This window comes from Chlorocebus sabaeus, chromosome 6 (assembly GCF_047675955.1).
Source record: "Chlorocebus sabaeus isolate Y175 chromosome 6, mChlSab1.0.hap1, whole genome shotgun sequence".
Lineage (NCBI taxonomy): Eukaryota > Metazoa > Chordata > Mammalia > Primates > Cercopithecidae > Chlorocebus > Chlorocebus sabaeus.
Window position 1 is genome coordinate 39,940,996 of NC_132909.1, and position 144,179 is coordinate 40,085,174.

The 144,179-nt window shown below is 43.9% G+C and overlaps 4 protein-coding genes across 12 annotated transcripts; 3 read left to right on the forward strand and 1 right to left on the reverse strand.

The window, feature by feature from the left end:
* Positions 1-3,760: 3,760 nt before the first annotated feature.
* Positions 3,761-68,682, forward strand: LOC103234301 (uncharacterized). Its single transcript, XM_007996015.3, is given in 6 exon segments — positions 3,761-4,122; positions 7,257-7,383; positions 7,890-7,982; positions 17,528-19,163; positions 66,893-68,115; positions 68,118-68,682. Coding segments are annotated over 6 exon segments (3,144 nt in total). The 5' UTR covers positions 3,761-4,119; the 3' UTR covers positions 68,180-68,682.
* On the reverse strand, positions 21,626-79,768 carry LOC119622652 (uncharacterized). 9 transcript variants are annotated; one of them, XR_012093215.1, is made up of 4 exons: positions 77,164-77,688; positions 56,553-56,647; positions 54,220-54,293; positions 42,231-42,656 (listed from the first exon to the last, which is right to left on the reverse strand). XR_012093215.1 is itself a non-coding variant. In XM_073016703.1 (3 exons), exons 1-2 carry the CDS (start codon positions 77,686-77,688, stop codon positions 56,573-56,575), a joined length of 600 nt encoding a protein of 199 aa, XP_072872804.1. In that variant the 3' UTR covers positions 21,626-23,931; positions 56,553-56,572. The 9 variants fall into 9 exon arrangements, 7 of the variants coding, with proteins under 7 accessions (XP_072872804.1, XP_072872801.1, XP_072872802.1 ...); XM_073016703.1 differs by lacking the exons at positions 42,231-42,656; positions 54,220-54,293 and adding an exon at positions 21,626-23,931; XR_012093214.1 differs by lacking the exons at positions 42,231-42,656; positions 54,220-54,293 and adding an exon at positions 41,537-41,950 and having other exon boundaries at positions 77,164-79,768.
* LOC103234298 (zinc finger protein 675) lies at positions 41,892-66,569 on the forward strand. The gene is made up of 3 exons (XM_073016705.1): positions 41,892-42,000; positions 57,840-57,966; positions 59,155-66,569. The coding sequence occupies exons 1-3, from the start codon at positions 41,998-42,000 to the stop codon at positions 59,256-59,258; spliced, it is 234 nt and encodes a 77-aa protein (XP_072872806.1). The 5' UTR covers positions 41,892-41,997; the 3' UTR covers positions 59,259-66,569.
* Positions 79,769-80,399: 631 nt separating the features above from the next.
* Positions 80,400-93,839, forward strand: LOC140711775 (uncharacterized). The gene is made up of 8 exons (XM_073015748.1): positions 80,400-80,507; positions 82,685-82,834; positions 85,024-85,146; positions 87,351-87,473; positions 89,677-89,799; positions 90,619-91,260; positions 92,950-93,019; positions 93,075-93,839. Exons 1-8 carry the CDS (start codon positions 80,400-80,402, stop codon positions 93,374-93,376), a joined length of 1,641 nt encoding a protein of 546 aa, XP_072871849.1. The 3' UTR covers positions 93,377-93,839.
* The last annotated feature ends 50,340 nt before the right edge of the window (positions 93,840-144,179 follow it).

Genomic DNA, 144,179 nt, shown 5'->3' on the forward strand with positions numbered 1-144,179 from the left:
TCAAGTGCAGTGGTGCGATCTTGGCTCACTGCAACCTCCTCCTCCCAGGTTCAAATGATTTTCTTGCCTCAGCCTCACGAGTAGCTGGGGTTACAGGCGCATGCCACCACCCCCGGGTACTTTTTGTATTTTTAGTAGAGATGTGGTTTCACCATGTTGGCCAGGCTGCTCTCGAACTCTAGATCCCAGGTGTTCCGCCCGCCTCCGCCTCCCAAAGTGCTGGGATTACAGGCGTGAGCCACCGTGCCCTGCCCATTTGGAAATTTTTAAACCACTTTTTAATGATTTTCATAATGCAGGAAAGAACCTCATCCCATCCCTGAGCCCCTCTCTCACCATACTGTACTGTGCTGCTGACCACATTGTGGGATGGCCATTAGAAATGAGGCGGGGGTGGGGGGCAGCCCAGGCTGAGAATGGTGTAGAAAGAATTATGTTACCCGGCGGGGCACGGTGGCTCACGCCTGTAATCTCAACACTTTGGGAGGCTGAGGCGGGAGGATCACGAGGTCAGGAGTTCCAGACCAGACTGACCAATATGGTGAAACCCCGTCTCTACTAAAAATACAAAAATTAACCGGGCGTGGTGGCGTGCGCCGGAAACCCAGCTAGCTACTCTGGAGGCTGAGGCAGGAGAACTGCTTGTATCCGGGAGGCGGAGGTTGCAGTGAGCCGAAATTACGTCACTGCACTCCAGCCTGGGTGATAGAGCGAGACACCGTCTCAAAAAAAAAAAAAAGCTGGGCGCGGTGGCTCAAGCCTGTAATCCCAGCACTTTGGGAGGCCGAGATGGGCGGATCATGAGGTCAGGAGATCGAGACCATCCTGGCTAACACGGTTGAAACCCCATCTCTACTAAAAATACAAAAAATTAGCCGGGCGTGGTGGTGGGCGCCTGTTGTCCCAGCTACTTGGGAGACTGAGGCAGGAGAATGGCATGAACCCAGGAGGCAGAGCTTGCAGTGAGCCGAGACCCCGCCACTGCACTCCAGCCTGGGCAACAGAGCAAGACTCCCTCTCAAAAAAAAAAGAAAGGCTCCTCAGTCATTCCGTGTGAAGTGGCTATTCCAGGGTAATTGTGCCCTGACTACACTGCATTTCAGTTTGGCTTCTCTTTTTTAAAATCACTGGATGACTCTCACGAACAGGGGTATTTAATTTTCTAATTGAAAATAACCAGCTATTCTTTGTGGGTGTCCTGATTTGATTTGCTAGTTTAGACCCTGGAGGTAGGGGTGAGGAAATATTGGGTCACATCAGAATACCTGATCTCACTTAGAGGATATATAGGAATTTCTTAATAATATCTAACAGTTTTCTCAATACCCATTATATTTAACAGTGATAGCTTACAGGGCAGGAAGGGGACACAGAGGACACAACCTTAGAATTTTAATTTGGTCATAAGTTTTTTTGTTTTGTTTTGTTTTGTTTTTGGAGACAAGGTCTCACTCTGGTGCTCAGGCTGGAATGCAGTGGCACAACCATAGCTCATAATTTGGTTGTAACAGTTCTTTAAAAAATATTGTTGGCAGGGTTTGATGGCTAACACCTGTAATCGAAACACTTTGGAAGACCATGGTGGAATGATTGCTTAAGCCCAGGGGTTCAAGACCAGTCTGGGCAATGTAGTGAGACTCAGTCTCTACAAAAGTTTTAAAAATTGGCCTTGTTTGGTGTTGCATGCCTATAGTCCCAGCTACTCAACAGGCTGAGGTAGAAGGATCACTGGAGGTTGAGGCTGCAGTGACCTTTCATTCAGCCACTACACTCCAGTCTGGGTGACAGAGTGAGACCTCTATATGTACACACACAAAAAAAATCGCACACACATATATATACACACACAAACATAAACATATATATTCCCTATATATGTATATATACACCCTATATAGATAATCAAAATAATATATATGTTTGCCAGGCATGGTGGCTCACACCTGTAATCCCAGCATTTTGGGAGGCCAAAGTGGGCAGATCACATGAGGTCAGGAGTTCGAGACCAGCCTGCCCAACATGGTGAAACCCCTACTCTACTAAACATACAACAATTAGCTCAGCGTGGTGGCACGCATCTGTAATCCCAACTCTTCGGAGACTGAGGCAGGAGGATTGCTTGGACCTGGGAGGCGGAGGTTGCAATGAGCCAAGATTGCACCATGGCACTCCAGCCTAGGTAACACAGCACAACTCTGTCTTTAAAAAAAAAAAAAAAAGTATGTTGAAAGAAATTTAAGCACAGAAGAAGAGTGAAAGACTACGGTGGGGAATGTGATAAAAGGTGAGTGTAGCTCTACAGCTCAGTGAGACTTGGTTTCCATCTTAAGGAACTGCCCTCCCATACTGAAACCACAACCCAGCACATGCCATTTCTCACACTATTTATACTTTGCACAAAGGCAGCAGAAGGAGGTCAGCATCATCGTTCATGACATGGAAGTCTATTATCCACTGAGACATTTTAAAAATGTTATTGTCTTAAGCCCTTTTCCTTCTAATAAAGCCTATACAAATACACACAAGTCTGAAGCTACTCAAAATAAAAAATCAGGTTTTTGAAATCCCATAAATAAGCAAACACAGAAACAGCCACTTTGGCCAAGGAGAGGGTGGGATGGAGGGGTTTAGGAGGCTGCTCGCTTCACCTCCTGGCCCCATGTGGAGGAGGGGATGGAGTCTAGGGAGACCCAGGGAAGTCACTTGTTCTGACTGGGCTTTCCTCCACTTCCACACTTTGTTAACCATTTCCTGGGAAGAGCTTAGGAACCTCCTGTGCTCTAGTGAGTCAGGGCCTCCCCTCACAGGGTATTGGCAAGGAGAAATTCTGAGACTCTGTGACTCAGAAGCTAGCATAGTGTTTGATAAGTACCTGTGGGTACTGTCATCCTCTGTAACTATCATGTGGCCTTGGAGTGTTCAGATGGCCTGGCCTGGCCTGGGGCTTGGTGGAGTTGTTTGAGGGTCAGCTGCTTTAGGCTCCCACTTTCTCCTCAATCAAAGTGGCTGCTTTTGTGTCTGTTTATGGTTTTAAAAACCTGATATATAGCCGGGCGCGGTGGCTCACACCTGTAACCCCAGCACTTTGGGAAGCGCAGGGGTGTGGATCACGAGGTCAGGAGTTCAAGACCAGCCTGGCCAACATAGTGAAACCCCGTCTCTACTAAAAATACAAAAATTAGCCAGGCATGGAGGCACAGCTCCTTGGGAGGCTGAGGCAAGAGAATCGCTTGAACCCATAAGGCAGAGGTCGTGGTGATCTGAGATTGCGCCACTGCACTCCAGCCTGGGCAACAGAGCAAGACTCCGTCTAGAAATAAATAAATAATTTTTTAAAAACCCAAAAACCTGATATATAAATAGAACGTGCAGCTGGAGGTGCCAAGGCTCAGTGTCTAGAGCTGTGCTTCATGGGCTTGCTGGCTGGCCTGAGACCAGGTGAACTCTGGGTGTGAGGTGGTTCCCACCCTCCACCTACAATCCCCACCTCCTCTCCCAGGGCCTGAGTAACCAACACAAGACAGTGCTAAAGAGCGGGTGAGTGACGGGCTTCAAGCCCATCCAGGAAGATTTGAATGCCATCTGGGCTGGGGCTGTCAGGGTAGGGACTATGGCTGCCTGAAACCAGGACGGTCATAAAAGCTGAAATTTTAAAATAATCGTTATTATATATGTATTTATTTTTGAATAGCTATCTAGTTTATTATTTGAAATGCATGTGACCTTACACAGAAGGTTAAAGGCAAATACCCTTTTAGGTGGGCCCGGCTCAGCTCTGGGAGGGAGCCCTGTCTGAAAAGGCTGCAATTTAGGCTGTTAGTCTTCATTCAGCCGAGCATCTGATCACATCTTCTGTCATTCCGGACCCGAGGGGGTGGGGTTTTACTTATTATCTAATCAGGGACGCTGGGCTGGGAACTGTCCAATCAGGAATGCAGCTAGAGCGGACAGGGCGGCTTCCGGGTTTGGCGGGGCCTTTGTCTCTCCGCAGCCGGAGCTCCAGGTTTTGACTTCACTGCTCTGTGTCCTCTGTTTGTAGAGGCCCAGTCTCTGTGGCTCCGTGACGTGCAAGTATTGGAGATCCATATCTAAGACGCCAGGGTCCCCGGAAACCTAGAAATGGTGAGAATGCCGGGTCCGACATCCCGAGAGAGGGGAAGGGACTATGGCGATACTCAGACCTCACCGCAGTCAGTTCCACAGTCTGCGCCCTGAGTTCTCGCCCGGATCAGCCTTAGTCCCCTTCGACCATAAGATGGCGGCTGCGCAGCCAGCCAGCCCCTCGGGCATCCTGTCTCTTCCCTGGTCAGTGACTGCGTCCTGGCCTGCAGCTCTCTCTGGGCGGCTCCGCACCCGCAACGCCGGGTCTTTCCCGGATTGTGCAGGGACCACGGGAGGGTCGTCAGGGAAGAATCCAGACGGATGCCAGGTTCATGAATGGGAAGAGCTTTGGCCCGTGGCGTTCCCAGTTTCTCTTTCCTTCTATTAAAAAATGTATGGGAGTCAAAAGGGTTGGCGCGGTGGCTCATGCCTGTAATCCCAGCACTTTGGGAGGCTGAGGCGGGCAGACCACGAGGCCAGGCTTTTCGAGGCAGTAGTTGTAATTACAGACGTGTGCCACCACGCCCGGCTAAATTGTTTTCTTTTCATATGGCCATTAGAAAAATAGATGAAGCAGTCATGGTCCCTACAATCCAGGAGCCAGTCTAGACAAAACAGCTGGATAAATGGTTAAATTAAACATCATATAATTGGTACAGTAAACAGATGTGTGCAGAAAACTTGGGCTCTATTTGTGCCACTTTCTTTATATAATTGTGACTTGTGATGTCATCACCTGAAGGGATATTTATTTCTTTTACCTTGTTAATACATATTTGTCTTTTAATAAAATTACCCTAGAAAACCTTTATAAATTTGTTTAAATTGCATATTAGTACATGTTACATATAATTGATAGGGCAGTGTCTAAGAAAGGTTAAAATTATACAAACTCTGAGATTTAAGGTTTTTTTAAGGTAAGTTTAGGAAAAACAGAACTGGAAATATCCCAGTGGCATAGAGAACAGAATTCTACGTAGAATCCACTGCCTGCCCCAGTTCTGCTCAGGTTCACCTTTTTGGAGGCGTTATATAGGTCTGGCCCTACCCTGAGGTGTTGCCTCATAGAACTGATAGTGGAGATCAGAGTTTTGACTGGTGAATTCTGCTGCCTTTCTAGAGCTGGTGCTTACAATTCCGGAAACACAAAAGCAAATAAATTTTAAAAATAAAGTATATATTTTAGGGTTATAATTTTTTATTGAAGCTAGTACTTGCATTCTATCTAGCAACTTGTTTTCTATTCCTACAGATGTAGGAGTTGCTCCACAAGTCACAAAAAAGTAAACATAAAGAATATAAATTTTTCTAAAATACATTAAATTCTTTCTGCATTTCTCTCTGTCTATATTTAGCTTTTATTGTTTATATTTTTTAAAAAAAATCAATGACAGAGAAACAGAAGAAATAAAAATGCTGGACTTTAAATCCTGGGAATTATTAAACAGTACCAGCTCCCAGGGTGTTATAAAAATTAAATCACAGGCCGGGCGCAGTGGCTCACGCCTGTAATTCCTGCACTTTGGGAGGCCGAGGTGGGCGGATCACGAGGTCAGGAGATCAAGACCATCCTGGCTAACACGGTGAAACCCCGTCTCTACTAAAATACAAAAAATTAGCCGGGCGCGGTGGCAGGCGCCTGTAGTCCCAGCTACTCGGGAGGCTGAGGCAGGAGAATGGCGCGAACCCGGGAGGCGGAGCTTGCAGTGAGCCGAGATGGTGCCACTGCACTCCAGCCTGGGCAACAGAGTGAAGACTCCGCCTCAAAAAAAAAAAAAAAAAAAAAAAAAAAAAAAATTAAATCACATAATGTGTTATCTCAGGCACAGTCCCCTGTGACATAATCTTTTTTCTTTTTACTTTTGTTGTATCTCAGCACTTTTAACTATAACTTTTATAAGCCGGTTGAGGTGACTCCTGCCTGTAATCCCAGCATTTTGGGAGGCCATGGCAAGTAGATCATGAGGTGAGGAGCCTGGCCAACTTGGTGAAAGCCTGTCTCCGCTAAAAATACAAACATTAGCCAGGTGTGGTGACGGATATCTGTAATCCCAGCTACTCTGGAGGCTGAGGTTGGAGAATTGCTTGAACCCATGAGACAGAGGTTGCAGTGAGCCAAGATCATGTCATGGCATGCCAGCTTGGGTGACAGAGCAAGACTGCAACTCAAAAAAAAAAAAAAAAAAAAAATTGAAAAATTTTTGTTATTTATTTCTAAGTATAGTCTTTTATAATATATATTTTTTTCTATTTTACTTTAAGTTTCAGGATACAAGTGCAGAACGTGTAGGTTTGTTACATAGGTATACATGTGTCATGGTGGATTGCTGTACTTACCAACCCATCATCTAGGTTTTAAGCCCGGCATGCATTAGCTATTTATCCTAATGCTCTTTCTCTCCTCGTCCCCCCACACCCCGACTGGCCCGGGTGTATGTGGTTTCTCTCCTTGTGTTTATGAGTGCTCGTTGTTCAATTCTTACTAATGAGTGACAACATGCAGTGTTTGGTTTTCTGTTCCTGTGTTAGTTTTCTGAGGATAATAGCTTTCAGCTGCATCCTTTTTATGGCTGCATAGTATTCCATGGTTGTGTATGTACCACATTTTCTTTATTCTATCATTGATGGGCATTTAGGTTGGTTCCATATCTTTGCTATTGTAAACAGTGATGCAATAAACATATTAGTCTTTCTAGTAGAATGATTTATATTCTTGTGAGTATATACTCAGGAATGGTATCACTGGGTCAAATGGTATTTCTGGTCCTAGATCCTTGAGGAATCACCACACTGTCTTCCACAATGGTTGAACTAATTTACATTCCCACCAACATTGTAAAAGCATTCATATTTCTCCACAGCTTCACCAGCATTTATTGTTTCTTGACTTTTTAATAATTACCGTTCTGACTGGCGATTTATTTAGGTCTGGTGTTATAGATCTAATGCCAGTTTCTTTTCTCATAGTTAGAGAATAGATCAGAGAATGTTCCTGTGTAAAAAAAAATTATTTTATTGGATAATTTCAGTCATTTATGTAAGTCAGAACCAGTTGTCTTCACTTTCTTATTTTACCTTGAGTCAAATTATAAATTCTTTCCATGGCCACTTTGTAAATATGTATGTGTGTGTGTGTGTGTGTGTGTTTTTTTCAGGAACCATTGAAATTTAGGGATGTGGCCGTAGAATTCTCTCTGGAGGAGTGGCAATGCCTGGACACTGTACAGCAGAATTTATATAGGAATGTGATGTTAGAGAACTACAGAAACCTGGTCTTCTTGGGTGAGGATAACTTCAATACAGAATTCCTATTATATCCTAAAGATTTCATTTTTCTTTTTTGTCTAATGTTTTTAGGTAATTTATGCTTTGCATAAGTGAGTTTCAGATCCCTGTTTTTATAAAAATCTTAGGGTTTCATCTCTGTAGAAAAGAATTTCTTTAAGCTGTTTCATCTTGACCTGAACTTTCTGCATTCCTGAGCTAATCTGTATTCTTCACTCTAGATTAGAGTGGTAATTCCAGAAGTTTAGTGGCATAAAATATTATTGCCCACACTTTAAAATCTAATTATCAACACTAATTTTTGATTTGTTGTACTGGATAGTGAAATTAAGAACTAACAAATTTAAAATATTTTCTAAATATTTAGAAATTTCTTTTATAAATCAGTATTTTGGAATTGATTTACAAGACTCTTCTATTTCACCCTCTTTACTGAGCACATTGCCATGTTGGTAATTAGAGAATATGAGCAAGATTTATGTTATTTATTTTCAATAAAACAGGTATTGCTGTCTCTAAGCCAGATCTGATCACCTGTCTGGAGCAAGAAAAAGAGCCTTGGACTAGAAAGAGACATAGGATGGTGGCCAAACCAGGTAGGTGAGAGTGAAAGTGAATACAACAGATAACATAGATGAACGGTTTAAAGGTCAAAGAAAAAGCTAGTGCTTAATAATGTGATTTGGGAAGCTATGTTCCAAAGGAAATAGTTTCTGGAAAGCCTGAGTTTTTCTTTTCTTTTCTTTTTTTTTTTCCTTTGAGAGATGGAGTCTCACTCTGTCACCCAGGCTGGAGTGCAGTGGCACAGTCTCAATCTCAGCTCACTTCTGGAAAGCCCAAGTTTTTCTTTTCTTTTTTTTTTCTTTTGAGAGATGGAGTCTCGTTCTGTCACCCAGGCCGGAGTGCAGTGGCACAGTCTCGGCTCACTGCAACCTCCACCTCCAGGGTTCAAGCGATTCTCCTGCCTCAGCTTCCCAAGTAGCTGGGACTACAGGTGTGCGCCACCATGCCCAGCTAATTTTTGTATTTTTTTTAAGTAAAGACGGGGTTTCACTGTGTGTTGGCCAGGCTGGTCTTGAACTCCTAACCTTAGGTGATCCACCCACCTTGGCCTCTGAAAGTGCTGGGATTACAGGCATGAGCCACAGCACCTGGCCGAGTTTTTCTATTTTGCTCTCACATAAGAGCGTCTTCTGTCTTATGCTTTTAAGTTCTCTTAGGACTCTGCTTTCCCTTCAGTGATCTGCCTTCTAATTTAGAGTGAGAGCCAAAGTCTTCTGAATGGCATATAAGAGACTGCACAATCTGAGTGCTTTTCCATTGTTTTGGGGGACACACAGATATCTGCATAATTTTGAGAAACTCTATGTTAAACTATTTTTTAAGTTCTCTTTTTGCATCATCTCTGAAATGTGTGAGAGTAGTAGGTTTTTGTTCATTTTTCTGCACATTCTATCCTGTTTGTATTACTATAGTCTTCAAATATAGTTTGAAATTATAAAGTATGATGTCGTACAGCTTTGTTTTTATTTTCTCAAGAGTGCTTTCACTATTTAAAGTTTATTGTAGTTTCATATATAAATTTTAGACTTGTATTTTTCATTACTGTAAAACGCCACTGGAATTTTGATAGGGAGTTTATTGAATCTATAGATCAAGTGCCATTTTTTGAATCTATAGATCTAAGTGCCATTAACATGGCATTTTTTATTTTGAGACGAAGTCTCGCTCTTTTGCCAGGCTGGAGTGCAGTGGCACAATCTTGGCTCACTGCAACCTCTCCCTTCCAGGTTCAAGCTATTATCCTGCCTCAGCCCCCCAAGTAGCTGGAACTACAGGAGCTCACCACCACGCCCAGCTATTTTTTGTTTTAGTATACTAAGAGACAGAGTTTCACTATGTTGGCCAGGATGGTCTCCATCTCTTGACCTCGTGATCTGCCTGCCTCAGCCTCCCAAAGTGCTGGGATTACAGGCGTGAGCCACCACGCCTGGCCAACATGGCACTTTAACAGTATTTATTCTTTCAATCTATAGACATGAAATATTTCTAAATTTATTTGTGTCTTTTCTAATTTCTTTCATTGATATATCTTTCATTGTAAAGATTTTCTGCCTCTTTGATTACATTTCTTCTCAGAAATTTATTTTAATGCTGTCGTAAATAAGATTTTTTTTTTTTTTTTGAGACAGAGTCTCACTCTGTTGCCCAGGCTGGAGTACAGTGGCGCAATCTCAGCTCACAGCAACCTCTGCCTCCCAGGTTCAAGCGATTATCCTGCCTCAGCCTCCCAAATAGCTGGGACTACAGACACGCGCCACCATGCCTGGCTAATTTTTGTATTTTTAGTATAGATGGGTTTCAGTATGTTGACCAGGCTGGTCTCAAACTCCTGACCTTGTGATCTACCCGCCTCGGCCTCCCAAAGTGCTGGGATTACAGGCGTGAGCCACCATGCCCGGCCCTTGTCTTCAGTTTCAATGGTTCTTTTTCATTTTTTTGACTAATTCTTTTGCCACATACTTAATGTTCTTTGTTAAAATAGAAGCATTGACAATAGGCAAAATGCAGTTTTGTATTAGTGTCTTTAAACTTGAAAAAGCAAACACCTCTTCAAGTTTTTATAACTTGTTTTCAGAAGGTAAAGATCTTTTATTGGGCCCCCAGGGTCATGAGATGCCCTCTGGGTTTGTAGTGGAAAGGGGATGTAGCTTGATCACAAGGCTGCTGGGTCTGCACTGGGGTTCACCTTCAGTTGGCTTCTTGCAAGGGGTTTGGGTAGTTGTAATTCACATTTTATTTTTTGGACAGACTGAATTTCCCTCAAGACTTTGACCTGTAGGGCAGACACTAGGGCAGGTTTCTGCAGTCAGGTCTGTATATGGTAAGTCTCATTTAAGAATGTGGATGAGTATGGCATTCACTGTGTATCAGAGAGGATTTTTCCAGGTCACTGAGTGGGCTTTAACATAGGCAGAACTGGCTGTGAACTGTGGCTCAGGTATCTGAAACTGAGTCATTGAACTGCTTCAGGGACCAAGGTCTGCAGGCCTGCTGCATGGCTGTAAGTGGGTACCTTTCTCAAGGCCTCTGAAAGGGTGTGACCTCTTACAGACTGTGGCTGGGAAAAGTATGAGATGATTACAGGGTAACTTCAGAATTATCAGAAGACCAAGTTGGGTAGGCCATTTCCTGGTCTACACTGGAAAACAGGAGTTCTGTAGTTTGCCACCTGCCTTCTGAAAAGGAGCATTCCTCAGAATTGGGCATTAGCAGTTTCACAACTCCCTCCGTGGATCTCAAAGCTCTCCTAAAGGCACTTAATTTGGAGATTGGGTCTTGCTACATAACCCAGGCTGGTTTTGAAATCCTGGCCTGAAGCAATTTTCCAACCTCAGACCGGGTGCAGTGGCTCACGCCTGTAATCCCAGCACTTTGGGAGGCCGAAGTGGGCAGATCACAAGGTCAGGAGATAGAGATCATCCAGGCTCACATGGTGAAACCCCATCTCTACGAAAAATACAAAAAAAAAAATTAGCCAGGCATGGTGGCAGGCGCCTGTAGTCCCAGCTACTCAGGAGGCTGAGGCAAGAGAATGGCATGAACCCGGGAGGCAGAGGTTGCAGTAAGCGGAGATCGTGCCACTGCACTCCAACCTGGGTGACAGAGCGAGACTCCATCTCAAAAAAAAAAAAAAAAAAAAAAAAAATTGTCTCTAGTTTCTTTTAAATGCTTATTAAAAGTTTCTCATTAGTTTCTTTTAAATGCTTATTTATTAAAAATTTCTCATTAGAATCTTCTGTTTATGATTGCACTTCATTTTCTTTGAAATTTTACTGCCGTGGAGCACATGCCAGTTATTCAAAATACCTGCCTTCTGTGAGTACACAGTCACATATTACAGTGATGTAGAGAATAGAGTTTTTTTGTTGTTGTTGTTTCTTTTTTTTTTTTTGAGACAGAGTCTTACTCTGTCTTCAGACTAGAGTACAATGGTACAGTCTAAGGTCACTGCAACTTCTGCCTCCCAGGTTCAAGTGATTCTCCTGCCTCAGACTCCCGAGTAGCTAGGATTACAGCCGTGTGCCAAACCGGCCAGCTAATTTTGTATTTTTAGTAGAGACAGGGTTTCACCATGTTGGTCAGGCTGGTCTTGAACTCCCAACCTCAGGTAATCCACCCGCCTCAGCCACCCAAAGTGCTGGGATTGCATGTGTGAGCCACCACACCCAGCCTATTTAGAGAAATTTTTAATGGTGCATCAGTATTGCAAACCACATTTTTTTTTTTGTTTGTTTGTTTGTTTTTTTTTTTGAGGTGGAGTTTTGCTCTTATTGCACAGGCTGGAGTGCAATGGCGCAGTCTCGGCTCACTGCAACCTCCACCTGCCAGGTTCAAGCAATTCTGCCTCAGCCTCCCTAGTAGCTGGGATTACAGGCATATGCCACCATGCCTGGCTGATTTTGTACTTTTTTTTCAGTAGAGATGGGGTTTCTCTATTTTGGTCAGGCTGGTCTTGAACCCCCAACCTCAGATGATCCACCTACCTCAGCCTCCCAAAGTGCTGGGATTACAGATGTGAGCCACTGCGCCCGGTCTTTTTTTTTTTTTGGAGATGCAGTCTCATTCTGTTGCCTAGGTTGAAGTGCAGTGGAGTGATTTCAGCTCACTGCAACCTCTGCCTCCCATGTTCAAGGGATCCTACCACTTCAGCCTCCGGAGTACCTGGGACTACAGGCACATGCCACGAGGCCTGGCTAATTTTCATATTTTTAGTAGAGATGGGGTTTCCCCGTGTTGGCCAGGCTGGTCTCCTACTTCTGACCTCAGGTGATTTGTCCACCTCAGCCTCCCTAAGTGCTGGGATTACATGCGTGAGCCACCACACCTGGCTGCAAACCATATTTTGAGTAAACATTTCTCTTATTATTGTTTTCCAGTTCATACTAGTGTGTTTTTTTAGTGTAGGTTTCTTAATATTAGTTTTTTGTGCTTTTTAATTTTACATATGTATTATAATTTCAGACAATTTGCAATTCTGTTTGTACATTTTAAGTCAATGTGGGATTTACTTAAGCGATACATCAGCCAAATGTCTATCACAATGACAGAATATATATTTGTGTGTTTATCTATAAATATAACCACAATTTTGGTTATGACTTATCTTGTATATATTCTTTCTTAGTTGATTTTTTTTTTCTTTTTCTTTGTTTTTTTTGAGATGGAGTCTTACTCTGTCTCCCAGGCTGGAGTGCAATGGCATGATCTCGGCTAACTGCAACCTCTGCCTCCCAGGTTCAAGCAATTCTCCAGTCTCAGCCACCCAAGTAGCTGGGATTACAGGCACATGTCACCACACCCAGATAATTTTTGTATTTTTAGTAGAGATGGGGTTTCACATGTTGGCCAGGCTGGTCTCAAACTTCCGACCTCAGGTGATCCGCTCACCTCGGTCTCCCAAAGTGCTGAGATTACTGGCATGAGCCACTGTGCCTAGCCCACCCCCTCGCCACTTTTTTTTTTCTTAATTTTCAGTGGTTGTTTTATCTTGTCTAATTGAGTAGTCATGGAAATAGTTTTATTTTCACCATGTGTTTAATGATAAATATATATTTCCTCTGTGTGAGAGAAATACTTTTGTGATTTGAAGATAATTTATGAAAAGATTTATGATTCTGTATTTTTTCAGATTTGTTTTGAGAAAAATTAATTGTAAAAACACATAACATAAAATTTACCATCTTAAGTCTATTGAAGTGTACATTTCAGGGCCAGGCATGGTTGTGGCTTACATGTGTAATCCCAGAATTTGGGGATGTTAAGGCAGGAGGATTGCCTGATCCCAAAAGTTTGAGACCAGCCTGGGCAACATATGGAGATTCCCTCTCCACAATTTTTTTTTTTGTTTTTTAACCCAAGCATGGTTGTGTGCAACTGTGGTCCCAGCTCTTTGAAAGATTGAGGGAGGAAGATTACTTGAGTCTGGGAATTTGAGGCTACACTTAGCCATAATTGTGCCACTGCACTCTGCCTTGCATGACAGAATGAGACCCTGTCTCAAAAAAAAGCTGTACATATCAGGCATGTTAAGTATATTCACATTGTTATACAAAAGACTTCTGAAAATTTTACGTCTTGTAAAACTAAAACTCAATATCCATTAAGTAACAGCTGAACATTTTACCCTTTCTCCAGCCCTTGACAAATATCCTCCTACTTTCTGTTTTTATGAGTGTGACTACTTAAGATATCTCCTATAAATGAGATCATATAGTATCCATCATTTTGTTACTGGCTTATTTCAGGTGACATAATATTATCAAAGTTTGTCTTAAAGTGTGTCAAGATTTTTTTTAAGGCTGAATAATATTCCATTGTACTTATATGTTACATTTGTTGATGTATTTATAAGTCAAGAAAGGGTTGCTTCAGTCTTTTGGGTTTTGTGAATACTGGTACAGTAAACATCAGTGTTCAGATATGCCTTGTAGGTCCTACATTGCAGAGTTTGCATATCGATTTACAAATTGAATTGTTGTATTTAATAATTCCATTTTTAATTATTTGAGTAACATTTATAACATTTAAAAACAGTGGCTGCGGGCCAGGCGCGGTGGCTCAAGCCTGTAATCCCAGCACTTTGGGAGGCCGAGACGGGCGGATCACGAGGTCAGGAGATCGAGACTATCCTGGCTAACACGGTGAAACCCCGTCTCTACTAAAAAATACAAAAAGCTAGCCGGGCGAGGTGGCGGGTGCCTGTAGTCCCAGCTACTCGGGAGGCTGAGGCAGGAGAATGGCGTGAACCCGGGAGGCGGAGCTTGCATTGAGCCTAGATCAGGCCACTGCACTCCAGCCTGGGCGACAGAGCGAGACTCCGTCTCAAAAAAAAAAGAAAAAAAAAAAAAACAGTGGCTGCATCCTTGTTTTACACCAACAGATAACAGGTTTTCAGTTCATCAACATATTTAATGTTTTTAAAAAATTGATAGTGGCCATTCTAATTGGTTTGAGTTGATTTTTTCATGTGATTTTTATGCATTTCTGTACAAATGTAATTTCCTGTGTCCTTTCAAACGCTTTTTCCCATTTTTGTATTTTTTTGATGAAAACGAATTTCAATTATTAGTCCATTTAAGACTTGTTTATATATTCTCAGTATTAACTGCCATGGACCTTGCTTGACTGAACAAAGGAGGATGAATGCGGGAATAAAGGCAAAAACAAAAGAGTATATTTGGAAGAAGGGGTCAGGGGGTTCCTTGCTTCTAGTGAACAAGGGTCCTGAACTTCTATAGCCCTTGGTATTTATTAAGAGAGATAGGGAGAAGGGAGAAGGGGGTGGTTGTCAGTCACTTAGGGCAGGCTTGCACGACTGCATTCTTTGAACAGTAGTCTCCAGATATTCCAGTAGATAACCTCAAGGAGCATGGCACGGCACCAGGGAGTGACTGCCCTCAGCAAACCTTCTGGTGGCAGGCACAGATGTGAATTTGCTTACATCCTGCACTCATGATAAACAGTTTGCTGTTTGATCACATAGCCTTCAGTGGAATGCTGAGTTGGTCACGACCCTCGGACCTTTAGCTCCCTACAGTTAACTCTTATCACATATAATTTGCAAATATTTTTGCTTATTTTCTACAAGGTATTATCACTCTAATGTTTTTTTGATGTGTGGAAATTTTGAAGTGTAGTGTAGTTACTTTTTTCTTTGTTGTTCATGCATTTAATGTCATATCAAAAAAAAAATGGTGCCAAGACCAACATCATGTCATTTCTCTTTTTTTCCTAAGGATTTGTTAGTAATTTTTATATGTTTAAGTATTTTATTTAAAATATTTTTTATATGTGATACAAAGAAAGAATCCAGCTTTATCAGTGTTGGTGTCCAGTTTTCAACATGATTTTTTGAAGAGATTATCTTTTCTCTATTGTGTGCTCATGGCAACGTTGTAAAAGATTATTTAATCATATTCCGAAGAGTGTATTTCTGGGCTGTCTATTCTGTTTTTTCATCTGTTTATCTGTGTTTGTGTCAGTACCACCTTGTATTTGTAGCTATTAATACATTTTAAAATCCAGATATATAACACCTCCTTGTTCTTTTTCATGAGTGTTTGGCTCTAGTTTATAATCAAATTTAAAACTTTTAAAAAATATTCTTGTAAAAATTGTGCTTTGGGGATTTTTGTAGAAATTATATTGAATGTATTCATCACTGTAAGTTGTACAGACATCTTTGAAAAATTAAATTTTTTGAACCTTGAGTAAAATTATGTTGAACGGTATGTGTTATTTTCATATATATTTGGATGTGCCAGTTTTACTTGTGCTCTCAATTTCCAGTTTCATTCAGTTTTAGTCAGAAAACATTCGGTGTATAATTTTTATTTTCTTACATTTATTTGTTGTTGTTGTTGTTGATTTGAGACAGGATCTCTTTCTGTTACCTAGACTGGAGTGCAGTTACTGCAGCCTCAACCTTCGGGGCTCAAGTGCTCCTTTCACCTCAGCCTCTTGAGTAGCTGGGACTACAGAGATACACTACCATGCCTGGCTAAGTTATTGATTATTTGTAGGGACAGAGTACTACTATGTTGCCTAGGCTGGTCTCAAACTTCTGACCCCAAGAGATCCTCCCATCTTGGTCTCCCAAAGTGTTGAAATTACAGGCATGAGCTACAGCACCCACCTGGTATTCTTAATAAGACTTGTTGTGTATCCTAACAGAATACACCAGGTGCAAATAAGAATATTGTGTATTTTCTTGCTTTTAACTGGAAATTTTTTACGTGTCTGTCAAGCCTTGTTGGTCTATGATACAACCTAAAGGTTCACATTCCCCAAATATTATGCTGCAATGCAGTCCTCAATGTTGGATGTAAAACCTGGTGGGAGGTGTTATGGCTTGACATCAACCTCTTGGTAATCAAAAACTTTACCCTCTTAATTTAAATGAGAACTGGTTCATTATTTCACACTTGCTCTGTCCCTTGCCATGTGATATGTTCAGTTACTCTTGGCATTTCACCATGATTGTAAGCTTTGTGAAACCCTCACCAGAAGCCGATGCTGGCACACACTTCTTGTACAGTCTGCCAAAGTGTGTGCCAAATAACCTTTTTTCTTTTTTTCTTTCCTTTTTTTTTTTTTTTTTGAGACATAGTCTCACTCTGTCACCTAGGCTGGACTGCAGTGGCACAATCTTGGCTCACTGCAATTTCTGCCTCACTGGTTCAAGTGATTCTCCTGCCTCAGCCTCCTGAGTAGCTGGGATTACAGGCATGCACCACCATGCCTGGCTAATTTTGTATTTTTAGTAGAGACAGGGTTTCACCATGTTGGTTGGGCTGGTCTCAAACTCCTGACCTCAGTTGATTCGCCTGTCTTGGCCTCCCAAAGTGCTGTGCTTACAGGCATGAGCCACCATGTCCTACCAACCTTTTTTCTTTATAAATTATCCACTCTCAGGTATACATCTATATGCAAAATAATTGAAGTTGGCAATTTACTTTTAAAGGTATTATGTTATATTGGGGAGCAGAAAGATCTGTGTTGGGTGAATGTAACAGACTTTCTTTGTGGCTCTTTGCATTCTGCTCACACACTTAACTAATTTATAAATTTTCCACAAATGTATTTTGGTCAATGTGTTTTTGTTACATTTATATTTCTATTAAGAAATTAGGGCCTTTGGGCTGGGCACGGTGACTCATGCCTGTAATCCCAGCATTTTGGGAGGCTGAGGTGGGCAGATCACGAGGTCAGGAATTTGAGACCAGCCTGGCCAACATGGTGAAACCCCATTTCTACTAAAAATACAAAAATTAGCTGGGCATGGTGGTGCATGCCTGTAATCCTAGCTACTCAGGAGGCTGAGGCAAAAGAATTGCTTGAATCTGGGAGGCAGAGGTTGCAGTGAGCTGAGATCACGCTGCTGCAGACCAACCCAAGTGACAGATTGAGACTCCATCTCAGAAAAAAAAAAAAAAAAAAAAAAAAAGAAGGAATTAGGGCCTTTGGTATTTTGCTATGCCATCTTGCTTGTGTAATTTGTATAATGGTATAGGTTGGATTTGTAAAGTATATTTAGAGTCTATCAAGTGAAGTCGTTTGTTATTTTTATTTCTTTCAGTTACTTGTTCTCATTTTGCCCAAGACTTTTCACCAGAGCAGAACATAAAAGATTCTTTCCAAAAAGTGACACTGAGAAGATATGGAAAATGTGAACATGAGAATTTACAGTTAAGAAAATGTGGTAAAAGTGTGGATGAGTGCAAGGTGCAAAAAGGAGGTTACAATGGACTTAACCAATGTTTGCCAGCTACCCAGAGCAAACTATTTCATTGCGATGAATATATGAAAATCTTTCATAAATTTTCAAATTTAAATGGACATAAGATAAGACACACTGGAAAAAAACCTTTTAAATGTAAAGAATTTGGCAAATCATTTTGCATGTTTTCAAACCTAACTCAACGTAAAATAACTTGTACTAGAGTAAATTTCTACAAATGTGAAGACTGTGGAAAAGCCTTTAATGGATCCTTAAACTTTACTAAACATAAAAGAATTCATAGTGGAGAGAAACCATACAAATGTGAAGAATGTGGCAAAGCCTGTAACCAGTTCACAAACCTTACTACACATAAGATAATTTATGCTACAGAGAAACTCTACAAATGTGAAGAATGTAGCAAAGCCTTTAACCTGTCATCACACATTACAACACGTAAAATAATTCATACTGGAGAGAATCCCTACAAACGTGAAGAATGTGACAAAGCCTTTAATCAGTCCTCAACCCTTACTACACATAAGATAATTCATACTAGAGAGAAACTCAATGAATATAAGCAATATGGCAAAGCTTTCAACCAGCCCTCACACCTCACCAGACATAAGATAATTCATACTGGACAGAAAGCCTACAAATGTGAAGAATGTGGTAAAGCCTTTAACCAGTCCTCACACCTTACCAGACATAAGATAATTCATACTGGAGAGAAGCCCTACAAATGTGAAGAATGTGGCAAAGCTTTTAGACAGTCCTCACACCTTACTACACATAAGATGATTCATACTGGAGAGAAACCCTACAAATGTGAAGAATGTGGCAAAGCTTTTAACAAGTCTTCACACCTTACTAGACATAAGAGCATTCATGCTGGAGAGAAACCCTACCAATGTGAAGAATGTGGCAAAACTTCTAACCAATCCTCAAACCTTACTGAACATAAGAATATTCATACTGAAGAGAAACCATACAAATGTGAAGAATGTGGCAAAGCCTTTAAGCAGTTCTCAAACCTTACTACACATAAAAGAATTCATACTGGAGAGAAACCCTACAAATGTGAAGAATGTGGCAAAGCTTTTAACCAGTCCTCAATTCTTACTACACATAAGAGAATTCATACTGGAGAGAAATCCTACAAATGTGAAGAATGTGGCAAAGCTTTCTATCGATCCTCAAAACTTACTGAACATAAGAAAATTCATACTAGAGAGAAACGCTACACATGTGAAGAATGTGGCAAAGCCTTTAACCATTCCTCACACCTTACTACACATAAAGTAATTCATACTGGAGAGAAATTCTACCAATGTGAAGAATGTGGTAAAGCCTTTAACCAGTCTTCACACCTTACTAGACATAAGAGAATTCATACTGGAGAGAAACCCTACCAATGTGAAAAATGTGGCAAAGCTTTTAACCAGTCCTCAAATCTTACTGTACATAAGAAAATTCATACTGGTGAGAAACTCTACAAACCTAAAAGATGTAACAGTGATTTTGAAAACACCTCAAATTTTTCTAAACATAAAAGAAATTATACTGGTGAGAAATCTTAGAAATCTGAAGAATGTAACAAAGCCTTTAAAGGTTGTCACGCTTCATTGTACATAATTCATACTAAAAACCGTAGTGTGAAGAATGTGGCAAAATTTGTAACCAATGCTCACACCTTATTGCACAGGAAACAATTTGTACTAGGAAAAAAAATGTCAAATATACAGAATGTGAAAAAGCCATTAATACCTGTTCACATCTCAGCATCAGAAAGTTCATACTTAATAAAAGCATTATACATGCAATTACGTCAAAAATCTTTCAGAAAATATAAGCCTTTAAAGTGAAGAGTATTCATTTTGACAACATACATTATGAGCATAAAGCGGGTTGTAGTTGTTAGGCAGGAATCTAGACCCAACATGGCGATATCACCTGGCATGGTAGGCCCTTTGTTAGGACTCCCTGCCCTTCACTTCCTGCTAAGTCAGTGTGCGAAAAAAGCCCGTCCCCGCCAAAGAACCCCCACTCTGCGCAAGCTCCTGGATATATTATTCCCCAGAAATCGAAACCTACCTCAAGAAAGCCGATACCTACAAACCCCGCCTACCTCGCCCTACAAAAGGCCCCCCAATACCCGCCCCCAGGGCGACTTCCTCGGCCCTCCTGATAGAGGACCGGTTAACCTCTCCAGCGAGCCCAATAAAGGCTGCCTTTGTTCTCATCTGCCTGGTGTCTTCTTGCTCGGCTCCCTTGTTTACATTACATTGGTGCCAAAAGTCCGGGAGGAGGCTTCCCCCAGTCCTCCGCCGGTCCGGGTAGGCTCTGCTCTCCTCTGAGCCGGGACCTCCTCTCTGCGCAGGGAGCCGTTTTCACCAAAATCAGGACTTGATTCGATCACTGCTGGGTAAGTTTTCCCCTGTCCTGCAGGCCCCCTCCGGGAATCCCTGTCCCAAACGCGCAGCCACGTCAAGGGCTCCCTCCGGTCAACTGTGACCTCGGCACCGGGGACTAGGAGACATCCAACCTCCCCGGAAGTCACGTATCCCGCACTCCATGTGGCAGTGAGAGGACGCTCCCGCTGCCTCCGGACTGCCCGCCTCAGAACCAGGGGGGCTGCCCAGTCCAAATCAGACCCAAAATCCCCTCTGGGGTGCCTCTTGGCTAATTTCTAGACTTTAGGTCTCAGCCAAGACCTAAAAGGAAAGCGGCTTATTTTCTGCACAGTGGCATGGCCACAGTATAAATTGGATGACCAGTCTCAGTGGCCTGCAGAGGGCACTCTAGACTTTACCATTCTCACGAATCTGACCAACTTCTGCAAGAGACTAGGCAAATGGTCCGAGGTACCCTGTGTTCAGGCCTTTTGGATCTTGAGTTCACACCCGCACGTCTGGGCCCGATGTTCGTTGGCCCAGGTCTTGCTCGTGAAATCTTCTTCCTCAAGCAAGGAGAAGGACGATTCTTCCTCCTCTGAGCCTCTTGATACTCTTTCCCTGCACCCCCTTCGTCCCCCCCGCTCAACCTCCCCCTTCTTCCTCCCTCTCTGAGCCTCCTGATACTCTTTCCCTGCCCCCCACTTCGGTCCCCCACCCAACCTCCCCCTTACCCTGACCCGACGTCTCTGTCCTCGTGGGCACCACCGCTTCCCCCCACCGCTCCTGTGTCCCCACCAAACCTGACGGACCCTGTCTCTCCTACCTCCTCCTCCTCCTCGTCGCCAGTCTCAGTTCATACCCAGTCCAGGAGCGACCTCCTGTGCCCCTTGCAGGAAGTGGCAGGCGCGGAAGGAGTGGTCCGGGTCCAATTGCCAGTTCTCGCTGGCAGACCTGTCTATGATTGAAGAGCGTGCAGGCTCAACCCTACCCATTGATTTTATACAATTATTTGACTGGAAAATAAGTATTTTGTTAATTTACATTACATTATAGTAGAATGCTCCATAATTAGCAGAAGTACTTTTTTTGTGTTTTTTTTTTTTTTTTTTTTTTTTTGAGACGGAGTCTCGCTCTGTCGCCCAGGCTGGAGTGCAGTGGCCAGATCTCAACTCACTGCAAGCTCCGCCTCCCGGGTTTACGTCATTCTCCTGCCTCAGCCTCCCCAGTAGCTGAGACTACAGGTGCCCGCCACCTCGCCCGGCTAGCGTTTTGTATTTTTTAGTAGAGACGGGGTTTCACCGTGTTAGCCAGGATGGTCTCGATCTCCTGACCTCATGATCTGCCCATCTCAGCCTCCCAAAATGCTGGGATTACAGGCTTGAGCCACTGCGCCTGGCCAGAAGTACATTTTTAATAAATTTACGATATTTTCAAGGTTTTTTGTTTGTTTGTTTTGAAATAGAGTCACTCTGTCACCTAGGATGGAGTGCAGTGATGTGATCTTGGCCGACTGCAACCTCTGCCTCCCAGGTTCAAGCAATTCTCCTGCCTCAGCCTCCTGAGTAGCTGCGATTACAGGTGCCTGCCACTGCGCCTGGCTAATTTTTGTAGTTTTTTTAGAGACAGGGTTTCACCATCGTGGCCAGGCTGGTTTTGAACTCCTTACCTCTTGATCCACCTGCCTCAGCCTCCCAAAGTGCTGGGATTACAGGCGTGAGTCACTGCGCCCGGTCATTTTCAGGGTTTTTAAATTGTGAAAACAAATAATTAGGTATGCTTTTTCATAATAAGGTCAATTTTAGCAGGGTACCCACTCATCTCCATAGTATTTCTGTAATGAATAGTGTAAAACTGTTCCACTAGAATGCTGATTTAACCACAATGAGTTCAGACTTATTGGTAGACTGTGGTATTCCAGAGGCTGATCATTCACTAAGGCTTACTAAATGCTGCTTGAAAATGCCAGTAAGCACTTTTAACCAGGTTGCCTCTTTTCTCCCAATGATGTGATCATGTTGTGGTCTCTGTTTATCATAAGCTATTCCAGATTAGAAGTGATTATCTTTTGCACAAATAAGACCTCTTTTTTTCCCTTTTCCATGGGATCCTCCTGTTCTCCCTGCTTGAAACAACATGTAGGAGGCAGATATAATGACAATATACAAATATATTTCCTTCCATGTTGCCACTATGAGCAGATTACAACATGGCCCAGCTGGAAATCACTTACTTCCAGGCCAAGGAGTGTTTTTCTATGATGTGTCTTTTTCTATTAAAAGCACCTCTGATTTAGTTTACCCAATAGTAACCTAATTTCATGAGTGATTTCCCACCACAGTCACACATGGTTTTTTTGCAAGAAAAGAAAAGATTACACAGCAGGTGTACAACAAACTGAGAATCTTGAGGATAATCTCAGCATTTTTTGTTCCTAACTGAATAGACCTTTTTTTAAATTTTTTTTTATTTTTTATACTTTAAGTTCTAGGGTACATGTGCACAACGTGCAGGTTTGTTACATATGTATACATGTGCCATGTTGGTGTGCTGCACCCATTAACTCGTCATTTACATTAGGTATATCTCCTAATGCTATCCCTCCCCCCACCCCCTCCCCACAATAGGACCTGGTGTGTGATGTTCCCCTTCCTGTGTTCAAGTGATCTCAATGTTCAATTCCCACCTATGAGTGAGAACATGAGGTGTTTGGTTTTCTGCTCTTGTGATAGTTTGCTGAGAATGATGGTTTCCAGCTGCATCCATGTCCCTACAAAGGACACGAACTCATCCTTTTTTATGGCTGCATAGTATTCTATGGTGTATATGTGCCACATTTTCTTAATCCATTCGGTCACTGATGGACATTTGGGTTGATTCCAAGTCTTTACTATTGTGAATAATGCCGACCTTTTTTTTTTTTTTTTGAGATGGAGTCTCACTCTGTCACCCAGGCTGAAGTGCAGTGGGACCATGTTGGCTCACTGCAACCTCCATCTCCTGGGTTCAAGCAATTCTCTTGCCTCAGCCTCCTGAGTAGCTGAGATTACAGGTACCACTACCACACCTGGGTAATATATATATATATTTAGTAGAGACAGGGTTTCATCATGTTGGCCAGGCTGGTCTCAAATTCCTGACCTCAGGTGATCCACCCACCTTGGCCTCCCAAAGTGCTGAGATTACAGGCATGAGCCACCGTGCCCAGCCCTAAATACACTTTTAAAAGTCTTTCAGTTGCTTTTGTTATCTCATTAAACAGACATCATCTGCAAATGATAGTTAACTACTTTCCAGTTATATTTATTGCAAATATTAGCTATTGTTTTCTGGCTTATTTATGTACCATTTTTATCTTCATACTCACTTAGAACAATAAAAATGCATCCAATTATTTAACTTTTGTAAAATGTTTATTTAAAAATGAGCGTTAAAAATCATTTTGTCTTTTCTTCTTGAAGAGGGTTTTTATTGTTGTACTGAAGAGGGTTATCTCTGGATACCAAGCTGCCTTTGGTTTTTTGTTTTTGTTTTTCTGATGGAGTCTTGCTCTGTCACCAGGCCAGAGTGCAGTGGCATGATCTCGGCTCACTGCAACCTCCGCCTCCTGGGTTCAAGCGACTCTCCTGTCTCAGCCTCCTGAGTAACTGGGACTACAGGTGCACGCCATCTCACCCAACTAATTTTTGTATTTTTCGTAGTGATGGGAGTTCACCATGTTAGTCAGGCTGACGTCATGATCCACCTGCCTTGGCCTCCCAAAGTGCTGGATTACAGGCGTGAGCCACAACTCCCAACCTCTGTTTGTGTTTTAATACTGGTTTCGCTAGTGTGACCAAGTCCTTTCTCACAGTGGCTTTGTTTCTTCCTCTGTAAAATGAGAATAATAATAAGACCTATGTTATTAAGTTACTGTGACAATTGAATTCAGTAACACATACATAGTGTTACAATTAGTGATCAGTATAAATTAGCTACTTTTAATGAGATATTTATATGCTGAAAATTACACTAACATATGCTTTAACATAGAAATATTCTTTCATAACATGAGTTTTTCCACCAACAGATAAATATATATTAAAATTAATTCTTCTAAAAATGTAGTATAAGCAATGGAACACTATTCAGCCTTAAAAGTGGGTAAATCTCATCATTTGAATCAACAGAGATAAATTTAGAAGACATCGTGCTACAAGAAATAAGCCAGACATAAATAGACAAGTACTGCAAGATTTATTTATATGTTAAACCTAAGAAAGTTTAACTCAAAAAAGCAGAAAGTGGAATAATAGTTATCAGAGGCTGAGGGTGGTAGGAAAGAAATAGAAAGTTGTGGCCAGGCACAGTGTCTCATGCTTGTAATCCCAGCAGTTCCGGAGGTCGAGGTGGGCAGATCACCTTAGGTCGGGAGTTTGAGACCAGCCTGACCAACATGGAGAAAGCCCATCTCTACTAAAAATACAAAATTAGCCATGCGTGGTGACATGCACCTGTAATCTCAGCTACTCAGGAGGCTGAGGCAGGAGAATCGCTTAAACCTGGGAGGCGGAGGTTGCAGTGAACTGAGACTGTACCACTGCACTCCAGCCTGAGCAACAGAGTGAGACTCTGTCTCAAAAAAAAAAAAAAAAAAAAAAAAAAAAAAAATTCTAACTGATGTAATTCTCTCACCTGTGGACAGTGTATGCCTCTTATTTTAATTAATCTGAAAGTTACATTACTAAATAAATTTTCTAGTTAAAACCAATTTTCTGTGCAGTAAAAAGTATCAACTTTTAAATTAGAACCTACAAAGTACCATGTAAAATGTCATGGCATAAAGACAGCAATAAGAAAACTGTCATCATAACACAGTAAATAAAGAAGGACTGTGATGCATACATTCTTGGAATCCACATAATAAGACAAAACAGAATAATTAGGAAAGGAAAAAGTCAGAATTTATATTTAAATTCAGCAAGAGTCAGTTTTGCAGCGTGGAAAAAATATCCTCTTCACATGAAGAATAAATGTTATTTCTTCACCATTGCTATTTTCCATCCCTGACTTGAAGTTACAAACTAACTCCACCAGGAATAATTATGGCTTATTATAAAGCATCTGTGACACAGCAAGCACGGTCATGTTTGTTTGCTGCATTTATGTATAGAAATGTACTCCTGAAGTCTCCCTAGTACTTACCTAAACAAATTGGCTCAATCAATCAATAAATTTACTTATGTCATTTATAAAAAGTGAAAGGAACAATAACTAAAGAAATGTAAGCTTATATAGGGTTCTCTAATAAATGAAAATGGAATGTTCCAACTAAATATAAATTAACGTATTAGTCCATTTTCATGCTGCTGCTAATAAAGACATACCCAAGACTGGGCAATTTACAAAAGAAGGAGGTTTATTGGACTTACAGTTCCACGTGACTTGGGAAGCCTCACAATCATGATGGAAGACAAGGAGGAGCAAGTCACTTCTTACATGGATGGCAGCAGGCAAAGAGAGAGCTTGTGAACAGAAACTTTGGTTTTTAAAACCATCACATTTCATGAAACCCATTCACTGTCATGAGAACAGCACAGAAAAGATGCTGTTCAATCATCTATGATTCAGTGATTCAATACTCTCCCACTGAGTCCCTCCCACAAGAGGGAGGAATTATGGGAGCTACAAGATGAGATATGCGTGTGGACACAGAGCCAAACTATATCATTCTGCCCTTGGCCTCTCCCAAATCTCATACATTCACGTTTCAAAACCAATCATGCCTTCGCAGTAGTCCCCCAAAGTTTTAACTCATTTCAGCGTAAACTCAGAAGTCCACGGTTTAAAGTCTCATTTGAGACCAGACAAGTCCCTTCCACCTGTGAGCCAGTAAAATCAAAACCAAGTTCGTTACTTCCTAGATACAATGGGAGTAAAGGCATTGCGTAAATATAGCCATTCCAAATGAGAGAAATTGGTCAAAATAAAGGAACTGAAGGCCCCATGCAAGTCCAAAATCCAGTGGGGTGGTCAAATCTTAAAGCTCCAAAATGATCTCCTTTGACTTCATGTCCCACATCCAGATTATGTTGATGCAAAATACGGATTCCGATTGTCTTGGGCAGCTACACCCTTGTGGCTTTGCAGAGTACAGCCTCTCTCTGCTGCTTTCATGGGCTGGCACCGAGCGTCTGTGGCTTTTCCAGGTGCACAGTGCAAGCTGTCGGTGGATCTACAATTCTGGGGTCTGGAAGATGGTGGCCCTCTTCTTACAGCTCCATTAGATGGTGCCTCAGGAGGGACTCTGTGTGTAGGCTATGACCCCACATTTTCCTTCCACAGTGCCCTAGCAGAGGTTCTCCATGAAGGGCCTGCCCCTACAGCAGTCTTTTGTCTGGGCATTCAGGGGTTTCCATACATCTTCTGAAATCTACGTAGAGGTTCCTAAACCTCAGTTCTTGACTTCTGTGCACCTGCAGGCTCAACACCACATGGAAGCTGCTGAGGCTTGGGGAGTCCACCCTCTAAAGGCACAGCCTGAGCTGTACATTGGCCCCTTTCAGCCATGGCTGGAGCAACTGGGACACAGGGCACCAAGTTTCTAGGCTGGAAACAGCACGGGAACCCTGGGCCCAGACTATAAAACCATTTTTTCCTCCCGGACGTCCAGGCACCTGATGGGAGAGGCTGCCATGAAAGTCTCTGACATGGCCTGGAGACATTTTCCCCATGGTCTGGGGATTTACATTAGGCTCCTTGCTACTTATGCAAATTTCTGCAGCCAGCTTGTATTTCTCCCCAGAAAATAAGTTTTTCTTTTCTATTGCATAGTCAGGCTGCAAATTTTCCGAACTTTTATGCTCTGCTTCCCTTATAAAACTGAATGCCTTTAACAGTATACAAGTCACCCCTTGAATGCTTTTCTGCTTAGAAATTTCTTCTGCCAGACACTCTAAATCATCTTTTTGAAGTTCAAAGTTTCACAAATCTCTAGGGCAGGGGCAAAATGCCACCAATCTCTTTGTTAAAACATAACAAGAGTCACCTTTACTCCACTTCCCAACAAGTTCCTCATCCCCATCTGAGGCCACCTCAGCCTGGACCTTATTGTCCATATCACTATCAGCATTTTGGACAAAGTCATTCAACAAGTCTCTAGAAAGTTCCAAACTTTATTACACCTAACTGTCTTCTTCTGAGCCATCCAAACTGTTTTAACCACTGCCTATTACCCAGTTCCAAAGCTGCTTCTACATTTTTGGGTATCCTTTTAGCAGTGCCCCACTCTACTGGTACCAATTTACTGTATTTGTTCATTTTCATGCTGCTGATAAAGGTATACCTGAAACTGGCAATAAAAAGTTTTAAGTGGACTTACAGTTCCACATGGCTGGGGAGACCTCAGAATCATGGTGGGAGGTAAAAGGCATTTCTTACATGGTGGCAGCAGGAGAAAAAGGAGGAAGAAGTGAAAGCAGAAACCCCGATAAACCCATCAGATATAGTGAGGCTTAATCACTATCACAAGAATAGCACAGGAAAGACTGGTCCCCATGATTTAATTACCTCTCACTGGGTCCCTCTCACATGTGGGAATTCTGGGAGATGTAATTCAAGTTGTGATTTGGATGGGGACACAGCCAAACCATATCACTGATGTTTATTCTGAATTAACACATCCCTTCCCAATAAGGGGTGGGGCATTCAGGAGAAAATCAAAGTCTCTGAAGAGCAGCTTAAAGGATAGGTAAAGCATGGTGGGTCAAAACAGAGTTAGCATTCTGGAAGGAATTTAATATTCTTACCTGCCACGTCAAGGGTTACCCAAGGCTCCTCCGTAGATACAGTTAGTTGTCCAACAGGAGCTGTGGCAGAAGGTCTCAGTCCCGTCGCTCTTGGGCTCGCCTGGCTATTTCTGCCATCATGGGTTTGGGTGCTGATGGATCCCTTCAGAATGCTGGGCAATCCCTTTCCCAATGGCCAGTTTTCTTACAATGTGCCCACTGATTTATGCCCAAGGCATGGTGACTCTGATGCCCAGCTTTGGGCTTCCCACCTTTCAGCTTCCCTTGTTCAGGCCAAGAGCCAGGAGGCAACCCCATGTTTGAGGTGAGCTTAAGGCTGCAGCCAAGAGCCATACTTGTGGGAGGTCCTGCTTGCACTTTCTGCTTTTCTGCTTTGTCCCTGTTATCAAAAACTAAAAATTCCATAACCAAAGCTGTTCCTTAGAAGTTTGGGGACCCATAGCTGCTTTTAATAGTTTTCTATGGATATCAAGGCCAGACTGGGTTATAAAATGTACTCCCAGAAGGGTTCATCTTTCCCTTGAGGCAGGATCAATGTTAGTATATTTCCCGATTGCCTCAACTAAACGCCTCAACTGAACAAAGTTGGATTCTCATCTTTGCCCTCAGAAACTTCCTTAACCTTTTTATAGTCAATAGGCTTTTTCATACATTTCTTCATCCCTTTCAAAAAACAAGTGACCATATTCTCTCTTCACCCCAAGTCCTCACTGCCTTTTTGATAGTTCCCCTCTGGATCTTGATCTTGAACTGCTAAACCTCTTGCCTGATATATATTATGGTTCAAGTTTCAAGCCAATACCTCATCTGCATGGGCCCTAGCTGTCCCCAAAATGCATTCTCTTTTACTCTTTTACTGTACAACACAGAGACAACAAAACGTGCAGATGCTGCCCAGTTAAACTGTAGGTCAGAGTTAATTTCTCAAACTCATGTAGAAATTTTCCTGTATCTTCAGAGAAATGACCAAACTTCTCTTTACATAGAGCCTTGCATAGAGCAAAATCAGACATAGAAAAGGGGACATGTCCTCTCACAGTGCCTTCTTCCCTATTTGCCACCTCTGTAAGTGGACAAAGATTTCCCTTTGGAAGTTGATAGGCAGCTCCACTATGAATAGCACTCACTGAGCTCAGTTACTCAGGGAGTGGTGGGTGTAGAGAGGGACTAGACGGGAAAGGAGGAGGAGATGAAGGATTCTCAACAGAACTTTCAGGTGGACTAGAGGAAGAAAGGACCGACACATCTGAACCTTTAGAGCTGACAGAAGAAGGGTCTGCTCCACTCAAAACTGCCTGCTGAACCGGGGGTCGGGGGTGCTTGCATTAAAGGATCATCTTGCATGTCTAGTCCTTTTTCTTCTTTTTCTCTCATCAAACATGTTTCACATTATCCAACTAACATAAGTGAGCCAAGCCATGAATCTTAAACCACAAATGAACTTTGGCAAAAATGTCAAATAAGGCAAAGGAAATGAAGAAGATTTAGATGGTAATGACCAGAGCAAGCAGGTTCTGGGCAATAGTGACTGTGTGGATTAAACAAGCAGAGTTGGTTTGCTTGAATCCAAGAAAGGAAAGAATTGCACTTTTCGTGTGCAAAATGAAACAAAACAGCAAGGAGAGAAGTCTCCTGATTTCCATCCCAGTGCTTCTCGATCACACCTGGTCGCTACAGCAGCAAGAAAATATAACCACATCTATGTAATTTTATTGCTCATAGCTGTTAAATACTAAATCTCAATCAGCAATTTTAGAGATGGAGCCTTCAATGCTTTTTGTTCTCAAAGTTTCACAAGCAAAAGGACGGAAATCAGGAGGTACATAAAAAAAGAGTAAGTTGACATCCCTAAGATCAGTTAAAGTCTCCTGAAAATGACAGTGAAAGCCGGGCACGGTGGATCACACCTGTAAACACAGCACTTTGGGAGGCCGAGGCGGGCGGATCACCTGAAGCCAGGACTTTGAGACCAGCCTGGCCAACGTGGTGAAACTCCACCTCTGCTAAAAATACAGAAATCCCCCGGGCATGGTGGCAAGAGCCTGTAGTCCCAGCTACTTGAGAGGCTGAGGCAGTAGAATTGCTTGAACCCAGAGGTGGAGGTTGCAGTGAGCTGAGATCACGCCACTGCACTCCAGCCTGGGTGGCAGAGTGAGACCGCATCTAAAAAATAAAATAAAATAATGACAGTGAAACAGAGACAGCACCCAAGAAATTGATTCATGCAGCAAGTAGAAGGCAGATTAATACAATGGGCTTAGCCTGCAGTGCCAAACCCGTTTTTATGTGCGAGGGACTTTACTGAGAGGTCCCTAAACCTTAGAAGGGACTCTAACCCTCCTAAGTCAGGCGTCTGACCTCAGGGTTACTCAAGCATTCTTTCCTTTTATTAAGAGGGGCCTCTAACCCAATCCCATTATTTAACCCCACCACTTACCCAAAGTCATCCAATCAGTGCTGCAGCCTATTTCCTTTGGGTTAGAGGGTTTCTTTAGTATCATCCCTTCCGTGGTTCACCAGAAAGATGTTACAGGACCCCAACACTTACCCAAAGGTAGCCAATGGGTCAGGGTTTCTGCACTATAGTCCCTTCTGTGGTCACCAGAAACGTGTACAGGAAAGGGGTCCCGATCCAGACCCCAGGAGAGGGTTCTTGGATCTCACGCAAGAAAGAATTTAGGGCAAGTCCGCAGTGCAAAGCAAAAGCAAGTTTATTAAGAAAGTAAAGTGGTGAAAGGACAGCTACTCCATAGACAAAATAGGACGTTCCTGACATCCACCCTAGGTACAATGCTTGTATATATGGGGAGATGTGTCCTGCTACAAGGGTTTGTAATACATAATTAATTTTCTTAATTACTACATTTTGCGAGAACCGATATTATTATCTGTAAAGCAAGATTAGGAATGCCTTTGTTCTCCGGATATCAGGATATCTGGACACTCCCAAGTCTGAGTCTGTTTAGTAAACATTATTAATTTGTTCCCTTAACCATAAACATTTAGAGGCTAGGAATGCCTAATTTTCTGGGAAAGCAGCCCAGCAAGTCTCAGCCTCCTTTTTTTTTTTTTTTTTTTTTTTTTTTTGAGACGGAGTCTTGGAGTCTGGCTCTATCGCCCAGGCTAGAGTGCAGTGGCGCGATCTCAACTCACTGCAAGCTCCGCCTTCCGGGTTCACACCATTCTCCTGCCTCAGCCTCCTGAGTAGCTGGGACTACAGGCGCCCGCCACCACGCCTGGCTATTTTTTGGCATTTTTAGTAGAGACAGGGTTTCACCGTGTTAGCCAGGATGGTCTTGATCTCCTGACCTCCTGATCCGCCCGCCTTGGCCTCCCAAGGTGCTGGGATTACAGGCGTGAGTCACCGCGCCCGGTCTCAGCCTCATTTTTGTAGCCCTCACTCAAAATGGAGTTCTCTGTGTCCAACGCCTCTGACATAACCCCTGCAGGAACATACCAGGAAAACCCAAAAGATTTCACAGACCCTTTGAAAGAAGCAGATTGTTGCTGCAAACCCCGTGACACAGCTGAAGAATTGTGAGCTCCCCAAAGTGTGAAAGAAAGAAAGTCTACCTTTGAACACACATCCCCACTGGGGGACCTGAAAAATCCAGATCAAGGGAAACGTATTTAACCTTACCAGAGCTGAAATGAATTTAGGGAGCTGAGTGAAATATAAAAGAAGCAGCAGGGGAAAGAGCCTGTAGGCATTCCCAGCCCCCAGCTCAAGACCAAAGGAGTCATTCCTGACTTTATCTCACAAGGGTCTTTGCGAAAGGCAGCTAGCAGAATTAGGGTGGGGCCAAAAGAATAAAAAAACTTTTAATGAACTGTGCAATAATTTTGACCGAGGATAAATGTTACTGCACAGAGTCTGTAGGAGTGAATAGGAAGTGGAGATACAAGCACAGAAGCTGCGCAGCAAAAAGTGTGGGCAGGTGGGGAGGGGTGAAGCCTGAAAGCCTTTTTGGCTTTCTCAGTGGGAGGCATGTAGCCTGGGGCAAGATCTCAACTCTGCACCGCTGGCTGCCTTGATATAAACTTCATGCTTTTGGCAGGACAGGGTGGGAATGGAATGAGACTGGCCTTGCTGGCTGCATGGGAGTTGGGTGAAGCCCGCCACTGCCAGCTTTGTCTCACTTTCTTGGTGCTCTGTATGAAGCAGCAAAGGCAGCCATAACTTCCCTTAAAACAACTCCATTGGCTTGAGAACCACTTCTCCTCCAACAGTGACTGCAGCAAGCCACACCCACTGAGAGTCTGAGTTCAGACTGGTCTAATCCTGCCTCCACCTGATGATTTTTCTCTACTCAACCTGGTAGCAGAAGGTGAAATAAATTAACTTTTGGAAGATCTATGGTCCCACCCATCACCTGAGAATCCTGAACGGGTATCCTGGTTAACATAGGGCCAGTCTATACCCCCTTTCTACTACCACAGCTGGTGCTCTCCTGAAAGCACCACCTTTTGGCTGGAGGCCAACTGACACAAGCCATGACAGCAACTCAGAACAGCCCTGCTCCAAGGAAAAACCAAAAAACAACAACAATTAATTCCACCACCTGTAACATCCTGGCTAACCAGAGTTCCTGAGTCTATCCACATGACAAATTCACTGCTTGCATAACAAGCACTTGAGAAAACCAATGCACTAAATAAAACTACAACCAAGGTCTCTCACACAGTCAAGTTCACTTCCCTGCCACCTCCACTGAAGCAGGTGCTGGTATTCATGGCTGAGAGACCTGAAGACAGATTACATCACAGGACACTTTGTAGACATTCCTCAATATCAGCCTGGAGCTATGGAGCTCCACTGGGTTACTAGTCCCAGGAGAACAATAACAATCACTGTAGTCTGACTTGCAGAAAGCTCATCCCTAGGAAAAGCGAGAAAGCACCACATCAAGAAATCACTCCATGGGACAGAAGAATCTGAACAGGAGCCCTTGAGTCCAAGATCTTTCCACTGAAATAGTCTAGCCAAATGAGAAGAAACCAGAGAAGTAATTCCAATATGACAAGACAAGGTTCTATAACACCCCCAGAATATTGCACTAGCTCTTCTGTAATCATTCCAAACCAAGAAGAAATGTCTGAGTTGCCAGAAAATAAATCGAGAAAGTTGATTATTAAGCTACTAGAACAGTAACCAGAGAAACAAGAAAACCAACTTAAAGAAATTTTAAAAATTAATACAAGATACGAATTTAAAAATTTCCAAAGAAATAAATGTTATAAATTAAAAAACAATCACCACTTCTGGAAATGAAAGATACACTTACAGAAATACAAAATAAACTGGAAAGTTTAAACAATAGACTACAACAAGTAGAAGAAAGAACTTCAGAGCTTGAAGAAAAGTCTTTCAGATTAAATCAGTCTGACAAAGAAGAAAGAATCAACAAAATGAACAAAGCTTCCAAGAAAATTGGGATTATGTTAAATGACCAACCCTAGGAATAATTGGTGGTCCTGAAAAAAAACAAAAAGATAAATTTACATGTTTGGAAATTTTATTTGAGTGAATAATTGAGAAAAACTTCTCAGACCTTGCTAGTGATCTAGATATCACAAAAAATTTATCACAAAAAGATCATCACCTATTCACATAGCCATTAGGTTATCTAAATTCATGATGAAGAAAAGGATCATAAGAGCTGTGAGGAAAAGCATCAGGTACCCTATAAACAAAACCTACCAGATTAACACAGATTACTCAGCAGAAACCCTACAAGAAAGAAGGGACTATGTTCCTGTCTTTAGCCTCCTTAAACAACACAGTTTTTAGCCAAGAATGTTGTATCCAGTTAGAGTAAGCTTCATAAATGAAAGAGAGATAAAGTCATTTTCAGAAAAACAAGTGTTGAGAGAATTTACAAGTACAAAGCCAGCAATAGAAGAAATGCTAAAAGAACTTCTAAATCTTGAAAGAAAACCTCAAAATACACCAAAATAGTACCTCCTTAATGTATAAATCTCACAAGGCCTATAAAACAATAACAAAAAAACTCGAAGATATTCAGGCAACAGCTAACCTGATGAATACAGCAGTACCTCACATCTGAAAACTAACATTAAATGTCAATAAACTAAATGCTCTGCTTAAAAGATGCAGAAGGGCAGAATAAATAAAAATTTACAGCAGGGCACGGTGGCTCACGCCTGTAATCCCAGCACTTTGGGAGGCCAAGGTGGGTGGTTCACCTGAGGTCAGGAGTTCAAGACCAGCCTGGCCACCATGGTGAAACCCCATCTCTACTAAAATAGAAAAATTAGCCAGGTGTGGTGGCGTGCGCCTATAATCCCAGCTACTCAGGGGGCTGAGGCAAGAGAATTGCTTGAACCTGAAAGGCAAAAGTTGCAGTGAGCTAAGATTGTGCCACTGCACTCCAGTCTGGGCAACAAGAGTGACACTCCATCTCAAAAGAAAGAAAAAAATAATTAACAACGAAGCATCTACTGTCTTTAAGAGACTTGCCTAACAAATAAAAACTTAAATAAACTTAAGGCAAAGAAGTGGAAAAAGATATTCTGTGCAAATGGAAACAAAAAGTAAGGAGTAGTTATTCTCATAGCAGACAAAACAGACAATGGTAAACAAAACAAAATGAAACAAAAAAAAACAAAGAATAACATTATATAATAATAAAAGAACTGGTCCAACAGGAAGCCATCACAATTCTAAATCCATATGCACCTAACACTGGAGCTCCCAAATTTATAAAATAATATCTGCTAGGCAAAAGAAAGGAGATAGAAAGCAACAAAATAATAATGGGGTACTTTAATATCCCAATGACAATACTAGAAAGATCGTCTAGACAGAAAGTCAACAAGGATACAATAAATTTAAACTGTACACTAGAATAAATTGACTTAACAGATATTTACAAAACATTCTACTCAATAACTGCAGAATATACATTCTATTTATTAGCACATAAAAATTACCCAAAATAGACCGTATAATAGGCTACAAAATAAGTCTCACCAATTTTAAGAAAATCAAAATTATATCAAGTATTCTCTCAGGCCACATTGGAATAAAATTGGGAATCAATTCCAAAATGAATCCTCAAAACCATGCAAATGCATTGAAATTACATAACCTGCTCTTGAATAATTGTTTCATCAACAATGAAATCGAGATGGAAGTTTAAAAATTTTTATAACCAAACAATAGTAGTGACACAACCTATCAAAACCTCTGGAATATAGCAGAAGTGGTGCTAAGAGGAAAGTTCATAGCATTAAATGCCTACATCAAAAGGTCTGAAAGGGCACAAATAGAAAATCTAACCTCACACCTCAGGGAACTAGAGAAACAAGAACAAACCAAACCCAAACGCAGCAAAAAACAAACAAACAAACAAAAAGCAATAATCAGAGAATTAACATAATTGAAAATTTAAATAACACAGAAGACAAATGAAACAAAAAGCTTGTTTTTTAAAAGATAACCAAAATTAATAGACCATTAGTGAGATTAACCAAGAAAAGAAGAAAGAGAGAAGATCTAAATAAGTTCAATTAGAAACAAAATGGGAGATATTACAACTAGTACCACAGAAATACAAAAGATAATTCATGCCTATTATGAATACTTTTACATGCACAAACTAGAAAACCTAGAGGAGTTGGATAAATTCCTGGAAATGTACAACCCTCTTGGATTAAACCAGAAAGAAATAGAAACTCTGCATAGACCAGTAATGAGTAGTGAGATTGAAACAGTAATAAAAAATTGCCAAAAAAAAAAAAAACCAAAAAAAAATCCAGGACCAGATGGATTCACAGCTGAATTCTATGAGGCATTCAAGGAAGAACTGGTACCAACCCAAATAAAACTATTTCAAAAATAGAGAAACAGGATATCTTTCCTAAATCATTTCATGAAGCCAGTATCACCCTAATACCAAAACCAGGAAAGAACATAGCACAAAATTGCACACTAATATTCCTGATGAACACAGATGCAAAAATTCTTAACAAAATTCTAGCTAACCAAATACAACAGCATATCAAATAACAATACACCATGATCAGGTGCATTTTATACCAGGGATGGAGGGATGGTTTAACATATGTAAGTCAATAAATGTGATACATCACATAAGCAGAATTAAAAACAAAAACTACATGATCATCTCAATAGATGCAGAATATTTGTTTTTCCTTCAGATGATATCTCTGTCACCTGGGCTGCAGTGGAGTGACATGATCTCAGCTCACTGAAACTTCTGCCTCCGGGGTTCAAGTGATTCTCACGCCTTGGCCTCCCAAGTAGCTAAAATTACAGGTGTTCACCATTACACTCAGCTAATTTTTTGTAATTTGTTAAAGAAGGAGTTTCACCACATTGCCCAGGCTGGTTGAACTCCTGAGCTCAGACAACCCACCAGCCTCGGCCTCCCAAACTGCTAGGATTACACGCATGAGCCACCACACTCAGACCAGAAAAAACATTTTAAAAATCCAGCATCTTTTTATGATTGAAACCCTCAGCAAAATCGGTACAGGGGGTACATACCTTAAGGTAATAAAAGCCATCTATGACAGATCCACAGCCAACATTATACTGAATGAAGAAAAATTAAAACGTTCTTCTTGACAAGTGGAACAAGACAAGAATGATCACTTACAACACTTCTATTCAACATAGTGCTGGAAGTCCTAGCTGGAGCAATTAGACAATAAATTTAAAAATAAATAAATAAATTGCATTCAAATCTGTAAAGAGGAAGTCAAGCTGTCACTGTTTTCTGAATTTATGATTTTATACCTAGAAAACCCTAGAGATTTATTAAAAAGCTTCTAGATCTAATGAATAAATTCAGTAAACTTTTAGAATACAAAATCAATGTACACAAATCAGTACCACTGCTATACACCAACAGCTACCAAGCTGAAAATTGAATCAAGAACTCAACCCTTTGCAAAAACCTCCAAAAAAATAAAATAATTAGAAATATACCTAACCAAGGAGGTGAACTACATCTACAAAGAAAATTACAAAACACTGCTTAAAGAAACCATAGATATCACAATCAAATGGAAACATATCCCATGCTCATGGACAGGTAGTGTCAATATTGTAAAAATGACCATACTGACAAAAGCATTCTACAAGTCAGTTTTCATCAAAATACCACCATCATTCTTCACAGAACTAGAAAAAAATCCTAAAATTCATATAGAGCCTCAGAAAAGCCCACATAGCCAAAGCAAGACTAAGCAAAAAGTAAAAAATTAGAGGCATCACATGACCTAACTTCAAACTACACTACCAGGCTATAGTTACCAAAACAACATGCTACTCGTATGAAAGTAGACACACAGACAAATAGAACAGAATAGTGAACTCAGAAATAAAGCCAAATACTTGCAGCCAACTGATCCTTGAGAAAGTAAATCAATACATAAGGTAGGAAAAGGACACCCTATTCAACAAATGCTCCTGGGATAACTGGCAAACCACATGTGGAAGAATAAAACTGAATCTTCATCTCTTACCTTATACAAAAATGAATTCCATATGGAGAAAAGATTTAAATCTAAAACTTGAAACTGTAAACACTGTAGAAGCTAACATCAGAAAAACTCTTGTAGACATTGGCTTGGGCAAATAGTGCATGACCAAGAACCCACAAGCAAATAAAACAAAAACAAAGAAAAATAAAACGGGACTTAATTAAACCAGAAACCTTCTTGACTACAATAGAAATAATCAGCAGATTAAACTTACAACCAGCCAAGTGGGAGAAAATCTTTACAGTCTATGCATCCAACAAAAGACAAATATTCTGAATCTACAAGGAACTCAAAAGAATCAGAAAAAAAAAAAAAAAATCCCATGAAACAGTAAGCTAAAAACATGAATAAACAATTCTCAAAAGGAGATATACAAATGGCCAACAAACATATAAAAACATGCTAAACATCACTAGTTATCAGGGAAATGCAAATCAAAACCACAATATGATACCACCTTACTCCTACAAGAATGGTCTTAATTTAAAAATTTAAAAATGCCAGATGTTGACAAGAATGTGGTGAAACAAAAGCACTTTTACACTGCTGGTGGGAATGTAAACTAGTACAACCGCTATAAAAGAAAAAACAGAATGAAGATTTTTTAAAGAACTAAAAGAGGCCGGGCGCGGTGGCTCAAGCCTGTAATCCCAGCACTTTGGGAGGCCGAGACAAGCGGATCACAAGGTCAGGAGATGGAGACCATCCTGGCTAACATGGTGAAACCCCGTCTCTACTATAAAAAAAAAAAAAAAAAAAAAAGCTAGCCGGGGAGGTAGCGGGCGCCTGTAGTCCCAGCTACTCGGGAGGCTGAGGCAGGAAAATGGCATAAACCCCGGAGGCGGAGCTTGCAGTGAGCTGAGATCCAGCCACTGCACTCCAGCCTGGGCGACAGAGCGAGAATGCATCTCAAAAAAAAAAAAAAAAAAAAAAAGAACTAAAGGTAGGGCTAGGCGTGGTGGCTCACGCCTGTCATCCCAGCCCTTTAGGAGACTGAGGCAGGTGGATCAGGAGGTCAGGAGTTCAAGACCAGCCTGGCCAAGATGGCTAAACCCCATCTCTACTAAAAATATAGAAAAAATTAGGTGGGCCTGGTGGCAGGCGCCTGTAATCCCAGCTACTTTGGAGGTTGAGGCAGGAGAATCCCTTGAACCCCTGCGGCAGAGGTTGCAGTGAGCCGAGATCACACCACTGCACTCCAGCCTGGGCAACAGAGTGAGAATCTATCTCAAAACAAAAACAAACAAACAAAAACTAAAACCTAAAGGTAGAACTATCATTTGATCCAGCAATCCCACTACTCAGTATCTACACACAGAAAAAGAAATCATTATATTAAAATGACACATGTACACACATGTTTATAGCAGCACAATTTGCAACTGTAAAAACACAGAGCCAGCCTAAATGCCTATCATCCAATGAGTTGATAAAGAAATGTGATATATGGCCGGGCGCGGTGGCTCAAGCCTGTAATCCCAGCACTTTGGGAGGCCGAGACGGGCGGATCACGAGGTCAGGAGATCGAGACCATCCTGGCTAACATGGTGAAACCCCGTCTCTACTAAAAATACAAAAAAAACTAGCCGGGCGAGGTGGCGGGCGCCTGTAGTCCCAGCTACTCCGGAGGCTGAGGCAGGAGAATGGCGTAAACCCGGGAGGCGGAGCTTGCAGTGAGCTGAGATCCGGCCACTGCACTCCAGTCCGGGCTACAGAGCAAGACTCCGTCTCAAAAAAAAAAAAAAAAAAAGAAATGTGATATATATGTGTGCATATATATCACTATATATATCCATATATATATACACACATACACAAACAATGGAATGCTACTCAGTCAAAAAAGGAACAAAATATTGGCATTTGAAGCAACCTGGATGAAGTTGGAGACAATTATTCTAAGTGAAGTAACTCAGGAATGAAAAACCAAATATTGTATGTTCTCACTCATAGTGGGAGCTAAGCTCTTATGCAAAGGCATAAGAATTACACACAGGACTCTGGGGACTCAGGTGGAAGGGCGGACATAAATTCAATGTTAAATGTGAACTCATGGAGAACCTAGACAGCCAACAGCCACTTGTTCATTCCTGAGTTTGGAGGGGCCCTTCTGAATTGTGAGATGATGTACCCAAGGTTAAAGGCCCTGAAGTGTTGCTGAAGGACATGTTGACTCTCATACTTGGGCCAGGAATATGTCACAGTATTTTCTGAGGGCAGGGACCAGACAGGAGTGTCACATCACCTGAATACTCAGTCGGGAATATGTTACAACCTTCTTCTGACAGCAGGACACAGGCAGCAGAGTCAAATCACCTGGATGCTGAGCCCAGCAATAGGTAACAATGCTCTCTGTGGTTCAAGGCCCAGGCAGGAGAGACACATCAGCTGGTACCTAGGCTTAGTGATAAGTCCCAATTTTTCCTGTGGGCACAGTGCAGGGAAAAATGGAGAGTCGCATCTCTTAGGTGATTGATGCAGAGATATGTCACAAGGCCCTCTGTAGAAAGGGCCCAGGCGAGGGCCTCCCATTTTATATATGTTGGGCCTAGTAATATGTCCTATTGTGCAAAATATTCTGGGCCTAGGTAAAAGAAAAGAGTCACATAACCTGAATGCAGAACTTAGCAGTATGTCATGATGCACCCCGTGGGCAGCGCCAAGGCAAGAAAAAAGACTCACATTACCTTTATTCCTGATTTAAAGTCCAATGTCTTGTAAGAGAATATTGAATAATGCAAAAATACATATAGACATGTCTGCGTGTGATTGATGCTTATATTCACACAGTCCCCCATACCACAGGAGAAAACAGATAACTGTCAGGCCTCTGAGCTCAAGCCAAGCCATCGTATCCCCTGTGACTTGCACGTATACGCCTGTGACTTGCACGTATACGCCTGTGACTTGCACGTCCGCATCCCCTGTGACTTGCACGTATAGGCCTGTGACTTGCATGTCCGCATCCCCTGTGACTTGCACGTATACACCCAGATGGCCTGAAGTGAAAATGCCCTGCCCCACCTTAACTGATGACATTCCACCACAAAAGAAGTGAAAATGGCCAGTCCTTGCCTTAAGCAATGACATTACCTTGTGAAATTCCTTTTCCTGGCTCATCTTGGCTCAAAAAACTCCCCTGCTGAGCACCTTGTAACTCCCACTCCTGCCCGCCAAAGAACAACCCCCCTTTGACTGTAATTTTCCTTTACCTACCCAAATCCTAGAAAACGGCCCCACCCTTATCTCCCTTTGCTGACTCTCTTTTCGGACTCAGCCCGCCTGCGCCCAGGTGATTAAAAAGCTTTATTGCTCACACAAAGCCTGTTTGGTAGTCTCTTCACATGGACGTGCATAACAATAACCACAGACTGACCATTAGGGCCAAGTCCAAATAGCAAAATAAGTTTGCCTTTAATCTATTTTCTCCATATCTAAACATTGGAGGTTAAGCCTGTGGACAGATCTGAAGATAGTTTTCTTGTTTTGTGGCTTCATCATTCTTTGTTCACTGTCTGATGTTTGGAATTAAGGTGAGCAACAGGGGGGCAGCAGTGGTTAATAAAATAACCAGAGGTAACCACAGGTCGACCTGTGGTTATTTTATTCTATCTGTCCTCTGTTCTTTCTATGGTCACTAACTGTTTCTTCCTTGGAATTGAAGAGAGATGTTGGTAGAGAGAGGCTGTCCATTCACCTCTGGCAAAAAAGGGATGTTCAGGCTCTTCACTCCCCTGACATCAGAGCTGCACTTTAATGTGGCAGCTATTGGCCACGTGTGGCTACTGGGTGCCTGGAATGTGGCTGGTCTGAATTGCAATGTGTTAGAAAGGTAAAATACAGTTATTTTCAAAGATTTAGTTCCATATATATGTGTGTGTGGTGTGGTGTGTGTGTGTGTGTGTGTATGTGTGTTTCATTAATAATTTCATATTGCTCCCATATTAAAATAATACTTTGGATATATTGGGTTAATTAGATTGTTACAATCAATTCCATTTGTTTTTTTCTTTTTAAAATTTGACTACTAGAAAATTTAAAATTCACCTGTGGCTCACATTTTATTTGAGGATTGCTTCTTTTAAAAATTCTCAAGCTGCCTACTCAAAGGACCAGAAGCCAGGAAGGTCATAAAATCTGAAATTCTAAAATAATAATTTTTATATTATTTTTATTTGTGAGTAGCCATATATCATTTACAAGTGTATATGACCTTATACGCAAGGTTAAATACAAATACCCTCTGGGATGGGCCTGGCTCAGCTAAAAGAGGAAGCCCTGGCTGAAAAGGCTGCAGCGTAGGTTGTCACTCTGCATTCAGCCCCAGTGTCTGATCACATCTTCTGTCACTCAGGGCCTGAAGGGTCAGGACCTTAAACGTTGTCCAATCAGGCACGCTGGGCTGGGAACCGTCCAATCAGGCACGCAGCTGGAGCAGACAAGATGGCTTCCGGGATTTGGCGGCGCCTTTGTCTCTGGCTGCAGCGGGAGCTCCAGGTTTCGGCTTCGCTGCTCTGTGTCCTCTGCTCCTAGAGGTCCAGCCTCAGTGGGCCTGTGACCTGCAGAAACTGGGAGATCCATAACTAAGACTCCAGGACCCCCTGGAAGCCTAGAAATGGTGAGCGTTCGGGGTGCGACACCCCTAGAGGGGAAAGGGGCTGGTTGGAACCGGTGGGAAGTGGCTATAGCGGGACTCAGGCCTCCCGGCAGACAGCTCCACAGTCTGCACCCCGAATTCTTCCTCAGCTCGGTCTCAGTCGCCTGCAGCTATAAGATGGCGGCGCGCTGACAGCCAGGCCCCGGGGCGTCAGTCTCTTCTCTGCGTAGTGACTGTGCCCTGGCCTGTAGCCCTCTCTGGCAGCTCTGTACCCGCAGTGCCGCATCTCTCTCAGATTGTGCAGGGATCACGGGACTGGCGTCACGGGAGAATCCTGACTCAGGGTGCGGGTTCATTAATGGGAACAGTTTTCGTCCGTGGGGTTCCCAGTTCCTATTTTCTCCTATTAAAATTTTATGGGAGGGCCGGGCGCAGTGGCTCACGTCAGTAATCCCAGCACTTTGAGAAACCGAGGCAGGTGGGTCACCTGAGGTCAGGAATTCAAGACCAGCTTGACCAACATGGTGAAACCCCGTTTCTACTAAAAATCCAAAATTAGCCGGGCGTGGCGGCACATGCCTGTAATCCCAGATACTCGGAAGGCTGAGGCAGTAGAATCGCTTGAACCCGGGAGGTGGCGGTTGCGGTGAGCCGAGATGGCGCTATGGCACTCCAGCCTGGGCAACAAGAGCGAAATTCCGTCTCAAAAAATAAGTAAATAAATAAAATAAATAAATAAATAATGGGGGTCACCACAAAAATATTGTAGAATTTAATCAAAGATTGAATCAAAAATTGTGGAGCACTCAGCTGTGGTTTGTAGCTTGTGACTTGTGAGAGCAACTTGAAGGAAAGACTTTTAAAGGTACATGATGAAGAAAACCAAATTAAATAATGGGTTAGGTACAGTTCATAGTTGCTTGATTTGTACGATTAAGGTGGACATTTCCTGGTTATGTAATCAGAGGTTAATTGGCAGTTTATGATTGATTAAGCCTAAATTTTGTTTCCGTCAGTCCAATAATTTACCAAAAAAAAAGCATTTGAGTTAGAGTTTTTAAAAAGTAGGAACCCAGGGACTAGAGTAACCTCAGTCTCATTACCTGCTACTTAGTTATTTTAACTCTCCACAGGGGACTGATTTTCCCCTGCGTTTTTCCGCAGTTCTCTCAAGCTGGGTCTCAAGCCTACCCCTCACATCCCATTCCTCCAGACTAACTATGACTTGTACTAAAATACTAAATTTCCAGTTTCTTCTCACATTCTCAAATGCCACCTTCCCCTTTCTAATTCACATTATCAACTATTTGTCTTTTATTTTACACTTTAGATACTGTATTCTAACTAACCATTTTTTGACATTGGCACTAAAAAAATCGTTTTCTGTTCGAAAATATTTTTTATGAGAAGAAAAAGAAGACCAATCCCCTGACACTGCATTGTAAAAAAATCTTTTCGCCTCATTTTTGAAAATCTTCTCTAGGCACAGAGAGAGTATCAGAATATTTTTGGGTCAAGATTTCCCTTTGGAAACTTTATGGGTGATGTGGCCTCAGCCACCCTTCAGTTTTTTCTAGTCCTGGGCTTCAGTAGTTTCTGTGAATAAACCAATGTACCTACCATGGCTATGTCTGCCTGAGTGTCTAGTGAATATAATCTGCTGGGTTGTTTTCTTTCATAAAACAACCTGAGGTATGGAGTGTAGCCTCTCAGTGGAACAGATGGATGCCCTTGGACTGATAGGACTCTCACCTGCGCTCTTCCTTTGAAAAACTAACACTTGCCTGCACGGTGATGCATGCCTGTAATTCCAGCACTTGGGGAGTCTGAGGCAGTGGATCACCTGAGGTCAGGAGTTCGCGACCAGCATGACTAACATGGTGAAACCCTGTCTCTACTAAATACAAAAAAATTAACTGGGGCTGGCGGTGCATGCCTGTAATCCGAGCTACTTGGGAGGCTGAGCCAGGAGAATCGCTTGTACCTGGGAGGTGCAGGTTGCAGTGAGCTGAGATCGCGCCATTGGACTCAAGCATGGGCACCAAGAGCGAAACTCCATCTCAAAAAAAGAAAAAATAACCCTTGAGACATTAAGATTGCCTTTACTCAACCCAGCTTCCATTTCTTGGAGACACATTGCTGATGGCAGCCAATCAGATACTGGTATTGAGGGAAAAACACAGAGATAATTTCTGTCCCCTGGATTGTCTAAGATTTGTGAAAGAAAAAATAACATTTCAAAAGACAAAAAAAAGTGACCTCAGTGAAACGATGCAAAAACTTGCAAAGTAAAATGCACTTGGGGTGGTCACTGAGGCATAGTGCAGTGAGAGGGTGGTCACTGAGCACTTAAGTGATCAGGATGGGGTGGGAGAATCTCTCAACTGATTGGTGACCTGACTTGACACATGAATTAGACATATCTGTTTTCTTTTTTCTTTTTTGAGATGGGGTTTTGCTCTTGCTGCCTAGGCTGGAGTTCAGTGGCACCATCTCGGCTCACTGCAACCTCTGCCTCCCAGGTAGCTGGGATTACAGGCATGCACCACCATGCCCAACTAATTTTGTGTTTTTAGTATAAACAGAGTTTTCCCATGTTGGCCAGGCTTGCCTCAAACTCCCCACCTCAGGTGATCTACCCCTCTTGGCCTCCCAAGATGCTGGGATCACAGGCATGAGCCACCGTGCGGGGCTGACACATCTGTTTTCTAATCAGCATTGCCACTCCCAAGGTTTGTCACCTTGAAAAGATTTGTGCACTTATTTTTACTTTTTTTTTTTTTTGAAACGGAGTCTCGCTTTGTCTCCCAGGCTGGAGTGCAGTGGCATGATCTCGGCTCACTGCAAGCTCTGCCTCCCGGCTTCACGCCATTCTCCTGCCTCAGACTTCCCAGTAGCTGGGACTACAGGTGCCCGCCAGCATGCCCGGCTAATTTTTTTTGTATTTTTAGTAGAGACGGGGTTTCAGTGTGTTAGCCAGGATGGTCTCGATCTCCTGACGTCATGATCCGCCTGCCTCTGCCTCCCAAAGTGCTGGGATTACAGGCGTGAGCCACCACGTGCAGCTGGTGACTTTAGTTTTTTTAAATGTAAATTGCATTTTATTAGTAGCATTTCAAAGGTACGAAAATATGTGCAAAGAGCATGTAAGAGTTGGGTTTCAGGAAAAAAAAAAATCTAATTTTATATTCTATTTGTTAAAAGTTTTTATTTACCTTTTTCTTTCCCATAGTGAGTTTAGAAAATTTGTCGGTTGTGTTTATGGCTGGGTGATTTCAAACAGAATTCCAAGGTTTAGCTGTTAGAATCCTACTCAGGAAAAGAATAAGGGCCAGGTGCAGTGGCTCACACCTGTTATCCCAGCATTTTGAAAGGCTGAGGTATGCGGATCATGAGGTCGTGAGTTCGGGACCAGCCTGGCAATATGGTGAAACCTCATCTCTACTAAAAATACAAAAATTAGCCAGGCATGGTGGCGCACGCCTGTAGTCCCAGCTACTTGGGAGGCTGAGGCAGGAGAATCGCTTGAACCCGGGAGGTGGAGGTTGCAGTGAGCTGAGATCACACCACTGCACTGCAGCCTGGGTGGCAGAGTGAGACAATCTCTCTTCCTTTTTGGCTGTAAAAATTAAATACATTTCCACAAGAAAATGTAGTAGATAATTGCTGAGTTACATAGATTCATGAAAACATAGTTCCTCTTTTTGCACCATAAATTTGTGACAGTGAATATCAGTTCTGTATCCTGTGATCTTGATTTCTGAATTTAATGCTAAGTGTTATGAGATGAAATTTGGTACCTCCTAGAAGTGTTCTCATATGACGAATTGTTTACTACATAACTTTCTTTTTTTCTGAGCCTCGGCATCCCAAAGTGCTGGGATTACACGTGTGAGCAAGTAGGTGGCCGTGCCTGGCCACCTACTTTTTAATGAGGTTGTTTGTTTTTTTCTTGTAAACTTATTTAAGTTCATTATGGATTCTGGATATTAGACCTTTGTCAAAAGCATAGTTTGCAAATATTTTCTCTTATTCTGTAGGTTGTCTTTACTCTGTTAGCAGTTTTCTATGAAGAAACTCTTTAGTTCAGTTAGATCCCGTTTGTCAATTTGTTGCAATTGCTTTTGGTATCTTCATTATAAAATTTTCTGGTTCCTATGTCTGGAATGATATTTGCTAGGTTATCTTCCAGAGTTTTTTATAATTCTAAGTTTTATGTTTAAATCTTTAATTCATCTTGTTAATTTTTGTATATGTTGTAAGGAAGGGGTCCAGGGCTAGCCTTGTATATAGTGCTAACTAGTTATTACTGCACCATTTATTAAATAGAAAATTATTACCATATTTCTCTTTGTCAGTTTTGTTGAAGATCATATGGTTGTAAGTGTGTGGCATTATTTTTAGTAGGATTATTTAAATATTTAAATTTAAATATAAAATTTTAAATAAGATTTAAAATTAAATAGGAAATTATTCCCGTGTTTCTCTTTGTCAGCTTTGTTGAAGATCAGATGGTTGTAAGTGCATGGCATTATTTTTTGGCTCTCTATTCTGTTGCATTTGTTTGAGTCTGTTTTTGTTCCAGTACCATGCTGCTTTGGTTACTGTAGCTTTGTAGTATGGTTTGAAGTTGGGTAATGTAATGCCTCCAGCTTTGTTCTTTTTGCTTAGAAAAGTGTCTTGGCTATTGGAGTTCTTTTTTGGTTTCATATGTATTTATTTATTTATTTATTTGTTTACTTTTTTAGTTCTGTTAAGAATATTTTTGATAGTTTCATGGAAATAACATCTGTTAATTTCTTTTGGCAGTAAGACCATATTAATACCAACCTTTTCTATCAATGAGCACAAAATGATTTTCCATTTATTTGCGTCATCTCTGACTCCCCCCGCCCCCGCCCAAGACAGTTTTGCTCTTGTTGCCCAGGCTGGAGTGCAATGGCACGATCTTGGCTCACCGCAACCTCTACCTCCGGGGTTCAAGGGATTCTTCTGCCTCAGACTCACGAGTAGCTGGGATTACAGGCATGCACCACCACCCTGGGCTGATTTTGTATTTTTAGGCAGAGATGGGCTTTCTCCATGTTGGTCAGGCTAGTCTTGAACTCCCGACCTCAGGTGATCCGACCGCCTCGGCCTCCTGAAATGCTGGGATTAACAGGCGTGAACCACTGCGTCCGGCCATCTCTGACTTCTTTAAGAAGTGTTTTGTAATTCTTGTCCTAGAGATCTTTCATCTCCCTTGTTAGCTGTATTTCTAGATATTTTATTCTTTTTTGTGGCAACTGTAAATGGGATTTTTTTTTTTGTTTTTGAGACGGAGTCTCACTCTGTTGCCCAGGCTGGAGTGCAGTAGTGTGATTCTGGCTCACTGCAACCTCTGCCTCCTGGGTTCAAGCAATTCTCCTGCCTCAGCCTCCTGAGTAGCTGGGATTACAGGCATGTACCACCACACCTGGCTAATTTTTGTATTTTTAGTAGAGACGAGGTTTCCCCATGTTGGCCAGGCTTGTCTTGTACTCCCGATCTCAGGTGATCCGCCCCTCTCCGCCTCCCAAAGTGCTGGGATTACAGGCGTGAGCCACCATTCCCAGCTGAGATTGTATTATTAATTTGGCCTTTGGTTTGGATGTTGTTGATGTACAGAGTTGCTACTAATTTTTATATGTTTATTTTGTATTCTGAAACTTTGCTGAAGTTGTCAGCTTACAAAACTTTTCTGCTGAGACTATAGGTTTTTTTTAGATGTAAAGTCATGTCATCTGCAAATGGGGATAGTTTGAGTTCCTCTCTTTCTTTTTGGGTGCTTTTATTGTTCGTCTTGCCTGCTTGCTCAGCCAGGACTTCAAAATTCCATGTTGAATAGGAGTGGTGAGAGAAGGCACCCTTGTCTTGTGCCAGTTTTCAAGAAAAAAATGTTTGCAACTTGTGTCTATTCAGTATATTGGCTGTGAATTTGTCATAGATAACTCTTTTGAAGTATGTGCCTTCAATGCCTAGTTTGTTGAGGGTTATAACATGAAGGATGTTAAATTTTACGGAAAGTTTTTTCTGCATCTATTGAGTTAATTTTGTGGTTTTTGTCTTTAGTTCTGTTTATATGATGAATGACATTTATTAATTTGTAGATGTTGAACCAACCTTGTGTCCCAGGGATAAATCCTACTTGATTATAGTGGATTAACTTTTTGATGTGCTGCTGGATTTGGTTTTTCAGTATTTTGTTGACGATTTTTTGTTAATATTTAAAAAATATTGGCCTGAAGTTTTTTGTTTGTTTTGTCTCTGCCAGGTTTTGGTATCAGAATGATGCAGTTCTTATATAATAACTTGGGGGAGAAGTCGTTTCTCAATTCTTTGGAATAGTTTTAGTAAAAATAATACCAGCTCTTATTTGTACATCTGGTAGAATTCAGCTATAAGTCCCTCTGGTCCTGGGCTTTTTTTGGTTGGTAGGCTACTTATTATTAATTTGATTTTGGAGCTTTTTATTGGTTTATTCAGGGGTTCAATTTCTTTTTTGTTCCGTCTAGGGAGGAGGTATTTGTCCAGGAATTTATTCATTTTGTCTAGATTTTTTAGTTACTGTACATAGAGGTGCTAATTGTAGACTTCCATCCTCGTTTGTATTTTTGTTGGGTCAGTGGTAATGCCCATTTGTCATTACTCATTGTGTGTTTTTTTTTTTTTTTTTTTGATCTTCTCTTTTTTTTTCATTGATCTAGCTAGTGGTTTATTTATCTTACTTAGAAAAGTGTCTTGGCTATTGGAGTTCTTTTTTGGTTTCATATGTATTTATTTATTTATTTATTTGTTTACTTTTTTAGTTCTGTTAAGAATATTTTTGATAGTTTCATGGAAATAACATCTGTTAATTTCTTTTGGCAGTAAGACCATATTAATACCAACCTTTTCTATCAATGAGCACAAAATGATTTTCCATTTATTTGCGTCATCTCTGACTCCCCCCGCCCCCGCCCAAGACAGTTTTGCTCTTGTTGCCCAGGCTGGAGTGCAATGGCACGATCTTGGCTCACCGCAACCTCTACCTCCGGGGTTCAAGGGATTCTTCTGCCTCAGACTCACGAGTAGCTGGGATTACAGGCATGCACCACCACCCTGGGCTGATTTTGTATTTTAAGCCCCGCATGCATTAGATATATGTCCTCATGCTCTCCCTCCCCTTGCCCCCCACTAGAAAATTTTTCTTTTAATGGTATTTCCCAAACACTGTCTAGAATTACCAGATATGATAGAAACATACAAGGTGCTAACCAGGATCTACTCTAGAGTGGGCTCACCCTCTCAGGCTTCCAGTTAACTCCCAAATTTGCTGCAAAGTGCATGCTGTCATCCAGATATGCAGGCAGAATTGTCTCTCCTATTTTGTATCTATAGTCCTCTACAGTGACTTCTAGAGGGGCTAGGCCAGATTTCTACAAACTTCACAGGGCAGCAATCAGCCATTTTACCTCTTTCAATTACTCTTGTATCTTCAGACCTGAAACTGATTTAGAGAGCATGGGGCCCACAAATCCAATTAGAGTAACAGGTGTGCATTGAGTATACACACAGACATGAGAATCTCCACTTTCCACTTCCTCCTGTTACTGAAATGCTCACAAATGTGCAGGTAACACCTGCTGATACTCTGTCCACCCAGAACCTAAATCTGCAGCTCCACATTCTGAATCTAGGTCTTGAAATTTTGGAAATTAAAAAACTTGTATCTGAGAAATGCAGATCCTTTTAGTTGTCAAACTTGAAGAGACATTAAAATGAGAGCACAATTATGTCTTTCTTCCCACTTTCAACTATATGTATTCATCCCTTGAAACTGTTTGCTATTGCCACCAGTAGTTGTGAATTAAATTAATAATGCCCCACTGGACACTCTAAACCTTAGCGATGTACATCCAATCAATAATTAGTGTTATTCCTGTAAATAAGGATTTGACAAACAAGTTTGTACCAGCCCAAAGAGGGACCATCCTCTGTCCTCTTTTTACCTTTACAAATACCCTTGTAAATGGTGGTAAACAAAGTGTAGATTCCAGGCAACTTGAATCTTTCCTTTCATGTTATAAATCTCAAGCTTGGCCCTCCCAAAACTGGGGGGGGACCAGTTTTCTATTTATGTTGCCTCAGCTTTTTCCTTTTAGGTAGAAATATCATTTAGAATGAGCTAGAGCAGCCTCTATGAGTGGACCTCTTCTTTGATTGTACTCCACTTTCTGTGACACACAAGAATGCAGAGCCAGGTTTATCTGACGTAGAATCTGCACATAAGGTCTAACTTCTGTCTGGGATTCACAAGTCAAGGTTAGGCTTTGGATTGAGAATGTACAGGAAACATACAGGAGACATTTTCTCTATTGTGAGATGTCAGCATAGAAATGTTAAAACCCCTTTTTGAGAGTGCAGTGTTTTGAACTTCTCAGATCTCGTCCAGTGACTTTCTGCAGTTATGTGAGGGGCTCCAGGTGTAAATAGAATCTGATTGCAGAATCTGTAAGTGTAAACAAGCATCTTCAGAGTAAGAGATTGAGACTACAAGGTATCCAGTGCCATGACCAAACTATACCTACCCATAAAATGTGATACCGGAGTAGAGTATTCTAGTCCTTTTTTTTTTTTTTAACCCAAGAGCAAACTAATCAGGACATGCAATTCAAGTTCTGGAGCTCCACCAGAACAGTTCCATTCTTCATTTAGCCTGAGTCTCTCCTCCCTAGCTTATCATTGGGCCACCAGCTCAGGGGCACTGAGAACCCTCTCACAATCACCTAGGCATCTTTGAGAAATTTGAAAATGTCCAGAACAGAATTGTGTAAGGCTGACATGAGTGGTTAATTCTGCTTCTGTCTCAATGTAAGAGAAATAAGTCATCCTGTGTTTGTTCCTCCCCCCGATACAAGAGAGATCTTTGGTTGGTACTCAGATGAGAGTTTCTCCAGTTTCCTGGTACTTAGGTGAAAAACAAAGAAGAGGTCTGGAGACTCAAACAGATAAACTAATTGCTTCCATTTCATATGACCATTAGAAAAATAGATAAAGCAGTCATGGTCCCTATCATCCAGGAACTTTTAGTCTGACTAGCAACTGGAAACATGGCTGAATTGGGCATGATATGGTTGCTACAGTGTTCCTAGACAGGGGCGGTGAGGAAGACCCCAGGACCCTTCAGTCTTCATCTAATTCCTCCTCCTGCACTGCTAGAGTTTTGTCTGACACAACCCCATGGTGGCACAGGGGCAGTCAGTTCTCCAGGGGTAATGACTGGTACCTTTGCATTGACAGCAGGGGCCTGGCAGGGGCTTAGTACATCCCTTTGCCCAATGCCCACTTTTCTTGCATTTGAAGCAAGAGTCTCTGCTGGCTTTATCTTTATGGCCCTTCAGATTTTCCTTAGATGCTCTTTGGGCATTCAGGACATCGCCAATGATGGCTGCCATAATTTTGGCCTGCCGTTTTTCTTCACTCTTTTTCCTTTTTCCTTCCTTCAGATCACAAGTGTTATACACCACAAACACAGTATCAAGAATCTGGTTTTGATTAGTCTGTGGCCCCATCTGTAGCTTGTGGAGCTTATGTCTAATGTCAGGGGTAGATTGGCTAATAAAATGCTTTGCCATTATAATATTTCCCCTTCAGGAGAGGAAGGGACTAGATTAGTGTATTTTTTTAAAGGCTTCCTCCAACCTGCCATAAAACATAGCTAGATTTTTCTTCTTGCTTTGTGTAACCTTCTGTACTCTATCATAATTTTCTGCCTTAGTTACTCCCTTTCTCATTCCTCCAAGGAGAGCCTCAAGAAATTTAACCTGGTTGTTTCCCACAGTGGTGTTATAGTTTCAATGAGGATCAGTAGTGGGAACTGTTTCTGGTCCTGAGTGATTGCCCTGAGGGTTTCAGGTGAATAATCCATCTGCTTCCTTGTGGGTGGCCTCAAAGATGTATGTGTTCTTTTTCTGAAGGGATGCAATAGGTTGCTAGAATAAATTGAACATCTCTTCATGAGAGATCAAAGTTTGAAACCCATCAGCAAATTTCCCAAGATTCTCAGAATAGCTTTCTAGCTTCTCCTTACATTGTTGTGTATCAGTTACAGAGAAGGGGACCTTCACTAGGACTGGCCCCTCAGCTCCTGCTACCCTAAGAGGTAGCAGGGCTGGAGAGAGGGTTCAATACAGTGTTCCCCCTTGAGTATGAGGGGAACGTGTAGGATCACCGGTGTTTGCTCCTGAGTTTTAGCCTCAGAAGCATTTGGCAAGGGACTATGTAAGGTGGTCGCTGCTCACCCTGGGAACCAGGTGGCCCTGTGAAAGAAGGTTATCTATAATATCAACTTCTGCCTTAGAACTTTCCTTTACGGGGTAGGTTCTGGGAGTTTCACAGATTGTTAGGTTTTGATATAGGGTCATGAAGGACTGTACATAGATTTCTGACCATTTGCCCTGCCTCTTGCAAAATAGGCCTGATTGCAGGATAGTGTCATAATTAATGCTACCATTGACTGCCCACTATTCTGAGCTGAGCAGCTCATAATCAGGCCAGACAGTATGGCAGAAAAATATTATACATTTTCTCTTTTTTTTTTTTTTTTTTTTTGAGACGGAGTCTCGCTCTGTTGCCCAGGCTGGAGTGCAGTGGCCGGATCTCAGCTCACTGCAAGCTCCGCCTCCCGGGTTTACGCCATTCTCCTGCCTCAGCCTCCCGAGTAGCTGGGACTACAGGCGCCCGCCACCTTGCCCGGCTAGTTTTTTGGTATTTTTTAGTAGAGACGGGGTTTCACCGTATTAGCCAGGATAGTCTCGATCTCCTGACCTCGTGATCCGCCCGTCTCAGCCTCCCAAAGTGCTGGGATTACAGGCTTGAGCCACCGTGCCCGGCCAATACATTTTCTCTTGAGATTGTCAGGGTCAAATTGATTCTAATGGTGGAGGATATAGCCAAGCAGGGAATTAGAATTGGAAATAGAGTTGCCCACAGTGGAATCAGGTGAAATAGATTGAGAGTTGCTCATAACGGTCTAGAAAAAAGAAAAAAGAAGAGGACCTTGCAAACTAGAGGGCTTATTAGTGACCCAGATTTTTCCTAGGGCATCTCCCTGGAAAAATTCTTGGCCCAGACTGAGGTCTCTGGGAGCATCGCCTCTTTAGGCCTCAGACTTAGTCTGTCAGATGGCTCTGACCTTAGAAAGGTGCCAGCATCACTATAGAATGGTTCCCTCCACCACTGATGACCTACTATGAGTTTGTTTTTTTTTTTAATTTTTTTTGAGACAGAGTCTCACTCTGTTGCCCAGGCTGGAGTGCAGTGGCGTGATCCTGGCTCACTGCAACCTCTGCCTCCTGAATTCAACTGATTCTCCTGCCTCAGCCTCCTGAGTAGCTGGTGTTATAGGTGCGTGCCACAATGCAAAGCTAATTTTTTTTGTATTTTTAGTTGGTCAGGCAGGTCTCGAACCCCTGACCTCATGATCTGCCTGCCTTGGCGTCCCAAAGTGCTGAGATTACAGGCATGAGCCACTGCACCCGGCCTACTATGAGCTTTTTTAAAGGCTTATCTAGCCCATTTAAAGCAACCCTTTATCTCTCTCAACTTAGGCAATAATACATTTTCTTTCATAAAATCCCCCCTACATCACGCACCTCACAGACCACCTGCAACATGCTTGGACCCTCTGACTTATATAACCTTTTTGCATAGCTAGGTGGTTTTCTGTCCATAGCTAGTTGAGTGGGGGAAGGGAAGAATTTAGCATAAGAAAAGAAGGTTTCAGTCACCTCAAATGTGTGAGTTCACCCTGGGCAAACTGCCACTGCCAACTGTGTCACATGTAGGGATCAGGGACTACAACCAGAAAGGATAGAAAATCTTTCCCCCTTCTGGGCAGGACAGCCAGCCTGTTTGCCCCTTGGCCTTCTGAGAACATCAGAGAGTGGCTCTGGCTAGTTCCACTCAATTACCAACAGCTACTAGAAAATGGCTGCTGAAAGACTGAAAAAGGAGAAAAGGAAAAGATCTCAGAAAACAGACAAAAACAATAAGACTCAGAAAAAGGAAAAAAAAAAAAAAAAGGTCTCAGGTCCCTCACCCAGACAGAGGTGACAGTCAGGCGCTTCCACATGGAAACCTTTCAGTTTCATCAGAAAGTGGCCCTGGCCAGAGAGAGAGAGAGAGAGAGAGAGAGAGAAAGGAGAAAGGAAAAAATTAAGTCCCATACTTTGGGCCTACCTCCTCTCCTGCCTGGCTCACCAAAATAAGTTACCAGTAGAAGGTCTTGACTGCAAGTTATCCAGGTTCTTGGCCTTTTGAACAAAGAATTGGATGAAACAGCAAAGCAAGAAAAGATCGAAGCAACAAAGGAACAAAACGGGTTTACTAAAATGAAATTTTACTCAGCAGTGTGAAAGTGGGCCCGAACAATGGCTTAAGGTCCCAGACACAGAATTTTCTTGGGTTCAAATATCCCCTAGAGGTTTCCCATTGGCCACTTGGTGCTCACCTCATGTAAATGAAGTGGTGGCCCACAATTGCTCTGATTAGTTGCAGAAAGCAACCAATCAGAGGCTGAAGCGAAGTTACAAAGGTCACAGTCCTCTGCAAATATCCGATTGGTTGCAAAAACAACCAATCAGAGGCTAAGGTGAAGTTATAAAGTGTCACTTTTATTCAAATAGAGACTCAGCCCACAATCAGTCTGATTGGTTGTGGACAGCCAATTTCCTATCTGCCTCACAGAAAAGGTGGGGATTTGCAAAGGCAATCCTCCGGTCTTTTTGTTACTTAGGCATGGAAAGTTAGTTTTCCTTTCCATTTAGGTCTAGGAATTCGGTGTGCAATGGTCTTAGGTTCCCTGCCTCCAGACCCTATTCTCCTGCCTCATTAGTACATGTGTACCTCATGGTTTCCAAATGCAGACTTATTTAGACGTTGCTGCTTTCTGTTTATTCTGTAAACTTTAAAGAGCCAGCAGAGAATATGAAAATTGGTAGTCTTTATTTGAGAAATATTTGTGTTGTGACAAAAGTGCTGAGTGTAAGGGACTCCATGCTGTGCCTGCTTTCTCTAATGCTAATCATGAGCCCCAGAGGAGCAGTGTCAGCATTGATAGGGAACATTAATGGGTTTAAAATACCCATTAATGGCTGACTGCTGTGGCTTATGCCTGTAATCCCAGCACTTTGGGAGGCCAAGTTGGGCGAATCAGTAGAGGTCTGGAGTTTGAGACCATCCTGACTGGTGAAACTCTGCCTCTACTAAAAATACACAAACAATTAGCTGCTTGTGGTGGCAGACACCTATGTAATCCCAGCTACTCAGAAGGCTGAGGCAGGAGAATCACTTGAACCCAGGGGACAGAGGATGCAGCGAGTCAAGAGCGTGCCACTGCACTCCATCCTGCTCTACAGAGCGACACTCCATCACACACACACACACACACACACACACACACACACACAACCCAAAAAACAAAAAAACAAAATTCATGAATGCTAAGTCTGCAGAATTACATCACAGAGAGTGGGGCCATAGTTTCCAAGTATTTTTTAAGCTCGTTAAAGCTTTAAAGGCAATTCCCAGCTAAGTGGTTTTCAACCCAGGTTTGATTTTTTTTTTTTTTTTTTTTTTTTTTTTTGAGGCAGAGTCTCACTCTGTGCCCAGGCTGGAGTGCAGTGGTGCGATTTCAGCTCACTGCAACCTCCACCTCCTGGGTTCAAGCGATTCTCCTGCCTCAGCCTCCTGAGTACCTGGGATTATAAGCAAGCACCACCATGCCCGGCTAATTTTTGTATTTTTGGTAGAGACGGGGTTTCACCATGTTGGCCAGGCTGGTCAAGAACTTCTGACCTCACGTGATTCCCCACCCCCCAGCCTTGGCCTCCCAAAGTGCTGGGATTACAGGTGTGAGCCACCATGCCCAGCCCAGGTTTCTAATTAAGATTACTTGGCCATGGCCAATTTGCAGAAATATCTACTTGTGCCCTATCCATGGGTCTGTTTATTCTTCTGGGTGGAGGTATCATGTTTTGTTTTTTGTTTTTGAGATGGAGTCTTACTCTGTTGCTCAGGCTGGAGTACAGTGGTCCAACCTCCGGTCACTGCAACATTCGCCTGCCATGTTTAAGCGATTCTCGTGCCTCTGCCTTCCAAGTAGCTGAGATTACTGGTGCATACCATTATGCCTGGCTAATTTGTGTATTTTTAGTAGAGATGGGGTTTTACCATGTTGGCCAGGTTGTTCTCAAACTCCTGGCCTCGAGTGATCTGCCCAGCTCAGCCTCCCAAAGTGCTGCGATTACAAGTGTGAGCCACTGTTCCCACCCATGTTGTTTTAATTAAGTGCCTCATGTGACTCTAACATGAGGCCAAAATCAAGTATGAGGGGTTCAAGATACATTCATGAGAGTTAAGTTCCACCTTTGCTCTAAAGAATGGTCAAAGGGCTGGTTCTGTTTGGTTTGGTAGTGACAGAAAAGTGTGGCTCGTATTTTCGTTGCTGTAGCAGAAATTGCTGGTGTCCATGGCAAGGGAGGGAACCTGAGGACAGAAGGAAAGAAACTTACTTTTATCTCCATGGAGCAGCTCATGGTTCCTGAATCTCTTCTGGTATGAAGGACAGAAATGGGTGGACTTTTTCTGTTAGTCTTGGTCCTTCTGCCTGTGGGTATGATGGGAGCAGGTAAACATGTGGTACTGATACCTTTAAAGGCATATTCTAAAGATGCAGGTGTAATTTGTCCAGAGAATCATATCTGAAAAGAATTTTCAGAGAAAGGAAAAAATGGCTTTTTTTCAGTTAAACATGTCTCAGATCAAGAGCTGTGTCTGCTCTGCCTCCTGGAATGCCATGCGTTTACTTTGACTTTTCTACTTGTGTTTTTTCTCCCTAATGAGTTTGTTTTAACTACTTCTAAAAACTCTTATGATAGTCAAGACTCTGAAAAATATTTCTTTTCTATATACCAGAGCCTTCTCTACATCATGGCTTCTTATATGCCATGCAGAATTCTCATCATTATTTTATAATCTGCAATATTAAAAATGTTGCCTGTGGCTGTTAAACATGGGAAGGTGTAGATACTCAAAATTCCTATTGGGAAAACCTGGGGTCCTTAGTAAAAATGGGGAACATCTAATGTTGAGGTTCCATCTGTGTTCTCAATTAGCTATTATTTAAACAAGATAGCGTTTATTACACAGAAGCTTCTGAAGCACTCAAAAAGGTACATGTTTGTGTTTATGTCCTTAATTATATATATATATCTCTTTTGTTGTTTTTTTGGTTTTTTGTTTGAGACGGAGTCTCACTCTTGTTGCCCATGCTGGAGTGCAATGGCACGATCTCAACTCACTGCAACTTCCACTCACCACAGCCTCCACCTCCCAGGTTCAAGCAATTCTCGTGATTCTCCTGCCTCTGCCTTCTGAGTAGCTGGGATTACACACATGTGCCACCACGCCTGGCTAATTTTGTATTTTTAGTAGAGATGGGGTTTCTGCATGTTGGTCAAGTGGGTCTTGGAACTCCCGACCTCAGGTGATCGGCCCTCCTCGGCCTCCCAAAGTGCTGGGTTTACAGGCATGAGCCATTGTGCCTGACCTATTGTATATATTATTATCCATAAAATTATTATAAATACACTGCTGTTGTGGCTCTTGTGCCACTGTTTTCTCAGGGTTAGAGAACACATAAAGAAATATTTCTGTGTAAAAAAATTGATTTTATTGGATAATTTCAGTCACTCCTGTAAATCAGAACCAGTTCTCATTACTCTCTCATTTTACCTTGAGTCAAATTATAATCTCTGTTGGCTATCTGGTGAATATGTTTGTGTGTATGTGTTTTTCAGGGACTGTTGACATTTAGGGATGTGGCCATAGAATTCTCTCTGGAAGAATGGCAATGCCTGGACACTGCACAGCGGAATTTATATAAAAATGTGATTTTAGAGAACTACAGAAACCTGGTCTTCCTGGGTAAGGATAACTTCAACACACAGTTTCTTTTTGTTTTTCTTTTGAGACGGAGTCTGGCTCTATCGCCATTCTAGAGTGCAGTGGTGCGATCTTGGCTCACTGCAACCTCTGCCTCCTGGGTTCAAGCGATTCTCATGCCTCAGCCTTCCAAGTAGCTGGGACTACAGGCGTGAGCCACCATGGCTGGCTAATTTTTTTTTGTATTTTTGGTAGATTTCGTATTTTGGTAGATTTTCGTATTTTGGTAGATTTCGTATTTTGGTAGATTTTGTATTTTGGTAGATTTTTTGTATTTTTGGTAGGTTTCACCATGTTGGTTAGGCTGGTATCAAACTCCTGACCTCAGGTGAACCACTCGCCTTGGCCTCCCAAAGTGCCAGGATTACCGGTGTGAGCCATCATGCCTGTCCCAACACACAGTTTCTAATATACTGTAAAGGTTTCATTTCTTTTTGTAGAATATATTTTGGTAATGTATGCTTTGAATAAATGAGTTTCAGATCCCTGTTTTTGAGAAAATCTTAAGGATTTGTCTGTATTGAGAAGAATTTCTTCAGTATGTTTCATCCTTGATCTGAACTTACCACATTCCTGAGCTGATATGTGTCCTTCACTCTAGATTAGTGGTAATTTCAGAAGTTTAGTGGCATAAAACATTGTTGCCCACACCTTAAAATCTAATTGCCAGCACAAAGTTTTGATTCATAAGTACTGGGTAATGAAATTAAGAACCTGCAAATTTAGAATATTTTCTTTTTTTTTTTGAGACGGAGTCTGGCTTCGTCTCCCAGGCTGGAGTGCAGTGGCGCAATCTCGGCTCACTGCAAGCTCCGCCTCCCGGGTTCACGCCATTCTCCTGCCTCAGCCTCCCGAGTAGCTGGGACTACAGGCGCCCACCACTGCGCCCGGCTAATTTTTTCTATTTTTAGTAGAGACGGGGTTTCACCATGGTCTCGATCTCCTGACCTTGTGATCCGCCCGCCTCGGCCTCCCAAAGTGCTGGGATTACAGGCGTGAGCCACCGCGCCCGGCCTAGAATATTTTCTAAGTATTTAAAAATTTCTGTTATAAGTCAGTATTTTGGGATTAGTTTGCTATTCTATTACATTCTCTTTACTGAGCACATTACTAGGTTGGTAATTGGAGAATATGAGCAAGATTCATGTTATTTATTTTTTAATAAAACAGGTATTGCTGTCTCTAAGCCAGACCTGATCACCTGTCTGGAGCAAGAAAAAGAGCCTTTAACTATGCAGAGACATGAGATGGTAGATGAACCCCCTGGTAAGTAAGAGTGAAAGTGAATACAACAGGTGACAAAGATGAGCGGTCCAAAAGTCAAAGAGAAAACCAGTCCTTAAAATGTGATTTGGGAAGCTGTGTTTTAAAGGAAAAGTTTCTGGAAAGCCTGAGTATTTTTTGCTCTCACATTTGAGCATTTTCTGTCTTATGCTTTTAAATTCTCTAACGTTTCTATTTACGTTTTTAGTAATTTTCCTTCAAGTTTTCAGTGAGAACCAATGTCCTCTTCATGGCATATAAGAGACTGCGCAATCTGAATCCTTACTCATTTGTTTTGGAGACACAGAAATATCTGCATAATTTTGAGAAACTCAAATGATTTTTTAAGGTTTTTTTCCATCATGTCTGAAACATGTGAGAAGTGTTTTCTATTGTTTTCTTTTCTTCTTCTTCTTCTTTTTTTTTTGAGACAGAGTCTTGCTGTCTTACTCTGTGGCCCAGGCTGGGGTACAGTGCTACAGTCTCGACTCACTGTAACTTTTGCCTCTTGGGTTTAAGCAGTTCTCCTGTCTCAGCCTCCCAAATAGCTGGGATTACAAGCACATGGCTACCATGCCTGGCTAATTTTTTGTTTCTAGTAGAAATGGGGTTTCACTGTGTTGGCCAGGCTGGTCTCAAACTCCTGCCCTCAGGTGATTTGCTTGCCTTGCCTTCCCAAAGTGCTGGGATTACAGGTGTGAGCGACTATGCCCCGCCAATTTTTTTTTTTTTTTCGTTTTTCTACATATTTTATTTGTTTGTATTTCTATAGTCTTCAAATGTAGTCTTGAAATTATAAAGGGCTGGGTGCAGTGGCTCAAGGGCCGGGCACGGTGACTCACATCTGTAATCCCAGCACTTTGGGAGGCCCAGGCGGACAGATCAGGAGGTCAGATAAAAACTAGAAAGAAGCTTTCTGAGAAACTGCTTAGTGATGTGTGCATTCATCTCACAGAGATAAATCTTTTGATTCAGCAGTTTGGAAACCTAGCTAATGTGGTGAAACCCCATCTCTACTAAAAATACAGAAAATTAGCTGGGTGTGGTGGCACACGCCTGTAATCCCAGCTACTCAGGAGGCTGAGGCAGGAGAATCACTTGAATCGGGGAGGTAGAAGTTACAGTGAGCCAGGATTGTGCCACTGCACTCCAGCCTGGCTATAGAGTGGTACTCCATCTCAAAAAGAAAAAAGAAAATAAAATTATAAAGTATGATATCCTTCTGCTTTGTTTTTTTTTCTCAAGCTTGCTTTGGCTATTTAAAGTATATCATAGTTTCATTTACATTTTAGAATTACATTTTTTATTACTGTGAAAAACAAATGCCACTGTAATTTTGATAGGGAGTCTATTGAATCTATAGATAATTTTGGATAACATGGCACTTTAACAGTATTTATTCTTTCAATTCATAGACATAAAATATTTTCAAATTTATTTATGTCTTTTCTAATATATTTCACTGATATATCTCTCACTGTAAAGATTTTGTACCTCCTTGATTAAATTTGTTCTCAGAAATTTATTTTAATGCTATTGTAAATAAGATTTTTTTTTTTCTCTATTTTATCAGACAGTTTAGATTTATGGAACCCTAACTTGTATGTTAGTTTTATATTTTTCTAATTTACTGAGTGTATTTACAAGTTTTAATGTACTGTTTATGTTTATATATATATAATCGTATGAGCTACAGCTAGCAACTTTTTACTTATGTGTCTTCAATTTCAATTGTTCTTTTTCATTTTTTGACTAATTCTTCTGCCAGTACTTTCAGTGTTATGTTAAACTAGCAGCATTGACAATGGGCACAATATAGTTTTGCATTGGCATCTGTGTATAGAAGGAGAAAACAGCTCAAGTTTTTATAAACTGGTTTCAGAAGGTAAAGATCTTCTTTTGAGGCCAGGCACGGTGGCTCAAGCCTGTAATCCCAGCACTTTGGGAGGCCGAGACGGGCGGATCACGAGGTCAGGAGATCGAGACTATCCTGGCTAATACGGTGAAACCCCATCTCTGCTAAAAAATACAAAAAAAAAACTAGCCGGGTGAGGTGGCGGGCGCCTGTAGTCCCAGCTACTTGGGAGGCTGAGGCAGGAGAATGGCGTAAACCCGGGAGGCGGAGCTTGCAGTGAGCTGAGATCCGGCCACTGCACTCCAGCCTAGACAACAGAGCGAGAGACTGTCTCAAAAAAAAAAAAAAAAAAAAAAAAAAGATCTTCTTTTGTTGGACCCTCAGGGTAATGGGATGCCCTCTGGTTTGTAGTGGAGAGGGCTTTGTCACAAGGCTGCTGGGTCTGCAGTAGGGTCTACCCTTAGTTGGCTTGTCCTAAAAAACTTAGGTAGTTTAAATTCCCATTTTGGACAGACTGAATTTTGACAGAGGATTTTGCTCTGTAGGGCAGACACTAGGGCAGGTTTTTGCAGTAGGGTCTGCATATGGTGGGCCTTATATCAGAATGTGGATGACTGTGGCTTTCAGCGAGTACCAGAAAGGATCTTTCCAGGTCACTGTGTGGGTTTCTATATAGGCAGAACTGACCATAAACTATGGCTTAGTGAGCTGGAACAGAGTCATTGAACTGCTTCAGGGACCACAGTAAAGGCTAAGGTCTGTAGGCCAGCTGACATGGCTATAAGTGGGTATCTTCCTCCCGGCCTCTGGAAAAGCAGAATCTCTCCCAGACTTTGGCTGGGAGGAGTTTGGGATGATTACATAGGAAATTCAGAATTCTAGTGGGACCAAGTTGAGTGGGCCATTTCTTAGTCTGTAGTTAAGAACAGGGATCCTGGGCCGGGCGCGGTGGCTCACGCCTGTAATCCTAGCACTTTGGGAAGCCGAGATGGGTGGATCATGAGGTCAGGAGATCGAGACCATCCTGGCTAACACGGTGAAACCCCATCTCCACTAAAAATACAAAAAATTAGCTGGGTGTGGTGGCGGGCGCCTGTAGTCCCAGCTACTCGGGAGGCTGAGGCAGGAAAATGGCATGAACCCGGGAGGCAGAGCTTGCAGTGAGCCGAGATTGCACCACTGCACTCCTGCCTGGGCGACAGAGCGAGACTCCGTCTCAAAAAAAAAAAAAAAAGAAGGAACAGGGATCCTGTAGTTTGCACCTGAATGAGGGCCTGCCTTCTGAAAAGAAGACTTTTGAATCTTGGGCTTTATCAGAATTCCACAACTCCCTCTCTCTTTGGATCTCAAAGCTCTCAAAGGCACTTATTTTGAGATGGAGTCTTGCTACGTACATAATTCAGGCTGATTTTGAAATCCTAACCTGAAGTAATTCTCTAAACTTAATATACCGTGTATCTTTCGTTACAGGTGTGAGCCATGTTGCCTGGCCATCTCCTAAAGGCATTTTTGTCAGGGATGGCTGACAAATTGTCTTGCTGTGCAGGAGATAACAAAATAGGGTACCTTTTATTCACCCATCTTACTGATTTCACTCCTGCTATACATTTTTATTCTCCATTTTCTATTTCAATTTTGTCTGTAATTTTACGTTTAGAAATTTAGAACAATATGCTAGAATTTACATGTAATGCCTGAAGTAAATTAGATAATTTGTAGGCACTCCATATTTACTAAAACTGTTACTTATAAATTTAGGCTTGATGTAGGAAAAAAGAATTCTATGATTTGCACCCATTTTGTCCAGCCTATATCTAAATAATGTAATTTATTTGCAGATATTTGTTTTATATATCAGACACTCTCTAACTATATTCTGCAATATATGTATTTTTATATATTTAACATTTATATATATTTAGCATTATATATATTTGTGTGTGTGTGTATATATATATAGAGAGAGAGAGAGAGCAATGTAAGGCTATTTTTTTGCTTCTAAAGTTGGATTCCAGCAGTTTCGTTTTGTGTAACAATAGCATATATTGAAAACATAAAATTTCTTTTTTTTTTTTTTTTTTTTTTGAGACAGAGTCTCACTGTGTCGCCCAGCCTGAAGTTCAGTGGTACAATCTCTGCTTACTGCAACCTCTACCTCCCAGGTTCAAGCGATTCTCCTGTCTCAGTCTCCTAAGTAGCTGGGACTATAGGCACACACCACCATGCCCGGCTAATTTTTGTACTTTTAGTAGAGACGAGGTTTCACCATGTTGGCCAGGCTGGTCTTGAACTCCTGACCTCGTGATCCATCCATCTGCCTCGGCCTCCCAAAGTTCTGATACAGATGTGAGCCACTGAGCCTGGCTCAAAATTGTCTTTTTTTTTTTTTTTTTTTTGAGATGGAGTTTTGCTCCTGTTGCCTAGGCTGGAGTGCAATGGTGTGATCTCCATCCACCACAACCTCTGCCTCCCGGGTTCAAGTGATTCTCCTGCTTCAGCCTCCCGAGCAGCTGGGATTACAGGCATGCACCACCACGCCCAGCTAATTTTTGTATTTTTAGTAGAGACGAGGTTTCTCCATGTGGTAGGCTGGTCTCCAACTCCCGACCTCAGGTGATCCACCTGCCTCCCAGAGTACTGGGATTACAAGGCGTGAGCTACCATGCCTGGTGAGATAGTCTTATTTTCACCATGTGTTTAATAATAAATATATATTTCTTTTGTGCGAGAGAAACACTTTCGTGATTTGAAGATAATTTATGTAGAGATTTATAATTCTGTATTTTTTCCAGTTTTTCTTTTAAAAAAATTAATTGTAAAACCACATAAAATAAATTTTACCATCTAAAATCTATTGAAGTGTACATTTCAGGGCCAGGCATGGTGGTGGCTCACACCTTTGATCCCAGGATTTTGGGAGGCCAAGACAGGAGAATTGCTTGAGCCCAAAAGTATGGGACTAGCCTGGGAAACGTATGGAGATTCTCTGTCTACAAAAAATTTTAAAAAATAGCCAGGCATGGTGGTATGCACCTGTGGTCCCAGCTTTTTGGTAGATTAATGGTGCAGGATTACTTTAGCCTGGGAGTTTGAGGCTACAGTGAGCCATAATTGTTCCACTTTACTCAAACTTGGATGACAGTGAGAACCTGTCTCAAAAAAACCTGTACATTTCAGGCATGGTTAGTATATTTGTATTCATCTTGTGAAACTAAAACTCAATACCTATTAAGTAACAACTGCCCATTTTATCCTCTCTCCAGTCTTTGACAAACACCGTTGCACTTTCAGTGTAACTAATTAAGATATCTCATATAAGTGGAGTCATATAGTATCCATCATTTTGTTACTGGCTTACTTCAGGTGACATAATATTCTCAAAGTTTTATCTTAAAATGTGACAAGATTTATTTAAGGCTGAATAATCCATTTGTGTGTGTATGTGTGTGTGAGTGTGTGTGTGTGTGTGTGTATGTACATATACTTTTTTTTTTTTTTTTCAGATGGAGTCTCACTTTGTCACCCAGGTTGGAGTGCAGTAGCACTATCTCGGCTCACTGCAACCTCTGCCTCCTGGGTTCAAGTGATTCTCCTACCTCAGCCTCCTATGTAGCTGGGACCAGAGGCACATGCCACCACACCCAGCTAATTTTTGTATTTTTAATAGAGAAGGGGTTTCACCATGTTGGCCAGGCTGACCTCAGGTAATCTGCCCAAACTCCTGATCTCAGGTAATCTGCCCACCTTAGCCTCCCAAAGTGCTAGGATTATAGGCGTGAACTGCTAATGGGATTTTTATAGAGATTATGTTGAATTTGTTCACCACTTTTGGTTGCATTGACATTTTTGAAAAATTAAGTGTTTTGGCCCTTGAGCCAAGAATATGTTGAAGACTGTGTTTTATTTTGACATATTTTTCAATTTGCCAATTTTATTTTTGCTTTTAATTTTTTGTTTTATTCACTTTTGGTCAGAAAATGTTTATAATTTTTATCTTCCTAAATTTATTTATTGTTGCTGTTTGAGAGAAGATTTTACTGTGTCACTCAGGCTGGAGTGCAATGGCATAATTTTGGCTCACTGCAGCCATAACCTCCCAGGCTCAAGTGATCATTTTACCTCAGTCTCCCAAGTAGCTGGCACTACAGACGTGTCATGGCTACTACCATGCCTGGCTAATTTTTTGATTATTTGTAGGAACAGTGTCTTGCTATGTTGCCCAGACTGCTGTCAAATTTCTGGCCCAGCTGGGTCTTCCAAAGTGTTGAGATTGTAGGCATGAGCCACTGCACCTAACCAGCATTCTTAAATTTAATAAGACTTGGTTTGTGTCCTAACAGAATACACCAGGTGCAAGTAAGAATATTGTGTATTCTCTTGATTTTGATTTAAAAGGTTTGTACAGGTCTCTTAAGCCTATTTGGTCTGTGATGTGGCTTGGATGTCTATGTTCTCCAAACCTCGTATTGCAATGTAATCATCATTGTTGATTTGGGTCCTGATGGAAGGTGAATATGGGACTGGGAGGTGCTTAGGTCATGAGGGAAAGTTCCTCATGAATAGCTTCGCACTATCCTCTTGATAATCAGTAAGTTTAAACTCTGTTAATTCAAGTAAGAGCTGGTTCATTTAAAAAAAAAAAAAAAGAAACCTGGCTTCTTTATCACACTTGCTTTGTATCTTACCATGTGATGTGTTCAGTTAATCTGTGCATTCCACTATGATTGTAGGCTTCCTGAGACCCTTGCCAGAAGCAGATGCTGGCACACACTTTTTGTACAATCTGCCAAACTGTGAGCCAAATAAACCTTTTTTCTTTATAAATTATTCACTCTCAGGTATTCCTCTATATGTAAGTAATTGAAGTTTGCAATTTACTTTTTTTTTTATGAGACAGAGTCTTGCTTTGTCACTCAGACTGGAGTGTAATGGTGCGATTTTGGCTCACTGCAACGTTAGCCTCCCGAGTTCAAGCAATTCTCCTGCCTCAGCCTCCCAATTAGCTGGGACTACAGGCTCCCACCACCATGCCCAGCTAATTTTTTTTTGTATTCTTAGTAGAGACTGTGTTTCACTATATTGGCCAGGCTGGTCTTGAACTCCTGACCTCGTGATCCGCCCGCCTCAGCCTCCCAAAGTGCTGGGAGTATGGGTGTGAGTCACCACCCCTGGCTGCAATTTACTTCTAAAAACATTACGTTATATTGGGGAGTAGAAAAAGCTGTGTTGGGTAAATGTGACAGAATTTTGTTTTTCTATGTGGCTCTTTGCCTTGTGCTTACCTGGGGCAATGCATACACTTACTTATGGCCTGTGGTGCCATCTTGCTTATGTAGTTTGTGTAATTTTATAAGTTAGGTTTGGAAAGTATATTTATCTGAGTCTGTAAAGTAATGTGTTATTTTTATTTCTTTCAGTAATGTGTTCTCATTTTGCCCAAGAGTTTTGGCCAGAGCAGAACATAAAGGATTCTTTTGAAAAAGTGGCACTGAGAGGATATGAAAAATGTGGAAATGATAATCTTCAGTTAAAAGGCTGTAAAAGTGTGGATGAATGTAAGGTGTACAAAGGAGGTTATAATGGACTTAACCAATGTTTACCAGCTACGCAGAGCAAAATGTTTCAATGTGATAAATATGTGAAAGTCTTTAATAAATTTTCACATTCAGATAGACATAAGATAAAACATGTGGAAAATAAACCTTTCAAATGTAAAGAATGTGGCAAATCATTTTGCATTCTTTCACACCTAACTCAACGTAAAAGAAATTATACCAAGGTGAATTTCTGCAAATGTGAAGAATGTGAAAAAGCTTTTAACCAATTTTCAAAGTTTACTAAACATAAAAGAATTTATACTTGTGAGAAACTCTACAGATGTCAAGAATGTGACAAAACTTTTAACCAATTCTCAAACCTGACTGAATATAAAAAAGATTATACTCGAGAGAAACCATATAAATGTGAAGAATGTGGCAAAGCCTTTAACCAGTCCTCACACCTTACTACACATAAGATAATTCATACAGGAGAGAAACCCTACAAATGTGAAGAATGTGGCAAAGCCTTTAACCAGTTCTCAAATCTTACTACACATAAAAAAATTCATACTGGAGAGCAACCCTACATATGTGAAGAATGTGGCAAGGCTTTTACCCAATCCTCAACCCTTACTACACATAAGAGGATTCATACTGGAGAGAAACCCTACAAATGTGAAGAATGTGGAAAAGCTTTTAACCGATCCTCAAAACTTACTGAACATAAAAACATTCATACTGGAGAGCAACCCTACAAATGTGAAGAATGTGGCAAAGCTTTTAACCGATCCTCAAATCTTACAGAACATAGGAAAATTCATACTGAAGAGAAACCCTACAAATGTAAAGAATGTGGCAAAGCTTTTAAACACTCCTCAGCCCTTACTACACATAAGAGAATTCACACTGGAGAGAAGCCCTACAAATGTGAAGAATGTGGCAAAGCTTTTAACCGATCCTCAAAACTTACTGAACATAAGAAACTTCATACTGGAAAGAAACCCTACAAATGTGAAGAATGTGGCAAAGCTTTTATCCAGTCCTCAAAACTTACTGAACATAAGAAAATTCATTCTGGAGAGATACCCTACAAGTGTGAAGAATGTGGCAAAGCTTTTAAACACTCCTCATCCCTTACTACACATAAGAGAATTCATACTGGGGAGAAACCCTACAAATGTGAAGAATGTGGCAAAGCTTTTAGCCGATCCTCAAAACTTACTGAACATAAGATAATTCATACTGGAGAGAAACCCTATAAATGTGAGAGATGTGACAAAGCTTTTAACCAATCTGCAAACCTTACTAAACATAAAAAAATTCATACTGGAGAGAAACTCTACAAAACTGGAAGGTGTGACAATGCTTTTGACAACGCCTCAAACTTTTCTAAATATAAAGGAAATCATACTGGTGAAAAATTCTAGAAATGTAAAGAATGTGTCAAAGATTTTAAATGGTTTTCACACTTCATTGTAAGATAATTCATACTGGAGAAAACTACAAGTGTGAAGAATTTGGCAATACTGTTAATTAAGGCTCAAACCTTATTGCACAGGAAAGCATTTATACTTAAGAAAAATTGTACAGATATAAAGAATGTAAAGTAGCCATTAATATCTGTTGACATCCTAATATCAGAATGTTGGTACTTAATAAAAGCATTATAAATGCAATTACTGTCTAAAGATTTTAAGAAAATATAAGCCATTAAAGTGAAGAAGAGTATTCATTTTGAAGACAAAGGTTACAAACATAAAGAGGGTTGTAGTACATGTACTGGTATCACAAATCTTACCATACACATTTTGTTCTAGAGAAAAACAAGCAGTTGCTCAAACTTTTTTCAACATCAGGGAACCTATATGGGAGAAAAACTCTGCAAATGTAGTACATTTAGAAAAGCATATTTTTTCAAAATCTGTAGTTTAGAAAACATCATAGAGTTAATACTAAAATATGTTTTTGTAGGCCAGGCATGGTGGCTCACGCCTGTAATCCCAGCACTTTGGGAGGCCAAAGTGGGTGGATCACCTGAGGTCAGGTCGAGACCAGCCTGGCCAACATGGCAAAACCCTGTCTCTACTAAAAATACAAAAATTAACCAGGCATGGTGGTGGGTGCCTGTAACCCCAGCTACTCAGGAGGCTGAGGCAGGAGAATCACTTGAACCAGGGAGGCAGAGGTTGCAGTGAGCCAAGATCGCGCCATTGCACTCTAGCCTGGGTGACGAGTGAAACTCTGTCTCTCTGTCTCTCTCTCTCTCTCTCTCTCTCTCTCTCTCTCTCTCTCTATATATATATATATATATATATATATATGTATGTATTTTTTTGCAGATGTAAATGTAAAACTATTCTAAAATTAAGTCTATGTAAATATCAGGTAACTCACAGTAGAAATATCTAAGGCACTTCAGACATTACAGTAAATCAGTGCTGAGTATAAAAAATAATCCAGAACTAGAGGTGGTAGATAAATTATTTGTGTATAACTTTAAAAGATGTAAAAAATTTCTTGAAAAGTTATAATTACATTGAAAGTATACTTTTTTCCTTAAAAAATAGAGATTGTTTGCAACATGAATAATGTTGTAATTCAACTCTCAAATTACTTCTTGCTCTTTCTTCATTTGTATTCACATATAAAAACTTGTGACTAATTGTTGCTACATCAGAGATATAATTTTTTTTTATTAGGTGGGCGTTATGATCTTTGTGGAAGGGTAAGAATGTTAAAATGTAAGACATGATAAAAATCTAAGTGGAGAGGCTCTTTATTAATATAAGTGACACATGAAGTAGGTGTTCAGAGTAATCTGCATTATAGTGAGAAAACATTTTAAATTTTAGTTAAAATTAGTAAATTACTAATTGTACTTTTATGTAATAAAATGTACATTCTTAAAATTTTAAATTATGTGTGAACAATATTTTATTAAAATTTTATTTAACATGTTTATAAAATTGTGCATTTAATAAAGTTATTATGCCACTAGTTTTAACCTATTTCACCTTACTCAAGGGTGTAGGCAAAAGATGGTACCATACTCTTTGGTAACATAATGGACTAACATTTCTAGTAATCCCCTTTGCCAGTGACTTTAAACTGCAAGGAAGTTAAAGATTATTGTTCCCATAGGTTAAATATTTATTTCTTATTTAAATTTATACTTTTTAATTTTTGTGGATACATTGTGTATATGCCATATATAGCATATTTTGATACAGACATATAATATGTAATAATTACATCAGGGAAAATTAAGTATCCATCATCTCCAGCATTTATCCTTTGTATTATAAACCAACTCTACAGTTTTAGTTTTTTTTAATGTACGATTGTTATTGACTACAGAGCTATTTTTATGGTTATACTAAAAATTGTATAGAAGTGTAAATAAAGTCCATACATTGAGTCCTAAATAAACATTAAAATGTTATATATTTTTGAACATGTGGCTTCTCTGCCTGCAAACACATACAGTTTTGATTTACATAAAGTTAAGTATATACATACATTTAAGTTAAACCCTAGGTGTAAGAAAATTATGGAGTAAGTAGGCATGTTTGTGTGAATATAAATTCGTACCTATTTTCAGAAGAAAAGAGCAATATTGGAACAAAACATTTTAGTAAGTTAATTTACTAGAAAACTATAAACCTCAAAAATGCTGAAAGCAAATCTATACTCTTTCTACTGAATTACTGTAAAATAGTATGGCTTACCAATTCAAAATCTGCTTATGCAAATTTTGCTTTTGCTTGATTGGTACTCATGCTAGGCCCACTTTTTTTGTTGTTTCTTGTAATTTTTTTCTTTTATAGTGTATGAGGTTTTCATTATGTGAAGTGGTCAAAGATGTACCCTATTTTTATAAAATTTAGTAGGGCACACAAAATAATTTTAGATGTAATGACACGATTAGTGTATTGTTTCATTGAAATTAAAACTTTCTATTTTGTTCTTTTAATTGAAGAACCTTATGTAAGCCTACTTTAGTTATTATTCCTTTCACTTTTTATAATTGACAGAAGTAAATTTATTTGTTGATTGAGCCAGTTCAGGTATTGGGGGAACACGCCCCCAGTATTTCAATATAGGTTCTTTCTGTTTTCCATAAGTGTCAGCCGGCTGAGAAAGAGAGACAGTACAAAGAGAGGAATTTTATAGCTGGGCCGCCAGGGGTGACGTCACATATCAGTAGGACCGTGATGCCCGCCTGAGCAGCAAGTCTTTATTAAGGGTTTCAAAAGGGGAGGGTGTGTAAGAACAGAGAGTAGGTAAAAAGATCACATGCTTCAAAGAGCAAAAACACTGATAAGGGTCTAACAAAGATCACATGTTTCTGAGGGAACAAGGCAATGGGCAAAAGCAGAACCACTGATAAGGGTCCAACAAAGATCACAGGGCAAAGGGCAAAAGCAGAACCACTGATAAGGGTCTATGTTCAGCAGTGCACGTGTTGTCTTGATAAACATCTTAACAGAGAACAGGGTTCGAGAGCAGAGAACCAGTCTGACCACAAATTTACCAGGGTTGAGTTTTCCCAACCCTAGTAAGCCTAAGGGTTCTGCAGGATACCAGGGCTTATCTCAGTCCTTAACTGCACAAGACAGACATTCCCAGAGTGGCCGTTTATAGACTTCCCCCCAGGAACGCATTCTTTTCCCAGGGTATTAATATTCCTTGTTAGGAAAATAATTTAACGATATATTTCTTACTTGCACGTCCATTTATAGGCCCTCTGCAAGAAAAAAAAAAATATGACTCTTTTTACCCAACCCCGCAGGCAGTCAGACCTTGTGGTTGTCTTCCCTTGTTCCATAAAAATTGCTATTATTCTGTTCTTTTTCAAGGTGCACTGATTTCATATTGTTCAAACGCACGTTTTACAATCAATTTGTACAGTTAACACAATTATCACAGTGGCCCTGAGGTGATGTGCATCCTCAGCTTACGAAGATAGCAGGATTAAGAGATTAAAGAGAGGCATAAGAAATTACAAAAGTATTATTTGAGAACTGATAAATGTCCATATTAAGATGAAATCTAAACAATTTATGTTCCTCTGCCACGGCTCCAGCTGGTCCCTCTGTTCGGGGTCCCTGACTTCCCATAACATTCAGGTAAGTACTAAGGAGGCTTCATAAGTCATGAGGATGTTTTAATATATAAATGTAGCAAAAAACATGACAGTGCTTGCTGAGTGACAGATGTTTTATAATCTATAAATATTCCTGCTAGAGTTAGTTTGTAACTTTAAGTCAGAGATGTAAAATATAAATGATAAAGGAAAAACATTGATTATGTGGAGAGGATCTTTTTTTAGGCAGCAAACTGGAATCTTGCTGAATATGAAGCAAAATTCTGCTTCTTTTATTTTCCAGTTATCTTCATTTTTGTCTTATGTGTTTTTCAACTATGTATGGCATCACAACCCTTCTTTTTTTTTTTCTCTTTTACAGCTACAATTTTCTCACTTTTTTAAAATGCCATATCATTTCACATGCTACTTTGTAGGTTTTGATGAGAAAGTTGGTATTTTTAATACACTTGAAAAACTGTTTTTTTGGCCAGGTGCGGTGGCTCACACCTGTAATCCCAGCACTTTGGGAGGCCGAGGTGGGCAGATCATGAGGTCAGGAGTTTGAGACCAGCCTGGCCAATATGGTGAAACCCTGTCTCTACTAAAGATACAAAATAGCCAGGCAGGGTGGCATGTGCCTGTAATCCCAGCTACTCAGGAGGCTGGGGCAGGACAATCGCTTGAACCCAGGAGGCAGAGGTAGCAGTGAGCCGAGATTGTGCCATTGCACTCCAGCCTAGGCGACAAGGCGAGACTCTGTCGCAAAAAAAAGAAAGAAAAATTAATTTTAACTGGAGAGTTTGCTTATCAATGTAAGTGTTTTGTTTTTTTGAGAAGGAGTCTCGCTCTGTCACCAGGCTGGAGTGCAGTGGCACGATCTTGACTTGCTGCAACCTTCACCTCCCTAGTTCAAGCGATTCTCCTGCCTCAGCCTCCCAAGTAGCTGTGACTATAGGCATGCACCACCACGCCTAGCTAAGTTTTGTCTTTTTAGGAGAGATGGGGTTTCACCATGTTGGCCCGGATGGTCTCGATCTCTTAACCTCATGATTTGCCTGCCTCAGCCTCCCAAAAGTGCTGGGATTACAGGCACGAGCCACCATGCCCAGCCCAAACACCTGCCTTTTTAGTGTCTTTCATACCATTACCATCTGTAATAAATAAATGTGTATTTATTTTGTAAAGCATTACATTTTGAAGTATATATACATTGTCAAATGCTTAATTTTGTTTAATGCTTCACATAGTTAACTTTTTTTGTGGTGAAAGCACATGATACTGTCTTATTTTTTTTAAAAAATGCAAATACATTATTAACTGTAGTCACTATGCTGTAGAACATATTGTTTGAACTTATTTCTCCTGCCCAGCTATAATTATGTATTATTCAATAGATACATTTTCAAGGTTCCCTTTCTGAATACCTTGGCATCTGGTGGTCACTATGTTACTCTCTACTTCAATGAGATTAAGTTTTTTAGAATCCATCTGTAAGTGAAATTATAAAATAATAATCTCTATGCCTTACTTCAACTAATGTCCTCCAGATTAATCATGTAATTGAAAACAATATTTTCTTTTTTAAAGATGAATAGTATTTCATTGTGTATATATACCACATTGTCTTTATGTACTAATTATATGTTGAACCATTGATTTTATGTTTTGGCCATTATGAAGAGTGTTGCAAACAACACAGAGTTGCAAATGTTTCTTCATTCCGATTTTGTTTTGGATATGTATCCAATATTGCACTTGTTGCATTTGATAGTTTGATTTTAAATTTTTTGAGATATCTCTCTTTTGCTTTTCATAATGGCTATCCTCCTTTGCATTCAACCCAACAATGTGCAAGCATTCCCTTTTCTGCACAGCTTTACAAACACTTTTTCTTTTTAATAAGAGTCATTCTAACAGGAGTGAGTTGATAGCTCATAGTAATTTTTTTTTTGCTTTCCTTTTCTGATAATTGATATTGAGCATTTTTTATTTATAGTTTGGCAATATGTATGTCTTGAAAAATATTCAAATATTTTGCACATTTTAAAGTTTTTTTGTGGTGTAGTAATTTTAGTGTACAACAAAAAACTTGTCGCATGTATGATTTGCCTGTATTTTCTCTGATTCTTTAGTTGTCTAATCCTGTTAATTTTATGAGAATTGTGTGCAGCAACTTTTTAATTTGAAGTAATATGACTCATCTGTTTTTCCTTTATTTTCCTGGGGTTTTGAGATTACAACAAAAAAGTCACCATCCAGATGAATGTTACAGGGCTTTCACCCTATATTTTTTGTAGTAATTCCAGTTTCAAGCCTTACAGTAAGTATCTAATTCATTTTGAATTAATTTATATATATGATGTGAGATACAGATCTTGTTTTATTGCTCTTCATGTGGCTATATAGTTTTCTCAACACCATTTGTTGAAGAAACTGTCCTTTCCCTAAGAAATTGTCACCTATTTCTAAAATCACTTAGCTATAAATGCATGAATATATTTCTGCTCTCTTCTGCTTCATTTGTGTGTGTGTTTATTTTTATTCAAGTACCATACCATTTTGGTTACTATAGCTTTGTAGTATATTTCTAAGTCAGGTAGGGTGATAATTTCAGTCTTTTTTTTTTTTTCTTGATTGTTTTGGCTATTTCTTGCGGGAAGTCAGGGACCCTGAATGGAGGGACCGGCTGAAGCTGTGGCAGAAGAACATAAATTGTGAAGATTTCATGGACATTTATTAGTTCCCCAAATTAATATTTTTATAATTTATTATGCCTGTCTTTACTGCAATCTCTGAACATAAATTGTGAAGATTTCATGGACACTTATCACTTCCCCAATCAATACCCTTGTGATATCCTATGTCTATCTTTAATCTCTTAATCCCATCATCTTCGCAAACTGAGGAGGATTAATGTCACCTCAGGACTCTGAGATGATTGCGTTAACTGCACAAATTGTAGAGCATGTGTGTTTGAACAATATGAAATCTGGATATCTTGAAAAAAGAAAAGGACAACAGCGATGTTTAGGGAACAAGGGAGGCAACCTTGAACTGGCCGCTGGTGAACCTGACAGAAAAAAGCCATATTTCTCTTCTTTCAAATGCAAGTAGGAGAAATATTGCTGAATTCTTTTTCTCAGCAAGGAACATCCCTGAGAAAGAGAATGCGCCCTGAGGGTAGGTCTATGAACAGCCCCCTAAGGGTGGCTGCCTTTTACGGTGGAAGCCAAAGGGATGAAATAAGCCCCGGTCTTTTTTTTTTTTTTTTTTTTTTTTTTTTTTTTTTTTTTGAGACGGAGTCTCGCTGTGTCGCCCAGGCTGGAGTGCAGTGGCGCAATCTCGGCTCACTGCAAGCTCCGCCTCCCGGGTTCACGCCATTCTCCTGCCTCAGCCTCCGAGTAGCTGGGACTACAGGCGCCCGCCACCTCGCCCGGCTAGTTTTTTGTATTTTTAGTAGAGACGGGGTTTCACCATGTTAGCCAGGATGGTCTCGATCTCCTGACCTCGTGATCCACCCGCCTCGGCCTCCCAAAGTGCTGGGATTACAGGATTGAGCCACCGCGCCCGCCAGCCCCGGTCTTCTGTAGTGCTCCCAGGCTTATTAGGATGAGGAAAATTCCCGCCTAATAAATTTTGGTCAGACAGGTTGCTTTCAAACCCTGTCTCCTGATAAGATGTTATCAATGACAATGCGTGCCCAAAACTTCATTAGCAATTTTAATTTTACCTCATCCTGTGGTCCTGTGATCTCGCCCTGCCTCCACTTGCTTTGTGATATTTTCTTGCCTTGTGAAATATGTGATCTCTGTGACCCACACCCTATTCATACAGTCCCTCCCCTCATGAAAATCACTAATAAAAACTTGCTAGCTTTACGGCTCGGAACGTGACGACGTGTGATGTCTCCCCTGGACACACAACTTTAAAATTTCTCTCTCTTGTACTCTTTCCCTTTATTTCTCAAACCAGCCAAGACACTTAGGGAAATAGAAAAGAACCCACGATAAATATCGGGGGTGGGGTTCCTCCGATAGCTATTCAGGTGTTTTGGGGTACCATGTAAATTTTAGATGCATATTTAAAATTTTCTATTAAGGCCAGGCGCGGTGGCTCATGCCGGTAATTCCAGCACTTTGGGAGGCCGAGGTGGGCGGATCACGAGGTCAGGATATCCAGACCATCCTGGCTAACACAGTGAAAACCCGTCTCTACTAAAAATACATAAAAAATTAGCCGGGCTTAGTGGCAGGCACCTGTAGTCCTAGCTAGTCGGGAGGCTGAGGAAGGAGAATGGCATGAACCTGGGAGCTGGAGCTTGCAGTGAGCCGAGATTGTGCCACTGCACTCCAGCCTGGGTGAGAGCGCAAGACTCCACATCAAAAAAAAAAAAAAAAAAAAAAAAAAAAAAAAAAAAAAAAAAAAAATCTCTATTTACTGTGTCATTGGTACTTTGATAGTTTTTTGCAATTATTTGTAATTTTTTCATTATATTATATATATATAAATTTTTCATTTATATTATATATATTATATAATAAATGTATTATTTATTTCCTTTAAGGTTCTTTGTTCTATAATGTAACATGTTTCAACTTTTTAGTTAAATTCAATTCAAAGTCTAGTAACTACAGTTATTATAGATGGGATTGGTTTTTAATTTCATTTTCAGATAGAGGGTTGCCCAACGGCTGCCTTGTCCAGAGAGGCCAGCGTTCCAGGGACCGGGAAGCCTGGCATCTCCCCTTCCCGGCTTCCTCTTCAAGCTTCTGCCTTGGTGCAACTTCATTTCTCAGAGAAGCGCCGCGAAAAGGTACAAGCCTCTCCTCTGAGGCGGGTCTGCTCCTCTCCTGCAGGGCGATGAGCTCCTCTGGGGCTTTTGTCCCTGGCTGGACTGTGGTTATCTTGATCCCAGGAGGGGGTCCGATCGGCAAGGGTAACGAGATTTCTCCACTGCTGCTGGGGAAGACGCATCTCCTCAGGCGGTCGTGGCCCTCAGGGAACCCGAGTGGAAGGGCGGAGAAAACCACTGACGAGCCCGCCGCAAGACCCAGGCACAGAGGCAGAAGAAAGAGGCTCGGCAGAGCCAGGCCGACACGCAAGAAGTCGCCTTTGGGCCCACCGGGCGCATCCGTCCGAACGCACCCACGCACACGGGCAGGCACACACAAACCGGCAGAAAGAGGGAAAGACACACAGAGAGTGAGGGCCAGAGAGACAAGAGAGAATGGGAGAGACGCAGACACACACAGTCACACGGCAGCAGCGGCACAGAAACGCAGCCCCCGCAGGCACAGAGCCCCCCCACCCCGACGCTGCAGGCTTCTGCTCCGGGCGTGAAGGCCCCTGGGGGGGGTGGAGAGAGCAGCCCACGGACAGGCGGGCGGAACGGTCGTGGAGATCACGGGGGCAAGACTTTTGGGGAGACTCACCCCAACACCGTCCGGGCAGGCCTGATGCTGCGACCACGCGCCTCTTCCCCCGGACTCCGCCTGCGGTTTTGTCCTCCTGGCCGGCGCCTTGCGACTCCCGGCGACCGTCCGGAGACGTTCCTGTCGACCCCGTGGAGAGGTGAGGCAGGAGCCCCGCAGCCCCGACACCCAAGCACCGGCACGGAGGGCTCCTGCTTTGCCAAGCCTCAGGGGGCTGGTTTCTAAGACAACCGTGGGAACCGCTGTGACGCCAGCGGCCGCTCGCGCCTCGCGCATGCGCACTGGCCCTGCCGCGCCGGGCCCACCCGCGCTCCCCACCTGGAAGTCAGGCTGCGGCCCCTTTAAACAACGGCGGCTGCGCGGGGCGACGGGCCGGGGATGGGGTGGGCGGGGACGTGTGCGCGGAGGGGCACGGGGAAGCGGGGAGGGGGGGGTGGGGGTCGCTGGGGGCTGCCGCCGCAGCCCTGGCGGCGGGCGGATCCGGGCCCCAGCAGGGGGCGGCGTGGGAGACGGGGCCGCCGGCATCCCAGTAGCAAGATCCCCGGAGTCCTGTCTTCAGGACCTCCTGGAGCCGACTTCCACCGGTGGAGGGGGAGCTTCAGGGCCTCTGCTGGGGTCTCAGGACTCCTCTTGAGATGGGATTTTGGACCCCTCCGGGTGAGAAAGGATGGGCTCGCCATCATGGGCTGAGGCAGGCAGGGCCTCCCTGCAGCACAGAATCATCCCCTGGGCCTTAAGGCGTGGTGCCAGCCGAAAATTCACTGACCCACGAGCCCTGGGCCTCCCTCCCCCTCTGAAAGAGCGGCGGCCTAGCCCCGCTTGCAAAAGCCCCGGGGCTCCTGCAAGCTGCCTCTGCTTTCCAGGACACGCGCAAACAGGGACGGGGCGGTTCCCCCGCGGAGCCAATGGCCCCACGCGTGGCACTGGCCGATCCCCGAGCAGACGACGTGAATGCGTGTCAGCCCGGGCCTACGGGGCAACGGCGAAACCAACGGCGGAGTCCAGGCCTGTGCCCGGGTGGAAGAGGGTCCCAAGGGACCTGTCCGTGGATTCCAAGGGAAATCAAAGAACGCCTGGGATCCAGGAGGGGGCCAGAAGATTCAGGGAGTCAGTCCACCCGCTCAGAGGAGCAGAGGAGAGGCTGTCCCTCAAGAACGAGAGGGGAAGTGCAGAGGGGAAGTGCCGCACCGCCTGTCCAAGAAGACAAGGCCAGTCACGGTCGCCTACCGCTCATGCGAGGCAGGCCACCCAGCCATGAGGAGAAACAGGGAGAGCAGGACAGCTTCCCTGCCGGAGACACGTATGGGAGCCAAGAGCTCCAGGGTCAAGGAACCTGGCCAAGCAAGCAGAAACAGGTTTGGAGAGAGAAACCGTCACCACACGGATGTCCGAGGAGTGTCTCCCTGACGGACTGGAAAGCGATCTGTGTCCGAGACATTCGGCCAGACCGAGAAGCGTGTAGGCCCCGGAGAGACAGGGGAGACAGAGCAAGAGGGAGGACAGAGCAGAGGCCGGAGCCCAGGCCGGATACTGCCCGCTGCCACCGCCGCGGGCCTAAGGGGAGGGTTGCCCAACGGCTGCCTTGTCCAGAGAGGCCAGCGTTCCAGGGACCGGGAGGCCTGGCATCTCCCCTTCCCGGCTTCCTCTTCAAGCTTCTGCCTTGGTGCCACTTCATTTCTCAGAGAAGCGCCGTGAAAAGGTACAAGCCTCTCCTCTGAGGCGGGTCTGCTCCTCTCCTGCAGGGCGATGAGCTCCTCTGGGGCTTTTGTCCCTGGCTGGACTGTGGTTATCTTGATCCCAGGAAGGGGTCCGATCGGCAAGGGTAAGGAGATTTCTCCACTGCTGCTGGGGAAGGCGCATCTCCTCACGCGGTCGTGGCCCTCAGGGACCCCGAGCGGAAGGGCGGCGAAAACCACTGACGAGCCCGCCGCAAGACCCAGGCACAGAGGCAGAAGAAAGAGGCTCGGCAGAGCCAGGCCGACACGCAAGAAGTCGCCTTTGGGCGCACCGGGCGCATTCCTCCGGGCGCATTCGTCCGAACGCACCCACGCACACGGGCAGGCACACACAAACCGGCAGAAAGAGGGAAAGACACACAGAGAGTGAGGGCCAGAGAGACAAGAGAGAATGGGAGAGACGCAGACACACACAGTCCCTCGGCAGCAGCGGCACAGAAACGCAGCCCCCGCAGGCACACAGCCCCCCCCCGACGCTGCAGGCTTCTGCTCCGGGCGTGAAGGCCCCTCGGGGGGGTGGAGAGAGCAGCCCACGGACAGGCGGGCGGAACGGTTGTGGAGATCACGGGGGCAAGACTTTTGGGGAGACTCACCCCAACACCGTCCGGGCAGGCCTGATGCTGGGACCAGGCGCCTCTTCCCCCGGACTCCGCCTGCGGTTTTGTCCTCCTGGCCGGCGCCTTGCGACTCCCGGCGTCCGTCCGGAGACGTTCCTGTCGACCCCGTGGAGAGGTGAGGCAGGAGCCCCGCAGCCCCGACACCCAAGCACCGGCACGGAGGGCTCCTGCTTTGCCAAGCCTCAGGGGGCTGGTTTCTAAGACAACCGTGGGAACCGCTGTGACGCCAGCGGCCGCTCGCGCCTCGCGCATGCGCACTGGCCCTGCCGCGCCGGGCCCACTCGCCCTCCCCACCTGGAAGTCAGGCTGCGGCCCCTTTAAACAACGGCGGCTGCGCGGGGCGCCGGGGCCGGGGATGGGGTGGGCGGGGACGTGTGCGCGGAGGGGCACGGGGAAGCGGGGAGGGGGGGGGTGGGGTTCGCTGGGTGCTGCCGCCTCAGCCCTGGCGGCGGCCGGATCCGGGCCCCAGCAGGGGGCGGCGTGGGAGAAGGGGCCGCGGGCATCCCAGTAGCAAGATCCCCGGAGTCCTGTCTTCAGGACCTCCTGGAGCCGACTTCCACCGGTGGAGGGGGAGCTTCAGGGTCTCTGCTGGGGTCTCAGGACTCCTCTTGAGATGGGATTTTGGACCCCTCCGGGTGAGAAAGGATGGGCTCGCCATCACGGGCTGAGGCAGGCGGAGCCTCCCTGCAGCACAGAATCATCCCCTGGGCCTTAAGGCGTGGTGCCAGCCGAAAATTCACTGACCCACGAGCCCTGGGCCTCCCTCCCCCTCTGAAAGAGCGGCGGCCTAGCCCCGCTTGCAAAAGCCCCGGGGCTCCTGCAAGCTGCCTCTGCTTTCCAGGACAGGCGCAAACAGGGACGGGGCGGTTCCGCCGCGGAGCCCATGGCCCCACGCGTGGCACTGGCCGATCCCCGAGCGGACGACGGACCTGAATGCGTGTTAGCCCGGGCCTATGGGGCCACGGCGAAACCAACGGCGGAGTCCAGGCCTGTGCCCGGGTGGAAGAGGGTCCCAAGGGACCTGTCCGTGGATTCCAAGGGAAATCAAAAAACGCCTGGGATCCAGGAGGGGGCCAGAAGATTCAGGGAGTCAGTCCACCTGCTCAGAGGAGCAGAGGAGAGGCTGTCCCTCAAGAACGAGAGGGGAAGTGCAGAGGGGAAGTGCCGCACCGCCTGTCCAAGAAGACAAGGCCAGTCACGGTCGCCTACCGCTCATGCGAGGCAGGCCACCCAGCCATGAGGAGAAACAGGGAGAGCAAGACAGCTTCCCTGCCGGAGACACGTACGGGAGCCAAGAGCTCCAGGGTCAAGGAACCTGGCCAAGCAAGCAGAAACAGGTTTGGAGAGAGAAACCGTCACCACACGGATGTCCGAGGAGTGTCTCCCTGACGGACTGGGAAGCGATCTGTGTCCGAGACATTCAGCCAGACCGAGAAGCGTGTAGGCCCCCGAGAGACAGGGGAGACAGAGCAAGAGGCAGGGCAGAGCAGAGGCCGGAGCCCAGGCCGGATACTGCCCACTGCCACCGCCGCGGGCCTAAGGGGAGGGTTCCCCAACGGCTGCCTTGTCCAGAGAGGCCACCGTTCCAGGGACCGGGAGGCCTGGCATCTCCCCTTCCCGGCTTCCTCTTCAAGCTTCTGCCTTGGTGCAACTTCATTTCTCAGAGAAACGCCGTGAAAAGGTACAAGCCTCTCCTCTGAGGCGGGTCTGCTCCTCTCCTGCAGGGCGATGAGCTCCTCTGGGGCTTTTGTCCCTGGCTGGACTGTGGTTATCTTGATCACAGGAGGGGGGCCGATCGGCAAGGGTAAGGAGATTTCTCCACTGCTGCTGGGGAAGGCGCATCTCCTCACGCGGTCGTGGCCCTCAGGGACCCCGAGCGGAAGGGCGGCGAAAACCACTGACGAGCCCGCCGCAAGACCCAGGCACAGAGGCAGAAGAAAGAGGCTCGGCAGAGCCAGGCCGACACGCAAGAAGTCGCCTTTGGGCGCACCGGGCGCATTTGTCCGGGCGCATTCGTCGGAACGCACCCACGCACACGGGCAGGCACACACAAACCGGCAGAAAGAGGGAAAGACACACAGAGAGTGAGGGCCAGAGACAAGAGAGAATGGGAGAGACGCAGACACACACTGTCACACGGCAGCAGCGGCACAGAAACGCAGCCCCCGCAGGCACACAGACCCCCCGACGCTGCAGGCTTCTGCTCCGGGCGTGAAGGCCCCTGGGTGGGTGGAGAGAGCAGCCCACGGACAGGCGGGCGGAACGGTTGTGGAGATCACGGGGGCAAGACTTTTGGGGAGACTCACCCCAACACCGTCCGGGCAGGCCTGATGCTGGGACCACGCGCCTCTTCCCCCGGACTCCGCCTGCGGTTTTGTCCGCCTGACCGGCGCCTTGCGACTCCCGGCGTCCGTCCGGAGACGTTCCTGTCGACCCGGTGGAGAGGTGAGGCGGGAGCCCCGCAGCCCCGACACCCAAGCACCGGCACGGAGGGCTCCTGCTTTGCCAAGCCTCAGGGGGCTGGTTTCTAAGACAACCGTGGGAACCGCTGTGACGCCAGCGGCCGCTCGCGCCTCGCGCATGCGCACTGGCCCCGCCGCGCCGGGCCCACTCGCGCTCCCCACCTGGAAGTCAGGCTGCGGCCCCTTTAAACAACGGCGGCTGCGCGGGGCGCCGGGCCGGGATGGGGTGGGAGGGGGCGTGTGCGCGGAGGGGCACGGGGAAGCGGGGAGGGGGAGATGGGGGTCGCTGGGGGCTGCCGCCGCAGCCCTGGCGGCGGCCGGATCCGGGCTCTAGCAGGGCGCGGCGTGGGAGAAGGGGCCGCGGGCATCCCAGTAGCAAGATCCCCGGAGTCCTGTCTTCAGGACCTCCTTGAGCCGACTTCCACCGGTGGAGGGGGAGCTTCAGGGCCTCTGCTGGGGTCTCAGGACTCCTCTTGAGATGGGATTTTGGACCCCTCCGGGTGAGAAAGGATGGGCTCGCCATCATGGTCTGAGGCAGGCGGGGCCTCCCTGCAGCACAGAATCATCCCCTGGGCCTTAAGGCGTGGTGCCAGCCGAAAATTCACTGACCCACGAGCCCTGGGCCTCCCTCCCCCTCTGAAAGAGCGGCGGCCTAGCCCCGCTTGCAAAAGCCCCGGGGCTCCTGCAAGCTGCCTCTGCTTTCCAGGACACGCGCAAACAGGGACGGGGCGGTTCCGCCGCGGAGCCCATGGCCCCACGCGTGGCACTGGCCGATCCCCGAGCGGACGACGGACCTGAATGCGTGTCAGCCCGGGCCTACGGGGCGACGGCAAAACCAACGGCGGAGTCCAGGCCTGTGCCCGGGTGGAAGAGGGTCCCAAGGGACCTGTCCGTGGATTCCAAGGGAAATCAAAAAACGCCTGGGATCCAGGAGGGGGCCAGAAGATTCAGGGAGTCAGTCCACCTGCTCAGAGGAGCAGAGGAGAGGCTGTCCCTCAAGAACGAGAGGGGAAGTGCAGAGGGGAAGTGCCGCACCGCCTGTCCAAGAAGACAAGGCCAGTCACGGTCGGGTCGCCTACCGCTCATGCGAGGCAGGCCACCCAGCCATGAGGAGAAACAGGGAGAGCAGGACAGCTTCCCTGCCGGAGACACGTATGGGAGCCAAGAGCTCCAGGGTCAAGGAACCTGGCCAAGCAAGCAGAAACAGGTTTGGAGAGAGAAACCGTCACCACACGGATGTCCGAGGAGTGTCTCCCTGACGGACTGGGAAGCGATATGTGTCCCAGACATTCAGCCAGACCGAGAAGCGTGTAGGCCCCCGAGAGACAGGGGAGACAGAGCAAGAGGCAGGGCAGAGCAGAGGCCCGAGCCCAGGCCGGATACTGCCCGCTGCCACCGCCGCGGGCCTAAGGGGAGGGTTGCCCAACGGCTGCCTTGTCCAGAGAGGCCAGCGTTCCAGGGACCGGGAGGCCTGGCATCTCCCCTTCCCGGCTTCCTCTTCAAGCTTCTGCCTTGGTGCCACTTCATTTCTCAGAGAAGCGCCGTGAAAAGGTACAAGCCTCTCCTCTGAGGCGGGTCTGCTCCTCTCCTGCAGGGCGATGAGCTCCTCTGGGGCTTTTGTCCCTGGCTGGACTGTGGTTATCTTGATCCCAGGAAGGGGTCCGATCGGCAAGGGTAAGGAGATTTCTCCACTGCTGCTGGGGAAGGCGCATCTCCTCACGCGGTCGTGGCCCTCAGGGACCACGAGCGGAAGGGCGGCGAAAACCACTGACGAGCCCGCCGCAAGACCCAGGCACAGAGGCAGAAGAAAGAGGCTCGGCAGAGCCAGGCCGACACGCAAGAAGTCGCCTTTGGGCGCACCGGGCGCATTCGTCCGGGCGCATTCGTACGAACGCACCCACGCACACGGGCAGGCACACACAAACCGGCAGAAAGAAGGAAAGACACACAGAGAGTGAGGGCCAGAGAGACAAGAGAGAATGGGAGAGACGCAGACACACACAGTCCCACGGCAGCAGCGGCACAGAAACGCAGCCCCCGCAGGCACACAGCCCCCCCCCGGCGCTGCAGGCTTCTGCTCCGGGCGTGAAGGCCCCTCGGGGGGGTGGAGAGAGCAGCCCACGGACAGGCGGGCGGAACGGTTGTGGAGATCACGGGGGCAAGACTTTTGGGGAGACTCACCCCAACACCGTCCGGGCAGGCCTGATGCTGGGACCACGCGCCTCTTCCCCCGGACTCCGCCTGCGGTTTTGTCCTCCTGGCCGGCGCCTTGCGACTCCCGGCGTCCGTCCGGAGACGTTCCTGTCGACCCCGTGGAGAGGTGAGGCAGGAGCCCCGCAGCCCCGACACCCAAGCACCGGCACGGAGGGCTCCTGCTTTGCCAAGCCTCAGGGGGCTGGTTTCTAAGACAACCGTGGGAACCGCTGTGACGCCAGCGGCCGCTCGCGCCTCCCGCATGCGCACTGGCCCTGCGGCGCCGGGCCCACTCGCGCTCCCCACCTGGAAGTCAGGCTGCGGCCCCTTTAAACAACGGCGGCTGCGCGGGGCCCCGGGGCCGGGGATGGGGTGGGAGGGGACGTGTGCGCGGAGGGGCACGGGGAAGCGGGGAGGGGGGGGTGGGGGTCGCTGGGGGCTGCCGCCGCAGCCCTGGCGGCGGCGGGATCCGGGCCCCAGCAGGGGGCGGCGTGGGAGAAGGGGCCGCCGGCATCCCAGTAGCAAGATCCCCGGAGTCCTGTCTTCAGGACCTCCTGGAGACTACTTCCACCGGTGGAGGGGGAGCTTCAGGGCCTCTGCTGGGGTCTCAGGACTCCTCTTGAGATGGGATTTTGGACCCCTCCGGGTGAGAAAGGATGGGCTCGCCATCATGGGCTGAGGCAGGCGGGGCCTCCCTGCAGCACAGAATCATCCCCTGGGCCTTAAGGCGTGGTGCCAGCCGAAAATTCAATGACCCACGAGACCTGGGCCTCCCTCCCCCTCTGAAAGAGCGGCGGCCTAGCCCCGCTTGCAAAAGCCCCGGGGCTCCTGCAAGCTGCCTCTGCTTTCCAGGACACGCGCAAACAGGGACGGGGCGGTTCCGCCGCGGAGCCCATGGCCCCACGCGTGGCACTGGCCGATCCCCGAGCGGACGACGGACCTGAATGCGTGTCAGCCCGGGCCTACGGGGCGACGGCGAAACCAACGGCGGAGTCCAGGCCTGTGCCCGGGTGGAAGAGGGTCCCAAGGGACCTGTCCGTGGATTCCAAGGGAAATCAAAGAACGCCTGGGATCCAGGAGGGGGCCAGAAGATTCAGGGAGTCAGTCCACCCGCTCAGAGGAGCAGAGGAGAGGCTGTCCCTCAAGAACGAGAGGGGAAGTGCAGAGGGGAAGTGCCGCACCGCCTGTCCAAGAAGACAAGGCCAGTCACGGTCGCCTACCGCTCATGCGAGGCAGGCCACCCAGCCATGAGGAGAAACAGGGAGAGCAAGACAGCTTCCCTGCCGGAGACACGTATGGGAGCCAAGAGCTCCAGGGTCAAGGAACCTGGCCAAGCAAGCAGAAACAGGTTTGGAGAGAGAAACCGTCACCGCACGGATGTCCGAGGAGTGTCTCCATGACGGACTGGGAAGCGATCTGTGTCCCAGACATTCAGCCAGACCGAGAAGCGTGTAGGCCCCCGAGAGACAGGGGAGACAGAGCAAGAGGCAGGGCAGAGCAGAGGCCCGAGCCCAGGCCGGATACTGCCCGCTGCCACCGCCGCGGGCCTAAGGGGAGGGTTGCCCAACGGCTGCCTTGTCCAGAGAGGCCAGCGTTCCAGGGACCGGGAGGCCTGGCATCTCCCCTTCCCGGCTTCCTCTTCAAGCTTCTGCCTTGGTGCCACTTCATTTCTCAGAGAAGCGCCGTGAAAAGGTACAAGCCTCTCCTCTGAGGCGGGTCTGCTCCTCTCCTGCAGGGCGATGAGCTCCTCTGGGGCTTTTGTCCCTGGCTGGACTGTGGTTATCTTGATCCCAGGAGGGGGTCCGATCGGCAAGGGTAAGGAGATTTCTCCACTGCTGCTGGGGAAGACGCATCTCCTCACGCGGTCGTGGCCCTCAGGGACCCCGAGCGGAACGGCGGCGGAAACCACTGACGAGCGCGCCGCAAGACCCAGGCACAGAGGCAGAAGAAAGAGGCTCGGCAGAGCCAGGCCGACACGCAAGAAGTCGCCTTTGGGCGCACCGGGCGCATTCGTCCGGGCGCATTCGTACGAACGCACCCACGCACACGGGCAGGCACACACAAACCGGCAGAAAGAGGGAAAGACACACAGAGAGTGAGGGCCAGAGAGAAAAGAGAGAATGGGAGAGACGCAGATACACACAGTCCCACGGCAGCAGCGGCACAGAAACGCAGCCCCCGCAGGCACACAGCCCCCCGACGCTGCTGGCTTCTGCTCCGGGCCTGAAGGCCACTCGGGGGAGAGAGCAGCCCACGGACAGGCGGGCGTAATGGTCGTGGAGATCACGGGGGCAAGACTTTTGGGGAGACTCACCCCAACACCGTCGGGGCAGGCCTGATGCTGGGACAACGCGCCTCTTCCCCCGGACTCCGCCTGCGGTTTTGTCCTCCTGGCCGGCGCCTTGCGACTCCCGGCGTCCGTCCGGAGACGTTCCTGTCGACCCCGTGGAGAGGTGAGGCAGGAGCCCCGCAGCCCCGACACCCAAGCACAGGCACGGAGGGCTCCTGCTTTGCCAAGCCTCAGGGGGCTGGTTTCTAAGACAACCGTGGGAACCGCTGTGACGCCAGCGGCCGCTCGCGCCTCCCGCATGCGCACTGGCCCTGCGGCGCCGGGCCCACTCGCGCTCCCCACCTGGAAGTCAGGCTGCGGCCCCTTTAAATAACCGCGGCTGCGCGGGGCCCCGGGGCCGGGGATGGGGTGGGAGGGGGCGTGTGCGCGGAGGGGCACGGGGAAGCGGGGAGGGGGGGGTGGGGGTCGCTGGGTGCTGCCGCCTCAGCCCTGGCGGCGGCCGGATCCGGGCCCCAGCAGGGGGCGTCGTGGGAGAAGGGGCTGTCGGAATCCCAGTAGCAAGATCCCCCGGAGTCCTGTCTTCAGGACCTCCTGGAGCCGACTTCCACCGGTGGAGGGGGAGCTTCAGGGCCTCTGCTGGGGTCTCAGGACTCCTCTTGAGATGGGGTTTTGGACCCCTCCGGGTGAGAAAGGATGGGCTCGCCATCATGGGCTGAGGCAGGCGGGGCCTCCCTGCAGCACAGAATCATCCCCTGCGCCTTAAGGCGTGGTGCCAGCCGAAAATTCAATGACCCACGAGCCCTGGGCCTCCCTCCCCCTCTGAAAGAGCGGCGGCCTAGCCCCGCTTGCAAAAGCCCCGGGGCTCCTGCAAGCTGCCTCTGCTTTCCAGGACACGCGCAAACAGGGACGGGGCGGTTCCGCCGCGGAGCCCATGGCCCCACGCGTGGCACTGGCCGATCCCCGAGCGGACGACGGACCTGAATGCGTGTCAGCCCGGGCCTACGGGGCGACGGCGAAACCAACGGCGGAGTCCAGGCCTGTGCCCGGGTGGAAGAGGGTCCCAAGGGACCTGTCCGTGGATTCCAAGGGAAATCAAAGAACGCCTGGGATCCAGGAGGGGGCCAGAAGATTCAGGGAGTCAGTCCACCCGCTCAGAGGAGCAGAGGAGAGGCTGTCCCTCAAGAACGAGAGGGGAAGTGCAGAGGGGAAGTGCCGCACCGCCTGTCCAAGAAGACAAGGCCAGTCACGGTCGCCTACCGCTCATGCGAGGCAGGCCACCCAGCCATGAGGAGAAACAGGGAGAGCAAGACAGCTTCCCTGCCGGAGACACGTATGGGAGCCAAGAGCTCCAGGGTCAAGGAACCTGGCCAAGCAAGCAGAAACAGGTTTGGAGAGAGAAACCGTCACCGCACGGATGTCCGAGGAGTGTCTCCCTGACGGACTGGGAAGCGATCTGTGTCCCAGACATTCAGCCAGACCGAGAAGCGTGTAGGCCCCCGAGAGACAGGGGAGACAGAGCAAGAGGCAGGGCAGAGCAGAGGCCCGAGCCCAGGCCGGATACTGCCCGCTGCCACCGCCGCGGGCCTAAGGGGAGGGTTGCCCAACGGCTGCCTTGTCCAGAGAGGCCAGCGTTCCAGGGACCGGGAGGCCTGGCATCTCCCCTTCCCGGCTTCCTCTTCAAGCTTCTGCCTTGGTGCCACTTCATTTCTCAGAGAAGCGCCGTGAAAAGGTACAAGCCTCTCCTCTGAGGCGGGTCTGCTCCTCTCCTGCAGGGCGATGAGCTCCTCTGGGGCTTTTGTCCCTGGCTGGACTGTGGTTATCTTGATCCCAGGAGGGGGTCCGATCGGCAAGGGTAAGGAGATTTCTCCACTGCTGCTGGGGAAGACGCATCTCCTCACGCGGTCGTGGCCCTCAGGGACCCCGAGCGGAACGGCGGCGGAAACCACTGACGAGCGCGCCGCAAGACCCAGGCACAGAGGCAGAAGAAAGAGGCTCGGCAGAGCCAGGCCGACACGCAAGAAGTCGCCTTTGGGCGCACCGGGCGCATTCGTCCGGGCGCATTCGTACGAACGCACCCACGCACACGGGCAGGCACACACAAACCGGCAGAAAGAGGGAAAGACACACAGAGAGTGAGGGCCAGAGAGAAAAGAGAGAATGGGAGAGACGCAGATACACACAGTCCCACGGCAGCAGCGGCACAGAAACGCAGCCCCCGCAGGCACACAGCCCCCCCGACGCTGCTGGCTTCTGCTCCGGGCCTGAAGGCCACTCGGGGGAGAGAGCAGCCCACGGACAGGCGGGCGGAATGGTCGTGGAGATCACGGGGGCAAGACTTTTGGGGAGACTCACCCCAACACCGTCGGGGCAGGCCTGATGCTGGGACAACGCGCCTCTTCCCCCGGACTCCGCCTGCGGTTTTGTCCTCCTGGCCGGCGCCTTGCGACTCCCGGCGTCCGTCCGGAGACGTTCCTGTCGACCCCGTGGAGAGGTGAGGCAGGAGCCCCGCAGCCCCGACACCCAAGCACAGGCACGGAGGGCTCCTGCTTTGCCAAGCCTCAGGGGGCTGGTTTCTAAGACAACCGTGGGAACCGCTGTGACGCCAGCGGCCGCTCGCGCCTCCCGCATGCGCACTGGCCCTGCGGCGCCGGGCCCACTCGCGCTCCCCACCTGGAAGTCAGGCTGCGGCCCCTTTAAATAACCGCGGCTGCGCGGGGCCCCGGGGCCGGGGATGGGGTGGGAGGGGGCGTGTGCGCGGAGGGGCACGGGGAAGCGGGGAGGGGGGGTGGGGGTCGCTGGGTGCTGCCGCCTCAGCCCTGGCGGCGGCCGGATCCGGGCCCCAGCAGGGGGCGTCGTGGGAGAAGGGGCCGTCGGAATCCCAGTAGCAAGATCCCCGGAGTCCTGTCTTCAGGACCTCCTGGAGCCGACTTCCACCGGTGGAGGGGGAGCTTCAGGGCCTCTGCTGGGGTCTCAGGACTCCTCTTGAGATGGGGTTTTGGACCCCTCCGGGTGAGAAAGGATGGGCTCGCCATCATGGGCTGAGGCAGGCGGGGCCTCCCTGCAGCACAGAATCATCCCCTGGGCCTTAAGGCGTGGTGCCAGCCGAAAATTCAATGACCCACGAGCCCTGGGCCTCCCTCCCCCTCTGAAAGAGCGGCGGCCTAGCCCCGCTTGCAAAAGCCCCGGGGCTCCTGCAAGCTGCCTCTGCTTTCCAGGACACGCGCAAACAGGGACGGGGCGGTTCCGCCGCGGAGCCCATGGCCCCACGCGTGGCACTGGCCGATCCCCGAGCGGACGACGGACCTGAATGCGTGTCAGCCCGGGCCTACGGGGCGACGGCGAAACCAACGGCGGAGTCCAGGCCTGTGCCCGGGTGGAAGAGGGTCCCAAGGGACCTGTCCGTGGATTCCAAGGGAAATCAAAGAACGCCTGGGATCCAGGAGGGGGCCAGAAGATTCAGGGAGTCAGTCCACCCGCTCAGAGGAGCAGAGGAGAGGCTGTCCCTCAAGAACGAGAGGGGAAGTGCAGAGGGGAAGTGCCGCACCGCCTGTCCAAGAAGACAAGGCCAGTCACGGTCGCCTACCGCTCATGCGAGGCAGGCCACCCAGCCATGAGGAGAAACAGGGAGAGCAAGACAGCTTCCCTGCCGGAGACACGTATGGGAGCCAAGAGCTCCAGGGTCAAGGAACCTGGCCAAGCAAGCAGAAACAGGTTTGGAGAGAGAAACCGTCACCGCACGGATGTCCGAGGAGTGTCTCCCTGACGGACTGGGAAGCGATCTGTGTCCCAGACATTCAGCCAGACCGAGAAGCGTGTAGGCCCCCGAGAGACAGGGGAGACAGAGCAAGAGGCAGGGCAGAGCAGAGGCCCGAGCCCAGGCCGGATACTGCCCGCTGCCACCGCCGCGGGCCTAAGGGGAGGGTTGCCCAACGGCTGCCTTGTCCAGAGAGGCCAGCGTTCCAGGGACCGGGAGGCCTGGCATCTCCCCTTCCCGGCTTCCTCTTCAAGCTTCTGCCTTGGTGCCACTTCATTTCTCAGAGAAGCGCCGTGAAAAGGTACAAGCCTCTCCTCTGAGGCGGGTCTGCTCCTCTCCTGCAGGGCGATGAGCTCCTCTGGGGCTTTTGTCCCTGGCTGGACTGTGGTTATCTTGATCCCAGGAGGGGGTCCGATCGGCAAGGGTAAGGAGATTTCTCCACTGCTGCTGGGGAAGACGCATCTCCTCACGCGGTCGTGGCCCTCAGGGACCCCGAGCGGAACGGCGGCGGAAACCACTGACGAGCGCGCCGCAAGACCCAGGCACAGAGGCAGAAGAAAGAGGCTCGGCAGAGCCAGGCCGACACGCAAGAAGTCGCCTTTGGGCGCACCGGGCGCATTCGTCCGGGCGCATTCGTCCGAACGCACCCACGCACACGGGCAGGCACACACAAACCGGCAGAAAGAGGGAAAGACACACAGAGAGTGAGGGCCAGAGAGAAAAGAGAGAATGGGAGAGACGCAGATACACACAGTCCCACGGCAGCAGCGGCACAGAAACGCAGCCCCCGCAGGCACACAGCCCCCCCGACGCTGCTGGCTTCTGCTCCGGGCCTGAAGGCCACTCGGGGGAGAGAGCAGCCCACGGACAGGCGGGCGGAATGGTCGTGGAGATCACGGGGGCAAGACTTTTGGGGAGACTCACCCCAACACCGTCGGGGCAGGCTGATGCTGGGACCAGGCGCCTCTTCCCCCGGACTCCGCCTGCGGTTTTGTCCTCCTGGCCGGCGCCTTGCGACTCCCGGCGTCCGTCCGGAGACGTTCCTGTCGACCCCGTGGAGAGGTGAGGGAGGCAGGAACCCCGCAGCCCCGACACCCAAGCACCGGCACGGAGGGCTCCTGCTTTGCCAAGCCTCAGGGGGCTGGTTTCTAAGACAACCGTGGGAACCGCTGTGACGCCAGCGGCCGCTCGCGCCTCGCGCATGCGCACTGGCCCTGCCGCGCCGGGCCCACTCGCGCTCCCCACCTGGAAGTCAGGCTGCGGCCCCTTTAAATAACCGCGGCTGCGCGGAGCGCCGGGGATGGCGTGGGAGGGGGCGTGTGCGCGGAGGGGCACGGGGAAGCGGGGAGGGGGGGATGGGGGTCGCTGGGGGCTGCCGCCGCAGCCCTGGCGGCGGCCGGATCCGGGCTCTAGCAGGGGGCGGCGTGGGAGAAGGGGCCGCGGGCATCCCAGTAGCAAGATCCCCGGAGTCCTGTCTTCAGGACCTCCTTGAGCCGACTTCCACCGGTGGAGGGGGAGCTTCAGGGCCTCTGCTGGGGTGTCAGGACTCCTCTTGAGATGGGATTTTGGACCCCTCCGGGTGAGAAAGGATGGGCTCGCCATCATGGGCTGAGGCAGGCGGGGCCGCCCTGCAGCACAGAATCATCCCCTGGGCCTTAAGGCGTGGTGCCAGCCGAAAATTCACTGACCCACGAGCCCTGGGCCTCCCTCCCCCTCTGAAAGAGCGGCGGCCTAGCCCCGCTTGCAAAAGCCCCGGGGCTCCTGCAAGCTGCCTCTGCTTTCCAGGACACGCGCAAACAGGGACGGGGCCTTTCCGCCGCGGTTCCGCCGCGGAGCCAATGGCCCCACGCGTGGCACTGGCCGATCCCCGAGCAGACGACGTGAATGCGTGTCAGCCCGGGCCTACGGGGCGACAGCGAAACCAAGGGCGGAGTCCAGGCCTGTGCCCGGGTGGAAGAGGGTCCCAAGGGACCTGTCCGTGGATTCCAAGGGAAATCAAAGAACGCCTGGGATCCAGGAGGGGGCCAGAAGATTCAGGGAGTCAGTCCACCCGCTCAGAGGAGCAGAGGAGAGGCTGTCCCTCAAGAACGAGAGGGGAAGTGCAGAGGGAAAGTGCCGCACCGACTGTCCAAGAAGACAAGGCCAGTCACGGTCGCCTACCGCTCATGCGAGGCAGGCCACCCAGCCATGAGGAGAAACAGGGAGAGCAAGACAGCTTCCCTGCCGGAGACACGTATGGGAGCCAAGAGCTCCAGGGTCAAGGAACCTGGCCAAGCAAGCAGAAACAGGTTTGGAGAGAGAAACCGTCACCACACGGATGTCCGAGGAGTGTCTCCCTGACGGACTGGGAAGCGATCTGTGTCCCAGACATTCAGCCAGACCGAGAAGCGTGTAGGCCCCCGAGAGACAGGGGAGACAGAGCAAGAGGCAGGGCAGAGCAGAGGCCGGAGCCCAGGCCGGATACTGCCCGCTGCCACCGCCGCGGGCCTAAGGGGAGGGTTGCCCAACGGCTGCCTTGTCCAGAGAGGACAGCGTTCCAGGGACCGGGAGGCCTGGCATCTCCCCTTCCCGGCTTCCTCTTCAAGCTTCTGCCTTGGTGCAACTTCATTGCTCAGAGAAGCGCCGTGAAAAGGTACAAGCCTCTCCTCTGAGGCGGGTCTGCTCCTCTCCTGCAGGGCGATGAGCTCCTCTGGGGCTTTTGTCCCTGGCTGGACTGTGGTTATCTTGATTCCAGGAGGGGGTCCGATCGGCAAGGGTAACGAGATTTCTCCACTGCTGCTGGGGAAGACGCATCTCTTCACGCGGTCGTGGCCCTCAGGGACACCGAGCGGAACCGGAACGGCGGCGAAAACCACTGAGGAGCCCACCGCAACACCCAGGCACAGAGGCAGAAGAAAGAGGCTCGGCAGAGCCAGGCCGACACGCAAGAAGTCGCCTTTGGGCGCACCGGGCGCATTCGTCCGAACGCACCCACGCACACGGGCAGGCACACACAAACCGGCAGAAAGAGGGAAAGACACACAGAGAGTGAGGGCCAGAGAGACAAGAGAGAATGGGAGAGACGCAGACACACACAGTCCCACGGCAGCAGCGGCACAGAAACGCAGCCCCCGCAGGCACACAGCCCCCCCCGACGCTGCAGGCTTCTGCTCCGGGCGTGAAGGCCCCTCGGGGGGGTGGAGAGAGCAGCCCACGGACAGGCGGGCGGAACGGTCGCGGAGATCACGGGGGCAAGACTTTTGGGGAGACTCACCCCAACACCGTCCGGGCAGGCCTGATGCTGGGACCACGCGCCTCTTCCCCCGGACTCCGCCTGCGGTTTTGTCCTCCTGGCCCGCGCCTTGCGACTCCCGGCGTCCGTCCGGAGACGTTCCTGTCGACCCCGTGGAGAGGTGAGGCAGGAGCCCCGCAGCCCCGACACCCAAGCACCGGCACGGAGGGCTCCTGCTTTGCCAAGCCTCAGGGGGTTGGTTTCTAAGACAACCGTGGGAACCGCTGTGACGCCAGCGGCCGCTCGCGCCTCCCGCATGCGCACTGGCCCTGCGGCGCCGGGCCCACTCGCGCTCCCCACCTGGAAGTCAGGCTGCGGCCCCTTTAAACAACGGCGGCTGCGCGGGGCGCCGGTCCGGGGATGGGGTGGGAGGGGACGTGTGCGCGGAGGGGCACGGGGAAGCGGGGAGGGGGGGGTGGGGGTCGCTGGGGGCTGCCGCCGCAGCCCTGGCGGCGGCGGGATCCGGGCCCCAGCAGGGGGCGGCGTGGGAGAAGGGGCCGCCGGCATCCCAGTAGCAAGATCCCCGGAGTCCTGTCTTCAGGACCTCCTGGAGCCTACTTCCACCGGTGGAGGGGGAGCTTCAGGGCCTCTGCTGGGGTGTCAGGACTCCTCTTGAGATGGGATTTTGGACCCCTCCGGGTGAGAAAGGATGGGCTCGCCATCATGGGCTGAGGCAGGCGGGGCCTCCCTGCAGCACAGAATCATCCCCTGGGCCTTAAGGCGTGGTGCCAGCCGAAAATTCACTGACCCACGAGCCCTGGGCCTCCCTCCCCCTCTGAAAGAGCGGCGGCCTAGCGCCGCTTGCAAAAGCCCCGGGGCTCCTGCAAGCTGCCTCTGCTTTCCAGGACAGGCGCAAACAGGGACGGGGCGGTTCCGCCGCGGAGCCCATGGCCCCACGCGTGGCACTGGCCGATCCCCGAGCGGACGACGGACCTGAATGCGTGTCAGCCCGGGCCTACGGGGCGACGGCAAAACCAACGGCGGAGTCCAGGCCTGTGCCCTGGTGGAAGAGGGTCCCAAGGGACCTGTCCGTGGATTCCAAGGGAAATCAAAGAACGCCTGGGATCCAGGAGGGGGCCAGAAGATTCAGGGAGTCAGTCCACCCGCTCAGAGGAGCAGAGGAGAGGCTGTCCCTCAAGAACGAGAGGGGAAGTGCAGAGGGGAAGTGCCGCACCGCCTGTCCAAGAAGACAAGGCCAGTCACGGTCGCCTACCGCTCATGCGAGGCAGGCCACCCAGCCATGAGGAGAAACAGGGAGAGCAGGACAGCTTCCCTGCCGGAGACACGTATGGGAGCCAAGAGCTCCAGGGTCAAGGAACCTGGCCAAGCAAGCAGAAACAGGTTTGGAGAGAGAAACCGTCACCACACGGATGTCCGAGGAGTGTCTCCCTGACGGACTGGGAAGCGATCTGTGTCCGAGACATTCGGCCAGACCGAGAAGCGTGTAGGCCCCCGAGAGACAGGGGAGACAGAGCAAGAGGGAGGACAGAGCAGAGGCCGGAGCCCAGGCCGGATACTGCCCGCTGCCACCGCCGCGGGCCTAAGGGGAGGGTTGCCCAACGGCTGCCTTGTCCAGAGAGGCCAGCGTTCCAGGGACCGGGAGGCCTGGCATCTCCCCTTCCCGGCTTCCTCTTCAAGCTTCTGCCTTGGTGCCACTTCATTTCTCAGAGAAGCGCCGTGAAAAGGTACAAGCCTCTCCTCTGAGGCGGGTCTGCTCCTCTCCTGCAGGGCGATGAGCTCCTCTGGGGCTTTTGTCCCTGGCTGGACTGTGATTATCTTGATCCCAGGAAGGGGTCCGATCGGCAAGGGTAAGGAGATTTCTCCACTGCTGCTGGGGAAGACGCATCTCCTCACGCGGTCGTGGCCCTCAGGGACCCCGAGCGGAAGGGCGGCGAAAACCACTGACGAGCCCGCCGCAAGACCCAGGCACAGAGGCAGAAGAAAGAGGCTCGGCAGAGCCAGGCCGACACGCAAGAAGTCGCCTTTGGGCGCACCGGGCGCATTCGTCCGGGCGCATTCGTCCGAACGCACCCACGCACACGGGCAGGCACACACAAACCGGCAGAAAGAGGGAAAGACACACAGAGAGTGAGGGCCAGAGAGACAAGAGAGAATGGGAGAGACGCAGACACACACAGTCCCACGGCAGCAGCGGCACAGAAACGCAGCCCCCGCAGGCACACAGCCCCCCCGACGCTGCAGGCTTCTGCTCCGGGCGTGAAGGCCCCTCGGGGGGGTGGAGAGAGCAGCCCACGGAGAGGCGGGCGGAACGGTCGTGGAGATCACGGGGGCAAGACTTTTGGGGAGACTCACCCCAACACCGTCCGGGCAGGCCTGATGCTGGGACCACGCGCCTCTTTCCCCGGACTCCGCCTGCGGTTTTGTCCTCCTGGCCGGCGCCTTGCGACTCCCGGCGTCCGTCCGGAGACGTTCCTGTCGACCCCGTGGAGAGGTGAGGCAGGAGCCCCGCAGCCCCGACACCCAAGCACCGGCACGGAGGGCTCCTGCTTCGCCAAGCCTCAGGGGGCTGGTTTCTAAGACAACCGTGGGAACCGCTGTGACGCCAGCGGCCGCTCGCGCCTCCCGCATGCGCACTGGCCCTGCGGCGCCGGGCCCACTCGCGCTCCCCACCTGGAAGTCAGGCTGCGGCCCCTTTAAACAACGGCGGCTGCGCGGGGCGCCGGGGCCGGGGATGGGGTCGGAGGGGGCGTGTGCGCGGAGGGGCACGGGGAAGCGGGGAGGGGGGGGTGGGGGTCGCTGGGGGCTGCCGCCGCAGCCCTGGCGGCGGCGGGATCCGGGCTCCAGCAGGGGGCGGCGTGGGAGAAGGGGTCGCCGGCATCCCAGTAGCAAGATCCCCGGAGTCCTGTCTTCAGGACCTCCTGGAGCCTACTTCCACCGGTGGAGGGGGAGCTTCAGGGCCTCTGCTGCGGTCTCAGGACTCCTCTTGAGATGGGATTTTGGACCCCTCCGGGTGAGAAAGGATGGGCTCGCCATCATGGGCTGAGGCAGGCGGGGCCTCCCTGCAGCACAGAATCATCCCCTGCGCCTTAAGGCGTGGTGCCAGCCGAAAATTCACTGACCCACGAGCCCTGGGCCTCCCTCCCCCTCTGAAAGAGCGGCGGCCTAGCCCCGCTTGCAAAAGCCCCGGGGCTCCTGCAAGCTGCCTCTGCTTTCCAGGAGCTGTCACGCGCAAACAGGGACGGGGCGGTTCCGCCGCGGAGCCAATGGCCCCACGCGTGGCACTGGCCGATCCCCGAGCAGACGACGTGAATGCGTGTCAGCCCGGGCCTACGGGGCGACGGCGAAACCAACGGCGGAGTCCAGGCCTGTGCCCGGGTGGAAGAGGGTCCCAAGGGACCTGTCCGTGGATTCCAAGGGAAATCAAAGAACGCCTGGGATCCAGGAGGGGGCCAGAAGATTCAGGGAGTCAGTCCACCCGCTCAGAGGAGCAGTGGAGAGGCTGTCCCTCAAGAACGAGAGGGGAAGTGCAGAGGGGAAGTGCCGCACCGCCTGTCCAAGAAGACAAGGCCAGTCACGGTCGCCTACCGCTCATGCGAGGCAGGCCACCCAGCCATGAGGAGAAACAGGGAGAGCAGGACAGCTTCCCTGCCGGAGACACGTATGGGAGCCAAGAGCTCCAGGGTCAAGGAACCTGGCCAAGCAAGCAGAAACAGGTTTGGAGAGAGAAACCGTCACCACACGGATGTCCGAGGAGTGTCTCCCTGACGGACTGGGAAGCGATCTGTGTCCGAGACATTCAGCCAGACCGAGAAGCGTGTAGGCCCCCGAGAGACAGGGGAGACAGAGCAAGAGGGAGGACAGAGCAGAGGCCGGAGCCCAGGCCGGATACTGCCCGGTGCCACCGCCGCGGGCCTAGTTAATCATTAGTGTATAGAAATGCTACTCATTTTGTATGTTGATTTTATATTTTGCCAGTTTAATAAATTTGTTTATTCTAGTGGTTCTCAGTAAAGTCTTAGGCTTTTCTATACTTAATATGTCATCTACAAGCAGCAGTAATTTAATTTTTTTCCAATATGGATGCCTTTGATTTTATTTTCTAATTTCTCTGGCATGGACATTTAGTACTATGTTTAGTAAGACTGAAGAAAGTGGACATCCTTGTGTTATTCTAGCTCTTAGAGTAAAAGCTCACAACATTTTATTGTCTAGTATGTTGTTAGCTTGCAATTATTGTTATATGTGGCATTTATTGGCTTAAGGTGCATTTGCCCTATACCTAATTTATTCACGTATTTATCATGAGAGAATGTGACTTTTTCAAACTTTTATTCTGCATGTATTTAAATGTTAAACATGTGAAAGCACAGCTAATCCCACATAAATATAAAACAAACTCAGAGACTACTATGGACATCTCTATGCATGCAAGCTAAGAAATTTACACAAAATAAACTCCTGGATACACACAACCTCCCAAAATCGAACCACTGAGAAACAAAAATCTGGAACAGCGCAAAAATGTATAATGAAATTGAATTAGTAATAAAAAACCATAAATAGCCCTGAATCAGATAAATTCACAGCTAGATTTTACCACATATAAAAAACATGAACCAGGCCAGGCGCGGTGGCTCACTCCTGTTAATCCCAACACTTTGGGAAGCTGAGGTGGGTGGATCACACAGTCAGGAGTTCAAGACCAGCCTGGCCAATATGGTGAAATCCTGTCTCTACTAAAAATACAAAAATTAGTCGAGCGTGGTGGTGGTGGGTACCTGTAGTCCCAGCTACCCAGAAGGCTGAGACAGGAGAATTGCTTGAACCCAGTACAGGGAGGTTGCAGTGAGCCGAGATCGCACCACTACACTCCAGCCTGGGTGACAGAGTGAGACTCTGTCAAAAAAAAACTGAAGGATGAACTGGTACTAATTCTACTGAATGTATATAAAAAAATCAAAGTGGAATTTATTCCTAATTCATTATATGAAACCAGTATCATCCTAATAACAAAATCTAGTGAAGACACACAAAAAAACTATAGGCAAATATTCTTGATGAACATTGAAACATCCTCCATGAAATACTAGCAAGCTGAGTGCATAAGCAAATCAAAAAGCTATTTTCCACAATCATGTGGGCTTTATGAATGCAAGAATGTTTTGTGATATGCAGTCAATAAGTGAAATTCACCTTATAAAGATGATTAAAAGCAAAAATTGTGTAATTATCAAAACATGCAGAAAAAGCATTCAAGAAAATTCAATATTTATAAAAATATTCTCAAACTAGACATTGAAGAAATATACCTCAAAATAATGAGTCATCTATGACAAATCTTCATTTAACATCATACTGAACAGATGAAAGCTGGAGGCATTCTCCATAAAAATAACAATATTCACTCAACACTCACACTCCTATTCAACATAGTTCTGGAAGTCCTAGCCAGAGCAATCAAACAAATAAATAAAAGACATCTAAATAAAAAAATAGGAAGTCAAATTATCTTCACAGAAGATATAGTTCTCTACCTGTGAAATTTTAAAGATTTCATCAAAAGACTCCTAAGCCTAAAAAATGACTTCAGCAATGTCTCATGATACAAAATCAACATACAAAAATAAGTAGCATTTTTTTACACTAATAACATTCAAGCTGAGAACAAAATCAAGAACATAGTTTATGATAACCACAAACAAAAAAATATATATACATTGAATCAAGGAGGTAAAATGTCTCTACAAGGAGTATGACAATACACTGCTGAAAGAGATCAGAAAACACAAATAAATGGAAAAGCATTTTATGCTTATGGATTTGAAGAGTCAATATAATTTAAATGCTCATGCTGCCTAAAGCCACCTACAAATTAAGTGCTATTTCTATCAAACCCTTAATGCCATTTTTTTAGAATGAAAGTCTTCTAAAATATATGGAAAAACAAGCCTAAATAGCCAAGGCAACGTTAACAAACCTGGATGCCTCACATTACCTGACTTCAGACTTTACCAGAAGCTACAGTAACCAATATGACATGGTTCTGGTATAAAAATATACATATGGACCAACGGAACAGAGAGAGCGCTCTGAAAAAAAGCTACACTCCTACAAGTAAGCTTTTTTTTCTTTTTTGAGGGAGTGCAGTGGAAGGATCCCAGATCACTGCAACCTCTGACTCCTGGGTTCAAGCAATTCTCATGCCTCAGCCTCCCGAGTAGCTAGGATTACAGATATGCACGACCATGCCTGACCAACTTTTGTATTTTTAGTAGAGGTGGGGTTTCACCGTGTTGGCCAAGCTGGTCTCAAACACTTGAACTCAAGTGATCTGCTCACCTTGGCCCCTGAAGTGCTGGGATTACAGGCAGGAGCCACCACTCCTGCCCCCAACTTATTTTTGACAAAGTTAATAGAAATAAAAAGGAAATAACTACCTATCTAAGAAATAGTATTGGGAAAACTGGTTAGTCATATGCAAAAGAAGAAAACTGAAACCCTACCTCTCATATATAAAACAAATAAGATTAGTAACTGTGAGACTTTAATATATAAAAATTCTAGAAGACCAATTAGAAAGTACTCTTCTAGACACTGCCCTCTGGAAATAATTCATAACACCTTAAAAGTAAATGCAATGGAAAAAACTTGGAAATTGGCACCTAATTAAACTAAACAGCTGCACAGCAAAAGAAACTACTGACAAATTAGACAACCTATAGTATAAAATAAAATATTTGCAAACTACATACAACGAAGTATTAATATATAGAATCTATCAGAAATTGTATAAGAAAAAACAGACAAATAATATGAAAAGTCATTTCTCAAAGAAAGATATAAAGCTGCCAATAAACATACTAAGAAAAATGCTCAACATCCCGAGTCATCAGAGAAATGTAAGTCAAAATAACAATGTGATACTATCTCACGCCAGTTAGAATGACTGTTATTAAAAGCCAAAAAGTGACAAATATTCAAGTTGTGGAAAAAAGGGCATCTTTATACACTGTTGATAGAAATGCAAATTAATTCAACCTCTATGGAACACAGTTTGAAGATTTCTCAAAGAACTAAAAATAGAATTGCCGTTTAGCCCATCAACCAAATTACTGAGTATATAGCCAAGAGAAAATAATTTTACAAAAAAACTTGCACTGACATGTTTACTGCAGCACTATTCACCATAGCAAAGACCTACAATTTAACCAGGTACTCATGAATTTTAGATTCATTTCCTTTTTCTTTTCTTTGTTTTTTTTTCTTTTTTTTTTGAGACGGAGTCTCCTGTCACCAGGCTGGAGTGCAGTGGCGCAATCTCATGTTCAAGTGATTCTCCTGCCTCAGCCTCCCAAGTATCTGGGACTACAGGTATGCACCACCACATCCAGCTAATTTTTGTATTTTTAGTAGGGGCGGGGTTTCACCATGTTGGCCAGGATGGTCTTGATCTCTTGACCTTGTGATCCACCCACCTCGGTCTCCCAAAGTGCTGGGATTACAGGCGTGAGCTACCACGCCCAGCCTTTAGATTTATTTTCTTTTGTAATTTGCTTATAATGAGAAAATTAACATCCATATTGCTGCAAAGAACGTTACTTCCGATTCCACGTTGCTGCAAAAACTTCCTTTTCTGTGACTGGATAGTATTGCATTGTGTGTAAGTATGTCATATACTACAAGTTCTCACTTATGAATGGGTGCTAAACATTGGGTTAACGTGGAAACAAAGATGAAAACAATAAATGCAGAGTTCTAAAATAAAAAAAGAAAGGAGAGAAATACTGAAAAACTACGTATCAGGTATGATGTACACGACTGGGGCAATGGAGTTATCAAGTTCCCAAACCTTAACATCATGCAGTATACCTGTGTTACAAATCTTCACCTGTACCTCTTGAATCTGAAATAAAAATAGTAAAATATTTTGTGCTATAATGAAATGTTACATTTCTCTAGATCTGGGTTATTAGTTGGAATTAGGAGTCAAAGAAGACACAAAATTATGTTCCCTTTGAGCATAGGGGTGAATGTTGCAATACTAGGTCTCCCCATAGTCTATAAACTAGCATCTTTGAAAGTTCTCAGCCTGTAGGCAAAGACGTGTTTTATTTCCAAGTGTACAGCTAAAATAAATGACTCTACATATTTGTTTTTTATGAACTGTACACTAGACTATAAAGTTAACATTTTACTCTGTTTTTGGAAAAAAATGCTGAATTGTTTAATCATACTTCTTTTAGAATAAACCATTTTTGAAAACGTGAGACTGAAAATTACGTTAAATTTCTGAATTAGGAAAAGAAAGTGTTTTTCTAAAGAAAAAAGTGGCCGGGTGCAGTGGCTCATGCCTGTAATCCTAGCACTTTGGGAGGCCGAGGTGGGCAGATCATGAGGTCAAGAGATGGAAACCATTCTGGCCAACATGGTGAAACCCCTTCTCTACTAAAAAGATAAAAATTAATTGGGTGTGGTGGCGCACGCCTGTAGTCCCAGGTACACGGGAGGCTGTGGCAGGAGAATCGCTTGAACCCAGGAGGCAGAGGTTGCAGTGAGCTGACATCACGTCACTCTGCACTTCAGCCTGGGCGACAGAGTAAGACTCTGTCTCAAAAAAAAAACAAAACAAACAAAAAAAAAACTTATGCCTATAGCGCAAGGGTGATGAAAGGGAGTGTTGGCTATTTAAGACCACACTGCTGCAACCATTCCATCACAACCATACTAATGAATAAAAGAATAATGGATCAGAAGGTATTTTTAGCAAACCTTCCTGATTCTATCACAGTGTTAAATTTTTACTTGTACTTATTATTTGCCACATAGATGTCCGTACTTCTACAAAAGATGTCATAAATTTCAAATTAATATTCTCACCCATATATTCTCCCTAGAAAGACGCCGGTGTGTTTGCAATCAAGGTGTATCCTTTCTGGCCTTTCTTGTGCTGCTTTGTTTCTCTAAAATAGTAAGGCAAGAAGTAAAGCAGAGTTAACCATGACATTTTCAGTTTCTACAGCCACAGCATGAAAATTGTTACGTTATGTCAGCTAGAAATAATGACAGTGATCCACACAACTCGGCCTTCCAAAGTGCTGGGATTACAGGCGTGCGCCATACCGCGCCCGGCCAACTTTGTGTTGTAAAATAAAGAGCACAATAAAATTTTCTGTGACCTATTGAAGTCCATAAAATTTTATCGAAGAATTTCACATACAACCTACATTTTTGGGTAACATTTAGTTCCAATCACGATAAATTATATCTGCAACTAACATCTATAATCAATCCCTTTTCTCTCTTTTTAATAAATACTCTGTCTTCCTCCCGGGTTCAAGCAATGCTCCTGCCTCAGCATCCTCGAGTAGCTGGGATTACAGGCATGTGCCACCACGCCTGGCTAATTTTGTATTTTTAGTAGAGACAGGATTTCTCCATGTTAGTAAGGCTAGTCTCAAACTCCCGACCTCAGGTAATCCGCCCGCCTCAGCCTCCCAAAGTGCTGGGATTACAGACGTAAGCCACTGCGCCCGGCCAGAAAAAAGCCTTTTAATATACACACAGAAGACCACATTAAGTTAATATTTTTGATGCTATATATGCAAAATAAATATTTTATTTTTCTGATTTCACCAGTTCCACAGGGAAATAATGAACATGCTTATGGTCAGAATTTTTTCAATCAAGCTGTGTTAATAAGAATGACGTGTGGAAAATAAAATTTTACAATTCAAAAAAAAGTCTTTTGTTCGTAAAAATAGTGATTAATTTTTAAAACTGTATCCTAACAAGGACTAAATATTTGTGATCTGAAGTGTTTCAGATGTACTCTACTGATTATTTTAGTCTTATACCACATTAACCTTTTTTTGTTGTTGTTTGTTTGTTTGTTTGTTTCAGATGGAGTCTTGCTCTGTCACCCAGGCTGGAGTGCAGGGGTGCAGTCTCAGCTCACTGCAAGCTCAGCCTCCCAGGTTCATGCCATTCTCCTGCCTCAGCCTCCGGAGTAACTGGGAGTATAGGTGCCCGCTGCCACGCCCAGCTAATTTTTATTTATTTATTTATTTATTTATTTTTGGTATTTTTAGTAGAGATGGGGTTTCACCGTGTTATCCAGGATGGTCTCTATCTCCTAACCTCGTGATCCGCTCGCCTCGGCCTCCCAAAGTGCTGGGATTACAGGTCTGAGCCACCGTGCCCGGCCTTAACCTGTAAAATTTACTAAAATATTTTTATCTAAAATATTTTCAAACTTATTGTAAATAAGGATTGAAAACATTGTTGACATTTTTAAATTTAATTTAATTTAATTTTAGCTGGACCACAAATCGAAGGAATTCAGGTCTCTGAAGCACAGCTGAAACTGCATGTGCTGAGACTGACTGTTTTAAAAAATTGTTTTTATTTCCAAAGGTTATTGGGGAACAGGTGGTGTTTGGTTACATAAATAAGTTCTTTAGTGGTGATTTATGAGAGTCTGGTGCACCCATCACTTGAGCAGTATACACTGGACTTTATTTGTAGTCTTTTATCCCTCACCCCCTTTCCACCCTTTCTCCCTGAATCCCCAAAGTCCATTGTGTTATTCTTATGTCTTTGCATCCTTATTACATAGCTCCCACTTATTAGTGAGAACATATGATGTTTAGTTTTCCATTCCTGAGTTACTTCACTTAGAATAATAGTCTCCAATCTCAATCAGGTCGCTGAGAATGCCATTCATTCATTCCTTTTTAAGACTGAGTAGTATTCCCATCGTATACGTATACCACAGTTTCTTAATCCACTCGATTGATGGGCATTTGGGCACGATTTTGCAACTGTGAATTGTGCTGCTATGAACATGCATATGCAGGTATCTTTTTCATATAATGACTTCTTTTTTTCTGGGTACCCAGTTGTGGAATTGTTGGATCAAATGGTAGTTCTACTTTTAGTTATTTCAGAAATCTCCACACTGATTTCCATAGTGGTTGTACTAGTTTACATTCCCACCCACAGTGTAGAAGTGTCCTTTGTTCATTGAATCCATGCCAACATCTACTATTTTTTTTATTTCTTGATTACAGCCATTCTTGCAGGAATAAGGAGGTATCACATTGTGGTTTTGATTTGCATTTTCCTGATCATTAGTGATTTTGAGCGTTTTTTCCATGTTTGTTAGCCATTTATATATCTTCTTCTGATAATTGTCTATTCGTGTCCTTAGCAGACTTTTTGGAGGGATTGTTTCTTTTTTTGTTGTTGTTGCTTTTTTTGAGTTCATTGTAGATTTTGGATATTAGTTCTTTGTCAGATGTATAGATTGTGAAGATTTTTTCCCACTCTGTGGGTTTTCTGTTTACTTGCTGACTTTCCTTTTGCCATGCAAAGGTTCTTTAGTTTAATTAAGTCCCAGCAATTTATCTTTGTTTTATTGCATTTGCTTTTGGATTCTTGGTCATGGAGTCCTGCCTAAGCCAAGAAGGGTTTTTTCAATGTTCTAGTTTCAGGTCTTAGATTTAAGTCCTTAATCCATCTTGAGTTGATTTTTGTATAAGGTGAGAGGCGAGGTGAGGATCCAGTTTTATTTTCCTACGTGTGACTAGCCAATTATCCCAGCACCATTTGTTGAAGAGTGTCCGTTCCCCCACGTTATGTTTTTGTTTGTTATGTTGAAAATCAGTTGGCTGTAAGTATTTGGGTTTATCTCTGGGTTCTCTATTTTGTTCCATTGGTCTATGTGCCTATTTTTATACCAGTACCATGCTGTTTTGGTGACCATCATCTTACAGTACAGTTTGAAATCAGGTAATGGGATGCCTCCAGATTTGTTCTTTTTAGCTAGTCTTGCTTTGGCTGTGTGAGCTCTTTGTCAGTTTAATATGAATTTTAGAATTGTTTTTTCTAACTCTGAAGAATCATAGTGGTATTTGGATGGGAATTGCATTGAATTTGTAGATTGCTTTTGACAGTATGTTCATTTTCACAATATTGATTCTATCCATCCATGAGCATGGGAGGTAATTCTATTTGTTTGTGTTGTCTATGATTTCTTTCAGCAGTGTTTTGTAGTTTTCTTTGTAGAGAGTTTTCACCTCCTTGGTTAGGTATAGTCCTAAGCATTTAATTTTTTTTGCAGCTATTCCCACCCACAGTGTAGAAGTGTTCTTTGTTCATTGAATCCATGCCAACATCTACTATTTTTTGATTTCTTGATTATGGCCATTCTTGCAGGAGTAAGGTGGTATCACATTGTGGTTTTGATTTGCATTTTGCTGATCATTAGTGATGTTGAGCATTTTTTCCATGTGTTTGTTAGCCATTTATATATCTTCTTCTGATAATTGTCTTTTACAGTAGTAAAAGGGGTTTTACAATACTTTTACAATAGTAAAAGGGGTTGAGTTCCTGATTTGGTCGCTGTTGGTATATAGAAGAGCTACTAATTTGTGTATATTAATTTTCTGTCCAGAAACTTTGCTGAATTCTTTTATCAGTTCTAGAAGCTTTCTGGAGGAGTCTTCAGGGTTTTCTAAGTAAACAATTATATCATCAGCAAACAGTGAGAATTTGATCTTCCTCTTTACTGATTTGGATGCTCTTTATTTCTTTCTCTTGTCTGATTGCTCTGGCTAGGACTTCCAGTACTATGTTGAACAGGAGTGGTGAGAGTGGGCATCCTTGTCTTGTTGCAGTTCTCAGAGAAAATGGTTTCAACTCTTCCACATGCAGTATTATGTTGGCTGTGTGTTTGTCATAGTATGTCCCTTGTATGCCTATTTGGCTGAGAGTTTTAATCATAAAGGGATGCTGGATTTTGTCAAATTTTTTTCTGCATCTATTGAGATGATCATGTGACTTTTGTTTTTAATTCTGTTTAGGTGGTGTATCACATTTATTGACTTGCATATGTTAAACCATTCCTGCATGCCTGGTAGGAAACCCACTTGATCATGGTGGATTATCTTTTTGATATGTTGTTGGATTCAGTTAGCTAGTATTTTGTTAAGGATTTTAGCATCTATGTTCATCAGGGATATTAGTCTGCATTTTTTTGTTTGTTTGTTTTTAGTTATATCCTTTCCTGGTTTTGGCATTAAAATGATACTGGGTTCATAGAATGATTTAGGAAGGGTTTTCTCTTTCTCCATCTTGTGAAATAGTGTCAATAGGATTGGGAACAACTCTTCTTTGTATGTCTGGTAGAATTCTGCTGTGAATCTGTTTGGTCCTGGACTTTTTTTTGTTTATAATTTTTAAATTATCATTTCAATCTTGTTGCTTATTATTGGTCTGTTCAGGATATCTAATTCTTCCTGATTTAAGCTAGGAGGGTTGTACCTCTCCAGGAATTTATCCATCTCTTACAGGTTTTCTAGTTGATGCACATAAAAGTGTTCATAGTAGCCATGAATGATCTTTTGTATTTCTGTGGTGTCAGTTGTAACATATCTCGTTTTGTTTCTTGTTGAGCTTATTTGGCTTTTCTGTCTTCTTTTTTTGGTTAATCTTGCTAATGGTCTATCAATTTTTTTTATCTTTCCAAAGAAGCAGCTTTTCATTAAACTTATTTTTTGTGTTGTTTTCTTTGTTTCAATTTTATTTAGCTCTGCTCTGATATTGGATATTTCCTTTCTTCTGCTGGGTTTGGGTTTGGTTTGTTTTTGTTCCTCTAGTTCCTTGAGGTGCGATCTTAGATTGTCTGTGTTCTTTCAGACTTCAATGTAGGCATTTAGGGCTATAAGCTTTCCTCTTTTCACCACCTTAGCTGTGTCCCAGAGGTTTTGATAGATTTTGCCACCTTTTTCATTCAGTTAGAAGAATTTTATAATTTTCATTTTAATTTCATTTCTGACCCAATAATCATTCAGTTGCAGGTTATTCAATTTCCATGTATTTGCATGATTTTGGTGGTTCCTTTTGGAGTTGATTTCCAGTTTTATTCCACTGTGGTCTGAGAGAGTGCTTGATATAATTTTAATTTTCTTAAATTTATCAAGGTTCGTTATGTGGCCTATGATATGGTCTGTCTTGGAGAAAGTTCCATGCACTTTTGAATAGAATGTATATTCTGTGGTTGTTGGATGAAATGTTCTCTCTCTCTCTCTCTCTCTCTCTATATATATATATATCTGTTAAACACATTTGTTCCAGTGTATAGTTTCAGTACATTGTTTCTTCACATACTTTCTGTCTTGATGACTTTTTTTTTTTTTTTTTTTTTTTTTTTTTTGAGACGGAGTCTTGCTCTGTAGCCCGGGCTGGACTGCAGTGGCCGGATCTCAGCTCACTGCAAGCTCCGCCTCCCGGGTTTACCCCATTCTCCTGCCTCAGCCTCCGGAGTAGCTGGGACTACAGGCGCCCGCCACCTCGCCCGGCTAGTTTTTTGTATTTTTAGTAGAGACGGGGTTTCACCGTGTTAGCCAGGATGGTCTCGATCTCCTGACCTCGTGATCCGCCCGTCTCGGCCTCCCAAAGTGCTGGGATTACAGGCTTGAGCCACCGCGCCCGGCCAACTTTTTTTTTTTTTTTTTAAAGATGAAATCTGCTCTCTCACCTGGGCTAGAGTACAATGACATGATCTTGGCTCACTGCAACCTCCATCTCCCAAATTCAAGAGATTCTCTCACCTCAGCCTCCCAAGTAGCTAGGATTACCGGCACCTGCCATCATGCCCAGCTAATTTTTTTACTTTTGTAGAGACAGGATTTCACCATGTTGACCAGGTTGGTCTTGAACTCCTGACCTCAGGTGATCTGCCTGCTTCAGCCTCCCAAAGTGCTGGGATTACAGGCATGAGCCGCCACACCCAGGTGACCTTTTTAGTGCTATCAGTGGAGAATTAAAGTCTCCCACTATTATTGTGTTACTGTCTATCTCATTTCTTAGGTCTATTAGTAATTGTTTTATCAATTTGAGAGCTCCACTGTTAGATGCATATATGTATAGAATTGTGATATTTTCCTGTTGGACAAGGCTTTTTATCATTATATAATGTCCATCTTTGTCTTTTTTAACTGCTGTTGCCTTAAAGTTTGTTTTGTCTGATTTAATAATAACTACTCCTGCTTGCTTTGGGTGTCCATTTGCATGAAATGTTTTTTTCCACCACTTTACCTTAAGTTTTTGCGAGTCCTTATGTGTCAGATGAGTCTCCTGAAGGCAGCAGATAGTTGGCTGGGGAATGCTTATTCATTCTGCAATTCTATGTCATTTAATTGGATCATTTAGTCTATTTACATTCAGTGTTAGTATTGAGATGTGAGGCACCATTCCATTCATCATGCTATTTGTTGTCTGTATACTTTTGTTTTTGTTTTTGTTTTTTTAAATTGTATTTTTGTTTTTTAGGTCCTGTGAGATTTATGCTTTAAAGAGGTTCTGTTTTGATGTGTTTTCAGAATTTGTTTCAAGATTTAGCTCTCCTTTTAGCTGTTTTTGTAGTGGTGACTTGATAGTCGCAAATTCTCTCAGCATTTGTTTGTCCGAAAACAACTATCTTTTCATCATATGTAAAGCTTAATTTTGCTGGATATAAAATTCTTGGCTGATAATTGCTTTGTTTGAGAAGGCTGAAGATAGGTCCGCAATCCCTTCTAGCTTGTAGAGTTTCTGCTGAGAAATCTGCTGTTAATCTGACAGGTTTTGTTTTATAGGTTGCCTGGTGCTTTTGTCTCACAGCTCTTAATATTATTTCCTTCATTTTAACATTAGATAACCTGATGAAAATGTGCCTAAGCAACAATCTTTTTGAGATGAATTTCCCAGGTGTTCTTTGTGCTTTTTGCATTTGAATGTCTAGGTCTCTATCAAGGCCAGAAAAGCTTTTCTCAGTTATTCGCCTAAATGTGTTTTCCAAACTTTTAGGTTTCTCTTCTTCTTCAGCAACACTGATTATTCTTAAGTTTGGTCACTTAACATAATTCCAGACTTTTTGAAGACTTTGTTCATATTTTCTTATGCTTATTTTTTTTTTGTCTTTGTTGGATTGGGTTAATTCAAAAACCTTGTCTTAGAGCCCTGAATTTTTCTTCTACTTGTTCAATTATATTGCTGAGACTTTCCAGAGTGTTTCACATTTCTAAAATTGTGTCCAAAGTTTCCTGAATTTTTTATTGTTTTTTTTCTTTGAGCTATCAATTTACTTGAATATTCCTCCCTTTACTTCTTATATGATTTTTTTGGATTTTCTTGCATTGGGCTTCACCTTTCTCTGATCTCTCCCTGATTAACTTAATAATTAACCTCCTGAATTATTTTTCAGGTAAATTAGGGATTTCTTCTTGGTTTGAATCCATTGCTGGTGAACTGTGTGATTTTTTGGGGAATGTTAAAGAGCCTTGTTTTGCCATATTGCCATATTGTTTTCTGACTTCTCATTTTGGTAGGCTCTGTCAGAGGGAAAGTCTAGGGCTGAAGGCTGTTCTTCAGTTTCTTTTGTCTCACTGGATGTTGTAGTACTCTTCCCCTTTTCCTATGGAAGTGGCTCCCTGTGAGCCAAAATGCAATGATTATTGTCTCTCTTCTGGGTCTAGCCACCCAGCAAGTCTACGTGACTCTGGGCTGGTACTGGGATTGTCTGCACAGAGTCCTATGATGTGAACCATCTATGGGCTTCTCAGCTGTGGATACCAGCGCCTGTTCTAGTGCAGGTGGCAGCGGGGTGCAATAGACTCTGTGAAGGTTTTCAGCTTTGGTGGTTTAATGCTCTAGTTTGGTGCTGGTTTGTCTCCTGCTAGGAGGTGGTGCTTTCCAGAAAGCATCAGCTGTAGTAACATAGAGAGGGACCGGCAGTGGGCAGAGTCCTAGAACTCCCAAGATTATATGTCCTTTGATTTTTGCTACCAGGGTAGATAGAAAAGGACCATCAGGTGGGTGGGGATAGGTGTGCCTGAGCTCAGACTCCTCTTGGGCAGGTCTTGCTGTGGCTGCTGTGGGGTATGGGGGTGAGATTCCCAGGTCACTGGATTTGTGTACCTAGGAGGATTATGGCTGCCTCTGCTGAGTCATGTATGTTGTTAGGGAATTTGGGGAAAGCTGACAGTCACAGGCCCCATCCAGCTCCCACACAAACCAAAGGGCGGGTCTCCCTCCTACCATGTACCCCGCAACAGCCCTGAGTCTGTTTCCAGGCAGAGGGTATGATGGGCTTCAAAACTTGCCCCCGGCTACCCACCTCCCAAACGTGAAAGAAAGGGGCTTGGTTCTTCCCCTGCCTGTGAAATCTGCACACCAGATGTGTGCCTTTGCCACAGAGATCTGGCCAGGAGGCTTCTTGCCCCATGCACATTTTTACAAAGTTCAGCTAAAGATTTCCTTCTCCCTGTGGAGTTTTACCCCCTGCTCCTCTGGTCACCCTCCTGATGGATCCCTTTGGTGCCAGACAAAAATGGCCTGCTAGGGGATGCAGTGAGCTCCCAGGGCCTTTCTGCTGCTTCCTCTACTCCTATATTTTTGCTTGGCTATCTAAATTGACTCAGTTCCATGTAAATTCAGAAACTTCTCCCACAAACAGACCTTTAGGTTCTCTAGTGGGGGCATGTGTTCAGGAGAGGAGATTCTCCCTTTCCCACTTCCACAGTTGGGACACTCACAGTATTTGGAGTGTCTCCTGGATCCTGCAGGAACAGTCCGCTTTCTTCAGAGGGTCTGTGGGTCCTCTTGGGATTTCTGGCTTGTTCTTGCAGTAGATCTGGAGCTAAAAATCACCATGCAAGCTCCAGCAAGCTGCTCTGTCTGGAGCTGCAATCTAGTCCTGCCTCCTGTCCTCCATGATGATCCAACACAAAAGTACAGTATATTTTAAATTAAAAAGAGTAAACTGGGCCTGGCACAATGGCTCACTTTTGTAATCCCAGAACTTTGGGAGGCCAAGGCAAGCAGCCACTTGAGGTCAGGAGTTCAAAACCAGCCTGGCCAACATGACGAAACCCCATCTCTACTAAAAATACAAAAATTAGTCAGGCATGCTGGTGTAAGCCTGTAGTCCCAGTTACTCAGGAGGGTGAGGCACAAGAATTGCTTGAGCCTGGGAGGCAGAGGTTATAGTAAACTGAGATCATACCACTGCACTCCAGTCTGGGCGACAGAGCAAGACTCTGTCTCAAAAAAAAAAAAAGGAATGAAGCCATGAAGCCATAGGTAACATGTACTGAAGACTTCTCATGTACCAGGCCCAGTGCTTACTTAACCTAAATGATCCCATTGGATCCTTACATTATGCCAACAGAGACATATTATTACATGGATGTCTAGAAGTACAGTCACCCCTTGGTATCCAAGGGGGATTGGTTTCAGGACCAACCCTACTCTCCTCCATGGATACCAAAATCCAAGGAGTCTCAAGTTTCTGATATAAAATAGTGTCATGCTTGCACATAAGCTATGTACATCCTACCATATACTTTAAATTATGTCTAAATTATTTATAATACCTAATATTAATTTATAATACCTAATATAATAGCTATGCATTACTTGATTAGCATAAACACAACATAGTACTTGGTGAGTTTTTACGTTTTGCTTTTAGGTGCTTTGTGGGAATTTCTTCCCAAATATTTTCCATACATGGTTGGCTGATTCCATGAAGGTGGAACTCATGGATAAAAAGAGTCTAAGTGTTAGAGCCAGAGTAAACTGTATGTATTGGTGTTATATACTTAAGGCTCAGACTCACAAATAATGTTCCTGTTTATGATTTGAAAACTTCAAGGTTTTGTTTTCCATCCGTACATACACAGAATGGTGTATAGTGCTAAATTATTTGTTTCTTAAAATGACAGCCACAGTTTTTGTCTGTCTGGATATATTTTGGACTTTTTTATGTTTAATATAACATAAAAAAGAAACTTTATTATGTTTTGGATAATCTAAGATTGGTATACATAAATAAACTTTGCAAATTACTGTAGGGTTTAACAAACTACGTATATATTATGACTTTAATATCTTTACTTTTTGATGTCTAAGTCTTTTTTTTTTTTTTTTGAGATGGAGTTTCGCTCTTGTTGCCTAGGCTGGAGTGCAATGGTGCAATCTTGGCTCACTGCAACTCCCCAGGTTCAAGTGATTTTCCTGCCTCAGCCGTCCTAGTAGCTGGGATTACAGGTATGCACCACCACGCCCACTAATTTTTTGTATTTAGTAAACACTGGGTTTCACCAGGTTAGTCAGGCTGGTCTCAAACTCCTGACCTCAGTTGATCTTCCCGCCTCGGCCTCCGAAAGTGCTGGGATTACAGGCATGAGCCACCGCTCCTGAGCCACTGATCCTGGCCTAAATTTTTTTTTTTTAATAAAAGATGGGTTTTTAAAAAATGTCTCCACAAATTCAGGCTTATTTTATAAAATGGCAAAATAGTAAAGAAATGAGTGATTAGCATATATATATATATACACACACACATATGCTGCCACTCAATTAAAATACCAAATATTTTAATCAAAATTATTTAGACAGCAGATTAAAATAATTTTTTGATTTTCTGACTACAGTGATAGACATTCACAAACATTTCATAAATCATACCTATCAGTATTAGGTTTTACTTAGTAGTAATATATATATATACGTGTGTGTGTGTATATATATATTTATAAGAGATCTGCTCAAAATAAATATTTTTCACCAATAATTTAGCATTTTGAAATACCCAGAAGTCTTGCTTTAATCAGATTAAATCAGAGGATAGTTGAGTAATTATATTTCTTGTATGATGTGTTTAAAATTTTCTAGTTTAATTTGATATTGATTGATGATGGGTAAACAAATCAATTTTATAAATATCTCATAGGCCTATTAAACTGTTGAATTTTTTTTTTTTTTTTTTTTTTAAGACAGAGTTTCGCTCTTGTTGCCCAGGCTGGAGTGCAATGGTGCAATCTCAGCTCACTTCAATCTCTGCCTCCCAGGTTCAAGTGATTCTCCTGCCTCAGCCTCCTGGGTAGCTGGGATTATAGGCACCTACCACCACGCCAGGCTAATTTTTTTTGTATTTTTAGTAGAGACAGGGTTTTTCCATGTTGGCCCGGCTGATCTGAACTCCTGACCTCAGGTAATCCACCCGCCTTAGCCTCCCAAAGTGCTGAGATTACAGGTGTGAGCCACCATTCCCACCTGAAAATGTTTTTAATTTTAAAATTCTGTCTTTCAGTGTTGTTTACAGGGATTTTAGTCAGTCCAATATGCTCCACCTGTTAATTAGTGACAGGTGCTAGATTTCAATTTATTTTCAGTGTGCCCATATGACTTTTCTATCCGGATTTTTTGAATAAAATTTCTATTACTTATTTGAATGTTTTATAATACAGCTGACACATTTAAAATGAAGCCACCAGGTAAAACAAGTTCTGGCTTAGAATAAAAAAGCTGTTACCAAGATAGAGTTATATATACAGATGGATGTGGCTCGACAAAAATTTAGACAAAAAAGAGTTGAATATGTTGCTATGACTTAGCCTCTAATGAGCTGATAAATAAATGCAGATTTCAGCACATTTATCCAGTTGCTTCCAGTACCTCTAAAGGTGGAATATCAATAATTCTTATACTGCTGTCTAAGAAAATAGATTTTGCTGTTACCTAAACAATCAACTGGAAGGATTTTTTTTTTTTTTTTTTTTTTTTTTTGAGACTGAGTCTCGCTCTGCTGTCAGGCAGGAGTGCAGTGGTGCAATCTTGGCTCATTGCAACCTCTGCTTCCTGGGTTCAAGTGATTCTCCTGCCTCAGCTTCCCGAATAGCTGGGACTACAGGCATGTGCCATCATGCCCGGCTTCTTTTTTTTTTTTTTGACAGCGTCTTGCTCTGTCGCCAGGCTGGAGTGCAGTGGCGCAATCTTGGCTCACTGAAACCTCCACCTCCTGGGTTCAAGTGATTCTTCTGTCTTAACCTCCTGAGTAGCTGTGACTACAGACGCATGCCACTATGCCCAGTTAATTTTTATGTTTTTAGTAGAGACGGGGTTTCACCATGTTGGCCAGGATGGTCTCGATCTCTTGACCTCATGATCTGCCTGTCTCGGCCTCCCAAAGTGCTGAGATTACAGGCGTGAGGCACCGTGCCCGGCTAATTTTTGTATTTTTGTAGAGATGGGGTTTCACCATGTTGACCAGGCTGGTCTTCAACTCCTGACCTCAGTTTATTCACCTGCCTCTACCTCACAAACTGCAGGGATCAAAGGCATGAGCCACCGCACCTGGAAGGAATTTTTAAAACCTTACACCACATAAGGAAAAACTGAAATGTACTAATAAATGCAAGCTATATCAGTGAAAAGTAGTAATCCAAAATGTCACTTTCAATATTTAAACTTTGGTTAAAAAAATTGATAAAATAAAGTTTTGGTAAGCTTTCTGTAGCTTAACATGAGCTCTAAAGAAGGCAAAAATCTTTAAAAATGAAAACAAAAACTTAAACCAAAGAAAGCTAACATCCACCAATGCATATATACGAATCTTTGTGTTTGGAGAGTCCAAAGGAAAACATTTGGTGAACCTGATGGCAGTTACTTTTAATATATTGTCATACTGATACATCATTCATATTTAATTTGAGTGAAACAGGTTCACATCTTAAAAATACTGCTTTGTACTATGAATAATAAATGTAAAGTGTTTCTCCTCAAGAGGACCCTAATTCTCAACTCAACATATGTGGCAACATATATGGCAACCCATTCTACTGTTTCCTCCAAACCATTGAGTCTTCATTAAAGCTCCAGTATGGAGTGAGAGGGACTCAACAACAGAGAATGTGCAACAAGATGGGTAAGGTAGGATGGTCACTCTAAGGCTCAGGGATTGCCTGGGGGATTCCAACATCATAATGTCAACTATGAAGATTACTGGGTAAAAAAAAACATAAGAACCTGAAAACCCCGTGACTTGAATTTGGTGGAAAGGAGTCTCTGGAGTCATAAACAGTTGTGCCAAAAGAATTGAGCCAGAGTGGCATGTATCTAAGGAATATTAAGGCAAATGTTTACAAGCACATTAGTATTTGTTCCTAATCTTATTAATGTAGCAATATCCTTTTCTGTAATGTCAACTTTCCCAAGCTACAATGCCATAAACAAATTAAGACAAGCGCCTTGTATGTTACAGGCAATTAGATTTGAAATTTAACAAACTTGCAATAATTTCACTGAACTCTGTTTCATGTACAAATCTCACTGAAAGGCGCTATCAAGTAACTATTTTCCACGGTCTTTTCTGGGATTTTCTGTTGCCTGATTGCAAATCAACCTTATTGAATCCTAGTCATTTCTAAAGCTCCAGATGTAATAACAGAAGGACAGCAGAAATCAAGCCAAGTTACCCCAAACAATTCATGTCTAATATATTTGGTTCCCCAAATGAACTAAAATCATACAAGCTAGACAACAGTGGGTTTAAAATTCAACCTATATTCAACAGTAGCAGTCAAAACCATATGCAAAAATTAGCAAAGTCACAATGTAGAAACCCTTAATATGTTATTCCAGGAAAAATAATAAAATTCTAATTTTGGTATTTTTTAGAAAGAATAAATACATTAAATATGACAAAGTATACCCACTCGATTAGAGTATCTTTAAATATGAATAATTTTATTTTTATTGTTAAATATTTAATATACATATATAAAAAAGACTTTCAGTGAAAAGATTTACAGCCACCATGTGTGAATTAAAGCAGCCCTGTGAAAAATAGAATGTTTTACTAATAATGAAAATTGAAGCTCCAAGGATGTAAAATAATTTCTCTTGGGCACACAGCTAATGACCCAAAGCAAGCTCAAATATGTTTGATTTTAAAATTTTGATTTTCCCAGCCAGGTGCGGTGGCTCACGCCTGTAATCCCAGCACTTTGGGAGGCTGAGGCGGGCGGATCACCTGGGGTCGGGAGTTTGAGACCAGCCTGGCCAACGTGGAGAAACCCTGTCTCTACTAAAAATACTAAAAATACAAAAAATACAAAATTAGCCAGGCGTGGTGGCACATGCCTGTAATCCCAGCTACTCGGGAGACTGAGACAGGAGAATTGCTTAAACCCGGGGGGCGGAGGTGGCAGTGAGCTGAGATTGTGCCACTGTACTCCACCCTGGGCAACAAGAGCAACTCTACCTCAAAAAAAAAAAAAAAAAAAAAATTTTTTTCTCACTGTTGACAATGATGACATAACAGTTGAATCTTATCTCAAAGTTGATAGTTAGGAATAAATAAAGACAAGTATTACTGAGACAGGAGAGGTAGTCAAGAAAGTGACCACATCCTCAGGATGCAGCAACCATGGCAAGTGTATGGTGACTGCATATTGTCAACACAATAAGCCCCAGCATTTGCATTGTATTTCAGGTAATTCAAGCAAAACTATCTGCAGTAGGAAAATTTCTCTGTAGAGAGCATGCGCATTTTGATTTTACCTGTTCTCAAACTGATCTTTTACTCATGATAACAGTAGAAAAGACATCCATGGTGGAGAATTGTTTTTTTTGTTTTGTTTTTGTTTGTTTTGTTTTGTTTTGTTTTTTGAGACAGAGTCTCACTCTGTCGCCCAGGCTGGAGTGTAATGGCATGATCTCGGCCCACTGCAACCTCCACCTCCTGGGTTTGAGCTATTCTTCCACCTCAGCTTCCCGAGTAGCTGGGATTACAGGCACATGCCACCACGCCTGGCTAATTTTTTGTATTTTTAGTAGAGACGGGGGGGTGGGGGCGGGGTCTCACCATGTTGGCCAGGCTGGCCTTGAACTCCCAACATCAAGAGATCCGCCTACCTTGGCCTCCCAAAGTGCTGGGATTACAGGCAAGAGCCACTGCTCCCAGCCTTTTATTTTATTACATGTGTTCCACATTGCTGTGATAATGCTGTTGAAGTGCACTATTTTCACCAGAAGATCATCTGTGTGAATTTGAATAGACTGACACTGTTGAGGACCGGCTCAGCACACTCACTTGAACTGTAACTCTACTTTTCAGGTAGCTAAAATGCCTTTAAAGTGTGAAAATAAGGTGACCGCTGATTAAGCAGAACAGAGAGTTTTTATTTGTTTGTTTCTTTTTCTTTTTTTTTTTTTTTTTGACATGGAATTTCGCTCTTGTTGCCCAGGCTAGAGTGCAATGGCACTATCTCAGCTCACCACTACCTCCGCTTCCCAGGTTCAAGCGATTCTCCTGCCTCAGCCTCCTGAGTAGCTGGGACTACAGGCATGCCCCAACACGCCCAGCTAGTTATATTTTTAGTAGAGACGGGGTTTCTCCATGTGGGTCAGGCTGGTCTGGAGCTCCCGACCTCAGGTGATCCACCCGCCTCAGCCTCCCAAAGTGCTGGGATTATAGGCGTGAGCCACCGGGCCCAGTCAAAAGACATAATTTATATTTTAAAGTTATAATGACCTGGCTCAGTTGCTCACGCCTGTAATCCCAGCACTTTAGGGGGCCGAGGCGGGCAGATTCCTGACTGAGGTCAGGAGTTTGAGACCAGTCTGACCAACATGGAGAAATCCTGACTCTACCAAATATACAAAAATTAGCCGGGCGTAGTGGCACATGCCTGTAATCCCAGCTACTCGGGAGGCGGAGGCAAGAGAATCGCTTGAACCCAGGAGGCGGAGGTTGTGGTGAGCCAAGATCTCGCCATTGCACTCCAGCCTGGGCAACAAGAGTGAAAATTTGTCTCTAAATAAATAAATAAAGTTAAAAAACTTCTAGAAATTAAAAAAGTAAAGAAAAAAGAGATACAGAAACAAATTAGGCCGGGCGCAGTGGCTCAAGCATGTAATCCCAGCACTTTGGAAGGCCAAGATGGGCGGATCACGAGGTCAGGAGATCAAGACCATCCTGGCTAACACGGTGAAACCCCGTCTCTACTAAACAATACAAAAATCTAGCCAGGCGAGGTGGCGGGCGCCTGTAGTCCCAGCTACTTGGGAGGCTGAGGCAGGAGAATGGCGTAAACCTGGGAAGCGGAGCTTGCAGTGAGCTGAGATCCGGCCACTGCACTCCAGCCTGGGCGACAGAGCGAGACTCCGTCTCAAAAAAAAAAAAAAAAAAAAAAAAAAAAAAAAATTAAAAAAAGAGGAAAGTGGATTACTTACAAGAACTAAGATATTGAATCAGTCAAGTGTTCTTCAACAGGTGAATGAATATAGAAAATGTGGTATATTTACACAATGGAATGCTATTTGGCCCTTAAAAAGAAGAAAGTATTGTCATTTGCGACAACACTGATGAACCTCGCGGACATTATGCTAAGTAAAATAAGTTATTATCCTCTCAGCTTTGATTCACCAGGCAATTGAATCATATCTTGATGAGTCAGAACTGAAGGACTAATCTATTTGTTAAAGCAATTTGGGTTGCATATTACAGTTTCAGAGGATTAACAAAATAATTTATTTTCTGCTCACGTCACTATCTCCTGTGTAAGTTTTTTTTTTTTTTTTTTTTTTTTTCCCCCCTGAGAGGGAGTTCCACTCTTGTTACCCAGGCTGGAGTGCAATGGTGCCATCACTGCAACCTCACTGCAACCTCCGTCTCTGGGGTTCAAGTGATTCTCCTGCCTCAGCCTCCCAAGTAGCTGGGATTACAGGTACATGCCACCATGCCCAGCTAATTTTTGTATTTTTAGTGCAGATGGGGTTTGGCTATGTTGGCCAGGCTGGTCTCGAACTCCTGACCTCAGGTGATCTGCCTGCCTCGGCCTACCAAAGTGCTGGAATTAGAGGCATGAGTCACTGCTCCTGGCCTCCTAAGTTTTTGTTGTTGTTGTTAAGAGGACTTCAAAGGCAGGCATGGTGGTTCTCACCTGTAATCCTAGCACTTTGGGAGGCTGAGGTGGGCAGATCATGAGGTCAGGAGGTCAGGACCATCCTAGCTAACACGGTGAAACCCTGTCCTACTAAAAATACAAAAACTAGCCAGGCATGGTGGCACAGAGCCTGTAGTCCCAGCTACTCGCGAGGCTGAGGCAGGAGAAATCGCTTGAACCCGGGAGGCTGAGGTTGCAGTGAGCCGAGATCTCCAGCCTGGGCGACAAAGCGAGACTAAGTCTCAAAAAAAAAAAAAAAAAAAAAAAAAAGAAAAGAGAAAACCAAAACCAAACAAACAAAAAAAGAGGACTTCATCATTTTTCAGGGATTACATTTTCTTTCGTTTTCTCTCTATATCCTTCTCGTTCTTCAGCCAATGATGAGAAAAGAGATGCAGAGAAGACACATTTGCTTCTTATCCACACATCACTTCCATTCACTATTAGTCAATATGGGTGTTGCTGAGAATAGCAGTTTCCTAGCGGGACAACCACTCCTCAGCAATAAACAACACACTGAAAGAAAAGTATAAATCTTTCATCAAAATATACTGTATTTTATGCAAAATAAGCATATGCATCAATAATAAAATGCTTGTGGTAAAATAAAGAATATTTTTATGGCCAAGGGCGATGGCTCAAGAGTGTAATCTCAATACTTCGGGAGGCTGAGGGGGGCGGATCGCTTAAGGTCAGGAGCTTGAGACCAGCCTGGCCAACACGGTGAAACCCCGTCTCTACTAAAAAATACAAAAGTTAGCTGGGCGTGGTGGCATGCTCCTGTAGTCCCAGCTACTTGTGCAGCTGAGATGGGAGAATCGCTTGAACTCAGGGGGCGGAGTTTGCAGTGAGCTGAGATTGCCACTGCACTCCAGCCGGGGCAACAAAGTGAGACTCCGTCTCAAAAAAAAAGATAAAAAGAAAATAAACACAAAATAATATATTTTTTAATTTCTATTGAAGGCAGGTAAAATTTGACCAAAAGTTCTCATCTATAGCTGTACATTAAATGCTACTTTTTATTGAAAATTGTATTTTATATGTAAGTACTCAATTTATATCACTGTTTTTCGCTATTTCAATACCTTCTTCACTTTGTATCAGTGAGATGCAATCAGGGACTCTCTGATAATGAGTTTCAATCTTAACCATTAGGCCCAACACCCTCTCACCCAATACTTGTTTTTAGTCCTGACATAACATTTTTGACTTTGAATATTCTAATTTCGTAGAAATAAAGAGAAATTTTAAAACAAGGGTGTTTTTTTTTTTTTTTTTTCTTTTTTTCCACCCTTAGATAGTACGTAGAACCTGATATTTGGTTTAAAGTTATCATTACTAAGCCTAACACAAATACTTCGGTAAATGGATTCTAACAATGACATCCCTTTAGTGACTTAAAAGAGACACTAATTGGCCGGGCACGGGGGCTTACACCTGTAATCCCAGCACTTTGGGAGGCCCAGGCAGACAGATCACCTGAGGTCTGGTGTTAAAGAGACCAGCCTGACAAACATGGTGAAACCCCATCTCTACTAAAAATACAAAATTAGCCGGTCGTGGTGGTGTGCGCCTGTAGTCCCAGTTACTGGGGAGGCTGAGGCAGGAGAATAGCTTGAACCTGGAAGGTGAAGCTTGCAGTGAGCCAAGATCACACCACTGCATTCCAGCCTGGCAACAGAGCGAGACTCCACCTCAAAATAAATAAATAAATAAATAAATTAGCACGTCACTGCATTCCAGCCTGGAGACAGAGCGAGACTCTGCCTCAAAATAAATAAATAAATAAACGAATGAATGAATGAATAAATAAATAAAAGACCCGGTGCAGTGGCTCATGCCTGTAATCCCAAGACTTTGGGAGGAGGCCCAGGCAGGCGAATCACGAGGTCAAGAGATCGAGATCATCCTGGCCAACATGGTGAAATCCCATCTCTACTAAAAATACAAAAATTAGCTGGGCGTGGTGGCCCACTCCTGTAGTCCCAGCTACTTGGGAGGTTGAGGCAGGAGAATCGCTTGAACCCGGGAGGCGGAGGTTGCAGTGACTCCAGATGACACTACTACACTCCAGCCTGGGTGACAGAGCTAGACTCCGTCTCAAAAAAAAAAAGAAAAAAAAAAAGGCTAAGATGAGTCTATTATTATATAGAACATTTGTGTTCTGCATCTACATCATCATCTACTGAGTGGTCTATAGTTCCTGAAAGTTTCAGGAACACTAATATAAGAATACTCTTTTCCATGGAATAATTAAAGTATACTAAGTGTTCTCAGTGACTAAAATAAAGATTGGAATTACTAATCTGTCACTTACAATGTGGTTTTAAATGTTATTTAACAAACACATGTAAAGTTTCTTTTAAACACATTTTTAACAACGTATTTATATTGCTGTTTTATTTCTACTAGAAAAAATGCTAATTTTTTTATTGCTAAAAACCTATAAATTTTATTCAAATATAAACAAAGTGCTAATCTTAATAAATCTGTATGCTTAAGATTATGAAAATCCTCTTCTCTGTTTACATTTAGAAGGTAAATAACTGCTTTACAGTAAACCCAATAAGGCAGTGGTGATTCACAATCATAAGATATTAAAATATTAATACTATCATCCGAATAGAACTTTTAGGTATCTGCATGTTCAACTTGTTTCACTTATAATTTAGAAACTATAAATTTTTATAAATGATTACAAATAAACATATAAAGTATTTATCAATTTATTTCTTCAGCTTTGAAATATTGTCATTATTTCTAGTTGACATAATACTAGATTTCAGATGCTGTAGTTACAGAATCTAGAAATGTTATGATTAACTTTGCTTCACTTCCTGCCTATTTCACACAAACATATCAGCAAAAAAAAAAAAGCCAGAAATGCTGCACCTTGACTGCAAACACAGTAGTGCCCTTCTAGGGAGAACATATTTGTGAGCATATTAACTTTGAATTCATGGCATCTTTTGTGGAAGTAAAGACTTCACATGGCATATAATAAAGACAAAAAATTTAACACTACAGTAGAATCAGAAAAGTATTCTAAAAGTACCTGCTGAACCATTATTCCTTTTTTCACAAGAATGGTTGTGATGACCTGAGCATTTAGTAGTTGTGTGGTCCTGAATATCCCACACTCTCTGTTTCATCATATTTGGGCTATGGCTATAAAACTTGTATGCTTTTCCTTACAAAAACGTTTTCTTTTTCCAATTGAGTAATTTAGCATGATTTCCACAGCCTCACATTTTCATAAATGGTTTATTCTAAAGAAGAAATGTGATTAAACCACTTATCATTTTTCCCCAAAAAAGCAGGGTAATACAGTAACTCTGTAGTCTAGTGAACAGTTAAAACTTGAAAAATAAAGATGTAGAGTCATTTATTTTAGCTGCACATTTGGAAATAAAACACTTCTTGAGATATAGGTTTAGAGCTTTCTGAGAGGTTGGCTTATAGAATGTGGGGAGATCAGGTATAGAAACATTCACCCTTATGGCCAAAGGTGACATAATTCTGTTTTTCACTCCTAATTTCAATAGCAACCCAAAACTGGAGAAGTGTAACATGTCATTATACCACAGAGCTTTCTTTTTTTTTTTTTTTTTTTTTTTTTTTTTTTTTTTTTTTTGAGATGGAGTCTGGCTCTGTCACCCAGGCTGGAGTGCAGTGGCCGGATCTCAGCTCACTGCAAGCTCCGCCTCCCAGGTTTACACCATTCTCCTGCCTCAGCCTTCGGAGTAGCTGGGATTACAGGCGCCCGCCACCTCGCCCGGCTAGTTTTTTGTACTTTTTAGTAGAGACGGGGTTTCACCGTGTTAGCCAGGATGGTCTCGATCTCCTGACCTCGTGATCCGCCCGTCTCGGCCTCCCAAAGTGCTGGGATTACAGGCTTGAGCCACCGTGCCCGGCTACCACAGAGCTTTCTATTATTTTTATTTTAGATTCAGAGGGTACAGGTGCAGACCTGTAACATACCGCATGATGTTGAGGTTTGGGGACTTGATAATTCCATTGCTCAAGTAGCGTACATCATACCTGACACACAGTTTTTTAATGTTTGTCTCCCTTCCTCCTTTTTTAGAATTTCCAGAGTTTATTTTTTCCATCTTTGTTTTCATGCGCATGCAATGATTAGCTTCCAGGTATAAGTGAGAACATGTTGATTTTTTCCTGTTCTGTGTTAATTTGCCTAAAATAATGGTCTTCTGCTGCATCTATACTGCTGCAAAAAACCTTACTTCATTCTTTTCTGTGGCTGCATATTATTGCACAGTGTATAAGTACCTCATTTTTTAAAAATCCAATTTAAGATGTATGGGTATCTAATTTAATTTTGTTTGACCAGGTGTGGTGGCTCACGCCTATAATCCCAGCACTTTGGGATGCCAAGGTGGGGGGATCATGAGGTCAAGAGATTGAGACCAGACTGGCCAACATGGTGAAACCCCATCTCTACTAAAAATACAAAAATTAGCCAGGTGCGGTCGTAGGCACCTGTAATGCCAGCTACTTGGGAGGCTGAAGCAGGAGAATCGCTTGAATCTGGGAGGTGGAGGTTGCAGTGAGCCGAGATCGTGCCATGCTGAGCAACAAGAGCAAGACTTTGTCTCAAAAAAAAAAAAAAAGTTTTTGCTATTGTGAATAGTGCAGTAATAAACAATGAATGCAGATGTCTTTTTGATAAAATAATTTATTTTCCTTTGGGTATATACCCAGTAATATGACTGATGGGTCAAATGGCAATTATATTCTTAGTTCTTTGAGAAACCTCCAAACTGCTTTTCATTGGGGATGAATTAATTTGCATTTTCACAGCGTTTCAAGATTTCCTTTTCTCCACGACTTAAACATCTGTTGTTTTTTGACTTTCTAACAACAGCCAATCTAATGGATGTGGGATGATATGACATTGTCATTTTGATTTATGTCTCTCTGATAATTAGGAATGTTGAACAATTTTTTGTGTGTTTATTAACAGCTTTTATATCTTTCTTTCAGTACTGTCTATTTAGATCATTTGCTTTTTTCTTATTAAATTTATTATAGATTCTATATATTAATCTTACTTTGTATTCAGTTTGCTAATATTTTATTTTATACTGTAGGTTGTCTGTTTACTTTGTTGATAGTTTGTTTCGCTGTGCAGAAACACTTTAGTTTAATTAGGTGCCAATTTGTCAGTAGCATTTTTATACACTCATAATTAACTATCTCAATATGAAATTATAATGCAAAACAATCTCATCTGCAATAACTGTAGTAACTACAATTTGAAACAAATTTAACTAAAAAGTTGAAACACTTGTACATTATAACCTAAAAAACATTAAAATAAAATCATATGCAAATGGAAAACATTACTCATTCATGCATTGGAGTTATTAATATTGTTAAATGTGTGTATTACACAAAATGATCTACATATGTTATGCAACCTCTATCAAAATACCAGTGACATGTTTAATAGAAAATTTTTAAAAATCTAAAATTTATGTGGTACCATAAAAGACTCTGAATAGTCAAAGAAATCCAGCAAATAAGAAAGAAAGAAGTTACCACCCTATCTGACTTTGAAATATACTACAAAGCTACAGCAAATAAAACAGTATGTTACTTGAACAAAAACAGACACATAGGCCAATGGAGCAGAAAAGAGAAATTAGAAATACATCTATGCACTTCCAGCTAACTGATTTTAGATAAAGGTAACAATTTCTTAGAAAAAGAACAGTATCTTCAATAAATGGTGCTGAGAAAAATTTAATAGCCACATGAAGAGCAATAAAATGCAACCCTTATCTTACTTCATATATAAAAATCAAATAAAATAAATTCTTAAATGCAAGGCCTGAAACTCTGAGACTACTACAAAAAATATAGACTGAAAGCCCCATAACATTGGTCTGGGCCGTGACTTTTTTTGATTTAAACTCAAAATCCCAGGGAACAAAAGAAAAAATAGATGAGTAAGATTAATTATATTAAATTATAAAGGTCCTGCACAGAATCTGACACACTTAAAATGAGACAACTAAAAATGTTTTTTGAAAATTATACATTTGACAAGGGGTTAATACTAAGAATATGTAAGAAACTCAAATAATTATACAACAAAAAGCAAATAACTACCAAAATGAGCAAAGGGCTTAAATATTTTTTAAGAAAAGATACATATGGCCAATAGATAAATTTAAAAAGACTCAATGTGGCCCGGGTGCAGTGGCTCATGCCTGTAATGCCAGCACTTTGGGAGGCCAAGACAGGTGGATCACCTGAGGTCAGGAGTTTGAGACTAGCCTGGCCAACATGGCGAAACTCAGTTTCTACTAAAAATACAAAAATAAGCCAGGCATGGTGGTGGGCACCTGTAATCCCAGCTACTTGGGAGGCTGAGGCAGGAAAATTGCTTGAACCCGGGAGGCAGAGGCTGCAGTGAGCAGAGATTGTGCCACTGCACTCCAGCCTGGGCAACAGAGTAAAACTCAGTCAAAAAGAAAAACCTCAATGTCAATTATTATCAGGGAAAGGAAAGCCAAAAAATCCATAATATATCAACTCGCTCTTATTAGAATGACTCTTATTAGAAAGAAAAAGGAAAAAAAAAGATAAATATGTGAAGAGAATGCTTGCATATTGTTGGTGTGAATGTAAATGAGGACAGCCATCATGAACTATAAAAACAAAGTAGAGATTTCTCAAAAAATTTAAAATCAAAGTACCCTATAATACAGCAATTTCACTATTGCGTATATATTTAAAAGAAATAAAATAAGAATGAAGAAACATTTACACTTCTGTGTTGTTTGCAACACTATTCACAATAGCCAAAATATAGAATCAACAGTTCAACATCTAATGAGTCAATAAAGACAGTGTGGTATATACACACAATAAAATACTATTTATTTTTGAAAAAGAAAATTCTATTATGTTCAATTACATGGATTAACTTGGAGGACATTATATTACTTGAAATAAGCCAGGCACAGAAAGATTAAAATTTCATAATTTCACCTACACATGGATTCTATAAAACTTAATTTCACTGAAGTAGAGAGTAAAATGGTGACCACCAGATCCCAAGGTATTTAAAAGAAAGGGGTGTTTGGGAAGATGCCTGTCAGATAATACATAATTATAGTTGGATAGGAAGAATACACTCAAGAGATATATTGTACAGCATGGTGTCTATAATTAATAATAATGCATTATATTGTGAAGGGCCCAGATGGCCTAGGAGAAACAGCTCTGGTCTGCAACTCCCACCGAATGTAAACAGCAGGTGAATTCAGCATTTCTAACTGAGGTACCCAGATTCTCTCACTGGAACTGACTAGGCAGTTGGTGTGACCCACGGAGAGCAAGAAAAAGCAGGGTGGGGCCACAGTTCACCCAGGACCTTCACAGGGTGAAACGGAACTCCCTACCCCAGCCAAGAAAGGCAGTGAGGGATTATGTTACTCAGGTGAAAAACTACACTTTTCCCATGGAATTTTGCAATTTGTCGTTTAGGAGAGTTCCTTTTGCTCCCACACTACCAAGCCCTTGCATACCAAGCATGAAGTTGTGTGGACCTGTGGCAGCTGCCAGGGTCAGCGGCCATTCAGACAGGCACTTAGTTGCAGGAATTTTTGCAAACTCCAGTGGCTTCCAGAACTCGTGAGGCAGGAGATTCATCCACTTATGTGGGAAGGGGGCTAAAGCCAATGTGCCAAGTGGTCTCACTCGGCAGATCCCACTCCCATTGAATCCCACAAGTTAAGACCCACTGGATGGCCGGGCACGGTGTCTCAAGCCTGTAATCCTAGCACTTTCGGAGGCCGAGACAGGTGGATCACAAGGTCGGGAGATCGAGACCATCCTGGCTAACACGGTGAAACCCCGTCTCTACTAAAAAATACAAAAAACTAGCCAGGCGAGGTGGCGGGCACCTGTAGTCCCAGCTACTTGGGAGGCTGAGGCAGGAGAATGGTGTGAACCCGGGAGACAGAGCTTGCAGTGAGCTGAGATCCGGCCACTGCACTCCAGTCTGGGCAATAGAGTGAGACTCCGTCTCAAAAAAAAAAAAAAAGACCCACTGGATTGGAACCCCTGCTGGCCAGCAAAGCAGCCTGGAGTATGCATAATGCAACCAAGTTTATTTTGGAAGGAGGGGTGACTGCCACAACTGTGGCTCTAGTTGGTAGTTTTCCTCTGCCAGTGGTAGAAAGACTGAGGTTTGGACTGGGTGAAAGTCCCCATAGCACAGCACAGTGGCTGTGGCAGATCATGGCCAGACTGCTTCTTTAAGTGGGAACCAGATACATCTCTCCTTACTGGGCAGAGTCTCCCTGGACAAATTCCAGGAACTTCAGCCATAAGTTTACAGACAGAACTTTCATGTCTCTGGGTCAGAGCACCTGGGGGAGGGGCAGTCATAATCTTAAGGTTCAGTGGACACAATCTTTTCTGCCTGCTGGCTCTGAAGTGTCCTGGTGATCTGGACAAGGGAGAGATTCCCTACAGCACAATACACTGACACCAGTGAGGGGCATCCAATCTGCTTCTTTAAATCATTTCCTGAATCTGTGCCTCCTGATTGGGTGAGACCTCCCAACAGGGGTTCTCAGACACCTTATACAGGAGAGTTCAGGCTGGCATCAGGTCAGTGTCCCTGTGGGAAGAAGCTTCCAGAGGAAGGAGCAGGTGGCAATCTTTGCTGTTCTGCAGCCTTCACTGGTGATACCCAGGTGAACAGCATCTGGAGTGGACTGACCCCCAGCAAACTGCAGCAGACCTGCAGAAGAGAAGACTGTTAAAAAAGAAAGAAAAAAGCAACAACATCAAGAAAGACCCCACTAAAACCTCATTCTAATCTCAAAGGTAGATAAATCCACAAAGATGAGGAAAAACCAGTGCAAATATGCTGACAATTCCAAAAGCCAGAATGCCTTTTGGAGAGTCCCTTTTAATTGCAAAAAATTGATTTTCAAATTCAATTGATTGCAAAAAACCTCTCCAGCAAGGATACAGAACTGGGCTGAAGCTCAGATAAATGAACTGACAAAAGTAGGCTTCAGGAGGTGAGTAAGTAAGAACGAACTTTGCTGAGCTAAAGGACTGTGTTGTAACCCGATTCAAAGAAGCTAAGAACCATAATAAAAGATTACAGGAGCTGTTAACTAGATAACCAGTTTAAAAAGAAACATAAATGATCCGATGGAGCTGAAAAACTGAGCATGAGAACTCCATGAAGCAAACAAGCAAACACAAGTATCAATAGCTGAATTGACCAAGAGAAAGAAAGACTGTCAGAGATTGAATACTATCTTGCTGAAATAAGGCAAGCAGACAAATTAGAGGGAAAAAATAAAGAGGAATGAACAAAAACTCAGAGAACTATGGAACTTTATGAAAAGACCAAACCTACGACTTAGTGGCATACTGAAAAAAGGCAGGGAGAATGGAACCAAGTTAGAAAACACACTTCAGGAGATCATCCAGGAGAACTTCCCCAACCTGGCAAGACAGGCCAACATTTAAATCCAGAAAATTCAGAGAACCCTAATAAGATACTCCATGAAACATTGACCCCCCAAAACATAATCATCAGATTCTCCAAGGTTGAAAAAAAAAAAAAGTTAAAGGAAGCCAGAGAAAAAGGCCAGGTCACCGACAAAGGGAAGCTCATCAGACTAACAGCAAACCTCTCAGTGGAAACCCTACAATCCAGAAGAGATTGGGGGCCAATATTCAACATTCTTAATGAAAATAATTTTCAACCCAGAATTACATATCTGACCAAAATAAGCTTCATAAGTGAAGAAGAAATAAAATCCTTGCAGACAAGCAAATGCTCAAGGATTTCATCCTGCCTTGCAAAAGCTCTTGAAGGAAGCACTAAACATGGAAAGAAAATCCATTACCGCCCACCACAAAAAGATACTGAAGTACACAGACCAATAACACTGAAGCAACTACGTTAACAAGTCTGCAAAATTAACCAACCAGCATCATGATGACAGGATCAAATTCACATATAACAATATTAACTTTAAATGTAAATGAGTTAAATGCCCCAATTAAAAGACACAGAATGGCATCCTGGATAAAAAGACAAGACTCATCACTGTGCTGTATTCAAGAGACACATCTCATGTGCAGAGAATACAGGCTCAAAGTAAAGGGATGGAAAAGAAATTTACCAAGCGAATGGAAAGCAGAAAAAAGGAGGAGATGTAATCCTTGTTTCTGACAAAATAGACTTTAAACCAAAAAAGGTAAAAAAAAGATCATTACATAACAGAAAATGGTTCAATTCAACACAAAGTGCCAACTATCCTAAATATATATGCAACCAATACAGAAGCACGCAGATTCATAAAACAAGTTCTTAAAAACCTACAAACAGATTTAGACTCCCCCACAATAATAGTGGGAGACTTTAACACCCCAGTGTCAATATTAGATAAATCATTGGGAAGAAAATTAACAAAGATAATCAGGACTTGAACTCAGCTCTGGATCAAGTGAACCTGAGAGATATCTACGGAATTCTCCCCACAAAAACAACATAATATACATTTTTCTTGGTGCCGCATGGCACTCACTCTAAAACAGATTACACAATTAGAAGTAAAACACTCCTTAGAAAATGCAAAATAACTAAAATCATAACAGTCTCTCAGACCACAGTACAATCAAATTAGAACTCAAGATTTAAAAACTCACTTAAAACCACACAACTACATGGAAATTTAACAAATTGTTCCTGAATGACTTCTGGGTATATAATGAGATTAATGCAGAAATTTTAAAAAATCTGAAACTAACAAGAACAGAGAGACAACATACCAGAATCTCTGGCACACAGCTAAAGCAGTTTAAGAAGAAAACTTATAGCACTCAATGCCCATATCAAAAAGCTAGAAAGATCTCAAATTGAAATCCTAACATCACAACTAAAAGAACTAGAGAGCCAAGAGCAAAAAAACCCCAGAGCTAGCAAAAAAAATAACCAAGCTCAGAGTAGAACTGTAAAAGATAGAAACGTTAAAAATGACTCAAAAAAATTAATGAATCCAGAAGCAGATTCATGGAAAAAAATCAATAAAATAGATAGACTGCTAGCTAAACTATTAAATAAGAGAAGAGAGAAGATTCAAATAAACATAATTAGAAATGAGAGGGGGATACCACCACTTACCCTGCAGAAATGCAAATAACCATCAGATAATACTATAAACACCTCTGTGCAAATAAACTAGAAAACCTAGAAGAAATGGATAAACTACTGAACAAATACATCCTCCTCAGACTGAACTAGGAAGAAGTTGAATCCCTGAATAGACCACTAACAAATTCTGAAATTGAGGCAATAATAGCTTACCAACCAGAAAAAGCCCAGGACCAGATGAATTTACAGCTGAATTCTACCAGAAGTACAAAGAGGTGGTGATACCCTTTCTTATGCACTATTCCAAACAATTAAAAAGGAGGGACTTCTCCCTAACACATTGTATGGGGCCAGCATCATCCTCATACAAAAACCTGGCAGAGACATAACAAAAAATGAAAACTTCAGACTATAATCCCTAATGAACATCAATGCAAAAATTACCAATAAAATACTTGCAAACTGAATATACCAGCACATCAAAAAGCTCATCCACCATGATCAAGTTGGCTTCATTCCCAGGATGCAAGGCTGGTTCAACATACGCAAATCAATAAATGTAATTCATAATATAAACAGATCTAAGAAAAAGAACCCACACGATTAACTCAATAGATGCAGGAAAGTCCATCAATAAAATTCAACATTCCTTCGTGTTAAAAACTCTTAGTAGGCTGGGTGTGGTGCCTCATGCCTATAATCCCAGCACTTTGGGAGGCAGAGGTGGGTGAATCACCTGATGTTGAGAGTTTGAGACCAGCCTGACCAACATGGAGAAACCCTGTCTCCACTAAAAATACAAAATTAACCGGGTGTAGTGGCACATGCCTGTAATCCCAGTTACTCGGTAGGCTGAGGCAGGAGAATTACTTGAACCCAGGAGATGGAGGTTGCAGTGAGCCGAGATAGTGCCATTGCACTCCAATCTGGGCAACAAGAGTGAAGCTCCATCTCAAAACAACAACAACAACAAAACTCTTAATAAACTAGGTATTGAAGGAACGTACCTCAAAATAATAAGGGCCATTTGTGACAAACTCACAGTCAATATCATACTGACTGGGTAAAAACTGGAAACATTTCCCCTTGGAAACCAGCACAAGGAAAGAATGCACTCTCTCACCACTCTTATTGAACATATTATTGGAAGTTCTGGTCAGGGCAATCAGGCAAGAATAAAAAATAAAGAATTTTCAAACTGGAAGATAGTAAGTCAAATTGTCTTTGTTTTCAGATGATATGATCCTATATTTAGAAAACCCTATATACTCACCTCTTAAGCTTCTTAAGCTGATAAGACCACTTCAGCGAAGTCTCAGTATACAGAATAAATGTGCAGAAATTACAGGCATTCCTATGCACTAACAACAGACAAGCAGAGAACCAAATCATGAATGAATTCTCGTTCACAATTGCCACAAAAATAATAAAGTACCTAGGAATACAGTTAATAATGGAAGTGAAAGACCTCCTTAACGAGAACTACAAAACACTGCTCAAGGAAATTAGAAGACAAAAACAGATGAAAAAACACTCTATGCACAGGGACAGGAAGAATCAATAATGTGAAAATGGCCATACTGTTCAAAGCAATTTATTCCCATTAAACTACCATTGACATTCTTCACAGAATTAGGAAAAACTATATTAAAATTTGTATGGAACCAAAAAAGAGCCCATAGGCTGGGTGTGAAGGTTCACACCTGTAATCCCAGCACTTTGGGAGGCTGAGGCAGGCAGATCACTTGGGGTCAGGAGTTCGAGATCAATCTAACATGATGATACCATGTCTCTACTAAAAATACAAAAATTAGCCAGGCATAGTTGTGGGCATCTGTATTCCCAGCTACTCGGGACGCTGAGGCTGGAGAATCACTTGAACCCAGGAGGCAGAGGTTGCAGTGAGCTGAAATAGCATCATTGCACTCCAGCCTGGGTGACAGGGTGAGACTCTGTCTCAAAACAAACAAACAAACAACAACAACAAAAACAACCCATATAGCCAGGACAATCTTAGGCAAAAAGAACAGAGCTGGAGGCATTACATGACATGACTTCAAAGTATACTACAAGGCTACAGTAACTAAAACAAGAATGGTACCGGTTCAAAAACAGACTCATAGGCCATATAGAACAGAATAGAGAAATCAGAAATAAAACTATATGTCTACAACCATCTGATCTTCAAGAAACCTAACAAAAACAAGCAATGGAAATTTTTTTTTTTTCCATTTAATAAATGGTCTGAGAGAACTGGCTAGCCATATGTAGAAAACTGAAACTGGACCTCTTCCTTATACCTTATAGAAAATAACTCAAGCTGAATTGAAGACTTAAATATAAGCCCAAAACTATAAGAACCCTGGAAGAGAATCTAGGCAATACAATTCAGGACATAGGCATGGGCAAACATTTTATGATGAAATCACCAGAAGCATTTGCAAAAAAAGCAAAAAGTGATGAATTGGGATCTCATTAAACTAAAGAGCTTCTGCACATAAAAAGAAACTATCATCAGAGTGAACAGACAACCTACAGAAAGGGAGAAAATTTTTGCAATCTATTTTACAAAGGTCTAATATCAAGAATCTAGAGGGAACTTACACAAATTTATAAGAAAAAAACAAACAACCCCATAAAAAAGTGGGCAAAGAACATGAACACTTTTTTCTTTCTTGAGATGGAGTCTCGCCGTTGCCCAGGTTGAAGTGCAGTGTCATGATCGTGGCTCACTGTAACCTCTGCCTCCTGGGTTCAAACGATTCTCCTGCCTCAGCCTCCTGAGTAGCTGGGACTACAGGCGCATGCCACCATGCCTAGCTAATTTTTGTATTTTTAGTAGATATGGGGTTTCACCATGTTGGTCAGGCTGGTCTTGAACTCCTGACCTTGTGATCTGCCCCGTCTTGGCCTCCCAAAGTGCTGGGATTACAGGCGTGAGCCACTGCACCTGGCTGAACAAACACTTTTCAAAAGAAGACATGCATGCAGCTAACAAACCTGTGAGAAAAAACTCACCATCACTAATCATCAGATAAATGCAAATCAAAACCACAATGAGATACCATCTTACGCCAGTCAGAATAGTGGTTATTAAAAAGTCAAGAAACAACAGATGCTGGCTATGTTGCAGAGAAACAGGAATGCTTATATACTGTTGGTGGGAATGTAAATTAGTTCAATTATTGGAAAAGATAATGTGGCAATTCCTCAAAGATTTAAAACCAGAAACACCATTTGACCCAGCAACTCCATTACTTGGTATATACTCAAAATAATATAAATCATTCTATTATAAAGATACATGCACCTGTATGTTCATTGCTGCACTATTCATAATAGCAAAAACATGAAATCAACCCAAATGCCCATTAATGAAAGACTAGATAAAGAAAACTTGGCACGTATAAACAATGGAATACTATAGAGCCATAAAAAGCAGTGAGATCATGTCTTTCACAGAGACATGAATGAAGCTCAAAGCCATTATCCTCAGCAAATTATCACAAGAACAGAAGGCAAAACACCTCCGGTTCTCACTTGTAAGTGGGAGCTAAACAATAAGAACACATGGACACGGGGAGAGAAGCAACACACACTGGGGCCTATCAGGCGAGGGCAGGGTAGGAAGAGCATCAGGAAAAAATAGCTAATGTATGCCGGGTTTAATACCTAGGTGATGGGTTGATAGGTGCAGCTGACCACCATGGCACACATTTACCTATGTAACACATTCGCCTGTGTAACAAACTTGCACATCTACTCTGGAATATAAAATAAGAAAAAAATAATAATTTATTATATTTTTTTAAAATGCTAGGACAAGGTCATGTGGCCTCACCACAAAACATTTTAACTATATGAGGTAAAGCATTAATTACCTAAAATTAAGCATTTGACAATGTATATATACTTCAAAACATCATGTTTTACAGAATAAATACACGTATCTGTCAAGTTAAAAAGATATTTTAAAAATATTACAGAAGAATACCCATGTGTAAAATACTGTCTCTTTGTCATTAATTTGGCTAAATAGCATCAAAAACATATGGTTTCTGTGCTGCTTCTGCCATTTAATTTCTCAGTCGCAATCATAGAAAACTCTGATATTTAGAGCATGTTCTGAACCCAGCACAGTGCATGGGAGGAGCCCATGTACATTGGGGCTTTTATTTTAAACTTGAGGGCACATGAGGCTTCTGGTGCTGATCATAAAGGTACAAAAGACACTAAGAAACCAGATGGCCCCATCACAGGGCACTCTGTGAATACAGTAAACAAGTTTGCGTGCAAAATAACAGAAAATGTTTTAATCCAAAAGCTGCCACGATCTTTCAAATTTTTCCAGAAAAAAAAATGACCAAGGAGTTAACAACAGATAGGTGACTAAGAATAAAAACTGTAGACTGAACTTCATCCACTAAAAATATTATATACGATAAGAGCAGCTCCTCAAAATTGTAGTATCATGTGAAACAGAAATATTATTTTGAATTTCAAATCCACAGAGTTCATTTTATTATTTTGCAGAAGTTAACATTATTGCTTAAAATCAAAAGATTCTGCATGAGAACATAAGTTGTGCTATATGGTAAAGAATTAAATTTTTTTACTTATGAATAAGTCTTAAAAACCTAATTTGTAAGATGTATTTTCTAACAAATTTTATATTTGTCACACTTTGTGTAAGAATCTCATGAGATTTTTCTGTTACAAAGAAAAATGATGCTAACTGATTTATTTCTCTCGCCTGTGGACAGTGTATGCGGGTTATTTATTTATTTGTTTATTTATTTATTTTTGAGACAGAGTCTCACTCTGTCGCCCAGACTGGAATGCAGTGGCCGGATCTCGGCTCACTGCAACCTCTGCCCTCTGAGTTCAAGCGACTCTCCTGCCACAGCCTCCCGAGTAGCTGGGATTACAGCCGCCTGCTACTGAGTCCAGCTAATTTTTGTATATTTAGTAGAGACAGGGTTTCAGCATCTTGGCCAGGCTGGTCTTGAATTCTGACCTCATGATCCACCCACTTCAGCCTCCCAAAGTGCTGGGGATTACAGGCGTGAGCCACGGTGCCCAGCCGCCTCTTAATTAACTGATCCGAAAGTTATATTGATAAGCTAATTCTTCAGTTAAGACGAATTTTTCAGTGCATTAATAAAATACCAACTTTCTTATTAAAACCTACAAAGTACAATGTGAAATGACATGGCAGGAAGACAACAGTGAGGATACTGTAGCTGTAACATGGATTAAAAAAAGAAGGTCTGTGATGCATACATAATTAGAATGCCAATAATGAGACAAACAAACCTGAGATAATTTGGTAATGTAAGAAGCAGAATTGGCCAGGCGCGATGGCTCACACCTGTAATCCCACCACTTTGGGAGGCCGAGGCAGGTGGATCACCTGAGGTCGGGAGTTGGAGACCAGCCTGACCAACATGGAGAAACCCCGTCTCTACTAAAAATACAAAATTAGCCAGGCATGGAGGCGCATGCCTGTAATCCCAGCTACTCAGAAGGCTGAGGCAAGAGAATCGCTTGAACCCGAGAGGCAGAGGTTGCAGTGACCCGAGATCATGCCTTGCACTCCAGCCTCGGTAAGAAGAGCGAAACTCTATCTGAAAAATAAAAATAAAAAAAGCAGAATTTCTCTTTAAATTCAGCAAGAGTCAGTTGTGCAGCCAAAATAAATAAATAAATAAATAAATAAATAAATAAATAAATAAATTAAATAAAATAAATAAAAATAAAAAAATCCTCTTCGCATGACACATCCACGTTATTTCTTCACCACTGATATTTTCTCTCTCTGACTTGAAGTTACAAACTAACTCCAGGAGGAATACTCATGGTTTATCATGAAGCATCTGCTACACAGCAAGCACTGCGAGGTTTTTTGCTGCATTTATACCCAAAAACATCCTCTTGACTTACGGAAGTCTCCCTAGTACTTACCTGAGCAAATTTGCTCAATAAATACATAAATTAACTTATGACAATTTTAAAATCTGAAAGGAACAGTAACTAAATAAAAGTGAGCTTATATAGTATTCTTCAAGCAAAAGAACAGAATGGAATCTTCTAATTAAATACAATATAACTTCATACACTAATTGTAAAATTACATCTACCAATTATTTTGTGTGCACTACTAAATTTCATAAAAATCATTATTACAATCCCTGACCAGCTCACATAATGAATACTGCATAAACAAAAAAATATAAGAAACGAGGAAATTATGGGTTTAGCAAGAGTACCAGACAAGTAAAACCAGACGAATTGCATGGGGAGACTCTGAACCATAAGCCATAAAATTTTAAAGAATTCAATACAAAGCAGACAGTATAGAATTGCTTTCCACATTTTTTAGGTTTCTAGTTTTCTACCAAATTAGTCACTTTAATAAAAAAATTTACTGTTTTCTTCTGAAAATATGCCCTAACTCATACTTACACACACATTCATCATAATTTGCATATACCTAGTGTTGTCTTTAAAATAATATATGTGTGTATTTAACCCGATTTAAATCAAAACTAAAATTCTGTATGTATGTGTTTGCAGGCAGAGTTGTCCGGTGTTCAAAAAAAAAAAATATATATATATACATATAACAAATTTTTGAAAGTTTTTTTTAGGACTCAGATATGTATGAATTTTATTTAATTTTATTTAATTTTAATTATGACCATTAAAATGATCCTGTACTCAATGACAATTGTACATTTAAAAATAGCTAAAAATGTAGAATTGGATTATTTGTAATACAAGGAACAAATGCTAGTGGTGATGGATCCCTCATGTACTCTAATGTTATTATTACATATTATATGCCTGTGTCAAAATATGTCATTTATGCAGATCACTTGAGGTGAGGAGTTCAAGACCAGCCTGGCCAACATGGTGAATCCCCGTCTCTACTAAAAATACAAAAATTAGCTGGGCATGGTGGCAAGTGCCTGTAATCCCAGCTACTTGGGAGGCTAAGGCAGGAGAATTGCTTGAACCTGGGCGGTGGAGGTTACAGTGAGCAGAGATCGTGCCACCACACTCCAGCCTGGGCGACAGAGTGGGACTCCATCTCAAAGAAAAAAAAAAAAAAAAGGCACTTCATTGAATGTGCAATAGATGTAACATTTTAAACAATGTTTAACTAGAAAAATTAAGTTTACATATAATTGAAAAATTTTTAAATGTACCACATATTACATAAAAGTACAATTAATAAGTTACTGCTAATTTAATTAATTTTAACTAAAACTTTAAAAAATTATTTTTCACTATAGTGGACAAAAATATGACTCAGAACACCTACCTCACACATCACTTAACATTATAAGTGAACCACAATGAGCCTCTCTACTTAAATTTTTGTTATGTATTTTATATTTTAATGTTCTTACTCTTCCACAGAAAAGGTCATAAATAATGCCTACTTAATAAAAAAGAATCCTTATATCTGCGATGCCATAGTATTTGATCACATGCTTTCACATGTAAATACAATAGGAATGGAGAGCATGAAGTAATTTGAGAGTTAAATTACATCATTATTTGCTTTTCAAAAAAATCTGCAATAATAAAAAGTATACTTTGAATGTAATTATAACTCTCCAAACAATCTTCTACTTCTTTTGAAGTTATATACTAGTAACTTATCAAATAATTTCAGTTTGGGATTATTTTCTGTACTCAAAACTCTGATTTAGTGTAATGTCTGAAGAGTAAGTGCCTTATTATTTCTACTGTGTATTCTCTGTGATTTACATAAAGTTAGTTTTGAAGTTTTTTAAATATTTACTTCATTTACAAAAATATCTTAGTATGAACTCTATGATGTTTTCTAAGCTGTAGTTTTTGAAATATGTTTCTTTCAAATTCATTACATTTGCAGGGTTTTTCTCCAGTATAAATTTCCTGACACTGAACAAAGTTCGGGCAACTTCTTTAGGGTTTTCTTCTAGTACAAAATGTATACAATAAGATCTGTGATACAAGTAAAGGTACTACAATCCTTTTAATGGTTGTAACGTTTGTCCTCAGAATAAATACTTTTTCACATTATAGGCTTTAATTTCTGAAAGACCTTCTCAGAATAATTGCATTTATAATACTTTTATTAAGTATGAACTCTCTGGTATTGAGTAAGATGTGAGCAGATACCAGTGGCTTTTCTATAGTCTTTACCTTTTTACAATTTTTCTCGAGTATAAATGGTTTCCTGTGCAATAAGGTGTGAGCATTGGTTAAAGGTTTTGCCACATTCTTCACACTTGTAGAAGTTTTCTCCAGTATGAATTATTTTACCTACAATACAGCATGACCATTTAAAGGCTTTGTGATATTCCTCACATTTTTAGACTTTCTCGCCAGTATGAGTTCTTTTATGTTTAGAAAGTTTTGAGGTGTTGTCAAAGCATTGTCACATCGTTCAGGTTTGTAAAGTTTTTCTCCAGTATGATCTGAAGGCTTGTTAAAGGCTTTGCCACATTCCTTCACATTTGTAATTTCTCTTCAGTATGACTTATGTGTAGTAAGACGTGAGGAATGGTTACAGGCTTGCCACATTCTTTACATTTGTAAGTTCTCTCTCCAGCATAAAATTTTCTCTCCACCATGCCCAGCTAATTTTTGTATTTTTAGTAGAGATGGGGATTCACCATGTTGGCCAGCCTGGTCTCAAACTCTTCACCTCAATCCATGTTTAGCATTGAGAAATGAGTTAAAGCTTTGCCACATTTTTCACCCTTGTAATTTTTCTCAAGTATGAATTCTTTTATGTTCAGTAAGTTTTGAGGACCACTTAAAAGCATTGCCACATTCTTCAAATTCTAGAGTTTCTCTCCAGTATAAATTATCTTCTGTTGAGCAAGGTTTGAGGACTATTTAAAGGCTTTGCCACATTCTTCACATTTGTAGGGTTTCTCTTCAGTATGAATTCTCTTATGTACAGCAAGGTGTGAGGACCAGTTAAAGGCTTTGCTACGTTCTTCACATTTGTAGGGTTTCTCTCCAGTATGAATTATCTTATGTTCAGTAAGGTTTGAGGACCACTTATAAGCTTTGCCACATTCTTTGCATTTGTAGGGTTTCTCTCTGGTATGAATCATTTCATATAAGGTAAGATTTGAGGAGGAGTAAAAGGTTTTGCCACATTCTTCACATTTGTAGAGTTTCTCTCCAGTATGAATTATCTTATGTCTAGTAAGGTTTGAAGACCACTTAAAAGCTTTGCCACATTCTTCACATTTATAAGGTTTTTCTCCAATATGAATTATCTTATGTGCAGTAAGATTTGAGGACCACTTAAAATCTTTGCCAAATTCTTCACATTTGTAGTGTTTCTCTCTAGTATGAATTCTCTTATGTTCAGTAAGATTTGAGGACTGTTTAAAAGCTTTGCCACATTCTTCACATTTGAACAGTGTCTTTTCAGTGTGACTTCTTTTATGTTGAGTAAAGGTCAATGGCTGTTTAAAGACTTTGCCACATTCTTCACATTTGTAGGAATTCTCTGTAGTATGAATTTTCTTTTTTTTTTTTTTTTCTTTGAGACAGAGTCTCGCTCTGTCGCCCAGGCTGGAGTGCGGTGGCCGGATCACAGCTCACTGCAAGCTCTGCCTCCCGGGTTTATGCCATTCTCCTGCCTCAGCCTCCGGAGTAGCTGGGACTACAGGCACCCGCCACCTTGCCTGGCTAGTTTTTTGTATTTTTTTTTTTTAGTAGAGATGGGGTTTCACCGTGTTAGCCAGGATGGTCTCGATCTCCTGACCTCGTGATCCGCCCGTCTCGGCCTCCCAAAGTGCTGGGATTACAGGCTTGAGCCACCGCGCCCGGCCATGAATCTTCTTATGTTGAGTTAGGTGTGAAAGCATGCAAAATTATTTGCCACATTGTTTACGTTTGAAAGAATTTTTTTCAGTATGTCTTATTTTATTAATATTTGAATTTGGATATTTATAGAAGACTTTCACATATTTATCACACTGAAATATTTTGCTCTGGGTTGATGTCAAATATTGATTAAGTCCATGATAACCTCCTTTGTGCATCCTACCATCATCCAAACTTTTAAAGTTTTTTTTTCTTAGTTGTAAATTCTTATCTCCACACTTTGCATATGTTCTCAGTATCAAGTTTTGGAAAGATTCTTTTATGCCCTGCTCTGGCCACAGGTCTTGAGCAAAATGAGAACACATAACTGAAAGAAATAAAAATAACAAGTTACTCCAGTTGTTAGACTCAGATAAACATACTTTACTAATCTAACCTATAAAGCTGTACAAACCACATAATCAAGACGGCACAGCAAAATGCCACAGGCCCTAATTCTTTCATAGACGTATACATGTAGCAAAAACATACTGACCAAAATACACTTGCAGAAAATGTATACATGGGTTAACTGTGTGCAATGCCCAGGTAAAAACAGTGCAAAGAGCCACACAGAAAGACTGTGTTATAGTTACACAACACAGTTTTTCCTGGTCCCTAAGATAACAAAGCTTTTTAGGCAGTTAATTGCTGGCTGGGCATGATGGCTAACACCCGTAAATCCCAACTCTTTGGGAGGCAGAGAGAGGTGGATCACCCAAGGTCAGAATTTTGAAACTAGCCTAGCCAAAATAGCAAAACCTCATGTCTACTAAAAATTAAAAAATTTGCCAGGTATGGTGGCACACACCTGTAATCCCAGTTACTCTGAAGGCTGAAGCATGAGAATCACTTGAACTTGGGAGGTGGAGGTTGCAGTAAGCCAAGATCTCACCACTGCACTTCAGCCTGGGTGACAGAGCAATATTCTGTCTTAAAAAAAAAAAAGTAATTGCCAAATCCTGGTTTCTTTTTTAAAAGATGAGAAAAACACTGGTGCATACATATTTATTTCTGGCTTCAAGGGGCCTTTCCAGACACTAGTTTCTTTCCTGCATTACATAAAGTGGTGAAAGAAATGGTGGGATACTTTGGATTGACAGTTTGAGTCTGCTGATACCAAACGTAAATGTTATAGCAGGAGAGAGAGTGCAGTATCACATACAGGAAACACGTGTAGCAAGTAGTTACTGACTATTAAAACAGAAATAAACTTTTTTTTTTCTTTTTTTTGAGACAGAGTCTTGCTCTGCTGCGCAGGCTGGAGTGCAGTGGCATGATCTCAGCTCATGGCAGCCTCCACCTCTTGGGTTCAAGCAATTCTCCTGCCTCAGCCTCCAGAGTAACTGGGACTAAAGCCACGTGCCACCACACCCAGTTAATTTTTGTAGTTTTAGTAGAGATGGGGTTTCACAGTGTTAGCTAGGATAGTCTCGATCTCTGAACCTCGTGATCTGCCCGCTTTGGCCTCCCAAAGTGTTGGGATTACAGGCATGAGCCACCGTGCCTGGCTGAAATAAACTCTTTAACTAAAAAATAAAAACAAAATTTTAGACAGGACACATCCTAAGTACATGTTTGAGAGACTCCCAGAGACTCTAGCAAAGACAATTGGTTTCAGACTATGCCAGGACAAAGCTACATTATAAGGATTGTTAGAGGTAGCTTTTTTAATGTTAAAATCTCAACCAAAGATTACAATGTATACAAAATATTAAGGCAACATGACCCAATAAAAAAAATATAAAATATTTAGAAGGCAACCATAGCCAGGTGTGGTGTCTCATGCCTGTAATCCCAGCACTTTGGGAGGCTGAGTTGGGCAGATTACGAGGTCAGGAGTTCGACACCAGCCTGGCCAACATGGTGGAACTCTGTCTTTCCTAAAACTACAAAAATTAGGCGGGCATGGTGGTGTGTTCCTCTAATCCCAGCTACTCAGGAGGCTGAGGCAGAAGAATCGCTTAAACCGGGACGCAGAGTTTGCAGCGAGCCAAGATCATACCACTGCACTCCAGCCTGGGTGACAGAATGAGATTCTCTCTCAAAAAAAAAAAAAAAAAAAAGAAGAAGAAAAAGAAAAGAAAGGAACCATAAAGAGGGGGCACCCAAGATGGCCGAACAGGAACAGCTCCAGCCCCCAGCTCCCAGTGTGAGCAACACGGAAGATGAGTGATTTCTGCATTTTCAACTGAGGTACCGGGTTCATCTCACTGGGGCATGTCGGACCGTCGGTGCTGGTCAGTAGGTGCAGCCCGACCAGCAAGAGCTGAAGCAGGGTGAGGCATCGCCACACCTGGGAAGTGAAAGAGGAAGGGAATTCCTTTTCCTAGCCAAGGGAAATTGAGACACACAACACCTGGAAAATCAGGTAAATCCCATCCTAATACTGTGCTTTACCAAGGGTCTTAGCAAATGGCATACCAGGAGATTATATCCCACACCTGGCCTGGAGGGTTCCACACCCATGGAGCCTCCCTCATTGCTAGCACAGCCGTCTGAGATCTAACTGCAAGGTGGCAGCAAGGCTGGGAGAGGGGCGCCCGCCATTGCTGAGGCTTAATTAGGTAAACAAAGCAGCTGGGAAGCTCGAATTGGGTGGAGCCCACCACAGCTCAAGGAAGCCTGCCTTCCTCTGTAGACTCCACCTCTGAGGACAGGGCATAGCTAAACAAAAAGTAGCAGAAACCTCTGCAGATGTAAATGTCCCTGTCTGACAGCTTTGAAGAGAGCAGTGGTTCTCCCAGCATGGAGGTTGAGATCTGAGAACGGACAGACTGCCTGCTCAAGTGGGTCCCTGACCCCTGAGTAGCCTAACTGGGAGACATCCCCTACTAGGTGCAGACCGACACCTCACACCTCACAGGGCTGGGTACACTTCTGAGATGAAGCTTCCAGAGCAAGAATCAGACAGCAACACTCACTGTTCAGCAATATTCTATCTTCTGCAGCCTCTGCTACTGATACTCAGGCAAACAGCGTCTGGAGTGGACCTCAAGCAAACTCCAACAGACCTGCAGCTGAGGGTCCTGACTGTTAGAAGGAAAATTAACAAACAGAAAGGACACCCACACCAAAACTCCATCAGTACATCACCATCATCAAAGACCAAAGGCAGATAGAACCACAAAGATAGGGAAAAAGCAGTGCAGAAAAGCTGGAAATTCAAAAAAACAGAGCACATCTCCCCCACCAAAGGAACACAGCTCATCGCCAGCAATGGAACAAAGCTGGATGGAGAATGACTTTGATGAGTTGAGAGAAGAAGGCTTCAGTTGATCAAACTTCTCACTTCTCAGAGCTGAAGGAGGAACTACGTAACCAGAGCAAAGAAACTAAAAACCTTGAAAAAAGAATGGATGAATGGATAAAGAGAATAGTCAATGCAGAGAAGACCATAAAAGAACTGATAGAGATGAAAACCATGACATGAGAACAACGTGACAAGTGCGCAAGCTTCAGTAACCAACTCGATCAACTGGAAGAAAGAGTATCAGTGATTGAAGATCAAATGAATGAAATGAAGTGAGAAGAGAAGTGTAGAGAAAAAAGAGTAAAAAGAAATGAACAAAGCCTCCAAGAAATATGGGATTATGTGAAAAGACCAAATCTATGTCTGATTGGTGTGCCTGAAAGTGACGGGGAAAATGGAACCAAGTTGGAAAACATTCTGCAGGATATCATCCAGGAGAACTTCCCCAACCTAGTAAGGCAGGTCAACATTCAAATTCAGGAAATACAGAGAACGTCACAAAGATACTCCTTGAGAAGAGCAACTCCAAGACACATAATTGTCAGATTCACCAAAGTTGTAATGAAGGAAAAAATGTTAAGGGCAGCCAGAGAGAAAGGTCGAGTTACCCACAAAGGGAAGCCCATCAGACTAACAACAGATCTCTCAGCAGAAACTC

Bases quoted from the DNA above. Each gene is read 5' to 3' on its own strand.
- LOC103234298 (XM_073016705.1), top strand. The intron at 57,967-59,154 runs GTAAGGATAACT...TTAATAAAACAG, and splicing joins CAGAAACCTGGTCTTCCTGG to GTATTGCTGTCTCTAAGCCA.
- LOC119622652 (XM_073016698.1), bottom strand. From the start codon at position 77,688: ATGCCGGCGGCCCCGTCTCCCACGCCGCCCCCTGCTGGGGCCCGGATC. The intron at 76,688-77,163 runs GTGAGTCTCCCC...CTTCCCCAGCAG, and splicing joins CCTGCCCGGACGGTGTTGGG to CAGTGGAGAAATCTCGTTAC.
- LOC140711775 (XM_073015748.1), top strand. From the start codon at position 80,400: ATGGCCCCACGCGTGGCACTGGCCGATCCCCGAGCGGACGACGGACCT. The intron at 85,147-87,350 runs GCGAAACCAACG...TCTGCTTTCCAG, and splicing joins CCCGGGCCTACGGGGCGACG to GACACGCGCAAACAGGGACG. The intron at 87,474-89,676 runs GCGAAACCAACG...TCTGCTTTCCAG, and splicing joins CCCGGGCCTACGGGGCGACG to GACACGCGCAAACAGGGACG.